The 113169-nt window shown below is 37.4% G+C and overlaps 2 protein-coding genes across 5 annotated transcripts; one reads left to right on the top strand and one right to left on the bottom strand.

Annotated features, from left to right (window-relative positions):
• Positions 1–12317: 12317 nt before the first annotated feature.
• Positions 12318–77293, bottom strand: tdp1 (tyrosyl-DNA phosphodiesterase 1). 3 transcript variants are annotated; one of them, XM_031890526.1, is made up of 16 exons: positions 77159–77293; positions 72755–73269; positions 69924–69967; positions 66516–66571; positions 65429–65525; positions 64677–64711; positions 61492–61584; positions 59455–59625; positions 57812–57890; positions 57251–57436; positions 56458–56506; positions 55163–55229; positions 54252–54359; positions 44506–44608; positions 30422–30530; positions 12318–12625 (listed from the first exon to the last, which is right to left on the bottom strand). In XM_031890526.1, exons 2-16 carry the CDS (start codon positions 73074–73076, stop codon positions 12552–12554), a joined length of 1593 nt encoding a protein of 530 aa, XP_031746386.1. In that variant the 5' UTR covers positions 73077–73269; positions 77159–77293; the 3' UTR covers positions 12318–12551.
• Positions 77294–77383: 90 nt separating this feature from the next.
• Positions 77384–109589, top strand: efcab11 (EF-hand calcium binding domain 11). 2 transcript variants are annotated; one of them, XM_031906881.1, is made up of 7 exons: positions 77384–77625; positions 79430–79525; positions 82485–82530; positions 83485–83586; positions 85752–85842; positions 108338–108402; positions 109241–109589. In XM_031906881.1, exons 1-7 carry the CDS (start codon positions 77551–77553, stop codon positions 109252–109254), a joined length of 489 nt encoding a protein of 162 aa, XP_031762741.1. In that variant the 5' UTR covers positions 77384–77550; the 3' UTR covers positions 109255–109589. The 2 variants fall into 2 exon arrangements, with proteins under 2 accessions (XP_031762741.1, NP_001107284.1); NM_001113812.1 differs by lacking the exon at positions 109241–109589 and having other exon boundaries at positions 77479–77625; positions 108338–108439.
• The last annotated feature ends 3580 nt before the right edge of the window (positions 109590–113169 follow it).

Here is a 113169-nt window from a genome sequence, read left to right as displayed (position 1 = left end):
AATATCGGTATCAGTGTGTTTTCTTGTGTCATATGTTTATATTGGGGGGAGAAGGTTGGAAGGGAGGGAACAAGTCTCCGCAGTCATAATGTAGACTGAAACACATAGCTTTCTTGAAATATAAGATATAAAATCCAATAGCGTGTATGGTAATAGCGCCTAGTGTGGTTTAAAGATTCAGCTTGAACTCTTTGTACCCCTCAGCACACCGACCCTCTGAGAGGATCCATTCCCAGCTCTTCGGGTCCTTGCATTAAGTGCAAGTAGCAGCGCTTACAGATCTCTTCGCTATCTCCTTCCAGTAATGCCAGTTCGGTATCACAAACCCCAGTGCATTTCTGCCACACATTGTAGAGCCCAGTCCATACACCAACGTAAGACTTCACCAGAGCAATGGGGGTTTAACTGTTAAACATATGTTCAACAGGGTTTTCTCTTCACAACATGCCCCTGCCCGCTGTGTAGCTGGATCATTAACATGGCCCTTGTCTTTAGAGCAAACCTCGATCGTCTTCCCGTACCGTCCATGGACTGGATAAGTCAGTGCCCCATGCGCTGCTCCTAACACTGCCCGCTCTTGCATATTCTCTTCGAACAGAACGCTTCCCAGCTTTGTGATCAGAACATGTGGTGAAAAGCAGAACTGCAGCACAAAGTACGTTTCCTGGATACGGGATGAACCCGCTTTGGTTAGCTGGGCCTATATCTGCTTAACACATATGCTAATCACTAATCTGTATATAACAATTATGTGTGTAAGTGTGTGTGCGTGTGTGATAGTAACTGCAAATGTTAATTCCTTACAATACTGAAATCTACCTATAAGCACAGAAGGCCTATGAGCCCTACTGGACAAGCGGGAGAGGTTAAATAAAAACGGAAATCCAAGGCGCAATAAAAGATTAAATCCCGGTCGCACTAGCAATTATATTTTTGTTATGTACTTATCGTAAGCGATGACAGAGAAGAACTAGTAACTACTGCATATAACAGCTTTTGTAATGTTTTGCACGCATATAACAGCGTTTGTAATGTTTTCACACGCAAATAAAGACTATATAAAGATGAAAACAATGTATACTGAGAGTGCGATTCGATGGTGCAACTCCAGCTAAAGGATATTCAGTATGAAGTGACGACTAGAGAGTATTTTGCCAGTGGAGAAGCAATAAAAAAACTTTGGAAACATGAACTGTACCTGTATATCGGTTCTATCCTTTCCAGAAAATTTCATCCTATTAGCAAAGCACATATTTATCATTTATCTTACATAAATGTAAGAGGGGTGAGAAAATCTTAATGCCTAAGTTCTACCCAATTCAGGGTGTATTCCTGGCACTGTGTTTCTAGAAAGCATCTTGCAGATCTAGGTTTATATACTCCCTATGGCAGGGGAGACTTTTGACTTTGAAGACACAAGGTTAATTGCCCAAGACTTTTTAGTATTATTATTTTTTTTTTTCAAAGAACATAAAAATAGGATGGGGCAGTTACCACCCATGCCATATTCCGGCTATAATTAAGTAAAACAGGTTGCGCTACTGTGCGCCAGGGAGCTCAGGGTCCCATTACCAGTGCAGCTCTCCGAGGTCCTGAAACCCTAGTGCTCAGCTGTAAATAACGGAGCTGTCCGAGGTTCTGGCACCCAGGTTACAAGAACAGTGTTGTATAACAGTTGGCCTTGGAACAAAAGCCTGTGTACAATGCTTGCAAACTTGGCTATCTACAATAATTGCCTGATATGTTCAGCCCAAGATCCCAGCCGGTCTTTTAATCATAAGCACCAGCATCCTTGAACAAAGACTGTGTTGGGTAAGGGTTGGTGGAAATTGAACAGATGGGAGGCCCACAGGTAATATGCCAGCTACACTGGCACCTAATTAAACAGATCTTATCTCATTTCTTGTGTGAAAGTAATAGGGAAATGAGATTGTAAGCACCTATGAAACAGGGACCAAAGTGAGGAGTTGATGTTAGTCCTATATTTAATAATCTACACCAATATGTCTGTCAATAAAAGTAGCTCAAAAACGGCTTAAAAAAAATCTATCCCATACTAGGAACAGCTTTTTTTATAATTAAACACTTATTCCAACAATCGGAACATATTACCCATGCTATATTTTTCAATCTTGGGTGTGTGTTACAGTACCCCATCCCAGGTACCACAATGCAGTCTGGGAACTGTACTACATTAAAGTATAAATAAAAGCCATTCAAAAGATTACAGAGACACAGTGTAAGATTTTAGATGAGAGATTCGTTAATTATGAAGTGTTACCAGTCCTTGCCTCATATACTGTAGGTGTTAACTGACAAACTAATCATCAGTTAAACTGAAACAATTTCTATTGTAATGAAAACAGGAATTCTGCATGCAGTTTAATCATTTAATATATACCAGTGATCCCCAACCAGTGGTTCATGAGCAACATGTTGCTCACCAACCCCTTGGATGTTGCTCCCAGTGGCCTCAAACCTGGTAGTTATTTTTGAATTCCTGACTTGGGGGCAAGTTTTGGTTGAATAAAAACAAGATTTACTACCAAATAAAGCCTCCTGTAAGCTGATAGTGTGCATAGAGGCTGCCTAATAGCCAATCTTAGCCCTTTTTTGGCACCTCCATGAACTTTCATGATGCTAGTGTTGCTCTCCAAGTCTTTTAATATTTGACTTTGGCTCACGAGTAAGAAAGGTTGGGGACCCCTGCTATACACTAAACCTTAACTTCTTAGGGAATTGTGCATAGAAATTTGAGTGACTGTATCTAACAGTTGCAGACATAATGAACAGATGTATATTGCTTCTTTTCTGCCAATCAGCTAGAGGAACTAGTCAGTCAGGTTGGATTTGATAAACCATATGAAATCCTGCTCAACATGATTTTAATTATTTGGTTGACAAACTACTAGTGCTGTTGTCCTTACTGGTTATGGAAAAATATAAAAGTTTTAGATAGACAAAACCACAATGCATTTACACCTTGCTAAACAACTATTACACCAAGTGAATGTACCATTACAGAAATGTAATTGCATAGATCTAATGAAACCTACATATAGCTATAAAGTTGAAAAACGTCCCAGTGTTCAATAAATATATACTGAACCATCCTCATAGTAAAAAATATTATACTTATATGAGATCATCCAGGTAAGTGAATATTAGTAGATATTTATTAAAGTGAAAACTCACTTTTTCGATCAAAGTCAAAAAAGGCAAAAGTTACATGTCAGTTCCAGAATCTCTTTCTTGGCATCAAAGTTCCTTTAAAGCAAATCAAAAGTCAACTCTTTATGTCTAAAGAACACCAAAGAACACATTTGGGTAAATAACTACTGGTAACTGTCTAAAAGGTCCAAAACAATAAAGGTAGACAATACTAAAATTGTTTAAGAATGGTCTCATTAATATCAGGTTAAGGTCACTAAACTTTCCTTAGACCACCAGATCTTACAAACTAGTCTTCTTTTCTAGGCAATGTTGGGCCAAATAATGAGGCCACCCAAGGCTAGTCCCCCCACTTGATTGCCCCCCCAAATTTGCCACCTTCCCCTCCCACTAGAAATTAGCCTGAACTGAACATGGGGTAGGAAGAAAAAAAAAGAGGTATGTGCCCGACACCCCCCCCCCCCCCACCATTGCACTCTAGGCACATGCCTCTTCTGCCTACCACTAGTTCTAGCCCTGTTTCTAGGAATGTTAGGAGTGCTGTGTACATTTCCATCTAGGAGGTGGTATATTTTTCCAATATAAATGATTCAATTGTATACACCAGTATTCCAGTGGACCTGTTTTGAATATAAATGCTACCTAGCATCTTTTTATTGCCCTTATCAATGCAGATGATTCCTGCTTAAACCGGTTCTGTTAATCCAAGAGTCACTTTTTTATTAAGGGTATAGCTTACTTTTAGGGCAACAAACAGTTTATTTCTGAAGTAGATAAGAAAACCTGAAATGTTGTTTTATACCACTTCATAACTATTCAGACACATTGCATTACCAAAACCTGAGAAGCGGAAGTGAGATTTTCCACTCTGATTGAAGCAAGTGCTACAAAATGAGTCAGCATTTATGTGGGTTTCTTCCTTTCCTATTCTGTAAAAGAAGTCACAAGCTAAAATATGTAATGTACATAACCATGGCTAGGAACAGTGAATTATGTAATTCTACTTTTAAAGAGTAATTATTACATCTATATACAAAATTATCATCTAATCCATGTAACTGCAATGGAAAAGAAGGCCCAGTGGTTTTCCGAGCAAATGTGTCCTTTATGTGGGATATCCAAACAGGCTTCCCAGAACGTTTCTGGTCAGGCTGAAACTGACTGTGATGATCATTTGTTGAAATCATGTGACATGAAGTCTAATGGCACACGAAGAGCTTTCCAGTTCTCTGAAAATCACCCAACATCTTCCACTAGAGATTCCAATTAAATTGAATGGGAAAAGTCAGTAATGGTGCATTTTAGAAAGATATTAGTTTACTGTTTGGGATGAAAAGTGCCAGTACTAACACTGTTGGGTGGTTTCTATTCAAACCAAAGGAATTTGACAGAGGGTGGTGTGGGGTATGTTTTAGTTGTCTTAAATTTAACTGCAGACAGTATGCCCTCATGCCATCCTAATCCTGAATTATGTGCATTCTAAATGGAAACAATTTGAAATAATTTGCAATCTGGGGAATTTTCCTTTTTTTATGTTTATCTTTTTATTCAAGCTCTCTCAAGTTGCAGGGTTAGTTGTACTAGTCAACAAAACTAGATTCATTGTGAGACTCATTTTTTTTGTTTTTATTTTAAAGTTCTTTCTATTCTTACCTACTCATCTTGTGGTCTATTATTAAAACCACTACCTTGTGCCTAGGGTATGTGGATCCCTAACATCAAGATAACAGTTCACATTTCAAACTGGACTACTGCAGAATAAAAACTTAAAAAAAAATATATTAATATTTATATATTTAAAATAGGGCATGTGTGTGTTAGGTCAGGCTGAGTAAGAATGCAAAATATGGTTCAAAATAGGAGGAAAAATCAGTGACATCATAATTAATGATGAATTTTGGGATCTATGAATAAAACTACCAAATCTGATCAATCAATAGAATTAATAGACTAATTTGACCAATTCTAATAAAATTACAGCAAATATGAAATGCCTGTTCAATAGCCACATAGCATACATTCAGTTGGACAAAATGTATTTCTTCAAGCTATTTTCCTACCATACTGAAACAACAATGAAATGAATCAACCGATAAAAATATTTTGGGGTCAGCATATTTGTTGGTGGAATTAAATACATATTAGTGCAAAATGTATATTATATACTGTATATTTAAAAATAATTTCTTAAAGAAAAACTATAATCCCAGAAAGAAGACTTAACCAACAGATAATGATATAAACTAAGTGGCCTATTAAACAATCAAGAAACTTACCAAACTGGAAAATTATAAACATATATATATATATATATATATATATATATAGTCAAAGGTCTCAAGGAAGACCGAAACATTGGAACAACAGGGAGGAGCACACCCTATACAAGTCCAAATGCCCTTGGTGCAGGTCAAAAACAGAAATAGAAAGAGTGCCACACTCACAGGGACTTGATACAAAAGAAAAAGTTTTTTTATTGAAAAAAATTCTAATGTTTCGAGCACAACCAGTGCTCTTCCTCAGGGATAGGTTTGATACTCAGTATACACAAACTGGTAAGTTGAGACATGGACATATTGGGAAACATATGGAGACTATCCCCTTATCAGATGAGTGCATATGAGAAGGAGATAATACGACAATTGCTAGATACAGACAATTATACTCCCCTATCAGAAGACCCAACGAAGGTTTTTCAGAAACAATTGGGTGATCTCTTGTTGGAGGACTATGGAATGGGTATTTTAGATAAAAAGGAATATGAATATCTGTATTGTACTCATCTGATTATCCCCATTTTCCATATCCTTCCAAAAGTCCATAAGTCACTGGATAATGTTAAAGGCCGCCCGATAGTAGCTGGAATTGGGGGCTTAAATGAGGGCTTTTCAGGTTATGTGGATAGATTATTGATACCTTTAGTTCTGCAACTACCAACCTTTTTGCAGGATACAACGATGTGTATTAATAAGTTAGCTGACTTGGAATGGAAGACCACATATAGGTGTTTCACAATGGACAATACCACCTTATATTCATCTACAGACCATGGTGTGGGTTTACAGTCCATACAATATTGGTTGGATCGGGGTGACCATTTTTCTACTAGTCAGATTGAATTTATCATGCAGTCTATCAAGTTTTTGTTATACACAAATTATTTTCTTGATGGTCACTTTTATCTCCAGAGACGTGGAGCCACGATTGGTGCTTCCTTTGCCCCCTACCTATGCCAATCTCTTTATGGGTTGGTGGGAGAGGCTCCACATCTTTGGAGAGGTGAATCGGTTCCAAAGTCAGATGATTCGCTTTTATCGCTATATTGACGATTGTATTGGGGTTTGGGATGGTCATGAACCGTCCTTACAGTCCTTTGTAAATGAATAAACAAAAAGTCCTTTGTAAATTATTGCAATGAAGCGGTGGAGGGCATTACATTTACCTTACAAGGTGAGGATCCCATTCTTGGATGTAGTTTTTATTGTAGATAACAACATGATAAGGAAGGATCTTTTCCGTAAGCCGATCACGCGCAATAATCTTCTACATGCTGAAAGTGGGCATCCCAGTTGGACAATTTTTGCGTCTTAGATGTATATGTTCCTCCTGGGATGTGTTTCAAAATCAAGCAATGCAACTGTGGGATAGATTTACCAGCAATGCCTAATTACCTTTATAAACCAGTTTAAACCGCTACGATGTAAGAATATTTACGACCATATCCATATTAATGGTGGTGACACAGCAAAAAAAAAAAAAAAAAAATATTTGGTGCTCACTGCAGGGATATCACCCATCACTCATGTATAAAAAGTCCATGAAGTAATTTTAAGACAGCAACCCCCACCACATAAACACCCAAGGAACCTCTTAATGATTATTTCCATAAGTGAACAAACTCCCAGTTTGTAAGATCTGGTGGTCTAAGGAAAGATTAGTGACCTTAACCTGATATTAATGAGACCGTTCTTAAACAATTTTAGTATTGTCTACCTTTATTGTTTTGGACCTTTTAGACAGTTGGCAGTAGTTATTTACCCAAATGTATTCTTTGGTGTTCTTTAGACATAAAGAGTTGACCTTTCATTTGCTATAAAGGAACTTTGGTGCCAAGAAAGAGATTCTGGAACAGTGCAGGGGCTTACAGGTGTGAACAACACAGGGGCTTAAAAGTCTGAATCTGAGGTGTTAAAGCATTAATCTCAGTACAGATACTTATACATCTTATACAAAGGTAAGCAGTCACAACAGTCAGACATTAATAGGGGGCCACACAACGGGTGGGGTGCCAACTGCCATCTGGCCAGAATTGATTTAGATGAAGAAGTGTTGTACATATGAGCTGTTATATATTTATATATATTATAATAGAGACCTACATTGTTTGGGGATATAATTTTCCTTTAATTTATTGACTTAAAGTACCTTGTACTTGATCATAACTAAGCAAAACTGATCCATGATCATTGGCAAAATCATTCCATTGTGTTTTTTTTTCATACTTTCATGTAATTGGTAGTTGTGAGACACAGGGTTCCAAATTACAGAAATAATGATGAGCAAACAATATATAAGAGCTAACTGTCCATTAGCTCTGGCACAAAGCCTAAATGTAGAGGGACAGATTGCCAAGAAGGGGGGGGGGGGGGTTATTACTGATAGCATTTTCAAAGTCTCTTCCATAAGATGAAGCTTACATTTTTGTTTTCACAATAGTTCTCCTTTAAGAGAGCTACACAGCACAACTGATTTCTTTCAACTTTTAGTTTCCAAATTTGCCAGGTCACATATAGTAAATTCTGGTAAAAAAAAAAAAGTAAAAAAAAAATTAAAAAAAATTTGTTTTAAACGGAATCTTCCTATAATTCAGAGCTTTCTCTGTAGTTTATAAATTAAATTCCATACCCCTATGTATTTATGTATTCTTATATAAAGAATAGTGTCCATTCAGTAAACCAAGGAGCACACATGGGACTCTGAAGATAAATGTATTTTATATATATATATATATATATTTTATTTATATATATATATATATAATTTTTTTTTTGTTATTTTATTTCAGCATTTTGGTTCCACTAAGGTAACCCTTTCTCAAGACAATCAAAAAGCAAAACAGGAAGCCCCAAAGCCCTTAAACATCCTGGGAAAATTACAGTTAATTGTGGTAAAAGTGAGAGCTGGCACCAACACAACTCCTATGTTGTCACTAGTGGCCCATATACATAGAATAAACATTTAAGATTAAGAATACATAATAAGGCTAACAAATACAGTGATGATGTAGTAGCCATGTACATGTAGCCAACTGTACATATAGGTGCCATGTACAAAAAAGAATCTAATAATTAGGTACTTTATACAAAGTGAGTCTAAAACACTGACTTGGAAACAATCACATATAACCATCTAGATGACCAGCCAAAATATGAAGGAACTAGAAAAAGAAAGACATTGCACCCGAACTCAGATCAGTCTGTAAGAGAAAGAAAACAGAACAGAAGAGCAGGCAAATTGCAGTAGAAGTAACAATGCCAGTAGTGAGGTGCCAGGGGCATGCCATTGGGAGACAAGTATAATTACCTCAATAATTAGAAAGCATACAGCATAGAGCACAGCAAGTAGAGATATCACTCCAGTGGCTTGAGAAAGGTTTCCTTAATGGAACTCAAATGTTGACTGAAATCTTTTTTTAATCATCATTAAAGTCATGTCATGAGTGCTCCTTAGTTTATGCAAGCATACTTCACAGAGAAAGATGCATTCTCCACACACAGGAGATAACAAAAAGAAATGTCATTAATTAAGTAAACATTTTTTTAAGCTTAAAAAGAAACTTTTTCTTGCCAAACAATGCTTCATTGTTCTTTATTTTTACATTTTAACATGTTGATTTAACTGAATAAAAACATTGTTGCTTCCTTATCTCTACTCCATAGTGACACTTCTGTGTCAGTGTTGGCTGGGGGAACCTCATGGAAACACAATGAGCTTCAGTTTTAACAAAACCTTTCCAAGTACTGCGACAGATGGTTCATGTTTACATAATAAACTGTTCAGCTTCCCAATATTTTCATCCTTCTGTTTTCATCTAAGGCAATTAGTGATTTATTTGCATCCATTTGTTTTTTTTTTTTTTATATTTTCTGCTGGAAAATCATAGATGCTCATAGTTCTTAAATGGCTGGAGTCAGCTTTATTTCAATTGGAAACAGGGAGAAGACTAAGGGTTTTTAAAGGGATACTGTCATGATTTTTATAGTGTATGTTTTATTTCTAAATTACACTGTTTACATTGCAAATAATTCACTCTACCATTCAAAATGTTATTCTTGAACCAACAATTTTATTTTTTTTGTAATATTGGTGTGTAGGCAGCCATCTGCATTGTGCCCGAGTCTGAGCTTTCAGAAAGAGCCAGCACTACACATTAAAACTGCTTTCAGATAACCTAGTGTTTCTCGTACTCCCATGTAACTGGAGGAGTCCCAAGCTGGACTTGGATTTCTTACTATTGAGTGCTATTCTGATATCTACTAGGAGCTGCTATCTTGGTCCCTTCCCATTGTTCTGCCGATTGGCTGCTGGGGGGGAGAAGGAAGGGGGGTGACATCACTCCAACTTGTGCAATTATATATAAAAAGAAGTCTGCATTTTTTTAAAAACTGATATTAATGTATTAATGCAAAATTCTGCTGGAGAAGCTCCATTAACTGATGCAATTTGAGAAAAAGTTTTCCCATAACAGTATTCCATTACTTACTTCTTTTCTTCTGTATATCCCAATAACAAGGCAGCTAATGAAGGCTTAGGGGCTGATTTACTAATACACGAATCCGAATGGGAAAAATTCGGATTGGAAACGAACATTTTGCGACTTTTTCGTATTTTTTGCGATTTTTTCGTAGCCGTTACGACTTGCACGAATTGTCGCGACTTTTTCGTAGCTGTTACGATTTGCTTGTATATTGTCGTGACTTTTTCGTATTGAGCGCTCGTAAATGGCTGGCAAACCTTTCAGACTTTGCATGATTTTGGAAGCCTCCCATAGGACTCAATGGCACTCTGCAGCCCCAACCTGGCCCAAGGAAAGTCACGATACTGAAGCTTGAATGAATCCGAAACTTTCGTACTCGGCGCGACGGCTACGAAAAAGTTGCAACAATTCGCGCAATTCGTAACGGCTACGAAAAAGTTGCGACAATTTACGAAAAAGTCGTAACGGCTACTAAAAAATCGCAAAATACCGATCATTACGAAAAAAAACGCAAAATACCGATCATTACGAAAAAAACGCATTCGGATGCCTTCGGAGCGTTCGTGGATTAGTAAATGTGCCCCTTAGTGTTTTCAGTGCATTATGGGGCCTTTTTATTATGCTGTGTAAAAAACATTGCCAGTCTTCACTGCGTATAAAATGGTGTAAATTACACATTTTTTCTTCCACCAGAACTTAGGTAAAATAACAGCATAAAATCTGGTGTCCAGGCTGTTTTTTTACACCACTTTTTCAGCGTATTTAGTTTTACACAGCATAGTACATAGGCCCCTATTTATGTAGAGACAATACTTCATTAGAAGGTCCGCAGTATTTACTACAAACTACTAAAAAGGGACTTTGCTGTGTGGTTTTCAGACCAATTTACCACCTTTTCTCATGTCCTATAATGCTAGCATTCAAAAGGAATGCCATTGTAAACAAGTAAACTATACGCCTGTCCGTGCCAGTATGGTTGCAAGTGCAATAGATTTTGTCAACTATTACTAATTGCATTCTGCATGTAGCTAAACAGAAACTGGTCCTTAGAATTGCAGTGGGTGTGATATCTTTTTGCTAAAGCATTTTATACAGTACTGCATATAAAGTTAGATTAGAAGGATTAAATTATAGATTTATGGAAATACATTATGGAATATTGCCTTAAAGACACTATTTGTACTTTGACAACAAACTAGCTTTGAGATTACAAATACTAGTGATATGGAATTTTTCTAGTTGGACTACTTTTTTCAATGGAATAAATGACCTTAAGGCTGGCATTTTCTCCCAAATGCAGTTTTCAGATGTCTCCACAACTTTACAAAGGGATTAAAGTTGGGACTTGTTGCTGACCATTTCAGAATCATAATTTGTCTTTAACCTTTCCTGGGTTCTTCTGAAGTCATTGTCACCAGGTCACTGAATTAGCATCAGATGGTGAATTGAAAACTAAATCTAAATATGTCAGCTTGAATCGCTCTGGAAGTTGATCAGGGTTCTTTCACCACAATTTTAACAGTCCTTGTCTACAATATTTGATACATTTTCTTTCTTTGTTTTCTTGTATCAAGTGAAATTGGATACAGTGCCATTGGCCTCAAACCTCTTGATAACATTCTGTATAGGGGACACAGAAACATTAAGGTTTCTGCATATGGTCTTGTAGCCTTAAGTCCAAAGTTTCATACATATTTCTGTCTCTGTACATCTTTAAACAGTTCTCTGATTTTCATTCCTTTTTTCATGTTCAGTTGTGCGATATACTGACACATTGCAGCAGAGTGAGAACATTTTTATAAACTCAGACTGGTTGAATGTGTACTTCTTATATTGCGGATACCTGCTTGGCAAAAGTCGTGTATTTATAAAAAAAAAAAAAAAAAGTGCAGAAATTTTAAGCCATGATCATAGCCCTGTTTCAATCTATTGTCTTCTCAGATAATGCAAAAATTAAACAGAATACTATGGACAGAATACTATTTTATATTTGATGTGAAGGAACTGGAGCTGTGGCATCTTGTAGTCTTGCACTGACCCTCAAAAATGATTACATTTACATGGTATGTAAAATATTTTACAACTACTGTTAACTTTTTATTTCATCTTGAATCTATGGACTGCAGATCAGAAAGGCATAAGGGTTTAAAAAACTTACTCAAACCTAGAATCACTGACTCCAAAAAGCTATTTTTAAATTCTCAGTAAGTGTCTCAACTGGCCAGGTGGCAGAAAGAAGCTTTAGGTGTAATTAAATCACACGAAGTGTTAAATTTGGTGCACATCAGCATTATATATTTTTTGCTTCATATGTAACCCAGACCATAATATATTTCTTCTTCTATATGTACTCCAAATTTTATATGAAACTGAATTTGCAACAAGAACGTATATCTATGTATTTTATTGACCTTTTTTTTTAATAAAATCAGAGAAAATATAGCAAAACAAACTAGACCAAAATATAATAACAAGCACTATAATCCCTGAAGCAATAGGAATGTGGTGTAATTGGATCATGTAATTGGATCATCTCAAAGCGTTACTGAAAACAAACCTGTGTTTTTCAGGTTTCAAAATGTCTTAATTTTCTTGAGGAATGAGCTTAAAAGATGATTGGCTTTTAAGGAGGACACCAAATATTCCCATGTGTGTCAGGAGCATTCACATAAGGGATATTCCAAACCCAGGGCCTGTCTGAGAGAGAAAAGGGAAAAAAAAATCAGATCCTTAAGTCGTAGACTTCGTGGACAAACAACATTAGAAGAAATGGCAGTAATATCAGCTGGTTGCCTGGGTGAAATCACATTCATGAAAAAAGCTTGTGGGGGGTGAAAGATTAGTGGTGGGTGGAATGGTACAAATTATACAACATTTCTTTATAAATACATAAAGATGAGTTGATCACCAATATAAAAGGTAAAAAGTAAATGATATAGGCAGACTCAACCACTTTGGATAGCCTAATGTGTACATTTTCTATAATATACATGTTTAAATACATATAAATCAGTTGATGGAGGGGGTCTAGTTATAAAATGACATTCTGCAAAGCATAATAATTTGCTTTCTCTCATATGCATTTCCTTTATAATGTCATAAAATGTAGAGATTTTGGATGGGAGATAAAGCAGACTTACGTTGACGCTTTCTTCTGTGTAAAAGCTTGTACACAATAGTACCCAAATTATGCATTTGATATGCAGTTTAACTGCTTTTCTTACTACACTGTAAATGCATAAATAAGTGGCAAGGAAAGTAAACCTGAGCAATACTCAAGGGGAATAAATAAACAGTTTTCCATTTTTTTTGCAATTTAAGTGCTTTTCTAATTGCAGCGCACAATTTTTTAAGAGTTTGACACACAATAATGAAAATTTTGGCTGTATGAAATGTTGAAATGCATCATATAACCTGATACTTGAATTGCAAATATAGCACCATGCAAGATTAACAAGGCAGTTTTTTTTTACCCCTAATGAAGCCTGCTTAGGGAATCAGTAATGCAGGTAAGAAGTACACAAGTAGATAGTGTATTGCTGCATTATCATTTTATTTTAATATAAGAAAAAGCGGGCAAGGCTGGAATTATATGGTTACTAATTACGTTGCCTTACATGATTGTAAGCTCTACGGGGCAGGGCCCTTCATCTTCTTGTCTCTTTGACTCTTAACTTATTGCAACTGTACCTTGTATTTATTTGTATTTATTGTTATATTTTGTAATCATCTATTATTATTTTAACCCTTTAAGTGCCAGCCGAATTCGTCATTTCGGTTCCCCCCAGTGCCAGACGTTTTTTAAGCATTTTGTACTCATTCACTTTAACAATGTTTTTTGGTAGGAAAACCTCCACGAAACTAGGGAAATTATATATCGTTTTTTTCGTCACTAATTGGGCTTCGACATACATACCAAATTTTATAACTTTTCTGGAGATATGATGTGTATTTTGGGTGAAATATGTAAAAAAAAAATAAAATTATGAAAAATTTCTGTATATTTTGAGGTTTTTTTCCATAGAAAAGTTAATTTTACTCACTTTTTTTTATTGTTTGTAAAAGCCCTGATACTCCCAATTCCAACGATACCAAATATGTGGTGGTACCCCACAGTTCCTGTCCAGAAGTAACCCCCAAACTAAGGCAATACTTAGTACAATATCACACCAGAACAAAGCAGAAAAGCGCTTGTAACAGTTAATGCAGCATAACTTATATGTAAATCTAAAATATCCCCTCATGTTTGGTATCTTTAGAAACTACAGACCTTCAGGTTTCTAGGTGCAATGTAGTTTTCACTCAAAAGCCAAATACCTTTTGTCAGTGCATTGTGAAATTTGGAACTTTTTATGACATTTTTTTTTTTTTTCTAAAACGTAAACTTGGACGCATGATCAAATGTGGATTTGACAAAAAAAAATCTCATAAAAATTTTCTAACAAAGGCATATTTGAAAGACAAACTTCTCCTGAATAAAATGATGCCCCATATGTATGGGTGCACATAAAGACATGGGCACCAAACACTCCAAAGCAGGGGCAATGCACAAGGGCAATTACAGCTAAAAATGTGGGGGCTGCGCTCTATGTGCACTTCCTGCAGTTTTTCAGTGTTAACCCCCCCTACCTGTGAAATAACCCCCACAAACTATATATTTCTGAAAAGTGCACACCTTCAGCTATTCAGAGACACCACTCTTCTCTTTCTACATGGAAAATTGTGGCCGCAGTCCCTTGCAGAAGTAAGCGCTTTGGTCAGATATCAAGGAAAAACCAGATAAAAAACCTAGATTTCTCCCCAAAATCTCCATGGCAACTACCAAAAACTTACTAACCATCAATCTGCAAGTTCCCCTGAATAAAACGATACCCCATATGTATGGGTGCACATAAAGACGTGGCCACCAAATGCCCCAAAACAGGGGCAATGCATAAGGGCAATTTCAGTTGAAATTTTGGGGGCTGCGCTCTATGTGCACTACCTGCAGTTTTTCAGTGTTAACCCCCCCTACCTGTGAGATAACCCCCACAATCTATATATTTACGAAAAGTGCACACCTTCAGCTATTCAGAGACACCACTCTTCTCTTTCTACATGGAAAATTGTGGCCGCAGTCCCTTGCAGAAGTTAGCGCTTTGGTCAGAAATCAAGGAAAAACTAGATACAAATCTAGATTTCTCCCCAAAATCTCCATGGCAACTACCAAAAACTTACTAACCATCAATCTGCAAGTTCCCCTGAATAAAACGATACCCCATATGTATGGGTGCACATAAAGACGTGGCCACCAAATGCCCCAAAACAGGGGCAATGCATAAGGGGAATTTCAGTTGAAATTTTGGGGGCTGCGCTCTATGTGCACTACCTGCAGATTTCAGTGATAACCCCCCCTACCTGTGAGATACCCCCACAATCTATATATTTACGAAAAGTGCACACCTTCAGCTATTCAGAGACACCACTCTTCTCTTTCTACATGGAAAATTGTGGCCGCAGTCCCTTGCAGAAGTCAGCGCTTTGGTCAGAAATCAAGGAAAAACCAGATACAACCCTAGATTTTGGTCAGAAATCAAGGAAAAACCAGATAAAAACCTAGATTTCTCCCCAAAATCTCCATGGCAACTACCAAAAACTTACTAAACCTCAATTTGCAAATTCCCCTGAATAAAACGATACCCCATATGTATGGGTGCACATAAAGACGTGGCCACCAAATGCCCCAAAACAGGGGCAATGCATAAGGGCAATTTCAGTTGAAATTTTGGGGGCTGCGCTCTATGTGCACTACCTGCAGTTTTTCAGTGTTAACCCCCCTACCTGTGAGATAACCCCCACAATCTATATATTTACGAAAAGTGCACACCTTCAGCTATTCAGAGACACCACTCTTCTCTTTCTACATGGAAAATTGTGGCCGCAGTCCCTTGCAGAAGTTAGCGCTTTGGTCAGAAATCAAGGAAAAACTAGATACAAACCTAGATTTCTCCCCAAAATCTCCATGGCAACTACCAAAAACTTACTAACCATCAATCTGCAAGTTCCCCTGAATAAAACGATACCCCATATGTATGGGTGCACATAAAGACGTAGCCACCAAATGCCCCAAAACAGGGGCAATGCATAAGGGGAATTTCAGTTGAAATTTTGGGGGCTGCGCTCTATGTGCACTACCTGTAGTTTTTCAGTGATAACCCCCCCTACCTGTGAGATACCCCCACAATCTATATATTTACGAAAAGTGCACACCTTCAGCTATTCAGAGACACCACTCTTCTCTTTCTACATGGAAAATTGTGGCCGCAGTCCCTTGCAGAAGTCAGCGCTTTGGTCAGAAATCAAGGAAAAACCAGATACAACCCTAGATTTTGGTCAGAAATCAAGGAAAAACCAGATAAAAACCTAGATTTCTCCCCAAAATCTCCATGGCAACTACCAAAAACTTACTAAACCTCAATTTGCAAGTTCCCCTGAATAAAACGATACCCCATATGTATGGGTGCACATAAAGACGTGGCCACCAAATGCCCCCAAACAGGGGCAATGCATAAGGGGGGGCTGTGCTCTATCTGCAGTTATTTAGTCTAAACACACCCATAACCTGTGAAATAACCCCCGCAAACTATATATTTCTGAAAAGTGCACACCTTCAGCTATTCAGAGACGCCACTCTCCTCTTTCTACATGGAAAATTGTGGCCGCAGTCCCTTGCAGAAGTTAGCGCTTTGGTCAGAAATCAAGGAAAAACCAGATACAAACCTAGATTTCTCCCCAAAATCTCCATGGCAACTACCAAAAACTTACTAACCATCAATCTGCAAGTTCCCCTGAATAAAACGATACCCCATATGTATGGGTGCACATAAAGACGTGGCCACCAAATGCCCCAAAACAGGGGCAATGCATAAGGGGAATTTCAGTTGAAATTTTGGGGGCTGCGCTCTATGTGCACTACCTGCAGTTTTTCAGTGATAACCCCCCTACCTGTGAGATACCCCCACAATCTATATATTTACGAAAAGTGCACACCTTCAGCTATTCAGAGACACCACTCTTCTCTTTCTACATGGAAAATTGTGGCCGCAGTCCCTTGCAGAAGTCAGCGCTTTGGTCAGAAATCAAGGAAAAACCAGATACAACCCTAGATTTTGGTCAGAAATCAAGGAAAAACCAGATAAAAACCTAGATTTCTCCCCAAAATCTCCATGGCAACTACCAAAAACTTACTAAACCTCAATTTGCAAGTTCCCCTGAATAAAACGATACCCCATATGTATGGGTGCACATAAAGACGTGGCCACCAAATGCCCCCAAACAGGGGCAATGCATAAGGGGGGGCTGTGCTCTATCTGCAGTTATTTAGTCTAAACACACCCATAACCTGTGAAATAACCCCCGCAAACTATATATTTCTGAAAAGTGCACACCTTCAGCTATTCAGAGACGCCACTCTCCTCTTTCTACATGGAAAATTGTGGCCGCAGTCCCTTGCAGAAGTTAGCGCTTTGGTCAGAAATCAAGGAAAAACCAGATACAAACCTAGATTTCTCCCCAAAATCTCCATGGCAACTACCAAAAACTTACTAACCATCAATCTGCAAGTTCCCCTGAATAAAACGATACCTATGTCTGGTTGCACATAAGTACATGGCCGCCAAACCTGAAAATGCATAATATTGGGGCTGCACTCTATGCACCCCTTTTTTTTTGCCTGCACCCGAATGAATGGGATACGCTCGGGTGCAGGCACATGTAGCCGATATACGCATGAAAACGCGTGAGAATGCAAAGTCTCGCGTTTTCATGCGTATATCGGCTACACGTGCCTGCACCCGAGCGTATCCCATTCATTCGGGTGCAGGCACAAGTAGCAGGCGTAGGGCTGAATTTTCGGCAAGCGTTTTTCCACTTGCTGAAAAAATCAGCCCTACGCCTCGTGTGGCATCAGCCTAACCCTTGGCAATAGAAACTACCAGAACAATCTTAGCACCTCTGGACCTTTCTAGAACAACTGAAATCAAATGGAATAAAACCACTAAAAGCAATCAAAGAACAATAGTTGCAATGAAATCGGTAAGAGCCCTGGATCCACCAATGTCACTGCAAAAGCAACCTTTTTGGGGGCACTAAACACACAATAAAGAACAATGCAAAGATAAAACACCGTAAAATCCAATAAAACCACCTAAACCAACAGAAGAACAATAATTGCAATGAAATCGGTGGTCAGAGCCCTGGATCCACCAACGTCACTGCAAATTCAGCACCAAATAGCAATAAAAAAAGTTACAGTGCAATAGAATAATTCAAAAACAGAAATCAATTATGAAAATGCCAAAAAAACACTAAAATGCAACCAAATAAATCAGATAATTATAGAGCAAGATCAGAAATAAAGTTTTAGTAAAAAAAAAGACTGCCAAAGAAAGCAAAGAAAGAAAGAAAAGAAAAGAAAGAAAGAAAAAAAAAAAAAAAAAAAAAAAAGTGTAAGTGTAAGTGTGTGTGTAAGTGTCTGTGTGTGCTTGGGAAAGTTGTAAATAAGTGTGTATGTGTACAAAAGTGTAATAATGACAAAGATAGAAGAAAAAATGCAAAAAAAAAAAAAAAAAATTTTTTTAGACAGTTGAGATAGAAATAAGCAAAATAAACAGTGGTAGAGAGTTGTAGTTCAGCTTACCCAAGGCAGGCAGACGATCAGGGGCGATCAATCCAGCAGGAAGGCAGCAGGGGAGCTCCATCTTGTCCGAAGTGCGCAGCAGGAGTGAGGAGCCGACAGTAGGCGGCGCTATTTAAAGGGACAGCAGTGGACACGTCATCAACGCGTGTCCACTGCTGTCATTGGCTGGCGACGCGATCGGTGCGGCTGGGGGACCCGGATCGGTGAGTATGTTCTTCATTGCTCGTTGCCTAGGGGGATCTGAGGGGTTTACAAGCGCTGCGCTGCGCTGCTTTAAAAGCGAGCGCAGCGCTTGTAAACCCGACAGTGCCATTGGACGTAGATTCTACGTCCCATGGCACTTTGGTCCCTTGGTACCTAGGACGTAGAATCTACGTCCCTTGGCACTTAAAGGGTTAATAATCCCCTGTTTGTATTAATCTATTCTACTGTACAGCGCTAGTAGTGCTTTATAAATAAGGATATACATATATACAGTAAATGAACACTTTCCATTTGTCAATTGTCATGTGTTGTTAGGCATGATGAATTTTATCTGCTGTAAATGTGACAGGTCTAGATTCCTACATTTTTGTAACAGAGATTTGCTGGCTGACAGGATGCTAAGGGGTTGCTATTCATTATGCTCTGGAAATCTGCTGGTTTGCATTTATTTATACTGGCAACCAAGTTTTATAACGCCAACATAAAAATGTAATCAATAAATTAAATAATCGATCCATATATTTAAAAACTCAGCTCAAGGTTCCTTATAGAAATACAATTAAAACATGCCAGCTTCTATAGCCAGTATGTTTACCCTTATGCATGCCTTTTAAAAAATGCTTTACTACTCTGTTTTAAGGAACAGATACGTTAATCCATAAAAAAAAAATCTTTATTACTGTGTTTTACATGTACAAACTGAGAACTGGAAGGTAGACTCTGACATGGGGCACTAACAGAAATGTAGGTTTGTGTAATAGAAGTCGTATGCAGATCTAATAAGCCATAACATTTTCAGATCACCTATTTGAAAGCAAACATCTGGTTGCTATGGGTAACTGGTGGGGGCACTTTTATTATACCAATAAATAGGACTTGATTGAAATTATATTCTACTGTTTGAATTTAAAAAAAATCAATATTTTTCTATTTTTTGCCATTATAATATAAGAAGAATTGCCTATTTTCACTGAATTTACTCCCCCTTCCTTTATAAACAGGACAGTTTGAGATGAGGAAGTGAAATGCCTTTTTATTCTTTTTTAGAGTCAGAGATAACAGGAACCATAGATATTTTTTAATAATAACAATAGGTAAAATGTGTGTTCAGCAAAAGTCCTATGCACTGAAAAGGGGGAATACTGTCTCTTTAACCAAAGCACAGGTCACATGGCTGTGGCATCCTGGGAAATGAAGAATATGGCTATCCCCATGTGAAATTTTTGCTGGAGAAGCTCTATTAAATTATGTGTTTTTAATAAAATGTTTTGGAAATGTTTTTTTCCCCATGACAGTATTACTTTAAGTGATGCTGGGTTCACGGACATTTTTTAATGTAATTGCATTTGCACAAACTACAGTGTACTATACTTTATTTATGTAATACAGGTATGGGATCCCTTATCCGGAAACCCGTTATCCAGAAAACTCCGAATTACGGAAAGCCTGTCTCCCATAGACTCCATTTTAATGAAATAATTCAGAATTTTAAAACTGATTTCCTTTTTCTATGTAATAATAAAACAGTACCTGTACTTGATCCCAACTAAGATATAATTATTCCTTATTGGATGCAAAACAATCTCATAGGGTTTAATTACTGTTTTATTGACTCTTTAGTAGACTTAAGATATGGAGATCCAAATTACAGAAAGGCCCCTTATCCGGAATACCCTTGGTCCCGAACATTCTGGATAACAGGTCCAATACCTGTATTGAAGTATAGTGTATACATATTGGGCAATACAGACTTGAAAGGGGCTCTCTCTCTCTGTACTTTTATTATCCACTAAATCCCATATTGCATCATTCTCTGCCACCTACATATATTGGAGGTATAATTTACCACAAATAATTAAAACTAAAATGGTCTTATTGCCCTGACATGAAGGATTCAAGGTCACTAGGTAACCTTGGCTTTTGATTAATAAGAAAAGTCTGAACCATTCTATTACTATCCTACTGACAGGTTTCCCTAATACAGTACAGGTCTAGGATCAGATATCTTGAAACCCATTATTCAGGAAAGTTTGAATTACAGGAAGGCCATCTCCCACAGACTCTATTATAAGAAAATAATTTACATTTTTAAAAATTATTTTATTTTTCTCTGTAATAATAAAACAGTACTTTGTACTTGATCCCTACTAAGATATAATTAATCCTTATAGCCTGATAGCCTCACACATTCCAAACATTGCAATAAAATTACATTCAGTTTTGGGCTTTTGTATTATTTCTGTTATTTAAAAAAACAAAACAAAAACATTTGGCTCAACAAAAAAGTAGCCATCTGAATACAACATAAAATCCTGAATCAGACTCTGTATGCCAACTGCAGCCTATTTCATATTTCTCAAACCTCCCTGTCATTCCTCTTTGACTCTGTCAAAATGAAAATACCACTGACATAATGGATCATAATTCTGTGCTCCAGTGATTAGAATTGTCAAGGAACAGAACATTAGGAGTGCCAATCTAATGTAATAGAGCAAGCATATGTGGTATCTAATACTAATCAGTAGATTATTAAAGATTTGTTAGAGAAATTTAAAAAATATGTCTATTATAAAACCAACAGCTTAGAAATAATTTTTCAAATCATAAAATGTCCTATATTGGAAGGGGGATTATTAAAGATTGACTGGTACATGTGTTGGATGCTTATTTCAATGAAAACATTATCAGTGACTGATCAAAAGGGTAACCCTCATTGGCACTGCTGGGGCAAGAAAAGGGTGGCATTTGTAGTCTTTTGCAGCCTGTAACTTTTATTTTGTAAACACAGGATTTTTTTTAGTTGCATTTTCATATATATTGCACTTTGCTTTCTTCCATTTTTGCTTTTTTAAGGGTAGTCACATTTTGTGAGATACCTAAGTAATGCCACTGACAACTGCAAGAAGTCACGTAAAGATAAATATAAAATGCAAGTGTAGCATAGTAAGCAATAGGAAGGCTTTGACTGAACATGTCGTAGTTGAGGTTTGATGAGAATGTAAAGACAGGACTTTTCAGAAGCTCTTTAGTCATTTTATAGGGCTTTCTGAGACAAAGAAACCTAATCCTTGTATATCAAATATTCCTTGCAAAGCACAGCTGTTGTCATTTGAACAGTATTTCTTAGAACTAGGTACAGGGAAATTCTTGTAAAAAGGGACCTCATTTGTAGTCAGAAGGATAACATCTAGGACTATAAGAGGAATGGCAGTTATTAGGCAAATATCACAGTGCAATTTTAATAAGTTAGAGTCGCTGGATTGATAAGGTACATGCAGTTGTTCAAACCAAGGATGTAAACAACAGTTAATCAAACAAAGATAGGAAGCACATTTTCAAAAACCATATATGATACAATGCAATATACAGGATATTGAAGACAATGAACTCTACAATTTCAGTGTATTTGTGGCTTCTCAAAACTCAATCCATGGTTATGGCAAAACAATCTAAACTACTGTTTATTTAACGCATGTTTAATAAATATTGATTATGGTTCTCCATATTAGGGAAAGATCTTTTGTCCAAAAAATCCCATGTCCTAAACATTCAAGATAATCTGTCCTGTAACAGTATATGAAAATATTGATAGCATTTACAGAAAGTAGATAAGGCACACAAAAGACTCTGCAAAAAGGGACACAATGGCATAAAGAGATTACCTTTTGAAAAGGCTTCTTTTTAATTCTCAATTTTATCACAAAAGCTTTTAGAAAGAGTATCACAGGTAAAGCAATGCTGGGAAAATATGTTTTTCAGTATGAGCATTTTCCCTTTATAGTAGGAAAAAATAAATAAAATAGTTTTATTGTACAGAAGCTAAAGATCATGGCACACGGAGTATATGGTAGGGAACATGCTGCCTGCCAGTGACTTGAATGGCCACCCTTATTTTGTGGAAGAAAAAAAAACAACTTGTCATGGTGATAGGCAACTGGCATTTAAGTCAAAGATAGGAAGCACAGGCAGTGACCAGCAAATCTCTGCCAGAGGAAATACACTGAAATAGAAATCTGTGTTTGTCATTACCTTTGACACCTTTTCATTTGGGCTTATTAGGGACCAAGTGAATATGATAGCATCATTAAAGAGGTGGCTATTTTAGTTAACTTTAGAATGTTATAGAATGGCCTATTCTACAGCAACTTTTCTACTGTTCTTCATTTTTTTGATCTGTATCTTTTGAATAATATGTTTTCCTTTTCTACCTCTTTTTTGGCTGTCAGATGGGGGGGGGGGGGGTGTCACTAAACCAGACTGCCAAAAAATTACTGGTTTTGTTTTTTTGTAATTTGTTCTATTGAGGCCCCCTCCTATTCATCCTACAGTCTCTCATTCAAACCACTGCCTGATTCCTAAGGCAATGGCACCCTAGAACCCAGGTAGGTGATGACATTTGGCACTGGAGAGCTGCTGGACAAATAGCTAAATAAATAATAAACAAAAACAAAAGAAAAACAAATCTGAGAATATAAATGTCTACATCTTAATTAAAGTTATTTTAAAGGTGAATCACCCCTTTAAAGGAAATGTAACACTAAAATTTTTTAAGTAAAAAAGCTATTCTACCCTGCACCAATAACTGCCCTATCCTGCAAACCACTTAGTATTTTAAATGCTTTAATAGAACATACCTGCTAGCTGACATATGATTTCTGTTCACTGTGTATGAACTGTATTGCCTGTCTCTAATTTCTACCTGAGCATTTATATCTTTGCTACCACAAATCTACAACTGAAGCATTGCCACATTGCCACAACTGAATGTGCCACAGATGCCTAATTATCGTATATGTATGCAGAAAATATGAAAATACTTCTTGATGTTTACACTATAGTCTAAAGTATTTGATGCATAACTGGTATATGCATGGTGGTGGCTCAACCCGGACCCCAACAACCAAGCCACAGTACTAGAAGTCGCGCTAATCTCCTCATTCGAGGCACTGGCGAATCAACTATATAGAGGGCTGCCACCAACCTACCCCTTAACTCCCCCTATGAAGACAGTTACTTAGGTCTTCGCCAGCACGGTAGGACTATTTCACCAAAAAGCAGGTAGTTGGTCTAAATGGACAACACTATGGGGCAATAACTCCCTAGCACAATTCAAGACCTTCCCAGATGCCAACCTCTGGGCCGCGGCAGGGGTAAAACGCTTAAGCGATGTGGTTGAACAAAGAGCACTCAAGCAATTTGCTAAATTAAAGCAGGAATTTGGTTTGCAAAGTTACATGCTATTTAGGTACCTCCAACTGAAACATGCATATCAGGTCCAATTTCCTAGGGAACCTCCTATCATAACGGAGAGTTCCCTTGAACGCTATCTACATAGACCTGACCTCTCCAAACCAAATTAAAATGGGCCCAGGACCTCCCCCAGCTAGATAACGAAATCTGGGAAGACATACTTGAGCAAATTCCCGAAATTAATATAGCCACATGGGACCGTTATATCCATGTTAAATTTCTGAACAGAGTGTATTTAACATCCCACAGGCTGGCGCAAATGTACCAGGGCTACCCAGATGTGTGTGTGAAATGCAATTTAGCTCAGGGTAACTATTTACATGTGTTCTGGGACTGCCCCAAAATCCAACATTTCTGGACCGAGATACTTACCTATCTTAGCTCTACACTGGGACTTCCAAATATCTGGACAGCCACATTCTGTCTATTGGGCCACATTGAAGGCCTCACCATACCCCCTGGCGACAGACTATGTTTGCAACAACTTTTGCTCTACACTAGAAAAGCCATACTACTTACCTGGAAGGCCAATGAGCCACCCACACTTAGATTCTGGACCAAGTTAGTGGATGATATACTGCAACGGCAAAAACTCACCTACCTCGCCCGTGGATGTCCAGCCAAGTTCGGGAAAGTCTGGAGCCGCTGGTTGGCAGACCCACGACTGCATAACCCAGCAGGCCAAAATGATTAGCTTAAGGTATAAGAAACTTTAACAATATAACCGTGTCTAAACTGCATAAATTGTAACAGAGTAGTTATGGGTGCCCACCACCATCTTCATCTACCTTTTCTTGCTTTCTTTTCTATTTCAAATTTTATTTTTGTGTAATGTTGTAAAAACCAATAAAGAAAAACTTACAAAAAAAAGTATCTGATGCATTTTTAGGCAAAGTATCCTGACACTCAATCTAAAATAACAGGTCTTTAGTTAGAACTCTCACTTCCGAGAACCTGTCTCTGGAAGTAGCAAGAATATAGGTATCATTCAGTTTTTATTGGTAAGGCAAACAATCAAACATCACATGTGCAATGCCAACAGTTGGCTGGATTGGTATAAGAGTCACTGCCACTGGGTACTGGAAAAGTGGAAATGTAATGGCATTTCACATGTAATGTTTGGTGGAATAGAATAATGGTGTGGGAGCTATCTTCCAGGCTAAAAACCATAGTTACACTGAAAGAAACAGTATACAATGACAAATTTCGATATTCTGACACTTCCTTCATTGTGGCAACAGTGTGGGGAGGGTCGTTCCTGTTTCAGCATAAAAATTCCCCAGTGCACAAGGGAAGGTCCATACAGAATGGATTTATTTGAATTTAGGGTAAAACATATCAATGCTCTTGTCAATAAATAGAAGCAAACACAACCAATGTTCCAAAGTTTAGTGGAAGGCCCTCCTAGAAGTAAAGACTAGCAGCAAAGGTAGGACCAACTTAATTTAAATTTCCTTGGTTTGAGAAGTTGTATTGGCAGGTGTCTAAATACTTTTATCCATATAGTGTCTTAAAACCTCCATTATCCTATAAGAAATAACATTCAACATACATATTCCTTAGATGATTTCAAAATCTTCTCCAGTCATAAAGGTGTTTTTCCTACAGTCAAAACTACTTTTCAGACTGTACATTCCAGATTATAAATTTTATACAAGTTTGGATTCAGGCAACCTTTTGACAGAATGACAAAAAATTCCACTTTTTTAACAATGTTTTGTATATGGAAAGAATGGAAGATACTTCCTGCTAAATATTAAAAAAAACAAAACATAAAATGTGTTAATGAAATGTGAGTAGTACAGTGCAAGTCAATACATACAAGAAAAATCAATTTAACCTGCAACTGAAACAAATGCATAATATACACTTCTTCAGGGTTATGACCACAGTGGGACGTGTTAGTCAAGTATTTCTTGCAAAAATATATGTGTACATTTGTAAACAGTAGTAGCAAATTCTAGCCCTTTTATTAGCCTTTATTAATTAGAAAATTTAAAAAAAAAAAGAGCAGGGGGTAACCTTCTATTGGCCACACGCACCTTGATCATGCTAGCAAACAGCTCTGCATTGCACTACAAATTCATTGTGAGGGGGTATCTTGAAATATATGCAACTGTAAATTTCAAAACAGGTGAAAAAGGCATGTGTGCTGAAAGCTCTAAAAAGTAATAATGATTTCCAATATACACTGTATAAATTAATTTAATGTATAAATGCAATAAAAGCACTATTTGTCTGACTGTACATTCGCTGCATTTCTTTAATTGTAACCTCTACAGTTCAAGGACCTCTGTCCTCTTATGTCTTTAAAGGAGAAGGAAAGGCTAATAATGAGTTAATCTCAAGCTGCAGGCATATCTTCAGTTGTTCTGGTGCCCTTAAGTCTCCCCATATTTCTCCCGTTCAGATGATCAGAAGCCTATAGAAAATTCCCTCACTCCTGCACCAAGATGCCCAAGATGTTTTTATTCATTTGTATTATCCCTATGTGTTCTATTAATTTATTCTGCTAGAACAGTTGCTTAGATTAGAAATACATTCTTTAATTATAACAAAAGCAGCTTTGTATGGTGGCTCTCTTTACAGAATAAGTAAACTTTTTGTTTCTGTACTCTAAATAGTGGCCAGAACATAACTTTCTTCCTGCATTCAGTCTTATTTTATTTTAAATCACAAGCAGCTAGGCTGCATCTCTTTTAGCTAGTCCCTAGTCTAGCATGAAGTTCCACAACCTTTTCTTTTCTGAGCTGTTCTTCTCTCTTTGACTGTAAAGGGCAAAATGCATCTATATGGATGAAGTCAGCAATTACTTCAACCAACAAAACCATTGCAGAGGATTAACAATGTACATGCTGTAGATCAGTGCTGTCCAACTGGCGGCCCGCGGGCCGCATGCGGCCCGCGACCCCCCTCTGTGTGGCCCCCCACCTGTCTGTCTGCTTTGATGGCTTACCTTTGAGTAAGCATTAAATGGTATCAGTACTGAGATTAACTGGCCCCCTGCATGGTTCTCACCTCAGATTCAGGCTGTAATCCCTCTGTATTGTTTAAACATGTAATCCCCTGTGTTGTTCACACCTTTTAATACCTGCATTGTTCACCCCCTGCAGTGTTCACACCTCAGGCTCAGACTGTAATCACTCCCATTGTTTACTTCTTCACTCCTCAGACATAGGTACTGTAGGCAGAGTATGGCACATACAGCCAGCATAGGGCAGGTAGAGTATGGCACACACAGGCAGCATAGGTCAGGGAGGGTATGGCACACACAGGAAGGGTAGGGCAGGCAGAGTATGGCACACACAGGAAGGGTAGGGCAGGCAGAGTATGGCACACACAGTCAGGGTAGGGCAGGCAGAGTATGGCACACACAGGCAGGGTAGGACAGGCAGAGTATGGCACGCACAGACAGCTTAGGACAGGCAGAGTGCTTCCTGTGTGTGCCATACTCTGCTTGCCCTATGCTGCTTGTGGGAGGTGAACCTGGCAGAGGGTTTGTTGTGGGAGTTTGTTAGCAGTTGCAAATAGCCATTAAATGGTCCCTAAGGTGTGTAATTATGTGCTGGGGGTTGCTCTGCTATCCACAGGGGAGGAGGAGGCATATGGAATATAAGGGTATATCTTAATATGACATAATTTTTTCACATATGAATGATGGTTGATATCCCCACAGTAAGGACCAAGCATTTGGGATTTTGCTGTGTTACCACCATTGTGATAAAATAGGTGTGGTTTGAAGTGGGTGTGGTTTCAAAAAGGGGAGTGGTCAAAACTGGCTTCCATTAGCGGCCCTCCACCATGTATGCTAGAGAAATTCCGGCCCTCGGCACCGTAGAAGTTGGACAGCACTGCTGTAGATAAAATAATCTATGGAACTGGCAGACCAGTATAGGATACAGTATTCAGAATACATACAGAATTCTGATACCATTGACATAAATTCGTTTTTTTTGATTACTTCATGTGGGTTGCAGATGGGTAGCAGAAAATTGTCTGGCACACAGAGGGTTAAATGGTAGTTCATCAGTAAATTAACTTTTAGTATGATGTAAACTGTGATATTCTGTTTGCAATTCCTTTTCATTTTTGCAGTTTTTGGTAAGCAGCTTGGAACAGTTTGGAATTTTAGCAGCTTTCTGGTTGCTAGGATCCAATTTACCCTAGCAACCAAGTAGTGGTTAGAATAACAGAATGACATATAAATAGGAAAAAGCCTGAATATAAAAGTTAATAAAAAGTAAAAGTAATAAAAAGTACCAATAAAACTGAACCAAAAAAAACTGTAGATTCACAGAGAAAGTTTTTTTTGGCTAGTGGGGTCAGTGTAAACAAAAACTAAAGTTCAGATTGCTATAACCATTTCATAAACATATGAACATTCTACATACACTCTATAAAATATACCTTACCTTAAAGACTTAAAACTAAAACACTGCATTAATGAAGCAACACAAAAAAGCACAACATATACTTAAAAGTTACTGTAGTGTCACCTTGATATACTTGACAGACCATGGCATCTGTAATGAATGTTCTATGCTTCTAATCTTGAAAGGGAAACAGCAATTTCCCTGTGTTTTATAACACTGAGGGCTGCTTCCACAACAGGAAACAAGGAACCAAAATGCGGTCACCCTAACTGGCAGGAAACGGAACATAATATAAACATACATCAAGTTCTTACATTTTCCAGTTTTTATACATATATCCTGCATTCTGCTTAATAAAGCAAGACAAAAATTTTGCACCTAGTAATAGTGTATTTAAAAATAGACTTGTATATATTTTACAGCATAGGCTATGTATACCATGATCAGATAATTGTGAACATTTTAAGGCAGTTTTGCTGTCACTGCTAAACATTTTGTGGCTATTTAAGGGTGCTGAAAGCCTGTCAGACTCTTGTGAATCCAGTAATGATAAAGACCTTGTTTTACACAATTTGCATTATGATTTTTCCTCCCACGTTCACAAATTATTCTGCTTTCAGCAGGGAAGCTTCTAGTTAACTGCCTGGATGCCATCAGCAACTCACACTCTTATCCAGCATGACTAGTTCTAGATCTGTGCCAACTTCTTGACATGTTGGGAAATTCCCTTTTACCTATTTGAACTAGAAAGTCCTGTGATTAGATGGCACTGTGTTTTGAGAATATGTGAAAGGTAACAGATTGCAATAAGAAATGCAAATAAAGGCCATTTTTTTACTAAACAAGCTTTATAGCTTCTACTCTTGTTTATGAATAATGTAACGTGCAGGTCAAAACATATATATAATTAGTAATAAATATGCATGAATTACCATTACTTGAACAACTAAATACCTTTAATGAAAGAGCTTGTAATTCTTATAGGCAGAAGCTGCTGCATTGTTTGCACTTGTACAGGTAAAGATGACAATTCTTCACTGACAGCCATTGTAACAACATTCTTTATAGTATTTATTATTGCTAAGTGTGCCCTTGTTAACAATGGATTTACTCAGGCAAATCACGTAATACAGTAACTATAATCTGTAACTATTGATGTAAATATTATCTAGGTAAGGAATGATCATTACATATCATATGGAATATCATTATTTCATATTTATAGGAAATAATTTGAATGTTAAAACCTAATGATATGCAGTGCTATGTTTGTTGATGTACAAAAATAGTTATTATTCACTCTGAATAAGTGTTGCGAAAAAAACGAAAATTTTATTTATAGGTGGTTAACACTTTATATTACCTGTTATGTGACTCCGATTTCAGAATCACAATGCTTATTGAATTAAAAAGGGAAGTTAACAATACAAGTAACTTTTAAATTACATTAATTAATATTGAAGGTATTGGTCAAGGTGCAGGACTGGTATTACTCTTGCACCTTTAACATTTGGCTGAACTCCATTAACTTACAACACTCCTTACATTAATGCAAAGGAAAACAAAATGTTTGTTTAATGTATGTATTTATAGGTATCAGAGAGTAGAGGCACAGGGAATGTAATTAAAGTTTTATCAGTTTTGATTTTTCTTGCCATGTTTCTGGGGCAGGAAAGTTCTTTTGGGTAGTCACCTTGTACAGAGATGCATATTTGAAATTCTGAGGAATTTTATCTACTGCAAATACCTAGGTAAAATGTACTCTTTATTGGTCCTACATCACTAATCAACATTTTGTGGGCAATTACAAATTTAGCCCCAAGGAAGCATGAAATATTTGGATAATTTTTTTCATTCTGCCCCTTCTTCAGCTGTTTGTTTGTTTTTTTTTTGTTATTCCACATCTTTCACCCTGAGAGTCAGCAATTCTAGCATACACATACCAACAAGTCCCTAAACAATGGTGTAAGAATCACAGTGTTACTTTACCTTTGGCACCATAATGTTCTGGGGGTAAGTCATAGGGCACCGGAAAGGCATTACTAGAAGGTTCATTGCTGGCGTAAATATTCAGTTTCACATTGAATGTATTTGTTTCCTGCAGAAATATAGGGAAAAAAATAGTGAACTACTTCTCCGTGTAATGTCCCACCTGCTATTAAAAAATATATACAGTAGATGTAAAAAGTCTACACACCCCTGGTAAAATGTCAGGTTCCTGTGCTGTATAAAAATGAGACAAAGATAAATCATTTCAGAACTTTTTCCACCTTTAATGTGACCTATAAACTGTACCACTCAATTGTAACACAAACTGAAATCTTTTAGGTGGAGGGAAGAAAACCAAAAAAACTAAAATAATGTGGTTGCATAAGTGTGCGCACCCTCTTCTAACTGGGGATGTAACTGTGTTCAGAGTTAAGCAATCACATTCAAAATCATGTTAAATAGGAGTCAGCATACACCTGCCATCATTTAAAGTGCTCTACTTGGTCTTTCCTGACATTTTTTTAGCCGCATCCCGCAGCAAAAGTCATGGTCCACAGAGAGCTTCCAAAGCATCAGAGGGATCTCATTGTTAAAAGATATCAGACAGGAGAAAGGCACAAAAGAATTTTCAAGGCATTAGATATACCATGGAACACAGTGAAGACAGTCATCATCAAGTGGAGAAAATATGCCACAACAGTGACATTACCAAGAACTGGACGTCCCTCCAAAATTGATGAAAAGACGAGAAGAAAACTGGTCAGGGAGGCTACCAAGAGGCCTACAGCAACATTAAAGGAGCTGCAGGAATATCTGGCTGTGTGGTACATGTGACAACAATCTCCCGTATTCTTCATATGTCTGGGCTATGGGGTAGAGTGGCAAGATGAAAGCCCTTTCTTACAAAGAAAAACATCCAAGCCAGGTTACATTTTGCAAAAACACATCTGAAGTCTCAAAAAAAACATGTGGGAAAAGGTGTTATGTTCTGATGAAACCAAGGTTGAACTTTTTGGCCATAATTCCAAAAAATATGTTTGGCGCAAAAACAATACTGCACATCACCAAAACAACACCATACCCACAGTGAAGCATGGTGGTGGCAGCATCATGCTTTGGGGCTGTTTTTCTTCAGCTGGAACTGGGGCCTTAGTTAAGATAGAGGGAATTATGAACAGTTACAAATACCAGTCAATACTGGCACAAAACCTTCAGGCTTCTGCTAGAAAGCTGAACTTCATCTTTCAGCATGACAATGACCCAAAGCATACATCCAAATCAACAAAGGAATGGCTTCACTGGAAAAAGATTAAAGTTTTGGAATGGCCCAGCCAGAGCCCAGACCTGAATCCGATTGAAAATCTGTGGGGTGATCTGAAGAGGGCTGTGCACAGGAGATGCCCTCGCAATCTGACAGATTTGGAGTGTTTCTGCAAAGAAGAATGGGCAAATCTTGCAAAGTCAAAATGTGCCATGCTGATAGACTCATACCCAAAAAGACTGAGTACTGTAATAAAATCAAAGGTGCTTCAACAAAGTATTAGTTTAAGGTTGTGCACACTTATGCAACCACATCATTTTATTTATTTTTTTTGGTTTTCTTCCCTCCACCTAAAAGATTTCAGTTTGTTTTTCAATTGAGTGGTTCAGTTTATAGGTCATATTAAAGGTGGAAAAAGTTCTGAAATGATTTGTCTTTGTCTCATTTTTGTACAGCACAGGAACCTGACATTTTATCAGGGGTGTGTAGACTTTTTATATCCACTGTATATTAAATATAGTAAAGCATACAAGATAACATCTATCATATTTAATAACTGTATATTGCTTTATTGTTTTATAAGCCAAAATAATCAGCACTGCCACGGCAATATGATTTGATAAGCAAGTTAAAACACAACAGGAGCACCAGGGTTTATCAAGCAAAAAATACAGTGAGTAATACATACCAATACAGTGAGTAATACATGCCAATATTTTTGTGCTTTAGAAACCAGCAGGCATTCCAAATATCAAAATTTCTTACAATGTATGGTAAGGGGATTTTCAGAAACTTTTCAGTCTGGAGATTTGAACCTATATACTTTTATTTTCCTGTGTGACATCTCCAGATGACATGACCAACATTTTCAGGTGTAATACCATTAGATCATGAAGAATAACCAGACTACAAATATAGACAGCTAATGTGGCTCTCTGTTCATTTCTCAAATACAACTTTCAGACTTCTTAGAGTATTCTTAGTTAACCAACAGCAAAAATTTGTCACAGAGCCAAAGGTTAATTAGCCCATGGTACAGCAATAACAATAGGAACCTACAGAAGGTTCTCAAACCTCTACATAAAATAAGGGGTTAAAACTATTTTACTATCTTAGAGCACATTGTAGGCATGAGTTATAGGTGTAAACTTGCATACTTTATCTTCTTCTAGTTCTACTACTTATCTTCTTCATACTTTATCTTTTTCTATCTCCATTTCTCATAATTTCAGAACAGTATGCTTGCTGATTTCCAATTAATTTTCATGACTATATTTGTGTAGGTGGAGGTTCATTATCAGTGAGGCAGCAACACTTAAATCTAACTTGGACAAATATGAGTCACATAAGAGTCAAAATAGGCTGTCATATACAAGTTGTATCTGCACACTGCAGTTATAAGAAACCTTTAAATCTAGGTTTTCACAGAACTGTACCAATCATAAGCGAATAACATATAGAACAGACTAGGCAAGCTTTCTGTTTGAGTGTAAGAAGGCACTGCCACTGACTTATTATTTTGAATAGGTGTTTATAAAATGCCATTGACTGTGGTACCGTACATGCATCAAATGTACACATTATATACAAATACTGACAGACAGAGGTAGTAAAGAGTGCTTTATACATTGCAGTTTACAGTCTAAAAGGAGAAAGGTGTATGAGGCACAAGTTGATGGGGTTAGGCTACATCATGAATCAACAAAATAAGAAAAATGGCATTGAGTATTGCTCTTAACCTTATGTGTATTATGAAGATATGCTTCGCTGTTTTTTAAGATTGTTTTGATTTGAAAAGTTGAAGGAAAATGTTGAAACACTAAGAATTTCAAGGAAGGCTCATATTGATCAATGTATACAAATAAAAAGCATTAGTAGGAGTTTTCATAGACTGAAATACAATTCATGGGCAATGTCCAACTCCTTACTACAGTGGAAGGTTTATGGATGTTGTATTTCTACAAAAACTGGAGTGCCAGAAGATACCATTCTTTCCCTAAGATTTTATTTACATGTGAATCTATTTCATAAATATCTGATAAAGGCACAATATGTTTTGATACTATTAGCTTTAAAGGAGAAAGAAAGGTAAAAACTAAGTAAGCTGTAAGGAAAGGTGCCTTACCGGCACGGCGGGGACGCCCGCCGCGCTGCCATAGGCGGGGACACCCGCCGCGCTGCCATCGGCGGGGACGCCCGCCGCGCCGTCTGCTCCCTGTGCCGGCTCTCTCCTAGGTGCGCGTGCGCACTTCCGCATTTTAAAGGCGCATGCGCGCTGACGTCATGACGTCGGCGCGCAAAGGCGCGAAATTCAAAATATTTAAAGGGCCATTTGCATTAGACTCATTGCCCGTGATAGGATTTGATCCTGGTGCTTTTCTGAGCCTTGTGCACTTCGTTCCTGTATCCTGCTTGTTGCCTTCCTGTGTTTTTGACCCGGCTTGCTCCTGACTATTCTGATTATCCATATCTGACCTTGGCTTGTACTTTGACTCCGATTTCGTCTCATCCTGCTGTTTTGATATCCGGTTTGACCCTTGCCTGTCTGACTATCCTTGATTTCTGCCTGCCCCGACTCAGCCTGCCTGACGACGACCTTGTTTAACCCTATTTGTACCGTGATCTTCGGCCTAACTGACTTTATCTACAGTCGTGCCCCTTTGCTTGCCAGAACTCCTGCCTTGTTCCCCTCATTAAGTCCAGGTGGCATCTGAGTAGCTGAGGGCTCCTCCTGAAGCCAAAGGCGGTCACAATACTGGTGAAGCCGAGCCGAGACAAGGGAACTTGGCACCTGTTCTGGTTTAGGGTGCCGACCGTGACATAAACTTTATCAGAAAGGTCTATGTAAATACAGCCATAAGCACTCACAGAAACCCTGCACTGACTTCTCTGTCAAAAGATTTCTTGTGTCGGTTTTCCTCTGCCAGAGACATGCAGCTCTTTGCTTCCTGGTCTCTCCTGCTCCCCCCTCCCTCAAGAATGCTAAGAACTCACTCCCCCCCTTGGGAATGTGGATCTGAGTCAATCAGCAGGAAGCTGACTCATAATCTAACTAACTGAGCATGTTCACTTGGTCTGGGTGTCTGTGCAGGAGTGAGGCATTATGGGAACTTTCTTTACACAGCTCAGCGTTTTTTCTTCCTGTCTGGCTTCTGATCATCTGAACGGGAGAAATATGGGGAGACTTAAAGACACTATTGAGAAAACTGGTATGCCTGCAGCTTGAGATTAACTCTTTATTAGCCTTTCCTTCTCCTTTAAAAGGAGAAGGAAAGGTTAAAAACTAAGTAAGCTTTATCAGACAGGTCTATGTAAATACAGCCATAAGCACTCACAGAAATGCTGCACTCTACAGTCCTCTATCAAATGAAACACAGGGTTTCTTGTCTCCTTTTTTGTAAACATTGTTAGGGTGTCTGACTAATTTTCCTGGCCAGACTACGTGCAGATCTCTCCTGCTCCCCTCTCCCATAAGAATGGTAAGGACTCCCTCCCCCCTCCCTTAGGAATGTGTGATCTGAAGCAAACAAAAGCTTTTAGGGCTCTTTACTCCGTTATGGCAATGCTTTATGCAGAATAAATATATTGTTCTAGGTGGCACTAATGTGGTGAATCTATTGGCAGTAAAATGCCAAAATAACTTTTCTTCTCCTTTAAAGTGATACTGACACTAAAAAAACGACTCCTCAAAATATGAATGTACATAAAAAGTTGCCTATAGGTCATGTAGATTGATTTTCGCTGAGAGATTTGCTTTTGTAAATAATTGTTACTTGAAGTTCCTAAACCTGACTGCTTTGCCAACCTGACTGTCCCTTCTCAGCCTGTCAGTTATAGCTTCTAATGCTAACGGCCTCCTGCTGGACAAATATGGCAGCCCCCTTATAGGGGAACACAGCGGATCAGACAGGTAATATAAAAGCATTGGGCAAATACTTTTATGGCAAAAATGAAGGTCATGCAAAGACAATGTTATGATAGATGTAAAAAAAAAGTTTAATAAAAATAAAGATGTGTACTTCGTTATTAATTAACATACATACCACAACCTATATGAATAAGTGTACTTATAAAAAACAACAGGTTTAACTTCTGGTGTCAGTATCTCTTTAAAGCTTTTTAAAATACTTTTACTTTAAAGCACAGATGTATGACTGTGTCAACACAATCTATCCACAGACAAGATATTCACATCATGCACAGGATAGTATTAAAGAGTTTACATGCTGTAGATCAGCAATATTAACCTGATAAGAAAAAATGAAGATCTGTGGACCAGATTACACACAGCAGTCACAGAGGCTCATTTAAAAACACTAAGCACATTTGCAAGAGGGCAGTAACCCATGGCAACCAAAAGCATTTTTTTCTTTCATTATGTCATTAGATAAGGCAGTATCTGTGGGAATTACCATATTATGCAAAACCAGGCAGTTTTGCTATAAGGGACCTTCAAAATCCACAGAATTAACATGTTTTTAAATAATCCCATTAAAGAACTCAGTTGAATATATATTTTGCAATGCACAACATGTTCACTTGGAAACCTGTATGAATATAAAGTAGTAGTGCAACCTCAGACTTCAGAATAAAGGCTACGGATAGTTAGATGTTCTTTTCCCTAATAATAGTGAATACTTGTGTACAACTCACATCTATGAATAAAATACATTAATAGTAGGTACTAGCAAGACAGGTTGCTATCATTGGGTAGCTCTCTCTTTTTTTTTTTTTTTAAAAAAAAAGCACTTTTGGCTGGTAATTTGAAACTCTTTCTAAAGAATACAGAATAGAGTTATGACTGCAATAGGAAGCCAAATGTTAAAGTGCATGAGGTCCAGGTCTTGTGAAAGATGGGAGCAGATTTAAGAAATAGTCAAAATGCAGAAAACCTGCATTTCTCTGAATAGCATTTTGGCATTACCACATATGGTTTTTACAGGTGCACTGGCATGGAGCAGCCTGGGACAGAAAGCAGTGGCATGTGAGTGATATTTTGGGGTTTCTCACAGGTCAACCATTTTGGATGGACACCTCTTTGGCTGCATTTTATTTTTTGGAGATTAGGGTATGTATTCCCAATTTATAGGTATCATGGACAATATCTTGAACGCACAAAAGCTAAAAAAGACTATGATGCTAAGAGATTAAGCCCTGCACCTGCTAGAGGGGTGTAGGCTGATTTAAAGAAATGACAACATTTTCGTTATTCCACTGCCATGGAAGAATAGTATAATAGTATACGCAATCTGGAACAGAAATCTGCTGCTAACATTTGTATTGCTTGGTCTTCAGATCTTTAATAAAACCTGAACAATAGAGCCATGAAATTGATTTTATTGTGATTGACTGAAAACCAGCAAAGAAAAAAAAATATGTAGACTCCTATTGTTTTTCAGGTCTTCTGAAAAGCTATTTATTTTCTCTGTAATGTTGCTAAGCAACTTAAGTGCTTCATGTGTTCCTGTGTGTATCAGGGAGGGGCTGGGGCTACAGGCTGAACTTTCCACTCTGCACTGATGCTGCAGAAGGTACCTATATGCATATGAATTCTACAGCTATTGGCCTGGATACTTACTGTTAGGTGCAATCATTTATTTGTCTTTATGAGCTGCAAACTTTGCTATATTGATTTTCAGCTGCACAATGGCAGAAACCTTTTTCTCCCAACTGACTGAATGCTTTCTTTCCATCATCAGAGAAAATAGAAAAATGAATAACCCAGACAGTGTTACTGAGGGCCATAAAGTCAGAATGTTCGATGCTTCTTCTTTCAACTACTAAACAAGCAACACTGCTCTGATACTCCCAACATTAGATACTTGCACCCATGCACTGGCTGTGCCAGAATCAATTTAAATATCTACATTACCCTATTTAAAGCCGCAAAATATATAGCAAACAATTTCAGTGCCCCCCTTAGGCCCTTTTTGCAAATTTTTTTCCCAGCACCACTCTGACTCCCCCGCTGTGCGCAAATGAGAATTTTTTTTACAGAAACTGGTAGGACTGTATTTGCAAAAGCACACATTCATATTGGCTTATGTAAGAATGACCTTTTAGGACAGGAGAGGGGGCTGGATTTGGGATTACGTGGCAGCTAGCAGCACAGGAAACATTGTACATGTAGACAGAGAACATATTTCACTAATCAGTGAATAGATGCCAGTGCGAAACAGACAGAAGTTGAAAAGGGGACAGCTCCTACAAAAGACAATGATCATAAATATAGGCTCCATCATGAGATACTTGATGAAAACCAAGCTGAAGGTTTTGGAATTGCCCTTACAGTCCGCTGACTTAAACATTATTGAAGATCTGTGGGAAGATCTAAAGCATGCAAGATAGCCAAGAAGATCTCCTAATTAGAAGTTATCTGCAAGGAACAGTGGTGGATATACACGGATATAACAACTGAGGGACGCCCCACATCAGTCACTGGTGTAGGTTGGAATTAGTTTTGCTTTGCGATGGTGGAAATGATCGCTTAAGTAATATCAGTGAATGTATTAACTTGTGCAACTATATTGGCCACTAGAGACTGTGGTAATTTTGCGCTATATACAACAACACGGATGATCAGTCTATAACAATTTCGCTTGAATACATAAAAGGAATTACCTTTGTAAATTAAGAACTTTTATCTCCCACTATAATCCCACCAGGATAATTAAAGTGGAACCTGCATAGAAAATACAACACCTCTTTCCATTATAAAGATTTAAAGAATTGTTGGGATTTTTTGGATTTTTACATTTTACCTCCTACAATACAGTGTACTTATGGTCTAAAGTAAGATAATATATTAATGTGATTATATATGGTTGTGAAAGATGGTAGGCTGGCCAGCCAAGTTTTAAATTGATTTTAATTTTGCCCCTTTCTATAGAAAGTGGTAGGGGTCCCCATCTCTTAGTATTGATATTGAGGCAACACTCTTTTGGAAGAAAACCTTGGAACTATATATCTAGAGTCTAGCAGGAACAGGGAACATCATACAGCATGGCCTTGAGCAACTTTAGTACCTCTGCTCTGTATTTAAAAACACCAAAGCTATTTAAAATCTCTATTATTGACTGGAATATATTAAAGAAAACAGAGACATTAGATTTTCCTTCAGGCCTGAACTACACAGGACCAAGGTATGTTTATCAGTAAACTTGCTACGTGCTAATTCTTCCTTTAAAAGTGTCCCCTGCACAGAGCCGGGCAGCCATATTACCTAATTTTGATGGAACCACATATTTTTTTATTTTCAAGGACCAGTGCAGTTCGTGCAAAAATCTTTCCTTTAAAGCTAGGTCCATGTTTTTTTTGGCCATCCATATATGTGGTATTTGCTATTAACTCAACCACCTTCTATCTGTCTTCTAAAAATCTACCTGCCCCAAAGTATTTTCTAATATGGCCATCATACTTTCTAGAAACTGTTTATTACTTTTAAAAGTGAAGATGAAATTACAAGTTTATGCTTGCTATCTCTTTAAAATTATTTATTACAACTGGTGACTATCTAATACTGCATAGCATCGCTTTTTTTTTTAGATGTGCATTAATGGACATTTAGTACATGGATACAAAAAAAACGATACAGAAATAACAAATTCTGTTAGTTTTTAAATGCTTCCTCTGTGAAGTAATTCAAAAGGCTATTCTTATCTGCACATTCAGTGCTCCATTAACAAGGCAGGAGAACCACTAGACAGGTAGCTGTATTTATTGGCTGGTAATGTGAAATATGAGTAAATGTGAAATTACTTCATATTTAGGTGTAACAGTAAAGCAAACGCTATAATTTTCTTGCTGTGAGTCTATGATTTTCCTGCACAGCCTTTAGAACATGCTGGGTCTATTGTATTAACACGTAGATACAAAACAGCATTTTCAGAAAGCTTCTTGCATAAGGTTCTTCTGAATCCTTGAAAAAAGCTGTTATTTGGAGGCAAATTATTCTATTGTTTCTCTTTTAGGAACAGCGTGCTAGACTTAAAAACAGTGGTTGAAATTGTTTTAATTTAGTCAGTTGTTATTATGGTGTTAGCTATGGAGTTAATTATCAAAGTACTGTCTAATATATGCCAGAGAGGGCTCTTATATAGGTTTGCATTCCTATTAAGTCCAGAAGTCAAATTATATATATTTTTGTGTTTTGTCCAAAAATTGTAGCCTAATACTGCTTTCATTTAGCCTTTACAACATGGAATTCCTTACAGAAGTATCTTAATTAGTTGAGGCTTAAAAGCTCCCTGCCTTTCTCAATAGAGCTTCTGAAGGTTAAGTGCAATATGGTCTTACTACTCACTCAAATTATTTGTGGGGGTCTAATTATTTTACATGCACTACAGACCTAGAATATCAATAGTCAGTGTAGGACTCAAATACAATGAAGGGTCATGACATAGCACTTAAGCATACATATTTTGGCCAAATATTTATAATTCTCCTTTTTTGCATACAAAAAATGCCTTTTTCTATTGTTTCTAGCATAGTATAGGCCAAGTACCGGCAATTTTTTCCCTTTGTTTTGCATACATATTAAAAGTTGCCATAAGAACTGCCAAACAAATTTTAAGAGGACACAAGTGAAGTAGGTTCACTAGGAGATGTAACATAAATGCTACTGAGAGGGTGGAAGTGACATAGCATCACTGGGAGGTGGAATGCTAAAGATATAGAGATCCAATGGTGACCACTAAAACACTAAGTCAGTGGTCCCCAACCAGTGGCTCTGGAGCAACATGTTGCTCCCAGTGGCCTCAAAGTAGGTGGGCATTTTTAAATTTCTGACTTGGAGACAAGTTTTGGAAGCACAGAGACACAGTTTTGCTCTAAGCAGGGCATCCTGCAGGCGAGCAGTCCACAAGGGGCTACCAAATAACCAATAACCATCCTTATTTGGCATCATCAAAGAGCTTTTTTCATGTTTGTGTGGCTCACCAACACTTTATACATCTAAGTGTGGCTCATGGGTGAAAAGGATGGGGATCCCTGCTGCAAGTGTTTGGTCATGCTAAATAAATTCTGGTTCTAAAAGAAAAATAGTATTCTACAATAGTGAGTAACAGGAACTAGAAAAGGAGGCTGTGTAGTAGTGCAAGAATGGAGATGGCTTAACAAGTACTAGAAAACTGTAAGGTACCCAATAAAAAAAGAACTGCACTTACCCCCTAAAGCAGTGGTTCTCAACCTTACCTAATGTTGGGACCCTTTAATACAGTTCCTCATGTTGTGGTGACCCCCAACTATAAAATTATTCCTAAGACCATCGGAAAACACATATTTCCGATGGTCTTAGGCGACCCCTGTGAAAGGGTTGTTCGACCCCCAAAGGGGTCCCGACCCACAGGTTGAGAACCGCTGCCTTAAAGGAAGGGTTAGTGTCTTTGGATTTTTTTTATTTTAAATTATTCCATATAACACATGCAGATCTTCAGCCAGAGTTGTTAAGTTAGTTTTTTGAAGGCCAACTAGGGCATTAAAGCCTTATGAGTGGCAGGTTCTAAAGTGAAAACCCAGCCATCAAAAGTTAAAAATGGCATTTTACAAAAATACATATTGTAGCCTAATATTGCTTGTAGGTGCCATTAAGTCTATAGGAAAGGGATTATGTCACAGGTGTATCTAATTTAGCTCTGGCTTAAAGCTAATGCCAGACAAGGCATAGGGCGGATATTTTTGGCAAGCAGAAAAGCGCTTGCCAAAAATTTGCGTTTTTATGCGTATATCCGCTACATGTGTCTGCACCCGAGCGTATTCCATTCATTCGGGCGCAGGCACAAGTAGGAGGCGTAAGGCGGAAAATATCTGCCCTACACCTCATCTGGCATTAGCCTAAAAGCTCTTGATCTCAAGAGCAAAGGGTTACTCAACATAGTGCAACCATTAAGTTGAACATAATACACACTGTTGCAGGGGGCGTAAATGGTCCATTTTGTACACAGTAGGCAGGGTAAGTGTGCAGTGTAGTGCAGCATGCGAGACATATTGCACAAAGTAGCTGCATATTGTTTGTAGCAGCCAGTTGACTCTAGAATCTATATATTCCAAACACCAAAAAAAAAACCAAAAAAAAAACTGGTCAGCGTTAAAGAGTAGCCTGGACCAAGAAAGCAATACGCCTAAAGGTGGCCATACACGTTAAGATCCGCTTGCCTGGCAAGGTCACCAAGCGAGCGGATCTTCTCACGATATCCCCCACCTACGTGTAGGCAATATCGAGTCAATTCAGGCTAATTCGGTCGTTTGGCCCGGGACCACATGATCGAATTAGAATGCTGAAATAGGCGCAACCGGTTCGGGGACCGCATCAACGAGCCGATGCGGTCCCCGATGCAACTAAATTTTTTAACCTGCCAGATCGATATCTGCCCGATTCCAGGCCAGATGTTGGTCGGGCAGGCCCTACATGGGCCGATAAGCTGCCGAATCAGTCTAAGGCAGTGTTTTTCAACCTTTTTTGGGGCAAAGGCACACTTGTTTCATGAAAAAAATCACAAGGCACACCACCATTAGAAAATGTTAAAAAAATTAACTCTGTGCCCAGCAGCAGTGCCCCCCTAGTACATTGGTGCCAAGAGCAGTGCCCCCCTAGTACATTGGTGCCAAGAGCAGTGCCCCCCCTAGTACATTGGTGCCAAGAGCAGTGCCCCCCTAGTACATTAGTGCCCTGCCTACGGCACACCAGGCAACATCTCGCGGCACACTAGTGTGCCGCGGAACAGTGGTTGAAAAACGCTGGTCTAAGGGACCGATATCGGCAGCTACAATTGGCCCGGGCATGGCCACCTTAAGGCTGGCTTAGTCCATAGGATCTGGAAGACCCTGTGTAGTTTGTTGGGGAGAGAAAGTGATAATTTTAACATATATCAAAAGGTTGTATTTAAGTTATAAATATATATTGTTCCAGATTTTTTCTTGCATATGGGTGTTTTTACATAATAACAAAAAAAAATAAAGGGTAAGTGTCTCTTTCTATAATCTATTATTTTCAAATAATACATTAAAAATAACTGCTTTGTCGTATTAAGTATTAAAATTAGTTTTAGAACGCTCTGTCTTTATAATAGTAACTCAGTAAGGCTGGGTGCCATTTTTCTTCAGCAGATAAGTTGTGTCACAGGCTTTGGTAAATCTTCATGTCAGGCAGAATACTCAGAAGGGACTGAAGCTGCCGGGAAATGGCATCAACAAGGTAAAATTAGAGCTCACCACATTAACATTCCAATGCTCTCTCTTCATTTCTATGGGATTTTTAGAGGCATATTTATCAAATGGTGAACTCTAATTTCACACTTTAATAAATCTGCCCTTAAGGCTGCAAAGAGAAAAGTCAAACAGAATAATATAATATTACGCTGATTTAATTTTCTTTCATTTGAATGAATATATATTAGGGTGGAGAAATGCTTCTTTATCAGTTACACTAGTTGAGCTGCAGTATGTAATCTGTATTTGCAGATTGTTAGAATGCATAAATAAGAAAATCATTTGAAAAAGCAGTAGGGCATTAATAAGCCTCAAACAGTTACTTCCTTTAGTCCATGAATAAAAACATATCTTCCGCACATTTCAAACAGCACGGAATATGAATCACAGTACTATTATATAATATATATATATATATATATATACATATATATACAGTGGTGTGAAAAACTATTTGCCCCCTTCCTGATTTCTTATTCTTTTGCTTGTTTGTCACACAATGTTTCTGATCATCAAACACATTTAACTATTAGTCAAAGATAACACAAGTAAACACAAAATGCAGTTTTTAAATGAGGGTTTTTATTATTTAGGGAGAAAAAAAACATCCAAACCTACATGGCCCTGTGTGAAAAAAGTTCAACTTTTGTCTCGTCGGTCCACAAGGTATTTCCCAAAAGTCTTAGCAATCATTGAGATGTTTTTTAGCAAAATTGAGATGAGCCATAATGTTCTTTTTGCTTAAAAGTGGTTTGCGCCTTGGAAATCTGCCATGCAGGCCGTTTTTGCCCAGTCTCTTTCTTATGGTGGAGTCGTGAACACTGACCTTAATTGAGGCAAGTGAGGCCTGCAGTTCTTTAGATGTTGTCCCGGGGTCTTTTGTGGCCTCTCGGATGAGTTGTCTCTGCGCTCTTGGGGTAATTTTGGTCGGCTGGCCACTCCTGGGAAGGTTCACCACTGTTCCATGTTTTTGCCATTTGTGGATAATGGCTCTCACTGTGGTTCGCTGGAGTCCCAAAGCTTTAGAAATGGCTTTATAACCTTTACCAGACTGATAGATCTCAATTACTTCTGTTCTCATTTGTTCCTGAATTTCTTTGGATCTTGGCATGATGTCTAGCTTTTGAGGTGCTTTTGGTCTACTTCTCTGTGTCAGGTAGCTCCTATTTAAGTGATTTCTTGACTGAAACAGGTGTGGCAGTAATCAGGCCTGGGGGTGACTAGAGAAATTGAACTCAGGTGTGATAAACCACAGTTAAGTTATTTTTTAACAAGGGGGGCAATCACTTTTTCACACAGGGCCATGTAGATTTGGAGTTTTTTTTCTCCCTTAATAACGTAAACCTTCATTTAAAAACTGCATTTTGTGTTCAATTATGTTATCTTTGACTAATAGTTAACGGTTTTTGATGAGCAGAAACATTTAAGTGTGACAAACATGCAAAAGAATAAGAAATCAGGAAGGGGGCAAATAGTTTTTCACACCACTGTATATTATACATCATAATGAGGTTAGACAAGATATTTAATACTACTTGCATTGCAGATGGTACAACATGTTTTTAAAAATACACAAACATCATCAAACTCAAGTGTTAACAAAACAGTTAAAACTTACGAATGCAGAAGGCAAGAACAGAACCCCCAGTTCATAAGAGCGGATAAACAGCTGGGCACCATTTTTCTCCAGTGAACCCCAGGCAGCTTTTGATAGATTAGCACTATTTATGATAAAAAAAAGTCAAACACTAATAGATTAAAATACACAGCAAAACTGATATATATATATATATATATATGTGTATTCTACATACAGAGGAGAAACTGGATATATTGTGGGAGAATCACTCTTATGGTAGTAGAGGCACAAACTTTTCTATAGATAAGAGACAGGAACACCAGGTAAAATCCATGCCAGACTGTGCCTTTGATTTATTCACAAGCTGGCAAACAAAAATTTAAGTTTTTTTCATACAGCAAAACACATGCAGTAGAGTCAGCAACTAGCAGCATCATAAATCATGATCATTACATTTGGGAAAGGCACTAAAGGATGTTGTATTAAGCAAAAGTTTACCAGAAGTTACTTGCACTCACTGTTCTTTGAGATTCCCTGAGCTACCTTCAGCAGTAGCTTCCACCTAAATTCCAATCTCTGGGGGTAGCAAACAGACAGTCCTGGCTACAAGAGAACTTCCTAGCCTTTTTCCAAAGAACCCACAGCCAAAGTAATGGCAAATTAATTAAACGCCACTAAAACAGTAATCCCACTCACAATGTCTAGGGCACAGGTGTCAAGCGTTCCAGGTTACCCGGGAGTCCCGATACAAACTCATTCGAAAAGACTAAATTGCGTTTTGTCCTGAGCTTCCCTGTGATGGAACACAGGGCGAAATACCCATGGGAACGAGCCCTCACACACAGGCTTTTTTTTGTATTTGACACAGGTTTGAGACAAAGGTTTGAGTGCACCTAAATGCATCAGCTAATTGATTCCATTATATTTTAAGTGGTTGTACTTATGAGCATTCAGAATTGTGTTTTATTCTAGTAAAGTAATTTATGCCTCTTTTAAAAAAAAAAAAAAAAAAAAAATGCATAAATCCACTATATGCATTTTTATTCGCTCAGTATGCATTTGTAAATGCATAAAAAAGCCTGTGTGTAAGGACCCTAACAGTCCTTGCAGTTGTATCTCACAGTATGTAGAATACACTTTTCCAGGAAATAAACTTTGCAGGTTGCACTAAAAATAGTTTTTTGTTATTCTCTCATACTTGATGTTTATTTAAAAATAATAAAAAAAAAAAATCAAATAAGAATGCAATGACCTTTACATTTCCACCAGAACAGTGGATTCAGAGTAGTCATGCTGGTTTCCTGGGAAACATAAAGATCCTTTATAGGACACCTCATATTCAATAAAAACTATTCTGTTTCCTAACCTGTGGAACAATGTTTTTATATACAGGAATGGTAAAAAGGTATTTATACTGCAATATTTGTATATGCCACACTTTACCTTTTTACAAGAAAGTAAAAATACAAATATTGAAATAAATAAATATAAATATACTTGGGACGTTAATCAACACTGGGCAAATTTACGCCTAGGTGGTAACACATAGCTTTTTTCAGCCAGGTGCAGTAAAAATTTGATGTTAATTTGAAATTATGTTACTGCCCAGTTGCAAATTTTCCCAATTGGATACATTAGCCCAGCATGTAATTAAGAAGTGCTATGTGCTAATAGTAACAGGAGGAAGGCTATCCCTGCCCCGCAGAGCTTACAATAGGAGGGTGGCAAGATTAAAGGACCAGTAACACCAATAACTGAAGGTATTTTATATGAATTTAAAGGGTATTATGTCCTCTTTTCAACATGAGTTGAATGAGCAGGGCTTAATATTATATATATATATATATATATATATATATATATATATATATATATACAGCCAGTTGGTGCACACCACTAACAATGATTATACCTGGGTGCAAGAGCAGATATAGTACAATAAGACAATACTGTCTTTTCTCTGCCTCCTGATGAAAGTTCCTGTGGGGGACTGAAACGTTGAGGTCTGTAATGTTCTTTTTTCATATTTTGTAATAAAATGTATCTTTTTATCAAAAATACTTCTGGAGTACAGGGGGTACTTCTAGTTCTGTTCTGTCAACCCACTCTAGGGCAGCCATTACTACAGAGTCTCCCTGCAGTCATTTCATGTGCAGAAACTGTCCCATAGTGATCCCTCTAAGGAGGGGTTTGAGATGAATACTGGAGGCATAAAAGAAGAAATTGGGCTAGGGCCACATGTGGTGGAATTTCACCCCTACACTTGCATCAGCATTCTTCCTTGTCTGCATCTGGGACCACTGCATTGGCCCAGGTGTAGGCACACATGGTGGATATTGGCACTGAAATACCCAGCTCTAACTGTAAAAAAAACAGAGCTCAGTCCAATTATTGGCTGATGTAACTGGCACGTATGTCTGTGCTTGATTTGCATGTAAGCACAATAAATCATCGAGCCAGTGGACAGTCCTTAGAAAATGTTCTATTTAAGATTTATTGGTTTATTTAGATGAAGCAATATTTTACATATGAGCTGTTTAAGGCAATACATATAGGATCAGTTTTCCAGAAACCTGTTATCCAGAAAGTTTAGAATTACAGGAAGGCCATCTCCCATAGACTACGTCGTAAGGAAATTATTCACATTTTTTAAAATGATTAATTACGGGAAGGCCATCTCCCATAGACTCCATTGTAAGGAAATTATTCACATTTTTTAAAATTATTTCCTTTTACTCTGTAATAACAAAACAGTACAGGTATGGGAACTGTTATCTAGAATTCTTGGGACCTGGGTTTTCCAGATAATGGATCTTTTTGTAATTTGGATCTCCATAACTTAAGTCTGCTAAAAATCATTTAAATATCAAATAAATCCAAAGAATTTATAATTTACCGCAGGGCAAAATGCAATCCATTAGCACCATGTTGTGTTCTGCCTGTGTTTGCCACTTACATGTGCCAGTGTCAGTACAGCCCCTATAGAAAGCATGGATTGCAATTTTTGGATTGCAATTTTTGTCCTGTGCTCCCCTGCGGTAAAACGTAGGAGAACTCCAGTGCAAGCAAACGCAGGCCGAAACTGACAATAGAGGGTATATACAGTATTTAAAATGCGATTTATTGATGGACCTTGCATATTTGACTGACTAGAAACTGCCTAATCCTTCCAGCTGTGACATGCAGGTGAGATATATTGCCAGTAATAAATGTTTATTTAAGACAGCTGAACAGAATGCAAAGATCAGTTAATCATACTAGTAGAAAAGCCATTTCTTCACTTTCTTTCACCGGTGAACAGAAAAACACATTCAGAAACTGAAAAGCAAGAACAATGGCTGATGAAGAATTCCTACTGTGCTAAAAATGGGGGTCTGGCTACTGAGCGATATAGAAATGGATTCTGTGTTGATATATCCAGGTAGGAAAGATCACAAGTCTCACATCATTTAGCATCACTGACAAAGATCCTTTTCCATTAAAAGTTGCACCACAGGAAGCCACCTGCAAGCTGCATTGCATGTGACACTGACTTCTGTGTTATATATATTATTAGTTATATAAACATTAAAAACTAGGAACAAACAAATATTAATTTGTCTTAGTTAAATATAAAAAAATAAACTAATATGGAGGAAACAAAATCAATAACTTTCAAAAGCCTAGTACACATAGCCCACAACACATAGTTAAAATGGTTAATCTAAGGTCATTAGACTCACATCAGATACCCTAAATGTACCAAGAACCAGAAAATCGATCTGCTGCCACAACCTAACATTAACAGGTGATAGGGACCAAATATGAATATCTCTCTGCTTTCTACAAAAGGTAATATTCCACACCACACCAATGTATCACACACACTCTCATTGTAGTTTGGGTTAGCTTTTAGTATTTCAACAAGTACTCCAGCAGCCAAAGGGTTAAATTACAGTCAAACACTCCTTCTTGCTAGCAGTCGGCAAGTTAATTAGCATATAAACAGATAAAAAATAAAATAATACACAGAGAAAGCCTAGGAATGTTACCAAGTTAGGAATTTCCTTTGTGTCCTCCTGAGGCAAGAGTTGGAAACCTGAGCACATACCCCCAACAGAATTTGGTCCTCAGGTACGAGCTAGCATGGTTAGGTGTCACCACCTTTTTATGGCCTGCTAGGACATTCTCCCCTCATTACTATATGCACACGGTGGGAGTGCCCAGGACCATGCCATTAATGACCCCATGTAGGTGGTTGTTGGTTTCAGGCAAAGTTATCTGTAATATAATATTGGTACTTGCCAGTAACAGATATTATAATGAAAATAGTGGCATATGGTGATCCATATGTGGGTGATCAGAATGATAGTAAACACAAGGGGTGTCTCATGTTCCAGACCCCCAGAAATGAACTCTCCTAATTGACAGGATTGGTTTGAATGAGAGACTGGTATATGAATCAGAGAAGAATTCTACTGCTTCAACATACATTTAACAAAGGGACTGAGTTACCATTAGGGTGAATGCAGAGGGCCTCTTCTATATGAGGTTTACCTTCACGCACGATGAATGAATAAATAGAAGACTTGCTGTGAAATGGTGTGCTGGTCCTGTTTATCGATATATATATATAGCGCAAGGAGTACTATACACTGATATACCTGTATATAGAAAACAGGGGACAATAATTTAACAAACAAGGTTTTGGGATCAGAGGGGTCTGCTCAGATGAAAACCAAAGAACATTTGTTTCATCCTTTTCCGATACATTTTATAGCAGTAAGGAAATTCTATACATTTATGGTCTCCCCAGTTGTCGGTTTAGCACCTCACACAGGGAAGTATAATAATCTATCAGAAAATAATATTAGCAGCACATGTATTTGGGGTTAGAAAAATCTTCCAGCGCAGCTTAGCAACCAGGGGTGTAATCAGTCAGAGATGCTTTATGATTTAACCCCACAATGCCTGAAAGCTGTCAAAATCTAAATACAGCACTTTGCTTTCACTTGGTGAAATATTAAATTTAAAAATCAATAATTTCTCATTGATTATTAGTACCTCCACAGCTTGAACCATACATTTTGTAGCTGTGAGACTTAAAAAACACATAAGATTGTCTCAATTCATCTCCCATTATGAAAAATTAAATAATCCTAAGTATGGTACATGTCTAAAAACATGGTTGTACTCATTCAGGAGGCTATCCAGCTTTTACCACCATAAAGAGATTCTTATAGGTTCACAATAGGAAGTGACTGTAAAGCATATAATGCACATTGTGCTACTATGGAAAAGAAAATTTGCAAAAAAAAAAACAAAAAAAAAACAGCTGACAAGTCATCTGATGTAACATTAACCCAAGTGCGACAAAAATATAATGCCGAAATAAGTGAAACCATTAAGTAATGTTCAATCCATCACCACATCCCATCTGTAGTTTCAAGAACAAAAACAGAAAAAGGTAGATGGGCGCTATCTTTCCCAGGAGATCCCACACATCCCTTAGAGCTGCGATTAACACACATATAGGGGAATGCAAAAAGTTGTTAAAGGAACAGTAACACCAAAAAATGAAAGTGTATAAAAGTAACTAAAATATAATGTGCTGCTGCCCTGCACTGGTAAAAGTTGTGTGTTTACTTCAGAAAGTCTACTATCATTTATATAAATAAGCTGCTGTGTAGCCATGGGGGCAGCCATTCAAAGGAGAAAAGGCACAGGCACATAGCAGATAATAGCTAAAACACTATTGTATTCTACAGAACTTATCTGTTATCTGCTATGTAACCTGTGCCTTTTCTCCTTTTTTCCAGCTTGAATGGCTGCCCCCGTGGCTACACAGCAGCTTATTATATAAATTATAGTAGTGTTACTGTAGCAAACACACACATTTTACCAGTGCAGGGCAACAGTGCATTATATTTTTATTACATTAAAGTTCTTTTATTTTTTGGTGTTACTGTTCCTTTAATGGAAAAAATATATGTAATGTATTTTTTTTGCTGCTGTTCTTGTTGTTGTTCAAATAACTTATCCTTTGCACAAATTAGGATTTGTGAGGCTACAACAGTATTTAGCAACCCTTGTGCCATAGAAAATAATGAGGAATCTGTGCACATTGAATGTAACTGAACACCTAACTGAGGGTTACTATATTTCTGCCATCATCCTCTCCCGCCAAGAAAAATGACACCACTTTTATCAGATCTGAAATAATGTGTTATATGCAATTACATTTACTAATTAACTAACATTGCATTAATTCTTAATAAATAGGAGCATTGTCAAATGCAAATGAGAAGTAAAAGTCATATTATGCTATCACAATATATCCAGTGCTAGTAATTTAGCTACTGACGCGTGGGTCACTCAGGAGGAAATTCAAAAGAGACTTGAACATGTAAAGGTAAACAAAGGTCCAGGGCCGGATGGGATTCATCCCAGGGTATTAAATGAGCTGAGCGCTGTGATTGCCAGGCCTCTTCACATAATTTTTCAGGATTCGTTGAGGTTTGGCATGGTGCCGAGAGACTGGCGAATTGCTAATGTGGTGCCATTATTTAAAAAGGGATCTCGTTCTCAGCCTGAAAACTATAGGCCTGTTAGTCTGACATCAGTAGTAGGAAAGCTTCTGGAAGGGGTAATAAGGGATAGGATAGTTGAATACATTGCAGTTCACAATACTATTAGTTTGTGCCAGCATGGTTTTATGCGTAACAGATCTTGCCAGACTAATTTAGTTGCCTTTTATGAGGAGGTGAGCAGGAACCTTGATGCTGAAATGGCAGTTGATGTCATCTACTTAGATTTTGCTAAAGCGTTTGATACAGTACCTCACAGAAGGTTAATGATCAAATTGAGGAATATTGGCCTAGAACATAATATTTGTAATTGGATAGAGAACTGGCTGAAGGATAGAGTACAAAGAGTGGTGGTAAATGGAACATTTTCTAATTGGGCCAGTGTGGTTAGTGGAGTACCGCAGGGGTCAGTCCTTGGTCCTTTGCTTTTTAACTTGTTTATTAATGACCTGGAGGTGGGCATAGAGAGTACTGTTTCTATTTTTGCTGATGACACTAAATTGTGCAAAACTATAAGTTCCATGCAGGATGCTGCCGCTTTGCAGAGCGATTTGACAAAATTGGAAAACTGGGCAGCAAACTGGAAAATGAGGTTCAATGTTGACAAGTGCAAAGTTATGCACTTTGGTAGAAATAATATAAACGCGAACTATCTACTGAATGGTAGTGTGTTGGGGGCATCCTTAATGGAGAAGGATCTAGGGGTTTTTGTAGATCACAAGTTGTCTAATTCCAGGCAGTGTCATTCTGTGGCTACTACAGCAAATAAAGTGCTGTCTTGTATAAAAAAGGGCATTGACTCAAGGGATGAGAACATATTTTTGCCTCTTTATAGGTCCCTGGTAAGGCCTCACCTTGAGTATGCAGTGCAATTTTGGGCTCCAGTCCTTAAGAAGGATATTAATGAGCTGGAGAGAGTGCAGAGACGTGCAACTAAACTAGTAAAGGGGATGGAAGATTTAAGCTATGAGGTTAGACTGTCGAGGTTGGGGTTGTTTTCTCTGGAAAAGAGGCGCTTGCGAGGGGACATGATTACTCTGTACAAGTACATTAGAGGGGATTATAGGCAGTTGGGGGATGTTCTTTTTTCCCATAAAAACAATCAGCGCACCAGAGGTCACCCCTATAGATTAGAGGAACAGAGCTTCCATTTGAAGCAGCGTAGGTGGTTTTTCACGGTGAGGGCAGTGAGGCTGTGGAATGCCCTTCCTAGTGATGTGGTAATGGCAGACTCTGTTAATGCCTTTAAGAGGGGCCTGGATGAGTTTTTGAACAAGCAGAATATCCAAGGCTATTGTGATACTAATATCTACAGTTAGTATTACTGGTTGTATATATAGTTTATGTATGTGAGTGTATAGATTGGTTAGTATAGGTTGTGTGCTGGGTTTACTCGGATGGGTTGAACTTGATGGACAATAGTCTTTTTTCAACCCTATGAAACTATGTAACCATACAATGAAATATGCAGCAGTTGATTAGAGTAATTTTACAAGCAGAGCCGGAACTAGGTGCAGGCAGAAGAGGCAACTGCCTAGGGCGCAACGGTGGGGGTGCTCCAGGCAGGTACCTCTTCTTTAACCTACCACTAGTTCCGGGCCCTTTCCCCCCACCAGCAATCCCCCTCAACCTCGACCACCCTGTGTGCACCTAGGGCACCCGGCTTGCTTGGCCCAGCACTGATTACAAGAATTATATACATTAATCCGGGAAACACCAGCATTTTTTTGTTAACTTAGTGGTTGTCAAACAAATACTAAATCCCTAGTCCGTGCAGAATTCCTATGGGAGCGAGTCATTTAATATGGACATGCTTTCTGCTGACAATGGATAATAACAAAAGGAAATACAGATCTCTTTTTCTCTCATAGTGTTCCACAGGCAGAATGTAAAACATTTGCTGTAGATTATTAATACATACACACATGGGGGGAGATTTACTAAGGCACGAATGCTTCAAATGCGTCCAAATGTGTTTTTTTTGTAATGATCGGTATTTTTGCGACTATTTCGTCGCCGTCGCGACTTTTTTGTATATTTTTCGCGACTTTTTCATCACCATCGCGAAAAAAATCGTATTGTTGTGCAGAGTACGAAAGTTTCGGATTCATTCAGGCTTCAGTATCGTGACTTTCCTTGGGCCAGGTTGGAGCTGCAGAGTGCCAAAATCATGCAAAGTTGGAAAGGTTTTTCCGCCGTTTACGATCGTTCAATACGATAAAGTCGCGACGGTGACGAAATAGTCGTGCAAAATACGATAAAGTTGCAACGAAAAAGTTGCGAAATTTTAATTTCCAATCCGAATTTTTGCTATTCGGGATTCAAATTCGTGCTTTGGTAAATCTGCCCCATGGTGTTGGATATCTGAATTGTTTACAAACAAAGATTTAGCTAAAATACCAGCTGCAATGAAATATATTTTAATGAATATTTTTAATTAAATATATTTTAAATTGTGTTTGCTATTACACAGAATAAATCAGTTCTTGTACGTAAAGGAAACCCTTCTGTACTTTTTACTTCCTTTTTTTTTTAAGAACATGACGCTAGTCCTAGCTGCCTAATATGCTATAAAAGACATCAGAACATCAGACATCAAAACAAAAGATATAGCAAACAAGCTGCTCACAACGAAAAGACAACCTTAGATGCAATATTAAACTATTAAGTATGCAGGAAAGTAGAAGCACCAAACTAAGACAAAAAAAAAACCTTATAATAATGATGGACATTTCAATCGAAAATCTCTAGCTAGTACAAGTAGTTTGAACATGCTTGAGGAACACTACTTAATTAGGAATCTGTAACATAATACAATTACAAATAGTTTTACTTAACCTAGGATATTGCAAGTTTGAGCTGCCCCCTATTTATAATATAAAGCTAGGTTTGGGGACTCAAAAGTTCAATAAAACTTGCTGTGTAGTGTCAGCTAGTAGAATGTTAGAATAGAATAAACTGTATTATCATAACTAGTATTTTATGACCAAACAGATTTGGTCATAAAATTATGAAATTAGGAGAACAAGATCTATTAAAATCAAATAAATTTTGTGTTTGTTGGGTCACTCTCCCCATAGCACAGGGAAACAGTAAATATTAAATGAAAAGCTATTTAAATGTCAAAAAAGCTTGAATCCATGGTTCATAACAAGAGTGGCTAAACTCTATTGTAATTACCTTGAATTTGTAGTACAGGTATTCAAAAACAGTTTTTACCTAGTAACTAAAAACCATGCCAGGTGCTGGGAATCTGGAGATAACCTCATGTATGTTTTGATGTGGGGCATTGCTTGGCTACGTCTCGAGGTTTCTGCTTTCCACTTACTGCAAATCCAAAGAGGATCTTATTAAATTACATTTTTTACAAGAATCAGAATAACAACAGTGACAAAAAAAATCTATATAAAGAAAAGATTTTAAAAATATATAAAAAAAAAAAAAAAAAACAGCTCCCCCTGTCAGTCTGAAAAGTATCCTAAATTCTACCAAGTCACAAAACAATGTGTCTGTGAATGTGAAAACCTAAGATTTTAGGCATTAATAGTAGGCAAGAATAGAGAATCAAACTGCTACTGATAAGCAGGGATGTCCAGCTAGCAGCTGTAATTCCTTTAAAGTTGCTACTCTTTAGGGAACTGTTGTCTGACAATAGCTGGAGGGTAGTATTTTGAATATCCCTGGTTTATATTGTTGGGCTGGACTAGGTATTTCTGGCATGTGAAACTTTTTTTTCAGCTGCTGAGGACAGCTGGCTCAGGATGACAAGGCAAATTGTGAACTGAAGGAGGATTGTCAGTTTAATATGTTTGCACAATATATATCAGCAGCTGTTACATGCAACAGGCAAATAGACATTAGTTTGGTAGATATGTAGTTTTGATTCCACTACATTAGCAACATCAAAAACTGAAAAATTACAAGTAACTATTTTGACAATAAAAAATACATACGCAAAAAAATGTGCTTGCATTGATGACTTTTGCTTTAAAAAAATATAACCAACAAGCTTCAATTATCCTTAAATATATGTTATCTTATTAGTAAATACCCCTGCCTGATCTAAACACTGAAAAATTACCCCAAAACGGTGTAACAAACGCCTCAGGTAATATGTGGCAAGTACTCACTGGAAATAGGAATGCAGCCACGGCTGTTTTTGAGCAGTCTGAATGCTATAAGGCAATGAGCCACCAGCTGCAAAATAACAGAATTTTGGAACAGAAAACAATAAGAGGTTGATTAGTGCTCAGCTGTAAATACTACGCAATAACTAACTTTTGCATTGTTATCAAGAAATTAAGAATACACTTGAAATTTGTATAGTTCTTATTGTGTTTAGTTTAGGTATGCTTAGGGGAACCATTTTAAAAACAATAGCCAAATCTGTGCATCATTAACACCCAGCCGGTGTGACAAATTGGGCTAAATAGACTGTTTGGCCAATAATCGAGCATAGTAAAGATTCTTAAATGAGAAGGAAAATGGATGAATCATAAAGGAGAAGGAAAGTTTATAACTAAGTAAGCTTTAACAGAAAGGTCTATGTAAATACAATAGGGATGAACCAAATCCATTATTTTGGGATCCAGTTGAACCCTGAATCCTTCATGAAAGATTCGGCCAAACACCGAGCATTTTTGCATATGCAAATAGTCGTGGAAGCACTTCAGAGAAAATTTCTCAACTTCTGTGTTTATGTGACAAAAAGTTACGTGATTTTAAGGATTTGGATCCCAATCCTGGATTCGGCGCATTCCCTAAAAAACACTCACAGCAATGATGAGTAATGGGCCCTCTGACAAAATAAACACACCATTTCTTTCCTTCTATTCTGTACACATGTTCTTCGGTATCAGACTTCCTTCTTTCAATTTAAATCTCCAGGGCTCGTGCTTGACCATCCTCAGTTTGCTTCCCTCCTCATCCCTTTCCCCTCCTCCCCTCACCTCTCTGCTCTTATCTGAGCCCAGAGCAGAGATGCAGGCACGAAGTGAAGTCAGGCCAAACTAAAATGGTAGCTGCTATCTTAAACAGAGAGACCTTTGAGTGCTGTTTACTCCGGTATCGTAAAGCAATCTAAAATTTAGAGTTCTAGCTTGCCTTATTGTAGCTAATCTATTGGGATAAAACTGCACCAGCAGATTTCCTTCTCCTTAGAGAAGCTTTCCTTACTCACTTAGATTGCAAAGTACTTAGCAGTGCTAAGTAAGACCAATCAATATTTGTGTCTGTGAGTAACAGTATAAAACTAAAACATCCATTTTTTTAGCTCTGTATAACACATGTATCTTTTATGTGTCATAACTGCAAGTCAGCAGAACACAAATCTTGTAGCACTACATGACATAACACAGTGGCTTCTATCATATATTTTACAGCAGCAACAAAGCATGGTTTCCTAGTTATTCTGTTATGTACCTACCAGGGTATCCTTCTAAGCTAGTTCTTACATTATCAACAGAGGGATATATCTGAAAAACAACATACAAAAAAACATAGTAAATTTCTAGTTAAAAGTTCAGAGGAATGTGTTTATGCTCTAGCTGATCAATAAGGGCAGATTTATCAATATATGAGATTAGATTTTACTGCAGAAAGGTTTAGCCCCTTTCTTTTTATTCCCATGGGTTATTTTTAGAAGTGCATGTATCAATGGGTACACTAAGGGATGTATTTATCAAAACCATTAAAAAAAATCACAAAGAGTGCAAAACAGCAGAAAAGAAGAATGCTGATGATAATCTTCCCATTGGCTTCTATGTCATCTTGATACATATTTTTATTTATTTTTTTGTAATTTGAGCAAAGATTGAGGGGATAAAAAAACATAAATCACAACGGTTATCACAGAACTATATTCATTACACAGCAGACAGCACAGTAATAAATTGTCTATTTTCTGGCTTAACTATTGCATTTTCAAAGGACAAGTTAGGATTATTTAAACAAAATCAGACCACTTAGTTTGGACAGAGCAGCATTTGACCAATTAAAAATACATATGACTGACGTTCGCAGCCTGAAGCCTCAGTCAAACTATAGTAGCCATAATACTGACAGGAGACTGGAAATACAGCTGTGATGTGTTTACCCTACTTCCTACTGCTTGAGGGAGAACAGTAATGGACCTTAGGGAAGCATAAATATATGCTTGTTATACTGGATACTTTACCCACTATGTCAAAAAATGTTTCACTATTAGGATAAAGGGTTACCAGATGCAGAGGAATCTCAGGTTTCTGTAGACTTTTGATGCTTTTTCCCAGGGTTGTCAGACTTTCAGTGAATTCTGAGCATAGCCACTTGGTTTTGTCCACACCCATGGATCCTATGCTTGAAAACTGTCCAATCACTGGCCATGTTTCCTGCCCTGGTGCTGCAGATGTGTTTTCTCTTAATAGCTAGGAGAGAGAGTATAGAGCAAATAAGAAAACAACAATTGCCACCACCAAAAACCTAGCACTAATGGGCAGTACCACCAAATACAATATTTTGCATAATAAAAGTGAATTGAATTTCAAGCAACATTACACCTTCCATTAAAACATTTTAGTGCGCAAAATGCCTTACATTTCTTTGAATTAAAGTATTTTAATATAAAGAGCATCCAAAGCTTTGTGGGAACTGGAGTCTTAGCTGAAGGAGCCGACTACTGATACATTGTTCCAATGGTAATTGTCATCAAAACTTAGCATTATATTAAGGTTTTCCCCACTTTAATTTTAGATGCAAAACAGGACACAGCTAAACCCAAAAAAAACAACATGCACCAGTACCTTTCTCAAACGGAAATGTCCCCATTTATCTTTGTCATTTCCTTGAAATCTTCCTGGTGTTGATCCAATTAGGTATACCCTGCAATTGTAAGCTTTTCAGTAATCATCTATAAAAGATGCACAAATAAGATACACTATCACAGTAACTTAAAGTTCTTGTTGCAATATACTAATGTTGCATTCACTAATAAACATACTTTTCTCTGCCTAAAGACCTAAACCCTAAAATTATATATATATCTGAGGTGAGAACCATGCAGTTAATCTCAGTACTGATACCATTTAAAGTGGGCCGCCAGTTGGACAGCACTGCATTAGCATATTAAAAACAGAGGAGTCGGAGTCGTGGAGTCGGAGTCGGGAGTATCAGAAACTGAGGAGTCGGAGAATTTATCTACCGACTCCACAGCCCTGTGTATGATTGAGTCCGAATACTAAAAATTAGGATTTTTTTTAAGTTTCAGAACTGCGTATTTTCTACGATATTTTCATTAAATTGCGCAACTTTTTCATACTTTGTGACAATTTGTGCAACAAAATCGTTTTTGTCACAAAGAGATGAAAGTTTCGTAATTCATTCAAGCTTCAGTATCACGACTTTCCTTTAAACAGGTTGGAGTTGCAGACTGCCACTGAGTCCTATGCGAGGCTTCCAAAATCATGCACAGAAGGATCAAAATCAGAAAGATTTTAACGCCATTTCCAATTGTTCGGAATTTCATAACTTTCATATCGTACCATGATATCTTCGGATCGCAACAATACGATTTTTTTGTAACATTTATGCACATTTTCGCTAATAATACAAATTTTTTGTACTCATACTATATAAGGTCCGAAATTTGGACTTTGATAAATGTGCCCCATAGTGTTAGTTTGTATGTTAGTCTCAAAAAAGTTATATGACAGACATATGAGGTCAACCTGTGGTCCAGTATTTGGAGATCACTTAAAGGGATTGTACCTACAGGCATTCTGCTGTGTTCTATTCAGACAGTGCACCTGACAAAGATGATAGCTAAATAATTTGGGGGATGGAAATAATACCAAATAAACAGTAGGCACAGGTTGAACTAGGCAAGTATGCCAGACGCAGAAGTGCTTGTCTCAACACTTTGTCAAACGCAGTCTCGGCTTTAATTCTCTACATGATATATTGATACCCCCCTGAACAAGAGGTGTAGATGCACTGCATTTTATATACCCTGAACAGGACGAGGAGAATAGTGATCTGTTTAAAGGATAATATTGGAAATTAACTTTGTGTTTACAAACTGATCATAATGAGTATATTGGAAGATTATTATAAAGGAAATTCTCATATCTTCAAGAAAACATGTTAAACATGCAGATAGGGAAACCATTGTACTTAAATTTTCTACTTATGGCAGTGAATTGCCTTATCAAATTAGGGCTAATGGACTTGAAATGTGGCATGTGAATATGCAACATAATGTGCACTGTATCAAGTTTGCTAAGTTGTTGCATGCAATGCTCTAATAACAATTATTTTATTTTGTAAAATAAACTCTGCCTCTGTTGTCATACTTTTTCCTCTGGGACATATTGCTATAAACTGCTTCAGGCATTAGACAAAATTTGTCTGTACAAATTAGTAACCGACCCCAATGCAATGTACAAACCTTGTTTCTGAGAGATCATGCTGCTTAATGATATCCATCCACTCTCTTAGGCTCGGAGAATTGTAAGAGGCTAAATATGCTACAAGGTCAGATCGAAAATTTGTAGAAGATTCACCTGCAGAAACCGAAGCTCCTTCAGGAAGCCGAGGATACAATGGGCTTAACCAAATACTGAAGACAAAACAAAACAGAATTTTTTAAAAATATGTGACAGGGGTCCTCAGCCTTTTTAACCTGTGAGCAACATTTAAATATAAAAAAGTACTCCTAAGAGTATCAGACAAGCTGCCGACTCAGTCTGACAGGGATGTAACGTCAGCTTATATCAGTCAGTGTAACTAGATTCAGTTTCTCAAAGGTTTTTTTGCATAGTCTCTTATTTATCTGTATGTTTTATTTACTGAGCAGGAGCTGCAATAATACTATATCTAAATGATGTTTTCACATTAATGAGGGGAGGCCATGGTAACTTTTACTAAATGTTTACTAAGTGGCATGTATACTCCCCTGTGCGTTCACACCACTGAAGTAGTATTACTACTGTCAGCCCTATTGTGCACTCTTAGACTGGAAATACTTCCAAAAAAGATATTAGGCAGTCTGGAGAGTTAAATGGCTCCCTAAAGTAAGGCAAGGTTGTACTCTGCAGTTCTACTGTTAGAAAGAAAAAGAGATAAGATGTGAAGAGTGAGAATTGCAGAACACAGTGTGAAAATAAGAGGGTCAAATAATGAGCATAAAGGAAGAAAGCTAGAAGCTGGGAATTGCATTATGACACAAGTAATGCTTCTCAAGATGGCACTGAAAGAAACCATCACAGATTGCGGAGAACAGAGGACAAAGCTTTTAGATGACAGAACTACAGTCAGCAGGAGAAATCTAAACCAGGACAAAGACACCACAGAGTCAATTTAGACATACTGGCTCATAAAAAAAAAAAATCTCCAAATCCAAACACATAAGCATGATTCAATAACAATTCCACTGTTCTCTGAACCCAAGACAGTAGTTGTACTTTTGTACTTGAGAGCACACGAGAGAGCATGTAATTGCTTGGAAACACGAGGCAGACTAAAGTGGCAATACAGTTGTGAGAGCAACAAGGGAAGACACATGAGAAGACATGTATTTACTCAAATTCCCTAATACTTCATTTATTAAAGGAAATATAAACCCTTGTAACAAATTAATGTAAAATTGCCATGAAGTTTTTAAATGCTACTATGATCAAATTGAAAAAACAGCTTCACTTCTAGTCAGTTTTGCCTGAGGAAGAAGTAGAAACATTTTGATATTACTCCACTTAGATGACTTTTTTCTAGTCTTCAATAAGCAGAGAAACATCAGCTTCTTCTAAAGTTTTCTCCTGTCATCTCAGTCAGCAAAACTGACCAGCAAGTTGTGCTGTTGTTTGAGTTCAATGTATTAGCAGTATAAAAATTGATAATACAGGTACACCTGTTATCCTGAATGCTCCAGTCTTGGGGTTTTCCAGATAAGAGATACTTCCATAATTTGGATCTCCATAACCTAAATCTACTAGAAAATCATTTAACTCCATAAAGATTGTTTTGCTTTCAACAAGGATTAATTATATCTTAGTTAGGATCAAGTACAAGCTTGATTATTACAGAGAAAAAGGAAATTAATTTTTAAAAATCTGAATTATTTGATTACAATGGAGACTATGGAATATTGCCTTCTCATAATTTGGAGCTTTCCGGATAACAGGTTTCCGGATAATGGATTCCATACCTGTATCTTGATATCTAGACAAAAATAATGTAAACAGCAAAAGCGCTAAGACAAGTAGTTGTTTTAAAGATTTACATTTCCTTTAAAAGGTCCAGAATCATTTAGTGTGATAAATATGTAATAATAGGGAGTCATCATTCTGTATATCAATTTTTCTATCGCAGTATAGAGCAATTAATTATGCCAAGCTACTGTATCATTACACTATTCACTATATGCATATGAGGGTACCCACTGTCAGCAGTTGAAACAGTAAAAAAAAAAAAAAAGTTTAGTACATACCCTTGTGTTTTCTGGTACCAATCTTCATGGATAAGGTTACTGGTATGGATTACAACTCTAAGACCCTCTGTGTACAACAGCAACATCATTTTCCTTTACAAAAAAACAGCATTACAGCTTAATTAAAAGTAATGTTATTTTAAAAAAAGTTACAAGTCCCCCATAATTAGTTGGTTTCGGTTTACAGGAAGCTACGTTCTTTCCCAATATTAAAAAAGAAATACATTTATTTGCAGAGTATGTAAACGTACTCAAGATGCTTCTCTGAGCACTTGCAATTTACATTCATTTTCTATTTTTAGGAGTTTGAGATAATTGATTATTAGATTGCTATTAGCAGGATTTTAGCTTGTGATTGTCCAAGAGTCAGAAATCCAGGTCATTGACACTCTGGGCCCTCAAAAGAGCTGTTGAGCCAAGCCTAGTATTAGAAGTCTAATTAGCAGACTAAAACTGCTAATATCTGAAAGATCATTAAATCCGAAAATGATTTACAAAAGTAGCCAGAGGACCACTCTGTGCAAATTTAAATCAGTTTAAAATGTTGTTTGGATCCCCTTTAATTACACAGATAAAAAGTTATATGTCCATGCCAGCCACATAACCAGAGAGCTAGAAGTTTTAGCTATTTACATTACATATTACATACACAGTGCGATCCGCTCATTTGGGGCCCCCAATCTGACCTGCCTGATGGAGATTTGGCCAATTTTAGGCCAGATGTTGGTCGGGAAGGCCTGTCGGGGGTGCCCATACACGGGCAGATAAGCTGCCAAAGTGGTCTGAAGGACCCCAATCAGAGTTGAAATCTGCCCATGTATGGCCACCTTCAGTCACAGCAGAAATGCTAATGATCCAGTACCAGTTTATGGGACAGGCTTCAAGTAGCCCCTTTGGCTACTGTCTGCAGCTGAATTTATGGGGTTAGCAGGGAACACAGACAGAGGGAAAAATCATTGGTATTATCCTCCATTGGTATCCTCCTTTGGTATTATCCTGTGGCTCAGCTTCGAAGAGCAGCAGCCAATATACATGTCAGAAAGGGATAGGGTTGCCACCTTTTGCCATGGCTAACCCCATGCAGGGGGGCAGGGCATGACTTTTCTGGGCGGGAGCATGACATCACGTGGGCTATGACGTGGCGCTCGGCCTGAAAGTGTCCTGCCCAGTTTTTCAAATTGGGGAAACCAGGCAGGCAGTTTTGACCTTGACAATCTAGCCAAAACCGGACAGGTGGCAACCCTAGTAAGAGACCAGCTGGGGCACCAGTACCAGTATAGGAGTCCAGTACTTCATAACATAGTATTCTGCTAAACAAGCAAACCTTAACAGTCACCCCCTCTAATAGTGTGTAGTTCAATGAATTCAGAAATAATATGTTTAAATTTAATATGCAGAGGCATAAAACAAAAAGTTGCACAAAGGAATTGTTTTTGGCAAGATAGAACAACAGAATTAAAAAATATAATTTTGAAATAGAGATGTTGGTTTGCACTTCAACAACTGGACTTCATCCATAAATGCAATTAAATTTTTTTTTTTAAGTCCCATTACAATACAAAGCAGTTTTTCCAACTGCACACACTAGTGACTACTAAGGTCAAAAGTAGTTTCACTATGCTTCATACATGACAGCCAGGAGTGATGATAATAACCCATGAAACCCTACATTTGCCACATGGTAAATGCTATACTTCTGGGTTTTACAGTGACCCCTGGAAAAGATTATTCAGTGGACACATTCTGCATCACAGTACAGCCTTTATCATTTATAACTTCCCTACTTAGCAGAACATAAACGTTCCCAGGACTGCACAATATTGAAGAAATGCCAGAAATTGATGACTGCGATAATTCAAAAAACAGAAAGAGAATTACTTTAACAGAGTGTATGCGCAGATTGTAACAAGATGTTCCTCTTTTTTGTGTGGTTGCCAGGAGACAAGCACTTGAAACTCAAATGAGGTAAAAGGGAAAATACATAGATCCATTCAGATGCGTACAGACTAGAGGCCTGCTTGCACTGATTTATACACACAAATACAGTAATGGGGCTAGGGTATTTAAAAGCGGCAGCATCTAATGGAGGCTGGTGAGAAAAAAAGCTACTAATAAGGGCTGATATACCTACTGACCTATTAAAGAATCTCGTCAAACTGAAAGCAAAAGGCAGAACTCTGTCCATTCATTGGCTGATGTGGCCTAGCATGCATGTGTGCCTTGGCTTGTTTGTGTCCTCTGCGAATCCTATGATCCCAGGAGGCGGCCCTTAAATCTTAAAATGGCAATTGTCTATTTATGAGTACCCAATAGCACATACTAATGAAAAAGTATGTTTTTATGAAAATCATTTATTTAGATGAAGCAGGGTTTTACATATGAGCTTTTTATGCAATATGTTTTATAGAGACCTACATTGTTTGAGGGTATAGTTTTACTTTAAAGTGTAGCATTTCAATTGTTGTTGATCTGCTAGAGGACCACAAATTGCTGTTATTCTCTATGTCTCAGCACCTTGCTGGGGGGTACAGTAAGTAATGGAATCTTCTACCAGAAGCATGATTATACGGTCACTCTTTTTAGTAAGAAACTTAAAATAAAAAACAAACAAAATCAAAAGAAAAGAAGCATTATTTCACACAGCATTATCCCACATTTATTTTATATAGGTGTGCAGTCCTTTATTCATAGTAAAGCACTGGAAGTCAAGGCTCGTTACAGATTTTCTTAAGTACATAATAAATAACAGCTGGCTATCGTTTGGACAGACACAAGCTGCTTTAAGCAGGCTGATGAGGAAATCTACATGCTTTGCTTCATATTAGTAGCGTGTACTTAACAAGGTGCAATCAGGAAAATGGCAATTCAATTTTTTGTATAAAAAATTAATGCCATCCATTGCAATATAGAGGATTCTAATATCCCCGTTAGCTGTAATTATATGATCTAAAGCTCTAACAGAATAATTACACTGGGAGCATATTTATCTTAAGGTAAATGCTTGCTAAACCAAAAGGGAAGTTGCTCTCTGTGCATTAAAGGACAAGGAAATCCTAAGTCACTTGGTTTTGGCACCCCCAAGTGACTTTGCCTTTCCATGTCCTTTAAGTACAGTGTCATTCATCTAAAGTGCACAGGTGGTTTAGATTTCTTTATTGTATTTGTCCACTGTTAATAAAACTTACGTGTGGTGGGTCCCAAAGGCGATATCCAACTTGGCCTACAGGGGAAAAAAAAGTATTAGAAATTAGTTTGGAAGATGACTTCAAGACAAGCCAATTAGCATCAGAGTCTGCCCTCTAGGGGAAATAAAATAAATTGCAGCAACCCAATGAATAATACTTTATGACCAATTCATTTTAACAATTTCTCTTTCAATAATCTGTAAGGAACTGGAAACTTTTCCTTTAGACTATTTTAAAGTGATAATTTATATAAATATATTTTACACATACTTTTCTTTATTTTAGTACATAGCCTTTTTTATTTAACTAAGGAGACCACAGAAGAAGAAAGAAGAGGAAAGACTGCAAATGAGTGTGGCAAAGGGAACCTGTTACTCTTTTTCCCTAAAGCTGTTTCTGCATGCCTAGCTGCTCCTAAGCTCAGAGAATCTCAGCATGCATTCTTTGGCTTGCTAACACTGCTGTGCATAGGGTTACTGTAAATATCATCCAAAATATCATCATACTATGTTGGGTTTTTTTTTCTACTAATACCATTTACTTTTTTAATCTCTGATAACTCTGAGGAGGAAGCACAACCAACTTCATACTTAGCCAATTGTACTTATGTGGGTGAAGCCAAGACGAGGCATAGTGTGTGCCCAGGCAAAAGGTGTTCCATGTAGTAGATATGAACAACACTTTTATGTATTAGAATGTCATTGTGATTTGATTAAAAGGAAAAAAACAAAAACTACAAAAATGACTGATACCTGACACAGACGGATGTGTTCGTAAGGGTGAGCATCCTCATGTAGTTTAGCTTTTGATTCTCTCTTCTCACCATGAACAATAAGCAGTGGCTTGTCTCTTTCCCCAAACAAAGAGCAATAAGTGTTATTAGTCTTTTTTATCAACAAGGCCACAGTAAATGACAAATCTGTATTTTCTCCTAATAATGGTTTTTGAATTCTAAGCAGCCACATTAAAAAAAAGTAAAAGTCATTTGGTAAGCCAAATTAAATAAACACAATAATCAAATATTTTGTTAGATTAATACATAGTCTTGTAATAAAACAACAAGCAGAAAGAAAGATAATTTATTAGGCTGTGTACACCAGGAATTGTACTACACACATTATTCTCTATCTTAGTTGCTGCTTTATGAGTTTTCATTAATTCCTATAGGCATTTTAAAAAGGAATGTCAACAATAATTAGGTGTTGCAGGTAGCTACAACACAACTCACTGCAGCAAGTTTTCTACAATATTTAAGGTGAAAGTCTACAATCCAATAAGACTTGCTGCAGAAACTATATTTTTCACCAGCTCCTGAAAAGTTTTTCTTTGCCCCTAATGATCTTATTTTTCTAAACTGCACTTATTCAGTTACACCTAAGCAACAATAAAATTACTTTACTGCAATTGATTTAATATATAGATATGCCAAACAGATGAATGCATATTTTTTAAGGTATCATTACTGTATAAGTGTATAATACATTAAAGCCTTGTAAATAGTGATGAGCAAATCAGTCTTGTTTCGCTTTGCAGAAAAATTCACAAAACTGCTCAAAAATTTGTAAAATGTGGCTACCACATGACTTTTTTTAATGCAACTGCAACTTTTTCGCAAAAAAAAGTGCCATATGGCAAAATGTGGAATCCATGCCTGCCAAAAACATTTGCTCAAAAATCAAAGCAGAACATGCAGATCAATGTTATGTTGTCACAATCAGATTGCAATGCACCAGAAAAATGAAGGTGTACACAAAGCCTACAATACTGTAATAAATCACATTTTATAGTCTTTAAAAAGTTCTGTGGACAAACAGAGAAAGAGAAACAAAATAAACTCACCTAAATTCTTCAGGATATTGTTTCACTAGCCACTTAATATCAAAGCAATAGTTGAACTATTAAAAGAACAAAAGAGATGTTCGCCCTTAAAGTGGACCTGTCACCCAGACATAGAAAGCAGTATAATAAAAGTTCTTTTCAAATTAAACATGAAACACAAATTTATTTTTATATTAACACATTCAAACCCAATATAAAGGCAATTCAAAATCCCAGCTGTCAATCATATATTGCTTGCCCCGCCTCTATTCCTTAGGTATAGAGGCGGGGCAGACAATAACTTTAGCTTTCCATTCAGCACTACCTAGATGTCACTGCACATCTCACTTTCCCCTCCCTCCTCATCATCATCTAATTGTGTAGCCAGGGCATGGGCATCTGGTCCCCCATTCTAGCAAATAAACTAGATTTTGGCATGATACAAAGCTTGACTTCATAACAGTGTCCACAAAATGGTGCCGGCCTGCTTGCTTTGATTGAGTAATTCCAAGACAGAAGGAAACAAGATTTATATTATTTATCTAGAGAAAGTAAAGTTTATTTTGCTCAACTAACAATATAGAAAATAATTTGGAGTTATTTATCAGAGTGACAGGTCCCCTTTAAAAATGTGAAAACTGGCATCTTTAGGCCAATTTTTGCTCTGTGGAATTGCACACAGACAGAAGCTGTAATTTTCAGAAACTGATTAAAATGCATCCCTCTGCCTAATTAAAACTGAAGGTAGAAAGAAGCGTTGGATACGCTTCTTGTGCCCTTGCCCTTAATTGTAGGCTCACTAACACTGCGTTGATTGGTAAATATTTTTAGAGGCATACTGTGCAATTTAGGCACAGCCATCTCAGACACTTTGGTGGGGATCTTTATCATCTCCTTCTTCTACCCTAAGGGAATGGTCATTTGCTCCACTTCTCTCCGCCTGCAGTTTTTAATCAGGCGGTGAGAAGCAGATCCGCTCTAATCAGCATCTTCCTTTAGCAACAATTGCAGCTTCGCCTGCATGCAGCTACATGGAGCTGAGATCAGCCCGAAAACAATAGCTTAATCTCCTGTTTAAAAGTGAATGTTAGCCTATTAAAGAGGCTGTAATGGATTTTACCAAAAAATTTAAACTTGCTTTTCCCTTGTATTTGTGGTATAGCTCACTTGGCTGATTAATATGAGGTGCGAGTTATTAGCTCAGAAGAATTCAGAAGAATATTAGCTGCAGAGCCCCCTTTTCCCCCCAGAGTTGACCATGTGCAAGTGTTCCTCTATTGCACTGCAAAAAAGCAAAAATATGATTTCTGCTGCATAAGGCAAGGAGGGTTAACGATTCCTAAGAAACCATCTTCCCAAAATGGGAGATCCCTTGCTTGCTAAAATAGTTTTGTAGTGTATATCAGTTTTTATGAATAAAGTGACAATCCCTAGAAAGCACACACCTTATGCTTTAACAGTTGCTGACTTCATCCCTCTCTCAAATCCACTTCTGATGTGACTGATATACGATTCTATATATAATGGATATGGTATAAATCAACTTTTTTCAGATTTGACAAATATACTCTAGTGAAATTCAACCATAGTGGAACTGTTTAAAATACTCAGCAACGAGGACAAATAGCACATATTTCAGCTACAGAAATACACAGAAAATAATGCCAGGAAGAACAGTAAAATATAACTGCAAGGTAGTTTTCTAATTATTAAGGGACGCCAATACAATTTTCACATTGGTGATTCAGTGTAGGGAAAGTCCTGGTTACACAGAGCAACTTCATTAGTCAAGGAGGATCTACGATAGAAACTGCATGCACTGCTAACCAGCAACCCAAGAATGCCCAGAGTTTAGCAAAGTAGGGCCTTCTTTCAGTGAACTTATCTCATCAGGGTCTACTACCTCATGATACATTATCTGTGGTGGTGTATCTTTCCAGCATTAAAATGAGAGAGCCCAGACATAAAGATTAAAATTTTGAATGGTACCCCGTACCCAGAAGTGTGGTCTAACCATGTAATTTGTAGCTGCTGTGATCTACTCATCAGAAGCTCAAGATCTACCTTTGGATACCCTAGATCAGTGCTGTCCCCCTCGACCCCCCTCTGTGTGGCCCCCCACCTGTCTGGCTGCTTTGATGGCTTAACTTTGTGTAAGCTTTAAATGGTATCAGTACTGACATTAACTGGTCCCCTGCATGGTATCACCTCAGATTCAGGCAGTAATCCCTCTGTATTGTTTAAAAATGTAATCCCCTGTGTTGTATACACCTTTTAATCCCTGCATTGTTCACCCCCTGCAGTGTTCACATCTCAGGCTGTAATCAATATTGTATGTACTGCCTGGCCTATGCTGCCTGTGTATAGGCAGCATAGGGTAGGCAGAGTATGGCACATAGGCAGCATAAGGCAGGGAGGGTATGGCACCCACAGGCAGCATAGACAGGCAGAGTGCTGCCTGTGTGTGCCATACTCTGCCTACCCTATGCTGCCTGTGGGAGGTGAACCTGGCAGGGGTTTGTTCTGGGAGTTTGTTAGCAGTTGGAAATAGCCATTAAATGGTCTCTAAGGTGTGTAATTATATGCTGGGGGTTGCTGTGCTATCCACAGGGGAGGAGGAGGCATATGGATTTAAGGGTATGTCTTAATATGACATGATATAATTCTTTAACATATGAATGATGGTTGATATCCCTGCAGCGACCATTGTGATAAAATGGGTGTGGTTTGAAGTGGGTGTGTTAAAAATGGGGGAGTGGCCAAAACTAGCTTCCATTAGTGGCCCTCCACCATGTATGTGAGAGAAATTCCGGCCCTCAGCACCGCAGAAGTTGGACAGCACTGCCCTAGATCCAATCTAAGGGAAGATCTGTGTAAAAGTGGCCATTCACGTTACAATTACGATATTTCAAGTGACCATCGGTCGCAGGAAAGATTGCTCGTACCCTCCAAAAATCATCAGATATGGAGATAGAAACAATAGGAATTCTACACCTATCTGATGATTCAGCCCTAAACGTCGCCCGATCGAGAAGACGACTGATATCCAAAGCCGTTGCCTCATCAATTCACCATACATGCACCGAATATCATACAAAACCTCGTTTCATACGATAATATCGGTACATGTATGGCCAGCTTAAGTCAGGAAGAACAAAATTGCAGAATAAAGTTAAATTATGCATTTATTATTTACAGACTAATCCTGGCTCTGGCAGATAAAAACAACAGAGAACAGCAGAAGAAGAAGTTACCAGAAGGAAAAATAAATTCTCCAAAATCACCACCCATACATGAGGAAGGGGAAAGAAAAACATGATGACCAGTGGGTGTAGAGAATAACCCATTATTTCTACTGGGTTAGCATCTAAAAACAATCCTTCCCCATCATGCAAACTTAAATTTATAGATTGTGAAAAAAACACATACCTGTGCTGAAGATACAAGTGTCCCAAAAAGAGGAGATAAAATATCTGTAGGAGCAAAAAATTGTTATTACAAAGGCGATTACAGAATATATATGTACTGATTGCACAAATTGTAATATGTAAAACTACATAGTTTTCGCTACTGTTCTTTTTCAAACTGAAGCAAGTAGAACTGCTGCACCATATATATGTTCTGCAATAAACTGTTCTAACCATACATCACATTCTGTATGTTCCAGTTCATTCTAGATATGGTTTGTGTAATGAACTGTGACAAATAGCACATATTTCAGCTACATAAATACACAGAAAATAATGCCAGGAAGAACAGTAAAATATAACTGCAAGGTAGTTTTCTAATTATTAAGTGGCACCAATACAATTTTCACATTGGTGATTCAGTGTAGGGAAAGTCCTGGTTACACAGAGCAACTTCATTAGTCAAGGAGGATCTACGATAGAAACTGCATGCACTGCTAACCAGCAACCCAAGGGTGCCCAGAGTTCAGCAAAGTAGGGACTTCTTTCAGTGAACTTATCTCATCTACTACTTCATGATACATTTTCTGTGGCAGTGTATCTTTCCAGCATTAAAATGAGAGAAGCCCAGACATAAAGATTACAATTTTGAATGGTACCCAGTACCCAGAAGTGTGGTCTAACCATGTCATTTGTAGCTGCTGTGATCTACTCATCAGAAGCTCAAGATCTACTTTTGGATACCTTAGATCAGTGGCCCCCCACCTGTCTGGCTGCTTTGATGGCTTAACTTTGTGTAAGCTTTAAATGGTATCCGTACTGAATTTAACTGGCCCCCTGCATGGTTCTCACCTGAGATTCAGGCTGCAATCCCCCCGTATTGTTTAAAAATGTAATCCCCTGTACTGTTCACACCTTTTAATCTCTGTATTGTTCACCCACTGCGTTGTTCACACCTCAGGCTCAGGCTGTAATCACCCACATTGTTCTCCTGTTCACACCTCAGAAATTGTATGTACTGCCTGAACTATGCTGCCTGTGTGTAGGCAGCATAGGGTAGGCAGAATATGGCACATAGGCAGCATAGGGCAGGGAGGGTATGGCACACACAGGCAGCATAGGGCAGGGAGGGTATGGCACACACTGGCAGCATAGACCAGGGAGGGTATGGCACACACAGGGAGGGTATGGCACACACAGGCAGCATAGGACAGACAGAGTATGGCACACAGACATTGTATGTACTGCCTGGCCTATGCTGCCTGTGTGGCACACACAGGCAGCATAGGACAGACAGAGTATGGCACACACAGGCAGCATAGGGCTGGCAGAGCATGGCACACACAGGCAGGGTAGGGCTGAGTATGGCACATACAGGCAGCATGGGGCAGAGTATGGCGCACACACAGGCATCATAGGGCAGGCAGAGTATGGCACACACAGGCAGCATAGGGCAGGGGTTTGTTTTGGGAGTTTGTTAGCAGTTGGAAATAGCGATTAAATGGTCCCTAAGGCGTGTAATTATATGCTGGGGGTTGCTGTGCTATCCACAGTGGAGGAGGAGGCATAATATATTATAATATAATATGACATAATATAATTCTTTCACATATGAATGATGGTTGATATCCCCTGCAGTGAGGACGAAGCATTTGGGTTTTTGCTGCACTACCACCATTGTGATAAAATGGGTGTGGTTTAAAGGGGGTGTGGCTTCCATTAGCGGCCCTCCACTATGAGAGAAATTCCTGTCCTTGGCACCGCAGAAGTTGGACAGCACTGCCCTAGATCCAATCTAACGGAAGATCCGTGTAAAAGTGGCCATACACATTACAATTACGATATTTCAAGCGGCCATCGGTCGCAGGAAAGATTGCTCGTACCCTCCAGTAATCATCAGATATGGATATTATAAATTCTATATAATGTGCTAATACACAAACCAATCACACACAATTTTTTCATGATACTGAAAAAGTGTAAAAATGAAAAAGTACATATTTAAAAAAGAATAATTACATAAGCTAGTTATTCTTTTATGTATACCACTGATATCAAATTATTTTTGCACCAGGTGACCACACACACCACAGTTATATATCCAATCACACTATCAACACAACCAGAAATTGCCAGTGAGATGTGTTTTACAGAACCAAACAAGAATATAGGAAGGTTAATAAATGATGGCATGAAATAAATTTCTTTATTTAAAAGAGAAGGAAAGGGTGTAAAGTGCGACCCCCTAAATAGAAAGGCCTCATGTCCCTATAGCTGATCGCTACCTTTTTTTACCTGGATAACCTGTATATTGCCTGCAGTTTCTGATTTTCCTAAATGCTATATTTCTTCTATTGCGGCCGCCATGTTGTATATTTAAATTATTCCAACATTGCGCCGCATAAGAAAAAGCGCATGCACGAACCTTCTCCCTCCTCAAGACGCGAGCGCGACCTACTTTACCCGAGCTCTTCTGCTTTGTGAAATGGAAAGCATGTTCACAGGGTATGTTAAATGCACATGCTCTTCCTGAGTAGCTGGTCTTAGACTCCGTGCAGGAGCGATGCATTCTGGGAATCTTCTTTACACAGCTCAGCATTTTTTCTTCCTGTTTGGCTTCTGATCATCTGAACGACTGAAATATGGGGAGACTTAAGGGCACTATTGAGACAACTGAAGGTATGCCTGCAGCTTGAGATTAACTCTTTACTAGCCTTTCCTTCTCCAGTGTTCCTATCTCTGCTTCTCCTAAAGTGCCCCATAATTCTTTTAGGGCTTAAGAGCATAATCACATTAAATCTGTAAATCTGAATTCATAAGGGTTAGTTCTCTCATTCTTGTTTTTGTACTTACCTTTTATGTGAAGTGCACCTGAGTTGTATTTAGGTTTGATCCCCATAACTTTAGTAAGGTAGAAGCGGAAAGGCTCACCAGCCTGGAGCAGGTCCCATGTGTCTTGAGAATCACTTGGTGTCTTGCATTTTTTTTGCTTCACCTCTATGTTTTCTTGTATTTTTTTGCTTTGCACTAGCACCTCTATTTTGTCTGCTTTAATGTTCCCTTTTTGTTCAACTTGGGTAGGTTTCGATTCTTCATCACTACTCGATAAGCACCATCCTGAAACTTCAGTCTCAGTTTTTATTTTCTTGGCAGGAATCAATTCCTTTTTAGACATCTCTTTAAATTTAACTGGATTCGCCTTTCTTTTGTGAGATGCTTTTCTGGCATCGGAGCAGGGGTAATGAGGAACAGAATCCCGACTCTCTCTACTACTTGATGGAGGAGATGGTATTCCACTGTCCTCTGTTTCATCCTCACTGCTAGATAAGGTCCATTTACCATAATTACTCTGTTGGGAAGCTGAGGTCCTACCAGACACAAAAAAGAAAAAGGTTTGACATTTAATATGCATAGTATATTTCTTTTAGGTCCCTTGTTTCTTTTTATTGTCTATGGAAATACTATAATCAGATGTCATCCTTTGAATCGGTAGCTTTCAAAGCTATAATGTGTGCAGTTCTGGTGCTTCCTTCCAAAGGTGAATATGACTCTTTTGCTACCCTATACTAGTGAGCACAATACGCTGCACACACTAATTTTGAGGTCAGCACACACATCAAATTGTGGTGTGCACAAAATGTTACATTTATTCTTGCAGTTTTTAAAAATCCGTAAACAAATTTAAAATGTGCACACAAAAGATTTTCTTTCTCACATAGCCAAGAAAGAATTGAAGGGAACATTGCTAGTGAGTAATATACAATACTCTGCTCCAGTATGTTAGTGGAACAGGTAAGTGTAAAAATGAATAACATTTTACATGCTAACTGATCCCCTGGCCTAAATTAAAGCATTTTGCAATTTACTTGTATATATCGTTTTAAAGTGATTGCTGCTAGTCAAGTGATAGCTGCTAGTCAGGGGTTCACAAAAAGTGACTGTGCAAATTGCAAAACAGTGATATATTGCTATAAGTATTGTCCAAGTGTTGGATAACTTATAACACCATAAGCTGAAGATACTAATTATGTTTACTTATCAAAGCACTGGGCTTGGGGCAGATACTCTGCTATTCATAGGCCAGTACAGTAACAAAACAGTGGAAAGATGGAGGATTTCCTATAAAGGGAGGCTTAAAGATGTCTGCTTTATACAAAAAGCAGAGAGAGAAAAAGACTCTTTCACAGAACAGGCTTAGAAAGAAAAACTGCAACAAACTGAAAAAATTCACTTTGTCAATATTTCATTTTACTTAATTCTAAATGTATATTTCATGTCAGGAACCTTTTAGGAAACTCAATGATACATGATAGCAATGGAAACTTTTTTTTAAAAGCTATGGCTAGGCAGAAAAGTGGCATCTGCAATCTTGGTAGAGAGAGATGCAGATGATGATATATTTACAAAGAAAGATAAAGGAAGCAAATCTGGGATCCGGGTAAGCAAAATACAAAGAATAATATGATTGGGGAAAACAATAGCATGGTGTAATTAATTTGGGGCAGGATAGTGATGCAGAAACTGATGCAGTGGAAATGAAAATGCATAAGACTGATGTACTGGGGAAACAGACATAGCGGGTCTGGGAAGAGTAATACAGAGAGTGATGAACTGGGAAGAGTGACACAGACTAATGTACATGAGAAGAGGTCAAAAACTTGTGAATTAAAATCTATGCAGGGGGCTAACAAATTGAAACAGACATGTGGAGGCTGGTATATTAGGTGAAACAATAATTTATTTGAGTCAAGTTTAACTTGACGGCCATCATGCCCTTTTGTTTTAACATGGTCCATGATACATGATGGGAAAAAAAGTTCTTAATGACAAAACACTGAAATTTTACTTTTTATGTAAAACTTATCATATACATATATATGTTACATTTTATGCATCTGTTATATCTGCATGCACCAGGAAACCTATTTTTAAACTCATTAGTGATGCTTCAATAGGTCAGACAATTTGGGTCATTTGCTGTAGGTGGTTGTTTCATGAACTGACACCATTCTTTAAAAGTACTTACACCCAAAGCCACTCCTTGCATCCTGCATAGTTATCTAGTCCATTCATGCAGGGGAATCTAGGATCTATCACCATCTCAAAAGCTGTGGTAGCTTAAGGGTTTCCACAGGGGCTTTTGTTAATAGACGCAGCAAACCTGTGCCTAAGTAATCAGGCACAGATATCATTTTGACAGAAATTTGGATGCAAATAATGACATCCAAACAATGATGATTTTCAGAAAAATTGTGTCTGATTCATGAAGACATTTTCGCGCATCATCCACAATTGCATTAAGCAAACCCCTACTCTACGGCCACAATAACACTGCAAAGTGGACATTTCAACTTGTGTACAAAATCGCACACTTGACTTGTGCTTGCAAATAAGCTCTTATGTATGAAAGTGCTATTGAGGCAATTACAAGTGTTTGTACACTAAGGGGCCCATTTACCAAAGTATTTTCGTTCGGATACGAAAATCCAAAAAATGGTATTTTCGTACTGTGCGTATTGTCGCTGTTTTTTTTCTCTAATTTGCGCAAATTTTTCATACTGTGCGTCAAAATCTTATTTGTCGCAACAAGTAGGAAAGTTTCAGATTCATTCAAGCTTCGGTATCGTGACTTTCCATGGGCCAGGTTGGAGCTGCAGAGTGCCATTGAGTCCTATAGGAGGCTTCCAAAAACATACACAGAAGGATCAAAGACAGAAAGGTTTTCCCGCCGTTTAAGATCGTTCAGATACGAAAATTTTGTGACTTTCAGATCGCCAATACGATATTATTGTGACTAATACGATTTTTACGTAAGCATTTTCGTGACATTTCCAATCATCAGAAATTATCATATCTATTCTGAATTTTACCCATTTTGGGATTCGAACTCGTACTTTGATGAACCAGCCCCTAATACTGGAGTAATTTCATACCCTATTAGAGTAAAATATTTGAATCAAGAGTCTTATGGTTAGTATTGTTTACAATTTCCACTCAAATGAAAGAAGCATTAGCACTTTTCTTACAGAGACAGCAACACCCAGGGGCAGATTTTTCAAAATGTGAGTTTAGAGCTTAGTACATAAAAACTCACCCACGTTCTATTCATTCCTATGGGATTTTTAGAAGTGTATTTATCGATGGGTGAAAGTTAGAGTCCACCATTTGATAAATACACTTCTCAAAATCCCATAGGAATGAATAGAACGTGGGTGAGTTTTTATGTACTAAGTTCTAAATTCACATTTTGATAAATCTGCCCCCCAACCTAACTTGAAGCAGTTCTGTGCCTGTTTCTTATTCACAGGAGGGTATTTTGCACAGAATAATGTCCTTTTTTATTCAATAGAGGAAAATGCTAACAAATTAAATGTAATTTAATGTAAACAAGAACAGACCGGTCCAATGGCAGAAGGAAAATCAAATGTATCAGATATAACAGATACTGAGCCTGCCCCGTGTGTCCTGTAACATTCACTGTTTCAGCACCCCGTGTCTCATTAATCCACACTGCTCTAAAATACTTGTCTTACTACAATGCACTTACTGGTACCCACCCTCATCTTCCCATACTTATCTAGTCTGCAAAACACTTGTCCCACTTTTATACGCAACAACGGACCGGCATTCTGCTTCCCTAAAGCACACACAATAAACCAGACCCGCTTATTACCTCACATATTGTACAAGACAACAGACTTCCCATAACAACCCTAACACTGAAACCTACTAAGCCTTTCTCTGTGTGAATGGCTGCCCATATAATACTGATATTTCATCACCCCGGCACACACTACGAGCAATTCCTACAGAGGAAGCAAAACACAATACAAGAACACATCACCTGTCCATTCTGCAGCTGACTCGCACATGTGTAAGAGACTGGTAGCGTCACTGACCTGCGCTGCTTCTGTCCGTCTTTCTAATTGGGCGAGTGAAAATGTGCGTCATCTGAAGAGCGCCCAGCGCATTAAAGCAACTTGGAACTTGGCTGACTTGTTATTGACAGTTCGGTTCCAAATCTGAGACGCAGCCCAGAGTAATGGTTGCGTGTTAGGAAAAGTGTAACTCAGCTTTATCTTTTTGAAGTAATAAACTCATTAATTGTCACACAGTTACCAATACAGATGCTAAACTGTGAGCCTGCGCGCAACAAATTTTGCATGGTTACATAGTAAATCTGGATGGTAAAAGATGGCATGCCATCAATTTATCTTGGGGATATTAGATAAATTAAAACACGTAGCCCTTTCTTACCTCCCTATATTGTTTGCACTAGGGACACACGTTCAAATCATTAACTATTAGAACAGACAAATGGCTTATGCAACATTTTAACGTTTCCGTTAAAGATTCGGCTCTTTCGTGCATAAGTGCCTATTTACGTGAATAAATCCTTTTTATGTAAAACGCACTGCAAGTTTTGTATAATTCCTTACAGCTTCACCGCCCTCACCCCCTTTGGGGAGGGGCCTTAGGATACTTCCTGGTCATCTAGCCAATAGTAATTCCCCCGCCTCTTAATTTGTTAGACTGCTGCCAATCCGAGTTCAGTCTCGTTTTCCGCGGACAGTTTTGATATCGTGGTAGTCATGGCAGCGCTGTGAGAGACCCTGCTCTACCTGGCGGCGAATGTTATAGGAGCCGCGATGTTTTCTGCTGCGAGCAACTCTCTCTGTTCCAAGCCGCAAGTCAGCGACAATGACAAAAAAACGTTTCTGAGAGTGAGTGATTAAACCCCTTTTTGGCATGAGCTCATTCAGTTAGACCTATGTATAAAAACACGATCACTAACTTTCATGAACTACTAAAAATGTATTTTATTCTTTACACAGGTTTACCTGGTTCCACAAACTAAAAGGGAACCGTTATAGTCTATCCCAGCTCCCTTATGCATACAATGTAATGCAGCCAGGTCCAGACTGAGATTCCTTATAGGAACTGGTATTTTAGGTACATAATGGCCCGCTTTTCGCGGGACAGTCCCGCTTTTTATGGCGTATCCCGCTGTCCCGGATAGTTCCATGAATGTCCCGCATTGCGGAACATTCATGGAACTATCCGGCACAGCGGGATGCGCTTGCTGTGCCGGATGTTCACGCTTCGTCGGCTGCTTCGTTATGCCTCTAGTTGCGCTGCGCGACAGTCCCTTTTATAAGGTTGCGCCTGTGGGTGTGACGTCATTACGCACGGGCGCAACCTTATAAAAGAGACTTCGCGCAGCGCAAGGAGAGGCATAACGAAGGCGGAGCGCCTATGGGAGGTGCTGTGATAGGGGGCTACTGCGTATTGGGGGGCTACTGCGTATGGGGCGGGCTACTGCGTATGGGGCGGGCTACTGCGTATGGGGCGGGCTACTGTGTATTGGGGGCTACTGTGTATGGGGGGAAAAACTGGTACATAGTTAGAACTTATAACTGACTGCCTTCTCTCTATATTTGTATTTATATGTAGGAGTTGCTATATTGTTTTCCTTAGGTCGTTCAGTATGAGGGTATAGCACATTTTCGTCTGCTCCCGCCATTTGATCTATATAAAAGGGGTATTTTTTTTAAAATGGGGTGTGGTAATTGGGGCGTGACCACAAAAGGGGGCGTGGTCAAAAAAATTTGCCGCGCTGCGCGCACCAAATCTTTTTGTCCCTCTTTTCATTTTTCAAATGTTGGGAGGTATGTTATACATAACCAGAAATTTCAATTTCCCTGAAATGTCATAGTTTTTCCAAGGTCCAGCACAGGAGTAAGAACCTGAAATTTACATTTTCCTGGAATTTATGTTTATTTTTTGTCGCCCCAGGAAAATGTAAAATCAGGGTTTTAAAGGAGAAGGAAAGTTACAATCACTGGGGGGTTGCCAAAATGTTTGGCAGCACCAGCCAGGGATTTCAGGTAAGTGACTACAATCATTGGGGGGTGCTTGACATTTCCTTTAAGGGGACTTCAATGCAACCCCTCTAACCTTGTGATGGATTTTGGGCCTTGAAGTCTATCTGCTTTCCATAATAGAAGGGTGGCCACACAAACAGATTCATATACTCTCCTTTCATTTGGCTATATGGACGGAGAGCATAGGAGATCTGCCCTTGTGTGGTCACCTTAAACAATTATGTTCCCAAAGGTTTTAAGGATCTGGCCCTATACAGATTGTTCTGCGGGCCCCAGTTACACAATTATCTTGATCTGATATATTATGTGTGCTATCAATTATACTGTAAAGTTCTTGGACTTCCTACTTCATCTTAAAGAAAATTTGGTTCTGCTGTAAGAAATAGTAGATTAGTTGTCCCTGATCTGTTGAAACATTTAACATTAAAATCTATGCAAATAATAACAACTAAATATTATGGTTTTGCACTTTTGTTAAATGATCAGGTTTGCAGTCCAAAGGGATTAATTAAACACATTTATATTTATTAAATAGCACTGGAGTTGCCATTGTATAGTATGGTTTAGGTTCAAGGTATCTTTGTTCACTGGCTGGGTTGTAATATGAATGATTAAATTTCTGTGTCTGATTTCTCCTTTGTAGGTGTTTCAGTTATGTGATGAAGGCAATAAGGGTTACCTCAGCAGAGAAGATCTTAAGGTGGCTGTGGTTATGTTGTTTGGTTATAAACCTTCCAAGGTAAACCTCTGGAACTACACAATTTTTATTTCTTGTTTGTGAACAGGGGTTTCAGTATACACTGGCATTACACTGATGTTCCATGCTTCATGTCTAGGAATTTGGAGTTAAAATTTAGTGCATTATAAAATAGCCTGTCCTTAGCACCATTTCAGTTGGTCTTTTTATAGTTTTTTAAGACTCCTAAGAAGGCAGCAAAAACTGCACCACTGTAGTGTCCATTATTGCATTTAAATTGGATGTCCCCAGTATGGTTCAATTATGACTTTCATCATCATAGTCATGGGGCTGCCCAGTATATTTCCCTGTACATAAAAGACTAGCTAATCAGACCAGCACATCCCCCAGATATCTTCCAATTGCCTGAATTCCCCAGTATGCTCTAGTCTTTCAATTCCTTCATTCTAGCTGTACATTAAAAAAAGTTAATTTTTTTTTACTTTTGTGGGCAGTCAACTTACAATTGTAAATTTGTTGTTTAATTTTCTGATCTAAATGTATGTTTACTCCAACTTTCACCACTTTTGTGAATTCCCCCTAAGTATTAAAAAGGGCTTTTTTTTTTTCTGTCTGCATATTGTATAGCACTACCATATACTGTATTTTAAGGTTTTTAAAATAAAATACAATAGAAGGTAATTTAGTAATAAAAAATAAAGTCAATTTTATATTTTTTGCAAGTTCTTTATATTTTGTTTTTTTAAGCTTTTGCAGCCCTGTATTTGGAATGGCTAAAGTATGCATTGAAAAAAATATCAAGAATATCATAACAAATGGTGGCTTCTAATGTCACTTTAATATGATAGAAAATAAAAATACTATTAGAACTAGTGTAAAAAGGTAAATAGTATTTAAATAAAAGCAGGTTCTGGTATCACTTTTATTTAAACTTAGGTGGCCATACACATGTAGATTTTTAAGAGATTTTTATCATTATCCTACGACCAAGCTTATAGTAAAATAAATAATTTCAAGTACAATTTATCCATCAACAAAAACAACCATTTCAAGTGATGTTGTTTAGTTGAAGCCCAAACTGGAAGAGGATGTGACTAGGATATGCTTTTGTATACACTGTTTTCAATTTAAAAGACAATGTATGTTTCTGATTTCTTTTCCTTTTGGGCAAAAAGTAAATGCCGCACTCACAGGACTTAGTGATAAAAAAATAAACTTATTTATTTCAACATCAACCTAACGTTTCGGCTGCTACCACAGCCTTTCTCAAAGTGAATATGCACATATAGAAATCCACTGATAAACACAATGTGGCGCTGTGTTTATCAGTGGGTTTCTATGTGTGCATTTTCACTTTGAGAAATGCTGTGGTTACAGCTGAAACGTTAGGTTGACGTTGAAATAAATAAGTTTATTTTTTCATTACTAAGTCCTGTGAATGCGGGATTTTCTTTTTGCATGCTGTAATACTTTTACAATACTGCACCCAGGCCATCTTATGCTGCATTAGACAAGAGTGCCCATTGCTTTGAACATGGTTAAGTAGTTGAAATCTGGCCACCCAATCAATGAACAAATGTCATCGTTTAGAGACAAATCTTTAAACCTGTTCCATCAATTTTCTTTCAGAAGAAAGATCACCATATGTACAACCTTACAATAAATCCACAATTTTGTTGGATCACACTAAAATTGGTGGTTGAGTAAAGAAAGATCATAACATGCATGGCCAGCTTTAGATCTCCAGAAACCTTCATTGTTTCTTCCTCCTCTGCCCCAGTAGATGTCGCCAAAGAGCTCTGTTTATTTGTTAACCAACTAGGGCATGATACTTGTGCCTATAAAAGTATTCAGATATGGAATCTGTTATCAACTAAGCTTGGGACCAGGTTTTCTGCATTGAGTTCCCTGTTTTAAGGCTACTAAAATATCTAAACATTACCAAGATGATGTTTTGCTATCTTTGGCTTAAAATTAGTATCTGGATAACAGATCTTCTAGCTGTATTAGTTTAATTTTCCTTGTTTTGTATTTGCATCTTAAAGAGGAAGTTCCTCCATTAACTTTTATATTATAGATGGGTCCAGTGTAAATCACTAGTAAATTGGTCTCCCTTAAAGAGATACGGACACCAGAAATTAAATATTTTTTTTTTACATCTATCATAACATTGTCTTTGCAAGAACTTTATAATTTTGCCATAAAAGTATTTGCCTGATGCTTTTACATTACCTGTCTGATCCCCCATGTTCCTGAAAGAGGGGGCGGCCATATTTGTCCGTTTGCATTGGAAGCTATAACTGACAGGCTGAGAAGGGACAGTCAGGTTGGTAAAACAGTCAGGTGTATGAACTTCAAGTAACAATTACTTACAGAAGCAAACATGTCAGCAAAAAAATGTCAACATGACCTATAGGTAGCTTTTTATGTATATTCATATTTTGAAAAGTAGTTTTTTTGTGTCAGTATCACTTTAATTAGTTGTATGGTTTTTAAATTATTAGTCTTCCTATTATGCTTCATTACAGCCAGCAGTTGAAAATTCTGTCACTGACCCACAAAAAAAAAATCAAGTTTTGTTGCTATTCTTGTTTTTTATTGCTGATTTTTCTTTTTAGTAATTCTTTCATTTTGATTCTAAAATATTTGTGGCCAATACTATCTAGATAGAACAGCTTTTTTATTTGCTTCTTAGAGGGCAAATTTATTCTTTAATTATTAGCTTTCCTATTCTGTCTCTGTGTGGTTGTCTGAGGTCACTGACAAAAAAAAAATTGAAGCTGTAGTTTTGCTGCTAGTATTTTTTTATTGCTAATTTCTATTGAGTCACTTTGATTTTCACCTTTATTTTTCATACCAGTCACAGTTTATCATAGAATTTAGACATAAACCTTTAATGGTGTAATTTTTTTGTGTGAAGTTAAATGGAACATTAATTTTCCTACTAATACAACTTTGCTTTGTAGTCATCCACAATATTTTCTGTTTTTTTTCATTTTAGTTAGAAGTTGATTCTATGTTGTCATCTTTCATGATAAACACTACAGGTAAATAAATTATTCTCTTAACAGTTTGCATTTTTGTACTGTACTGTACTGTAAAACTGGCTATAGATCAGTGACTTTGCTAAATAAGCAGATGTTTCCTTGATATGCCCACCTTGTGGCTCACAAAATTGGATCACATTGACAGAACTCAGGCCATGAGGGGGGCCTCATCAATATGCCTATGCACTCCGACTGAATTTTTAAAACTGCCAAATCGATCTGGACTATTTTCAAGCACTTATAGGTGGGTTAGGCCCAGAGAGCCCAATACATGAGCTGATAAGCTGCCAGCGTGGCCAACCTACAGGTTTCATTGGCCTTAAGAGTGATGGCATGCAGGGTGCTTTGTGTCCCATGAAACTAAGCCCTTCTAGGCAATTAAACTCATAAGTTGTGCCTGGGATCACCAACCCAGCAACCAGCAAGTGATGTGTTTATCCTTGCAATACTACAATAAATAGTTAAATAAGTTATAGTTTACAGGATATTTATAAACCTCAAAATTAATCTGTAGTATATAAGAATGTTCAGCCAACTATTAATAACACTTTAATTAGATGTAATAGGGCTTTAATAGTACTCTACAGGGTACTGTTGGAATTTATAGTACCTGTTGTAACATTGTATCTTCCCATTGATTAGTGACTTGTTACCATCTGTACAGTCAGGTGGCGTGAATGCTCACTTTTTTAGCTCATAACAGCTGATTTTTAAACAAAATGCTAACTTGCACAAGTGCAGTTTGACATTAGTAACTCATAATAACATGTTTTGAACAGTCTAGTGCAATTTAGACTAGGCTGAATGCTGTGCAATGACAATTGTACAAGCTACCACATGTTATAGTAAATGAGTCCAATGAACTTTATGCTGTATTATGATTTTTAAACATTGTTTCAGTTTTGAAGACTAATATTCTTTTTTTTTTTTTTTCTCCATCTTTTAAAACCATAGGCGTGACATCTGATAACTTTTTGAAAATGATGGCTTTAAAGAAAGCAGCACAGCTCAGCTTTGGCAACCAGAGGGAGATCTTTTCAGTGTTTGATGTTCATTGTAAGTGTTTATATTAATATCCTAATTATATTATACTATTATTGATTAAGAATATGAAATATAAATATATGTACTATTAAATGTAATTCTGTAACCCACTTGACAGGGAAAAAACAATTTAGAATAGCTATGTTTACATTAGGCATTGGCAACTCAATGATCCCACAAATTCTGGTTAACAATAACTCCCAGCATCTGGACAGCTGTCTCTATTTATCGGGCTGGTGAGAGGCTGTTTGGGCCTCTGTGTACTTGGAATGGACTTGGCTGAAGGCTATAAGTGGGTTGCTGGGAGCTGGAGTTTAAAAGGGTTGTTCACCTACGAAAACGTATTTCAGCGCAGGTGTTTTCAGAAAGTACATCAGAAATAAAGTGGGGTTGAGTTACAGACTGTGTAAACTGTTCTTATTTGATACGTTAGATGACATTTCTTTTTATCTTTGGCCCTACTGAGCATAATCCCAGTTTCATTAAATGTAGCTGTTGTAATTGATACAATAAATCCTAAAATGATGATGCTGAGAAATGTATCAACTAATGTATCAGAGTGTAACAGTTTAGAGTCTGCAGAGAAAGGAACATTAATGTTTAAACTTTAAAGAGATACTGACACCAGAAATTAAACCCTTTTTACAACTGTCATAACATTATCTTTGTATGCTCTTTATAATTTTGCCATAAATGTATTTACCCAATGCTTTTACATTACCCATGTGATCCCGCATGTTCCTCTATGAGGGGGCTGCCATATTTGTGCAGCAGTAGTCCATTAGAAGCTATAACTGACAGGCTGAGAAGGGACAGTCAGGTTGCCAAAACAGTCAGGTTTAGGAACTTCCAGGGCTGGATTTCTCATTAGGGAGAAATTTCCTGAGGCCACCCCCTTTCAAGTGACAATTACTTACAAAAGCAGCCCTATCCGTGAAAAATAAGCAACGTATTTTCAGTCAATAGTCAGTATTACTTTAATGTTTAAAAAAAAAAAAAAAAAAAGTCAAAAATACAGGCAGGTGTATTATCTAAAACACCAGAATTAGAAAAAAAGTGTTTGGGAGATAAACAACCCCTTTAACATTAACTGGCATACTGCCAGCTCCCCTTGCCAGGCTAGATAACTTTAAGGCTACAGTCCGATGAGGCGGTTTCTTAGCCTGCAGATGAATACAGTTTAAGAAAGAGCCTGACCCCTCACTTCATGCCCAAAATCTGCTCCATGTGTCTGTACCCAGGCACTGTGCCTGCCAGTGTGAACACATCATGGAGTGTCCAGAAGTTTTAGAAACAACCTTGTCTGACTGTAGCCCAAGGAATATGGCTTGTTTCTGAAGCACTGTCAGAAGGTTAAAAAAAAAAAAAAAAAAGGATGATGTTTTTCCTAAAACTATGCAGTATCTGGCAGAAAGTCTAAAGCAACTGTACTTTCTGATTTTTTTGAAAACCTTGGTTAAGAAAACATTCAGGGCCTGCCACCAAAAGAACTTCAAAAAGGAACTTCAGTTTCTTTGCTCCTTTTTTATAGGAAGTAAAATTTGTTTTACAATACTCGCCCATGGTTGCAGAGGCCAAACCATCTTTGATGTCTTTGGATGGTTACCCAGGTATACTGCTACCATGCTCTTTCTCAGACCATGGAGCAGAGTAGGTCTATTTCACACCAATGATTTGTTTTTTGTTTTTTTTACACTGAGGGTGTTTTCACTTGCATTATTTTTTTTAACATTACCTCCCATGCAATTCTGTGCAATGCCCTTTCTTGCAAAGCATCAGAGCTTAGGGCAATGACTCACTGGGTGCTTTAAGTGCAGCATTTTAAGTTTACAACACCCTTACAAAGGACCAGAAACAGATCCCCTTAGTGTATAATAAAAACTACCTGACAAGTAATCATGTCAGGACTTGTGAAGCTATAGTAGCCTGGAAACACATAACTATACTTTTCTGTTTGACAAGGTGCTGACATGAGTTCTTATCATGCAATTTTCATTCAGGTCTATGGGAGTTGCCTTAGGTGCTTTGGCACCATGTTTATCAGGCCATTAAAAAAATATGGCACTTAAGTAGTCCTATGCTCAGGTAACCATTGGGATATAAATATACATTGAGAAAAACTATTGTTGTGTTGCAGTTATCGGTTTGTCAAATTATGTTTTCTGCCTTGGTAACAGGTCGTGGATTTCTAACTTTAGAGGATTTCAAAAGGGCTTTCAGACAAGTGGCCCCTCACTTATCAGAACGGACTGTTGTTGAAGCATTTAGGTAAGGTGTCTTATAACAGCAAATTCTCACTTTAAGTAGAGTAAGTGACCATTTAGAGCAGGGGTGGGCAAACTTTTTAGGGGCCACATTAACTAACATACGGGCCGGGACAGCGTTACGCCCGGGGCTGCCATCAAAAATTATGGGGCCTCTCAGCTCCCCCCCAGCGACCCGCTGCTTCCTCCGTCCCGTCCTTCTGTTCCCCGGCTCCCCAGTGCATTCTTTTATATGGTTGCGCCCCATGCGTGCTGACGCTGTGCGCACGCACGGGGCGCAACCAATCAGGGCCCGTCATTCTTTTAAGGGGGCCGGAGACGGCGGGCCGGATTGAAAGGGCTGACGGGCCGTAGTTTGCCCACCCCTGATTTAGAGTAAGGATGGTTAAACCTAATATAAAATAAGTCAGATTTGTTACCTTAATGAATAATGGTTGCAAACTTATTTTATTCACCAGTTTTGGGTGACTTTAATCCCTAGACAAAAGATAAGCAGAATGATTGTAGCCATTATGGAAAAGAAAACCTCCAACAGATGAAAAAAATTGAAAGACCTACATAATTTTTAATGTCACTTACACTTTTATATAGATGCATACATTTTATATCCATTCCTATTAAAATGGGGAGCCATAGTGTAGGATGATAAAAATCAGTTGTTAGGACATAAAAGTGAGTAGAACACTTTTTCCTTTTCTTTTTTTTCTAGTTTATTTGTATAATTATACCCATATATGTAATAACTTACCTGCTTAACAGCACTGGCAAGACCTACTGTAATCATGTACAGGGGCATACGCTTGCTTATTTGCAAGCAGTTATACACCACAACAAATGCCTAGAATTTAGAAGGACAGAGTAACAATTTAGATTTTAGAAGGTGCAGTAAATTGCAATTTTTACATTGGCAATTGTAGTATTTTATTTTTTGGAATGGAGTCATTTTAAACCAAACAAAGTTTACACTACAGGATTGGTATTATCTCAGCTACTTACACACAGTGATTTAACTGCAGATTTTTAAGCTACAATGGAATTTCTTTCCATTTCATTTGAGGGCAGAGTATAAAGGGGAGCTAAATTATGACATACAGCTGCATTTCCTAAAAGAATGCAAGTAAAATCAAATTCAGGGTACAAGTATGGGATCCCTTATCCGGAAACCCATTATCCAGAAAGTTCTGAATTACTGAAAGGCCATCTCCCATAGACTCCATTATGAGCAAATAATTCTAATTTTTAAAAATGATTTCCTTTTTCTCTTTAATTATAAAACAGTACATTGTACTTGATCCTAACTAAGATATAATTAATCCTTATTGGAGACAAAACAAGCCTATTGGGTTTCAATATTTAAATGATTTTTAGCAGACTTAAGTTATGGAGATCCAAATTACGGAAAGATGCCTTATCTGGAAAACCCTGGGTCCCGAGCATTCTGGGTAACGGTCCCATACCTGTACTGGTTTACAAATGTGTTTAATTTACCTTATATTGTTTATAGGACATAAGCCCTTGTATAGTCCAATTAGATTTCATCTGTTAATAGCCCATTATAAAGTTAAAGATTTTGTTTATAAATACTTATTAATAATAATGATAATAAAGGGCCAACAAATTCCACAGCGCTGTATTATAAATGGGTATATACATTGAACATGCAAATACACATTCAAAACAGCCAATAACAGGCTTCCCTGAGCTTACAGTCCAAAAAAAAAATCACCTTAATCTTAGGGGTTAGCCACTGCAGGAGAGCGTACAAAGGGCCACACACAGTATGGCTGGCTGTATATCATTCCATTCATGCAAAGTGTAAACATTTTTTGGAAAAGCAGGAAGTGTTCTTACCCTGCTGATATAAATGAACTTGCTGTTGTGGTGCATCAGCAAATTCATTGTACGTTTTCTAAACTACATGATTTTTAACCAACGAATATTCTTAGTATATGAATATTGGTCAGCATTAGGCCAGCATTGCTCTATATATGTGCTAAGCATAAATGACCATACAGTGATCAGATATAAGCATTTTACCTCGGGGCCCAAAATAGTTGGTTGTACAGGAATGGGACCTCTTATCCAGAATGCTCAGGACCTGGGGTTTTCCGGATAATATATCTTTCCGTAATTTGGATCTCCGTAACTTAAGTCTGATAAAAATCATTTAAATAGTGAATAAACCCAATAGGATGGTTTTGCCTTCAATAAGGATTAATATATCTTAGTTGGGATCAAGTACAAGCTACTGTTTTATTATTACAAAGAAATAGGGAATCATTTTTAAAAATTAGAATTATTTGCTTATAATTGAGTCTATGGGAGATGACCTTTCCATAATTTGGAAATTTCTGCATAATGGGTTTCCGGATAAGGGATCCCATACCTATACACTGTAGTTTTGCAATAGAAGCTTGCTTGTGTCTCTGAGATACTTATCACACACTGAACCTGATTCAGTTGGTTGAGAAAAACTTATTTCCCCATTTGACTACAGATTCTCCCATGAGAATTTTTTTCTCATTGAAGTGAAACTGGCTCGTTTTATAGTATTCGCTATTAAAGGGGTGGTTCACCTTTGTTAACTTTTAGTATGTCATAGAATTGCCAATACTAAGCAACTTTGCAGTTGGTCTTCATTTTTTCTTTTTTATAGTTTTCAATTATTTGCCTCTCTCTTCTGCCTCTTTGCAGCTTTTAGATGGGGGTCACTGACCCTGGCAGCCAAGAAACTTTCTCTGTGTGATTACAATTTTATTGTTATTGTTAGTTTTAATTACTTACCTTTGTATTCAGGTCCTTTTCTATTCATATTCTAGTCTCTCGTTAAATCAGTACCTGGTTGCTAAGGTAAGCTGGACCCGAGCAACCAGATAGCTGCTGAAGTTCCAAACTGGAGATCTGCTACACATAAATATTTTAAAAACTACAAGTCATAAAAAATGAAGACCAGTCGCAAATTGCCTTAGAATATCACTCTCTACATTATACTAAAAGTTAATGTTAAGGTGAACCACCCTTTAACATGTCTACTCAAGGATAAAATTTGTCATACCTCTAGTCTCTTGACCATACTATGAGTAGTAGTGGCTTTAATTGATGAGCAAAATTTTCTGGCATATAAAAAAGATTTTGGTATGATGCAAAGCTTTTCTTACTAAGAAAATGACTCCTGCTTGCTTGCTGTAGTTGTGTAATGCCAAGACTGAAGGAAACAAGATTGAAATCATTTATATAGTGTAAGTAAAGTTTATTATGCTTGATTTACCCAGTAGAAAAGAATTTGGAATTATTTCTTAGGGGGACAGGACCCTTTAAATGAAAGTATATAGGAACCTATTATAACATGGCCACTTTTCTATTGTCCACTTCCTTTGGCCCAACAGCCCAAAAGAAGTTTCTGCTCCTCTTTACTTCACCATACACTGGCAAGTAGGATTTTCAAACTTGCATGATTTACAAGGTGACAGATATGCTTAGTACATGGATATTGGTTTGGTTCATTGGGCTACCATACCGACAACATACATACATACATGCATACAATTTTATTGGTAGGTGTATAGTTATCTTTACTTCTGTTTAAATGAAAGCTCAAAACAGAGATTTCAACTGTTATAAATTTAAAAGAGACATCTGATTAAGATTAGAGGAATACTGGACTTGATCATTATAATCCAATAAATGGAACATTGTGCATTCACAACTGTAGGAGGTACTGATTCTGTGGTTTATTATTTTACAATTATTTGGGGTATTATCTCTTCACAGCCTGTCCTACTGCCTTCTGCACCATGTTAGATAAACAGAAGGTCAAATGGCAGGTGTGCTTCCAATTATTTGAGTTCATTGTGCACTAATAATGACCTCATTGTTTTGTGCTTCTCTGCCATAATTAGAACCAGAAGCAAATTATCTGTGGGTACAGTAGAACAGCCAAGATATTGTGCTCTCTCTGCAAGTTAGATTTATGAACCTGTACTGCGGAGCAGAATGAATATAAAGCATTCATCTTCCCAGCGTTCGTTGCCATGGAAATCTCATACACAGTGCACTGTCATTTCACCTCTGCAGTAGATTTTTCTTCTCTTTCTTTGTTGTTTCTGGTTCTTAAGCAGCTGTCTCGCAATCTTTCATCACAAGACAATTAATCATTTGCACATTCATCTTTCTTATAACACATGTATAAATGTCTCTACATTTGCAAAAATAAGAAGTGTTGCGAGGCTTAAAGCTTTGAAGGTGCCCGAGCTGCCCTTTGCAATGTAGGGGTTAAAAAGCCACAAACAATTAACCTAAATGCAGCTGTTTTTAGTAACCATTCCCATCATCCTTAGCAAGTAGAGGACAGCTAAGGAATTTGTTAGCAGAATAGTCATCCTTTGGTATAAAAATAATTATTTCAAAATTGTGAGCAGATGTGTTCTTATGAGGGTGATTTTTTAAAAAGATATTTTAATTTATTTTCTGCCATTTTTAGATAATAAAAAAAATCAAAACTTTTGGCACTACAGTCCACCAGAGTGAAATTTTGTGACTGTTCCTCTCTATGGGATTTTTTTAAGATGTATTTTTCATGATAAATGCTCACTCTAACCTACTGATAAAAAATCCCATTAAAATCCTTTACTAATTAATAGAAAATGGCATAATTTGTTTGTGGTAAATTCTAGTTCCATGCTTTGATAATTATGCCCTTCATGGGATTTTCTTTTAAGTATTTTCATTTCTACATGTACCATAGCAAAGAAAGGCTTGTCTCATATTCCTAGAGACAAACTGGAGTTGAAGTATTAGATACAATAAGTATGTGGTGCTGTTTAGCTGGGTATAGTATGTTATTGTCCTCTACAAACAATTAAAGCATGGTGTAAAAGCAAAAAGTACTAATAAAACATAAAGCAGTAGTGAATTCAAAGAAATGGGTGACTCCTGGTATAATGCCATGCAGCCTACATTAGGCTATACTGACTGCAACTTTGTGCAGACACAGCATGCTTAAGAAAGAAAATCTTAGGGGCACTTTCAGGAACACGCCACTCTCAGACACGTATGACACTGGGACAGGGACAACAAGGGGTTACACTCAGTCATCTTTCACACAGGTTAGAATAACATCAAGCACCCCCAAACACACCACTGCCCCAAATAACTATTCGCTGCCACTATCTATCATTAACAGGCGATAGAAACCTAATACCCAAAATATATCACACAAGCTTTCTCTCACTGTAAGTAGGGTTAGTTTCCGCTAATTCAACACACTCCAGCAGCCACAGGGTTAAAATTACAGTCAAACACAATCTCCTGCTAGCAGTTAACTAGTTAATTAGCATCTACACAGAACTTGCCCCCCCTACTCAATACACATACAGCCAAGCAGTTAATATATTTAGGCCTGAGCATTTATACAAGGTACATGGGGATCTTTATAGAGCCAAATAACAGAACTTATTAAATTTTATTTTTAATATTACAAGGGTAAACAGTGCATTTAAAAAAGGTTTTACAAAAAGAGACATATACATACAAACAGTAAATAAAATATAAGGAAATAAAACACAGAGAAAACCCTATGTATGTTACTCCGTTATCTTTTGTGCCCTCCTGAGGCAAGAGTTTGGAAATCCTGAGCCCATCCCCCAACATAAGTTTGGACCTCCAGAATGAGCTAAAGAATACCTGGGCCTGTGTGCTCTTTATCCCCCACTGGGACCCTCCCTCATTACCTTATTCATGAGGCGGGAGTGCCCAGGAACTTGTCACATGACCTCCCCCTGTAGAGAGCTGCACTTCTCATGCCACTTTCTTGTCATATAATATTGGTATTTGTCAGTCCCAATATTATTATGAAAGTAGGGGCTTGTTTTAACTCGTATTTGGGTGATCAAAATGATACCAAACATGAGGGGTGTCTCATGTTCCAGTCCCCCAAAAACTATCCCTCCTAATTGGTCGGTATAGGCAGTCCCTGTTTTGTATTATTGGGAAGCCTGGGACCTCCTCATAAACAATGTGATGTATGAGGATGTGAACCCTAAAACAAAGGAGATATGGATCCCTTTCTGTAATCCATATTTTCTGTATGCTGTTCCCTCCTGCTGTTCTTCTAGGTCCACACTTGTCTTCTTTGATCATCAGATTAAAGAAACCAATGGCCTCAGGTTTCCCGCCCCCCCCCCCCAAATGGCTTCAGTGTCTTTAGGGGGTATTTTTGAATTACCCCCTACTGTGAAGTGTTTCCCTCAAATGTGGATTCCAACCACACTTTCTAAATTGAAAACTTAACCCTTTACTGCTGGGCCTACATGACAGGCACATTTATCAAAGTACGATTTGAGTCCGAATACAAAAAATTCATACTGGTTCTTATTGTGCGTATTTTCTGCGACTTTTTCATACTTTGCGTGACTTTTTTGTACATTTGTGCGACAAAATCGTATTGTTGCGCCGAGTACGTAAGTTTCGGATGCATTCAAGCTTTCGGTATTGTGACTTTCCTTGGGCCAGGTTGGAGCTGCAGAGTACCATTGAGTCCTATGGGAGGCTTCCAAAATCATGCACAGAAGGATCAAAGTCGAAAAGGTTTTCCCGCCGTTTTCGTGACTTTTCTGATTTTTTCCTTAAGCATTTTCGTGGTATTTGCAATCATCAGAAATTATCGGATCTAATCTAAATTTTTCCCATTTCGGGATTCGAACTTGTACTTTGATGAATGTCCCCCTAAGTGAAAATAGGCCCACTGTACTAAGGTATAGTAATGTAACAGTAAGTGGCCATACAGAGGTCTACACATACAGTACATTTTTGGGCTGATACCATATGAGAGTCCATATACAATATACTAAGCAAAAAAGTTAATACCCCGGTAATAAATATGGTAATATTTGCATTTTGATCATTGCTATACTTCTTTTGATGGCAGTGGGAAGTGCCACATGTTCATGCTATGAATCCAGGTGCAGGGTTAGTTGCAGTTTTAGGGGAAGTGGGCCCTTCCTAAGGAATAAAGGATCTAATCCAGTAACATTAGGGCAGCAACCTGCATCAGTCCACAACATTTCAGTGTCAAAGGTTTTTTTTTCCAGAGCAAGTAAGCTAGCATGTAATTCTAAAATAAAGTCACTTCTATCAACATTTTATTGACCATTTACATTAGTTTTTATAACTCTAAGGGGCAGATTTATCAAAATTCAAGATATTTACAGTGATTTGAGTTTTGCATTGCAAAACTGGAATTTTCAAGATTTAAAAAAAAAAAAAACACAAACTATGCAAAAAATGTAGAGGCAAAAAATTGGCGAGCTTCTGTAGAAATCAGTGGGAGGTGTATTTGAAAAATTCAAGCAATTTTAACATATTTAAGAAAAATGAACTTTTGTAGACTCATTAAAAATGAAAATTTTATATAATTACATTTTTTTCAAGATTTTTCATATAGTAGCTATCAAGGAATTTGGTTTGGGAGTTTTTTTGTTTTTTTTTAATGTGTGGTATCTGTTCCACTAAACATGAATAGAAACTAACGGTGACTGCCAGTTTTTAGTCTGAAAACTCAAGTGTGCTGAAAACCACCTGCCACAAGAATTGACAGGGATTCCATGCATGTGAATGAAAAATAAATGTATTGGGTATTTCTCTGCCTGCTGAAACAAAGCAGTTTACAGGAAAGTTTCAAGACTTATTAGCTTGAAAACAGAGCAAAGAAGTGAGGAAGAGATGTTACTTTAGAAAATGTAGATCTTTGTAAAAGAATGTTTGAAGAGATAAGTAAATCGCTGGAGACCTTTAGTTTTGTGAGCTGGTACAGGTATGGGATCCCTTATCCGGAAACCCATTATGCAGAAAGTTCCGAATTACGGAAAGGCCATCTCCCGTAGACTCCATTATAAGCAAGTAATTCAAAGTTCTAAAAATGATTTTTTCTCTGTAATAATAAAACAGTACCTTGTTCATGATCCTAACTAAGGTATAATTACTCCTTATTGGAGGCAAAACAAGCCCATTAGGTTTATTTAATATTTAAATGATTTTTAGCAGACTAAATGATTTTTAGCCAGGTCCCCAGCATTCTGGATAACAGATCCCATACCTGTACAGTACTTGAAAAAAAGGAAATAAAGTGACTGATAAACTTTTATGGGGCTTGTGGTTTAAGTTAGCAAGTTATAAAAAGAGGTTAGAAGCTGTGCAGAGATGGAAAAAATGTTTTTTTCTTTTTAAAAATTTAATTTAATTTAAGAACTACATCTATTGGGGTTTCCCAGAATGCAGAGCTGAACTAAAAGGATACAGTAGTATCAACAGCTTAGTCAAATAGCTTAGTCATCAATCCAGAATAAAAAAAGTATAACAGAAAACTAAAAACAGATATATTGTATGTTGTGCACAAATTCTGCTATTGCGATTAGGTTTGAAGGGGGTTAATATTCCAAGAAAATATTTAATAGCATATTAGTATTATGATAGCCAGGGCTTATAGATTTTGTTATAAGTTAATAGTAGGTCCTGTAGTGAATACTGGTGAGTCTTTCCATAATGAGTAAGTTATCCACTCTGAATGTGTTAAAGTTGTACATCCAATGAAGATGTTTTCCAGGCTTTTGCTGTGTTTTTTTTTGGCAGCCAAGAAGATATAGGTGACAAAAATGTAATTTTTTTATAGAAAGAATAAGGCTATTGTATGGAGACTGCACAAGCTCTGGAATTGTCATACAGAATATTTAAATCACATATTGACATGCATATATAATTGAATATTTAAATCGGAGATATTAACATGCATATACTGTATGCACACTTTTGTACAGATTCTGTAGCATTTTTGGAAGTTTTGCCTCATATGGTAGTTCTTTTGTACATGTATCCTATACTTGGAGCCGTTCCAATTATTCACAATAAGAATTGATTGGAAACAATTCCTTGTATTTTGCTGTTGTGACTTTTTTGAGAAAAGTCAAGGCCACAAGTTCTCCTGGTGTGGTATTAGCCCAGCCAATTTTTCTGTAGAATAGTTTTTAAACCCAGTGAAGAGGAAATATGTACTTATGTGCTTCTTATTGAACATAATCATAGGGTACTGTCCTAAGTGCTCCAAATACAAATACTAAGCCATGTTTTCTGCTTTCTCTTGTTTAGTATGTACGCTCACATTCTTATATAGAACTTAGATGTGGGGGAAGATTTAGCAGAATGTAAATTTAGAGCTTAATACATAAAAATTCACCCACATTCTATTTATTCTTATGAGGAATAGAACATGGGTCTAAACTCACATTTTGATAAATCTGCCCCTTAGTGTCTGATTATATGGCTGGTTGGTAGGTAGTAAAAAATATTTTGAGTCCAGCTGTATTTTATACAGCAAGAATATTTGTTTGTTTCTTCAGCCGTTTGTGTGAATTTTGCTTTTCACCATTATTTGTGTCATTTTCTTTAAGCACTTCATCTGAAGTAAAAAGTACCCGTTAGGGATCATAGAATCATCCGCTGATAATGTGTGAAGCAATAAACAGTAACACTTCATTTTCTCAGCTTTCTGACAAGTGAACAAAATATGATTCAGGGAGGAAAAAATCTCTGCCATATGGCATGAAAAATGTGTCAGCGGATGGACTGAGTATAAGTCCTCCCAGGCAAAATCTCTAATATGCTGTGTTTCTACACCAAGGGAAATTTACATTGTTCTCAGAAGCCACCTTGGCATTTTAACTAAAGGGACGCTGATTTGATGAAAACCGTATTTTGGCTTAAATAGCTACTGATTATGTATCAGTGTAACACTAGAATTAATGAAAATGCTTGTTTAAAAAAAAAATTATAGAAAATAGGCAGGGAATCAGAAAATCATTATTATAATTTATTTATATAGTAACACAGTGCTTTACATTGATTGGAATGTTACCAAATAAAAACAAAAATATTTAAGGGCCTGTCTCACAAAAGCTTACTATGAAATGTAACTTTCTGTTATTGTTAGACACTCTCACAGTTATGCTGGTTCTTTGCTTTAGCACTTCTGCTGCATGTCAGTCTATGTAGACCTTTGCTGCCTATGTGTTAAGGTCTACATGATTAAAAACTATTTTCCCTCATGATTTATAATTGGTCCCTGGGAGTGCAGTCAATTACTTAATGTGTACCCTTCTTTTAAAGGCTGTATTGTAGAGCATTTCGTTTCATAAGAGATATGGGCCTTCTTTTATTCTGTACACAGAAACAAACAAAATGAGCGCTGTAATTAATCTGACTTGCTGAACACTCAAAACAATGAACTGAAGTAGAAAGATAACTGCCAGAAGCTTCCCAGAGGAGATGCCTGAAGCACACAAGTTCTGAATGGGAGAACAGCATTCCAGCACCATTCAGACTATGTTACTGTTATTCACTGCAATAAGTAGCATATTGGAGTATCCACTATAATTGTTCTGACGGTAGCATATTAGAGGATCCATTATAATTGTTCTGACACTTAAGGAACCTTGATAAACAATTTTTTGTATTGGTGGCCCTGAATTACACTGGTTCCAGTTGACAGCACTGACTTTGACAACTCTGACACCTAGAGGCAGATTTACTAATCCACGAATGCTCGGAGTGTATTTTCGCCGACTTTCTCATCGCTTTTTCGTACTTTTGCGCAAAAAAATCTGAAAGGTTTTCCTGCTGTTTACAATTTTGTGACTTTCAGGTTGCCAATACGATATTATCGTGACTAATACGATTTTTTCATAAGCATATTGTCATATTTGTGATCTTCAGAAATGATCGTATCCAATCCGAATTTGTCCCATTCAGGATTCGAACTCGCGTTTTCATGAATGTGTCCCCTAGTTTTTACAAAGTATTTCTTTTCTGAAAGAAAATTTGGCCCTGCACTGAAAGGTGCACAAACATATTTTTACAACTTGTCACAGATAAATGGAAAGTGTCAGTTGTTTGTGTTGCCTAGCTTGTGCAAAGGCTTATTTATGAACATAGGTTCACCAGTGCAGTTGTCATTGGCAACCAGTCAAATCAGATCTTTGCTTTCATTTTCCAACTAATAGCATACCTTTCAAAACCTATTGCTAATTGGTTTCTACTAGCAACTGCACATGTGCAAATTAGTACCTGTGTTTATAAATCAGCCCTATAGTATTTATGCAAGAGAACCCATTCCCCCTGACATCCCGAATATCCTTACACTGATGGCAGTGGATGTGATCTACTTACTAGGCATTACTAAAATATTTGATTTGAGTATCACACAGAAGTTTGCATAAATACTGGAGATTTTGGAGAAAGCAATCTTTGAGTTGATATTTACCAGGCAGAAAGTTGTCAGGTGTAAGATTCTGGTAAAATATAGATATATATTCTGGGCTCCTATATTTTATTAATCAATAATAAAACCTTTCTTTAGTAGAGGAAACAGCCTAATTAAGTTAGCATCTGATTGTCTGGTCCAAACAATAGGAGTTTCCTAATTTATAAAACAAAGGTACTGCTCTGGGAAAGGTTTGGTCACACCTAAACTCTAATTAACATTATCAAAGGGTGAAGGACCCTGGTGATATGCATAATCAGTTAGTTCAGGAAGGACAGATGTTGACTACATGACAATTTGACTATCCAAAATGGAGGACGGGTAACTTCCTGTAACTGACTGGTATGTGCCAGCATCATTCAAATGGACCAATCAGGAGAGACTTCTAGAAAGTTCTAGAATCCACCCCTCTCTCCTGTATATAGGTTGGCTTCAGTAGGGCATATGGAGACTCAGGGCCAGGAGAGAAGTGACCACCTTACCAGATCAGAGGGAATCCTGACATCACGGACCAGGCACTTATCAAACCTAAGGAGAGGTATACTTAGGCTGTATAATCTTCTAGAGTAGAGGTTTCATAGAGTGTGTTTATATGGTGTGGGATTATTATTATTTAGGTGGCTGGGTCCCTGTGTTTCATTTGAGTGTATTTAGTTAAAAAAAGTATTGTGTATATTTGTCGTATATTGTTTTGTATTACCCTTTTGTGTTATTGTAGTCTATTGTTTATCCATTTTATCTGCTTTATGATTTATGTTTATGTAAATATTTGTTTCCAATTAATATAAAATCATTTTTACACTTATTGTTCAGTGATCTCTTTGCCACCCTATACTGTAGAACTTTAGTTATATTAATAATCTTACACAGGTCTACACAAAATCCAAACACAAGTTGGTAGCCAAAAATATGTGACTCCCTAAATCCTCACTATGGGCCAAAGCTTACAGTTGCATTTTTCTAGAATCGACACACCTGCTTATCTGACCTATCTGCTCTTTCTTGACTAGGACCTGAACCTTTCTCAATGTTCTATCAGGGGGCAGGGTTGCTGGCAGCCAGTGTACTTCTTTTAGCCTGTGTATTAATGAATTGAGTCTCAAAAGAACACTGTAAAGAGCAGATGCACCACCTCTCCTAGAGAAACACAACAGCTGTTGTGTTAAAAGAAAGCAATGTCGTATATGCCATTTGGCAGAAAAAGCCACTCTAGTTCAAGGGGGAAATTAGCTATCAAAAGAAATTAAAGCTAAATGTATTCCAAGTGCTCTGACATTCCTCCAATGTTAGTTGTGATATAATATAGGAGCTCTACACTAGTAAGTACAAGGAGCTCCCCTGAACTATTAAACTGAAAAGGACTTTTGGGTCGATCTCAAAATAAGATATTTTGAACAAAAAGCTACTAAGAACTTGGCCTTCCCATTAAACAAAACGCAAATTGTTTTTTCATGTATTACACCATATTATATCATAGTCATTTTTTGTCTGGACAATCCTATAATAACTTTTATCACCTAATTTATATAATGAGAAAAATATATTCTCTGCACTCAACCATATCATAACATTAAAATACTATTAATGCCATAAAGTGAAAACATTTTCCCATTCATCCATCCCCTATTTTGTAGAATGGTTTTCATTCTATATTTTTTTTTTTTTTATGAGAGACTTGAATGGTATTTGATCCTTCTATTAAGAATCTACAGTCTTGAATTGTACACAAGTTATCTGCTATAAAAATGTGTGCCATTTAGCCTCATTTACTTAGAATGAGGCTAAATGTGAAGTTTTTACCACTGTATGGTAACAGTCCATTATAGTGCAAAAGATTTAATTTTTATTTTATTTTTCTGGTTGTTTAAACTTAAGACATTTTGAGCAAAAACTTGCAGAAAAAAGCTCCTCTCTCTTAAATCAAAACAGGAAAAATCAAGCTGCAAATAAAATGCATAATGAACCACTGATATTCTTAATGAATCACATGAAAATAAGTCCAACAGCTTAACTATACTGCAATTTATAGGAAAACAATTTCTGCTTTGTTTTGTAGCATTTTCATAGTAGCTTTTGCAGAGTAAAAGAATAGGTTGATTTTACTTTAGGGTGCCAAGAACCCCCCAGCCTAGTTAATCCAAGTCACTATGTTTTTGCCCCGTGCCCAGTTCTTTTTAGGAAACAACTGCACTGAAAAAAAGCATAGCACCAAACAGCCACTTTACTTGCCTTTCCCAGGCTTCCCTAGCAACATATACGAGCCAAGGATGCCTGGGAATAGACTTTTTATGGAAGGAGCACCAGCAACAGTTCACCGAGGTATTCTTAAATATTTTGGCACCTCCAGTGAAATTTTCACGTTCTTTAATTATTCTGATATGAGTGCAGAGAATTACTTTTCTGAATGTTTTATACTGAAAACTGATATTTTAACAAAGACTAGGGGGGAGATTTACTAATCCACGAACGGTCCGAAGGCGTCCGAATGCGTTTTTTCATAATGATCGGTAGTTTTCGTCGCCATCGCGACTTTTTCGTATGTCGGACGACTTTTTCGTTGCTGTCGCGAAAAAAATCGGATTCCGCCGTCTACTATCGCGCAATACGAAAAAGTCACGACTACGCGGAAAAAGTCACGACAAATACGAAAAATCGCGAGGGTGGCGAAAAAGTCGCAAAATTTTCGTTTTCAATACGATTTTTTCCTTTTCGGGATTCGGATTCGTGGATTAGTAAATCTGCCCATAAGAATCAGACATGTCTTTCCACTAGGTGGTGAACTGTGAGTATTTGGGTTGCCCAGCCTATTTTATAAAGCCTGTGATGAGTTTTCCTGTTAACATCTCCATACCATTACATACCATTAAATAAGGTATATTATTTCATTTTAGTATAGTTATAATGAACTTTAGTGAAAGTCAGTTATGTGAAAGTGAAAACTATAGGCTGTAGTTCCCTACCTGAAAAAAAGCAAGATTACCGGTAAATAGGTCAAGTTTAAGGAAAGCAATAATGCATTTGTTAAAAACAAGGAGGTATAAAAAGATTATATGCAGTTATGTTATACTGGAGCTACATATTTCAGTGTATATACAAGAACATTACATCATAAAAAAACAAAGTTTGTTGAAATGACTTAAATAGCTTAGTGAACATATTAAAGAACAAAATTATTCCCGAATATATATTCTTATGGTACTAGAAGCACAGCACTGATTTCATTGCAGTTTAAGTATCAGTTTTATTACGATGGTGCCAGTTCATATTTATCTTTGCAGTTTCATTAAAGAAGCTAGAGAGAGAGGTCATTGAAGGATTCTCTGCATTACAGGTGAAAGAAAGTAAACTTTAGTCATCTAAAGCTGAGACATGTATGTATTCAAATGGTTCGATAAGTAATGGTACACCAATATGTATTTTTATAGCAGACGCTATATTTTACATGTCAATCTAGTAATATCCTGATGTCCACTGAGGGGTTATTAGTTAGGTAGATGTATTCTTGATGTGCATCTGACATTGTGAGAGCAGACTGGCCTGAATCACAGTGAATGTACATAATTCTAAAATTAATTTGGTGCAAAAAATCCAGGGCCACTTATGCTTTTTTTTTTTATAGAAAGCATCTTGAGCTCAAACATTTCATTTGCTTTTTCTGTTCTGCTAAAAAAAATGTATAAATATATATTCTAATTTAGTTATATTTTGTTTATTTTTGGTACATAAGTACAGAGTTAGAATGTTTTTTTGTAATTCGTTGTAGGATATACAGTATAACATAATGATAACTCTAAAGCAACTAGACTTGGTGAGTAATCCTGAAAATGTTTCACCACTCACCACAGCTTCTTTAGTTAAATGTAATGGCAGGGAGTTGCCAGCATTTTAAACCCTTAAGGGTAATACAGTCACCAAAATTCAATAACAGTGGTTCCACTAAACTATTTGTGTAGGTGTTAGTTGAAACTGTTTGGTATGATTGTTTGCATTATGAAGACATTTTGAAATCTGATAGGGCCTAAGATTTCATTGGTATGCCAAACACACAGACATGTTTTATTTTGTATCTTTACTTATAAAAAATATGTGTGCACATTCAAGACCTAGGTCTGCCTTACCCAACCTCTTCTTCTTCTTTTTTATTTCTCAGCTTGAGAACTTGCTTTCTACTTGAAGGCAATAAGGCTCATTTATAAACCATGCATTAAACTCTAAAACATCACATTGGCAGTTTGATTTTCATCCAGCTACTATCAACAAACTTCATTTTTTGGTCATTGGTCTCAATGACATATTCATTGTCTTTATTTGTTGCCCTGCTATTATCATTTTGAGTGTATAACTTGTAGCAGTATCCAGTTTACTTTTATCTCATCTTTTGGCCATAACATTAAATAAGCTATAAACCCCATTCTAACTTCACCCACAGAAAAAGGCCACATTCATCCATACATTTAGCTGATATATGTGCAGTGCCATCTGCTCCCTTCCAGCTCACTGTCTATTGTGGTGCTCCCTATTATATATATATATATATATATATATATATATATATAAATATGGGACAAATGGTCAGGCTGGGATGAAGTTAGAAAAATGAAATCAGAATTTCATGTTAAAGGTGGACATTTCACTGTTATCTTATGGAAGCCAACATGTATAAATACAGTTTTGCTTTCTTTTTATGTCTAGTATCTCTTGTTACCGTGTTTATTTGAAGTTTGTATCTCCTGATCTATACATATAAAATTTAGAACATAATATATATAATTGTGTTGATTTTGCACCTGGTACAGAGGGGAGAGGATGGCAATAAACATGGAAAAGAATTTCATTTTGGAGAATGGTAGGGATGGGTATACAGTGCTTTACTATATAATATGAGGGAATAAATTCAGTAAGAGTGCTGGTATGAGGTCAGATAAGGCAGAGCCTAAGGGCAGCCATACGAAGTGTGAAGTAATAGCAGTAATTGGGGAAAATGCTAAAAGTTCAAGCCTTATGGGTGGAATATTTGAACATTTTTCAGGATTTAAGGCAAAAGGCACGTTGGATGGAGAAGTATATCACAGATAATTGCATGTTAATGTAGGGTGACCAGATCACTTGAAAATTCAGGGACACATCTAGAAAATCCAGATAGAAGGGCTGTAATGTTTGCAGTTAAATATAAATGATATCAGCAACATGCATTTATTAGATGCATCACCTATTTTAATGAAGAGGAATCGGCTGTGGTTGCAAGAAGAGAAGGTGGCAAGTCTGAAATATATCTTCTACCATGATGAGCTGAATTACCCAGATATTAACTTAAGTTGTGGAATAAGCAAAACATTACAAAGATGGGATATTATAGAGTTATATTGCAGCCATAATGCTGACCTGGTGTGGAATGAAGACAGGAGCAACAATCTAAACAGTTTCTCTATCTCATATGATCTTTGTAATGCATAATTGTGTTATTTATAGAAGTGTGTATGCCACTGTTACATTGAAATGTATACCAAAACATACACTTAGATGGCTTTTAAAAAAGTACATAGAAGTGTATGGGAAAAATCAAGTAGCCTAGTAATCTTGCATAAAAACTGGTTCATTTACTAAAACTGTATATGGACATACACATATGTTAAAGAATTACTTAAAGGAGACATATCCTATAAAAAATAACAATGTACCAATGAATTATACTCCTCTAGATATAGAAGGATTGTGCTTAAAAAAGTTGTGTTTCTGACTGATTTATTGAGAAATTCGCCCAAAACCCCACTAGCCCCGCCCATCTGTTCCACTTCCTGCTGGCTGAATTCTCTGGATGAGCTGGGGAGCCGGCGGCGCCTCCGTACCCTGCACTGTAGGATAGGAACCAATCAGCAGCTAGACTGACCTGATAGGGAACTGAAGACTGCTGTGCTTGTGTGAGTGCAAGGCTGTGATTGGCTCACCCCCTCCTACTGTGCTTCTGGCAGGGACCGTTAGGACACGCCCACTCTTCATTTCAAACTCGGACAGAGAAGTGATAGGATCTATAGGGAGCTCCAATAAAGGGGCCATTGTTACAGATGGGGTTAATTTTTAGCCCAAAGGGAAACCAGCACCGTATATTATTCATAATTGCCTACAAAATAAGCGTTTTTCCCCATTTATCCAATATGTCTCCTTTAACTTAAAGGAGAAGGAAAGTCATTTTGACATTTACTGCCAATAGTGCAACAATAGTGCAAGCTAGAACGCTATTTTGAGTCTGCAGAAAGCTTTACCATATCTGATTAAACAGCCCAAGAAGCTCCCTCCATTCAAAATAGCAGCTGCCATTTTATCTCAGTCTCAGTAGCACTTAGCACAGAAAACTTATGGGAGGAGGGAGAGAGAAGAGAGGTAGTCAGATACTGAAGAACATGTGTACACAAAAGAAGACAAGAAATCCTGTGTTTCTTTTGATATAGGACTAGGATAGTGCAGCGTTTCTGTGAGTGCTTATGGCTGTTTTTACATAGACCTTTTTGATAAAGCTTACTTAGTTTTAACCTTTCCTTCTCTTTTAAAAAGAAAAACTCCAAACAGCCACCAAAACCACCAGTGCCACACAAAATGAGAATGCATTTTGCAACAAGTATGCAGCATGTTAACTTCCAAAAGCTTCAGATCACTAAATACATCTCTTTCTAACTATGCTGGTTTCTATGCAACTTTACTAAACTTGCATAGGTTTCTTCTCACGTTTTTACACAGGGCTTCAAAGCTTTTTAAATATTCAAGCTTTAACACAGTGATTGCATGTAATAACAGAAAAACATTAGTATCACTTTTAGTAGGAATTATTTAGGTAAAATGTTTTGCTTGATGGATACATCTGTTTTTATCTTCAGCTAAAGTGTTACTATGCATTTTCTGTCTCTAGAGAAAGCAATGTTTGTAAGAAAGACAATTAAATTGTTACATTTACTTTCTATTATGTAGGACGGAATGCTGTTTCTGCCCTGCAGTATGAAAAACGTTGCACAACAGAGCAGGGTTTTCTGTGTATAATAACTAGATGTGCAGTGTTATAATGTAAAGACAGGAATCTTAAGCATTACAGAGTAGCACTGTACCTTCCATGGATGCAGCTCCATCTATTTAAGCATATGCATGTTTCTTTTAGACTATAATTGTTGGATTTGTCATCTCAGTTCTTGATTACATTAAAAAGATGTGTTTGCTTGATACTGTATTTATTTCCAAAACTTTATTTTAAAGGTGGCCATACATGCACCGATATTACCGTACAAATGAAAGTTTTTCATGATAATTGGTGTGTTTATGGTGGGAGACGAGGTGACCGATATTGGTGAAAGCCTTTGATATTGGTTATCTTGTTGATTGGGCGCCCGAACATTGTAACCTTTAATGCAGAATCGTCAGATAGGGGTAGAAGTTTCTTTGTTTTTACCTGCATCTGACCCATTCATCTCTTAGGGTGAAGACACATGGAGCTACTTAGTAGCAGCTACTTGTCATGGCTACTAAATGCCAGAAATTACCCTGACATAGACAGTGCTGTGAATTGCCTCTGCTAAAACACACACAGAGATGATTATCAGTAAATGATCAGCATTGTCTACTTTAGTAGCCACGACAAGTAGCTGCTACTAGTAGGGTGTGTCTTCACCCTTAACGTTAATAGAGTGGACAAAGATCTTTCCTACATCCAATAGTGGTGGGAAAGATTGTAATTGTAGCATGTATGGCCACCTTAAGTTGCATTTTCCGTTTCAAGCACAATTGCAACTGTTTTAAGCTTCTTGAGATCAGATCTTAAAAATCACTGTTCTTAAAGGATTAAATGATTAGCCTCTCTGCCCTATTATCTTCATCATATAATCAAGTTTAAAATGTATGAGATACTTATCTGCTAAAGTGGTATTGGAATTACTTGATCCTCACTTATATCACAGTAAGTAAGGCAGCCTCAGTTCTGTGACACCTGTTTCATTTGTTCATTTGCAATAGTGTCCATTTGCTTAAACATGAATGATACTTAAGCAGAGCTGAAATCATTTTCTCTGCAGTGAATTAAGCAGGCTTACAAATAAACCAGTTAAATACTGTACTTAATCACCGCACTGTCCTATGAAACTATTCCAATAATCCCTTATGAAGTAATTAACACACAGGAAGGTCTGGTAACAGATTGTTATTTCAGAGGTGTAGGCAACAATCTCTATAAATAGTATTTAGTATATCAAGTTGTATGTGACATTTAAAAAAAATCTCTATTATTGTAACAGTGATAATGTTTTGTGTTGATGAAAATGTATTTAGTGGAGCATTTAAGAGAGAAATTAATACCCATGCCTTCCTACTTTGCTGTAACTGTTTTGTTATCCAGAACCCATTATGCAGGGGGATTATCTGTGCAGTAGTAATCTAACTATCTACAGTACCTCGCAAGGGCCAAACATGGAGTAGATTTTATTTTATTTGTTTAGCTCAGTGATCCCCAACCAGTGGCTCAGGGGCAACATGTTGCCCACCAACCCCTTGGATTTTGCTCTCAGTGCCCCCAAACCAGGGAGTATTTTTTAATTCCTGACTTGGTTGCAAGTTTTGGTTGAATAAAAACAAGATTTACTACCAAATAAAGCCCCCTGTAAGCTGATAGTGTGCATAGAGGCTGCCTAACAGCCAATCTTAGCCCTTATTTGGCACCTTCATGAACTTTTATGGTGCTTGTGTTGCTCTCAGAGTCTTTTTATATTTGAATGTGGCTCACGAGTAAGAAAGGTTGGGGATCCCTGGTTTAGCTCAAGATATAACAAACAACATAGATTTTTTTCATGATTTAAAAACAGGCAAAAACCCTGTTCAGCACAAGAACTATTCATGGCACTCATGTTGAACAATGGGGTTTACTGCCCTTTTAAATTTGACATTTTACTCCAAGCTGTCTTTTTCCAAAAACCAATCCTTAGGCAGTGAACAAGCAAATTGCAATTTTAATTCACCTGCTGCTCAAACAGGAAATTATTAACCTTATTGATATGGTAGTTTGTGAATTTATACAATTCATCTTTACTATTGCATTTATTAGAATACTTTGAAAATTAAATTAAGTAATTTAACCCTTTGTACTCTGGTTCAGCATAGATGTTTTTGCATCTATTTAATCCTCTAATTTGAGCATAGTTATTTATTATTTATTTATTATAATTTTCTTATATTTAGGGAGTAAAAGATTAAGAACACCAGAATAATCTTATTTATACAAATATCATTTTTTTGAGGACCTGAGCCTGCTTTCTCATGTTACTGTTTGCAAATAGTGCTGGCAAAATAATTTCATGGCTAAAAATAAACATTTAGTAAAGCAGATGAATCATGGGAATTACAGTATTACTTTTACTTAATCTGTTCTAGTTCATTCTGAAATCACTGCAAAAAATTGAGAACTGTTTTGCGATACTGTCTGGGAAAACAGATTAACAGTTAATCCTTCTCAAGAGTAGCTAAATATATATCATTGATAAATTTTGTACTTAAATTAATGCAAACTGTATTGAGTGCTTTAATTATATATAGTTTCTAGTCAATTTGTTCTCTTTAGATTTGTGGCTTTTTACACCTATAAACTATGTCAAAGCAAATCATACACATTTTTTTTTAACTTGCGTCATTATTATGCATACATATTAAGTAGGGATGCACTAAACCCACTTTTTTGGGTTCAGCCGAATCCCAAACCTAATCCGAATTAGAATATGCTGATTAGGATGGGGAGGGGTTAAAAATCACGCGCCAAAATTTTTTCTTCACTGCCCATTTAACACTTGCCGACTTTTAATTTGCATATGCTAATTTATGATAATTCGGATTTGGTTCGGCGGGGACCGCAGCCCCGAAACGGAATCCTTAAAAAAAAACGCTGGGATTCGGTGCATCCCTAATATTACGATACTGGTAAATGAAAATCTATAACAAAATAATACTTTTGACAGTTTAGCTTGCATACAATGGACTAGTAATATTCTAGTTTACCTGCATCTGACCCTAATGTGCCCTATTCCAACCTTAACCCCACCCAACCTGGCAAGTCATCAATCCTTATATACCCGGGTATATCCTGCCCCATCTCTGACATCACAGAAGGGGTTGAGCAGGCGCAAGTCTATAATGGCATTGACACACAGGGAGATTTGTCGCTTTTTGGAAGTCTCATTTATATAACTTATGAATCGGGATGTACAGTTTTCTCCTTAAAGATCTAGTATTAACTACAAAAAAAAATAAAACTTTGCCAAATACATCTTTAAGGAACTCATTTGATTCCCATCTATCAGCATATATCAGCTATCTGCAAGACCATGCCACAGTGTACTAGAACCATAAGCAGCACTACAAAGCAACAATATTACACTATTTTATTTCGCTCTTGATTTAAACACGTTGTTTGTATAGCTCTCTAAACACTTACTCACATATCTAAAAGACACGAGTGCCTGCAAAAACCTCATCTAGAAGATGCAAAACGTATCAGTGAGAAAAAGTACCTGATTAATCTAAAAACAACACAAAACTCTGCAATATAACTCTCTAATAATATATAACTCTCTAATATAATACATCTTTAGTTTCTTTGTTATTTCTGGCATTTTTCCTTTATTGATACTTCTCACACACTCTCGCTGGTCTTCATTTATTAGTGCTCATTTTGAAAGCACTTGCACCCTGCGCAGGCAGACACTATGTACCTTGTAATGGAGCACATTGCCATAGAGCAGGCTGTAAGTACAGGGCCTTTGCACCCTGCACCAATTGCTGCCCTCTTAACTTGTGAATCTGAATGACTCACAAGTTAGAGGTCAGAATGGGGGGGGCACCTAAGTACCACCCCAGCCTTCTCTTCATGAATACATTACTGCCACACACAAGCAGAGCTGTATTCATGGGGCATGCAAAGAGCCTTATACTCTATTTTGGAGAACAAAGACCTGTGCCTGTAGAAGCTCACTCTAAAGCAAGGTTGCTTGTGGGTTCTTGCAAGGCCGATAATTAGATTACCACAGATAATCCGCTTGTGTAAGTGACTCCAGCTTTCCCTGTTTAGCTCAAGAAATAACAAAAATATAGATTTTTTTTTTATCCCAAATGTAAAAAGTACATATGTTTTATGTAATAATGTTCTTATTGTTCATTTTCTGCTTGCCTCCAGGGAAGTGGATCAAGACTCTGATGGCCTGGTTTCTTACAAAGATTTTGAATTTGTCCTGAATTATGGTGAAGATGATCAATAAATATGTCTTGTATTTGGTTATCACTGCAGCATTATTATCATTATTTCTATATCACAGACATATTCCACAGCATTCTTACATACTGTAGATTATATATCATTCACATTGGTGCCTTCCAAATTGAAGCTTAGACACAGATATTTGTTTATAGTCCGTTAACCTGCCTGTATGTTTTTGGGATTTCACAAACACATTAAGGGGCTGATTTACTAATCCACAAATCCGAATCTGAATGAGAAAAATTCGGATTGGAAAACGAACATTTTGCGACTTTTTCGTATTTTTTGCAATTTTTTCGTCGCCGTTACGACTTTCCCGTAAATTCATAGCCATAACAAATTTTGTGAATTGTCGTGACTTTTTCATTGCCATTATGCCTTTGGAGAATTGTCGCGACTTTTTCATTGCCATTATGCCTTTGGAGAATTGTCGCAACTTTTTCATTGCCATTATAACTTTCGTGAATTATCGCAACTTTCGTATTAAGAGCTCGAAAAAGTCGCGACAATTCGCGAAAAAGTCGCAAAGTACCGATCATTGCGAAAAAAACGCATTCGGACGCTTTTCGGACGTTCGTGGATTAGTAAATGTGCCCCTAAGTGTTGCTGAAATTCCTAGTTGGAGAGCTGCTAAACAAAAAGCTAATTAACTGAAACACTACAAAAAATAAAAATTAAAAACAATTGCAAATTGTCTAAGAATAGCAATTTCTACACATATAAAATCTTAATTTCAAGGTGAACAGTCCCTTTAATGGGGTTAAGGGTCCATTAGATGATCCACATTTGAACTGTTTTTCTAAGAAAATAAACTTTACCTAGGAGCCTCAACCTAAAGCAACGCAGACAAATGGGCGAAAGACCAATCTTTTGACAACACTTGGATTGAGGACATCACCAGCCGTTATTATTGCCAGATTGGCTTTACACAGATGAGCAGGGATGCAACAACCTGTCTAATCAGAAAAGTGAACCTGTCCATGGTACAAGATTTTGTGTGTGTTGAGTAAATGAACTGGACAGATATTGTACAAAACCTTGTATTTGTCAATAACTGATATATATATATATATATATATATATATATATATATATGTATGTATAGGATATGTATGGCCATTATTTGCTAGTTTGATTACCTCATTAAATCTTGATTTAAACTTACAAAGCATAAGGAGAAAGGTTTAGCCTCAATATTTGTTTAAATATTAGATTAAATATCCATTTCTGTCTATATACCTCTCATGTGACATTTCATTGAATCTGTTGTTTAAAGTATCAGGACGAAGTATGAGGTGTCCCCACTCCGTTTAGAAGAAGGGAGGTTCCATTTAAATATTCGGAAAGGTTTTTTTTTTACTGTGAGAGCTGTGAAGTTGTGGCATTCCCTCGTGCTGGCTGATACATTATATAGCTTTAAGAAGGGGCTGGATGGAATCATAGCAAGTGAGGGAATAGAGGGGTAAGGGGGATAGCTCTTAGTACAAGTTGACTCAGGGACTGGTCCGATTGCCATCTTGGAGTAAGGAAGGAATTGTTTCCCCTCTGCTGCAAATTAGAGAGGCTTTAGATGGGGTTTTTGCCTTCCTCTGGATCAACTAGAAGTTAGGCAGGTTATATATAGTCATTATGGTTGAACGTGATGGACGTATGTCTTTTTTCAATCCAACTTACTATGTTACTATGTGTCAGTGTTCCACATCTGAAGAATAAAAAACAACTATGCCGAGCAAAGTTGGCAACACAATTTCTAAAAACCAAAAACAATTTCAAGAGATATGGCACCTGGGATTTGGTAAAATAAAACTGAGCTGAACAGAGCAGAATTCAGGAAATCCAAGACAGTTTAGATTGTAGATCAGCAGTGCGGCATGTGCAAAAATGAAACTGCTGACCTCACTACTAACAAGGTGAAATGTGAAACCCCAGGAGCACAGTGAAAAAACATGAGATCAAAGAAGGTGTATAAATTGCAGCCTAGGCCTTCAGAGGTGAAATTGTTAGAATTGGACCAGTAGGTGGCTTGCACTAAAGGCGTACAAAGTATCAAAGGTATTATATATTCATTGGTTGCTTTTAACTCCAATTCAGACTTTGTTACAATACAGTTCTCAGATTTCTTAACCATGTTTTTGGGCTGAGTATCCCATAAAGCCACTATGTGAAGAAAACACACAGTACTGTACTTTTTTTAATATTAATAGAGGAAGCACTTTTAACTGTCCCTTTAACAATGCCTTGGATGTGCTACATTACCTTATAATGCTAACCTGCTCATGCCACATACCAAATTAAGACAACCCCTGACCTGGTCTTTTGGCAGTTGCCTAAAGCATTTTCCAAGCTGGAGAACCAACATTTGCTAGAACTGAAGGAATGTATCTATATAACAGCAACCTTAAAATAATCTTGTTTCTTTGATTATTCCAAGGGACTGTCAACAGCTCTGCTGTGCTATTGGCTCATGTTGAAATATATATACTGGGTCTGAAATGTCAGATCATTGACAGGACCCAAAAATAGTGAAAGCTGTCCTGGGCTGGAGGGAAGCAGCTTGTTACAGTTGGCTCAGTGGAGATACTGCCCAGATACCTAATTAACCCTCTGGCTGTCTGTGCAGCAGTTTTGAGAGAGAACAAATAAGCCAAAAGCCACATTTAGCAGTATAAAACTGCTAATATATTTTAAATAGCAAAAAACTGTTCTGTCTTTAGATCCCCTTTAAAATACATGTAACACCTGGGGGCACTTTTACTTACCCACGAATGGGCCGAATGCGTCCGATTGCGTTTTTTTCGTAATGATCGGTATTTTGCGATTTTTCGGAAAATTGTCGCGCCTTTTTCGTAGCCATTCCGAAAGTTGCGCAAAATGTTGCGATTTTTTCGTAGCGTTAAAACTTGCGCGAAAATTCGCGACTTTTTCGCAGCTTTCGCGCCAAGTACGAAACATTCGGATTCATTCAAGCTTCAGTATGGTGACTTTTCTTGGGCCAGGTTGGAGCTGCAGGGTGCCATTGAGTCCTATGGGAGGCTTCCAAAATCATGCTAAGTCTGAAGGTTTCGCCCGCCGCTTACGAGCGCTCAATACGAAAAAGTCACGACAAGATACGAGCGAATCGTAATGGCTACGAAAAACTCGCGTTTTTTCGCGCAAGTCGTAATGGCTACGAAAAACTCACGTTTTTTCGCACAAATCGTATTGGTAACGAAAAAGTCGAAAAAAAAACGCAAAAAATACGAAAAAGTCGCAAAATGTTCGTTTTCCAATCGGAAGTTTTCCAATTCGGATTCGAATTTGTGTCTTAGTAAATCAGCCCCCTGGTGTATGTCCCAAAATATCAATACTCTGGAAAGACACCTTCAGACTCCTAAGCCAACTATTGCAGAAAGAAATCCAACCAGACCCCCAGCTTGCCCTACTACTTCGCAAACCGGAAAACTTAACCAAGACTAAATTTAAACTATGCTCTCAAATTTGCCTGGCAACCAGATGCAGAATAGCTTAAAAAAATGAAAAGCATCACTGCCACAATTCCCTGAAATAACAGCTAAAATCTGGCGGATTTCTACAATGGAAAAACTGACTGCACTTATTCATAACAAAATGGATATGTACGAAAAGATGGTCTTCCAGGATCACATGGACTGAAAACCAAAATAACCAACAACCTAACCAGACTTAAAAAAGAACAAATCCAGAAAATAAACCCAGGTGTCAGACCCAGTACAAAAGCAAAGGATTACATTTATAATAATGATCAGGCGAGAGTCCAACCCCCTATCTGACCCCCACTTCACTCTTTCTATCTTCCCCCCCCTCCCCCACATGTTTTATATGTAACCTACTTTGTTGTAAAACAAACAATAAAAACAAGGTTTAAAAAAAATGTATGTATATAAAGAGGTTATAGAAAGTGTTACTGAAGCCACATATTTCAATTTGTTTGTAAGCAAACATAAGTTTGCTTGTTACATTACATTACAAAATATTATTCTGATATAGATAGATACAGTAGATAGATAGATAGATTATTGCCATTGTTGCGGTAGTGTTCTTTGGAGTGATAGTAGTATGGAGAAGCATACTTCTCCGTCTAGTAGACCACTAGCTGCCTTAATAAGCAGAGCTGACTGGGGTGTTGTGGTGCATGCTACGGTCTACAATGACATCCTATATATTCTGTGGTTCCTACACTATGGCAACAGCTTGGAAAAGGCTCTCCACTGCACAATAATGCCCCAAGCACAAAAAGAGGTCCGTACACAATTGGTGTGTTGTAGGATGAATTTTGTGGTGTTCACTGCAAGCTGCAAACCTCACTTGCAATTTTCCAACTTTGAGTGAAAGTCAGTTTGGAATTAGTTTTCATTTTTTATTCTACAACTTTCAGACTTTCAACTATTTGGTTTTTGTGACTTATTTATCCTACCAGCATGGCAGCGATTTGGATGTTAAAGTGGAAAATTACAAGAAGGCGGCCTAAAAAGAAAGATTAGAATTTAAAATAAAAGCAATAAAACAGAACCTTTGATTTGTTTTTGGATCTATCACCTCAACAACTAAACAGCATTTTCAGAATAACACTAAATTCAAAAATCATACAAAAAAAATATTGACCAAAGATATAATGGCTTTGATTACTGCCTATAATAGGGGGAGACAGTTTGCAAAGATTATTCATTGTTCTCTCTTTACCTTTAGCAACCAAGCTAACATTGCACAGTGCCCTATAAAGGCTGCCAGGAGAT

The sequence above is a fragment of the Xenopus tropicalis genome, chromosome 8 (genome assembly GCF_000004195.4).
Source record: "Xenopus tropicalis strain Nigerian chromosome 8, UCB_Xtro_10.0, whole genome shotgun sequence".
NCBI lineage: Eukaryota > Metazoa > Chordata > Amphibia > Anura > Pipidae > Xenopus > Xenopus tropicalis.
This window is presented reverse-complemented; position numbering and strand designations above follow the sequence as displayed.

Excerpts from the sequence above, each read along its gene's own strand:
- tdp1 (XM_031890524.1), bottom strand. Across the intron at positions 59,626-61,491 it reads TGGTACCAGAAAACACAAGG|TATTTGGTTAAGCCCATTGT; the intron begins GTATGTACTAAA and ends TTTTGTCTTCAG. Across the intron at positions 57,437-57,811 it reads GACATTTCCGTTTGAGAAAG|CTATTAAGAGAAAACACATC; the intron begins GTACTGGTGCAT and ends TCTCTCTCCTAG.
- efcab11 (NM_001113812.1), top strand. The coding sequence starts at position 77,551 with ATGTTTTCTGCTGCGAGCAACTCTCTCTGTTCCAAGCCGCAAGTCAGC. Across the intron at positions 83,587-85,751 it reads TTCAGTGTTTGATGTTCATT|GTCGTGGATTTCTAACTTTA; the intron begins GTAAGTGTTTAT and ends CCTTGGTAACAG. Across the intron at positions 85,843-108,337 it reads ACTGTTGTTGAAGCATTTAG|GGAAGTGGATCAAGACTCTG; the intron begins GTAAGGTGTCTT and ends GCTTGCCTCCAG.